At 44.5% G+C, this 144,179-nt stretch overlaps 2 protein-coding genes across 10 annotated transcripts in view; both read left to right on the top strand.

Moving 5' to 3' along the window:
• Positions 1–31,000: 31,000 nt before the first annotated feature.
• Positions 31,001–106,362, top strand: GLCE (glucuronic acid epimerase). Of its 8 annotated transcripts, XM_056571599.1 has the most exons (5): positions 31,001–31,120; positions 64,258–64,369; positions 96,905–97,476; positions 98,898–99,140; positions 102,976–106,362. In XM_056571599.1, the coding sequence occupies exons 3-5, from the start codon at positions 96,918–96,920 to the stop codon at positions 103,998–104,000; spliced, it is 1,827 nt and encodes a 608-aa protein (XP_056427574.1). In that variant the 5' UTR covers positions 31,001–31,120; positions 64,258–64,369; positions 96,905–96,917; the 3' UTR covers positions 104,001–106,362. The 8 variants fall into 8 exon arrangements, with proteins under 8 accessions (XP_056427574.1, XP_056427580.1, XP_056427577.1 ...); XM_056571605.1 differs by lacking the exon at positions 96,905–97,476; XM_056571602.1 differs by lacking the exon at positions 64,258–64,369 and having other exon boundaries at positions 31,019–31,120.
• A 20,003-nt stretch (positions 106,363–126,365) lies between these two features.
• Positions 126,366–144,179, top strand: part of PAQR5 (progestin and adipoQ receptor family member 5) — a 91,958-nt gene continuing 74,144 nt past the window's right edge. Inside the window, exon 1 of one of the 2 annotated variants that reach the window (XM_056571611.1) lies at positions 126,366–126,478. The gene's annotated coding sequence lies outside the window, so the exon portion shown is untranslated. Of the gene's footprint in view, positions 126,479–140,357; positions 140,402–144,179 lie in introns of those variants that run through there. The other variant, XM_056571610.1, reaches the window with a different exon arrangement.

The following is a 144,179-nucleotide window of genomic DNA, read 5'->3' as shown; positions in this document are numbered from 1 at the left end:
TAGAGCTGTCTCACCTTTGTGCGGAATAAGAGTGCGTCTTTCCTGACGTGGAGGACGGATAGGACAATCCTTCAGGAAGTGTTCGCTACTGGCACAGTACAGGCATAGGTTCTCATTGCGGCGGCGTGTCCTCTCTTGTGGTGTCAGGCGAGACCGGTCTACTTGCATAGCCTCCACGGCAGAAGGCACAGGAACAGATTGCAGAGAGAAGAGAGGAGCCGGGGAGAGAAACCGCCTAGTGCGAACAAAGTCCATATCCTGACGGAGCTCCTGGCGTCTTTCGGAAAAGCGCAATGCGGGTGGCCAAATGAATAAGTTCATGCAGGTTGGCAGGGATTTCTCGTGCGGCCAGCACATCTTTGATGTTACTGGATAGGCCTTTTTTGAAGGTGGCGCAGAGGGCCTCGTTATTCCAAGATAATTCAGAGAGTACGAAATTGGATGGCGTACTCGCCTACAGAAGAATTACCCTGGACCAGGTTCAGCGGGGCAGTCTCGGCAGAAGAAGCTCGGGCTGGTTCCTCGAAGACACTACGAACCTCAGCGAAGAAGGACTGTACAGTGGCAGTGACAGGATCATTGCGGTCCCAGAGCGGTGTGGCCCAGGACAGGGCCTTCCCAGACAGGAGACTAACCACGAAAGCCATCTTCGACCGTTCAGTTGGAAATTGGTCCGACATCATCTCCAAATACAGGGAACATTGCGAGAGAAAACCACGGCAAAGTTTAGAGTCCCCATCGAATTTGTCCGGCAAAGATAAACGGAGGCTGGGAGCGGCCACTCGCTGCGGAGGAGGTGCAGGAGCTGGCGGAGGAGATGGTTGCTGTAGTTGTGGTAGAAGCTGTTGTAGCATAACAGTCAGTTGAGACTGAGACAGCTGATGGCCTTGTTGCGCTATCTGTTGCGACTGCTGGGCGACCACCGTGGTAAGGTCAGCGACAACTGGCAGCGGGACCTCAGCGGGATCCATGGCCGGATCTACTGTCAGGATTCGGCAGGCTGGAGGTGGATCCTCTGTGTCAGAGAGGGATTGGCGTGGACCGTACCGGTGGACCGGTTCTAAGTTGCTACTGGTATTCACCAGAGCCCGCCGCAAAGCAGGATGGTCTTGCAGCGGCGGTAGCAACCAGGTCGTATCCACCGGTAACGGCTCAACCTCTCTGACTGCTGAGATAGGTGCGGTACAAGGCATTAGGCAAGAGCAAGGTCGGACGTAGCAGAAGGTCAGGGCAGGCAGCAAGGATCGTAGTCAGGGGCAACGGCAAGAGGTTTCACTGGCACGATGGCAACAAGATCCGGCAAGGAAGGGAAGGGGAAGTGAGGTTATATAGGGAAGTGCACAGGTGAATACACTAATTAGAAGCAGGCGCCAATCAGCGGCGCACTGGCCCTTTAAATTGCAGAGAGCCGGAGCGCGCGCGCCCTAGGGAGCTGGGCCGCGCGCGCCGGGACAGCACAGACGGGGAATGAGTCTGGTAAGCGGGCCGGGATGCGGGCCAGGATGCGAACCGCGAGCGGGCGCGTCCCGCATCGCGAATCACATCCCGGCTAGGGACATTATCGCAGCGTTCCCGGTCAGCGGGTCCGACCGGGGGTGCTGCGAACAGGAAAACGCCGCGGGCGCTCCGGGGAGGAGCGGGGACCCAGAGCGCTCGGCGTAACAGTAACATTGCAGACAGAGCATTCACTGCACCATTTCTCGACATCACTCTGCATCCCAATCCAGTAGTATATTCTCCGAACTGCGGCTTCCATCTTATGGACTCCGAAGTGTCCCGACTGGTCATGGAAGGCATTGAGAAACATCGCTGCATCTCTTCTGGGAACCAGAATCTGATGTAGTCATTCACCGGAGACCGGATCCAAAGAATTGCGATATAACAGTCCTTTGTTCACAAACAGCCGTTTCCTCTGATGCCACAGTTGTTTCAATTCATAGTCACAATGGGCACGCCGAAGTTGGGTCGGTAACTTCTTCGCCAGGAGATAATCCATCAAGTCTCCCATTACTTGGCTTTCATCTTGCAAAGTCTTCCAGGTATAGAGATTCTCTTTCTCCACCTTCTCTGGCCTTGATTCACCCTTGACAAGTGTAGTGACAACATTTTGATGGATGAACCGCTGATAAAACGGAGGCATCTCCACGTTCTCCCACTCGTCTTCTTGGGGTGGCTTTTCGCCTGGGGTCATCCGAGATAGCACATCGGCATTGACATTTGACTTACCGCTTCTATACTTGATAGTGAAGCTGTAGTTGGCTAACCTCGAAGCCCATCGTTGTTCAAGAGCACCCAGTTCAGCAGTGTTTAAATGTGCCAAGGGATTGTTATCGGTATAGACTGTAAATGGCGTGACTGCCAAGTAATCTTTGGATTTCTCTGTCACAGCCCATACCAGGGCGAGAAGTTTTAGGGCGACTCGCTCTTGAACATGTTGGACTTGGGACAGGACAGCTCCTAGGCCTTCAAAGCTGGCATCAGTATATAGCTGGAACGGCTGACTGTAGTCCGGATACGCCAAGATAGGTGGCTCTGTCAGCAGACGCTTAAGAGCTTGGAACTCTGTCTCTTGCTCTTCGGCCCAATCAATGGGTAATATTTCATTATAATTCTCCTTCGCCGTCCCCAGCAGGAGAGATGTAAGGGGTTCTGCAATTTGGGCGATGTGTGGGATAAAATGGCGGTAGTAGCCAGCGAATCCCAGGAAGCTCCTGACATCATTCACCGTGCAAGTTGTAGGCCAGTTCTTGACAGCATTCACCTTTTCAGAATTTGGCTGAATTCCCTCTCAGCTTACAACGTGGCCCAAATAATGGACATGGGGTTTAAGCAAGGACACTTTGACAGCATGATATTCAGCCTGTGTTTGATCAAGACTTGAAAGACATCTGACAGATGACTGAGGTGTTCCTGGTAAACTTAGAATACATGATGACATCATCCAAATACAATAAAACACTTTGGAAGTTCAGATGTCCCAGGTACCTTTCCATCAGACGCTGAAATGTAGCAGGGGCATTGCACAGCCCAAACGGCATACTTTTGAACTCGAACAAACCCATGGGTGTCACGAAGGCGGTCTTCTCCCGATCCTCTGGGGTCATAGGCACTTGCCAGTACCCGGTAGTTAAGTCCAGGGTGGAGAAGGAAGCAGCAGACGACTCCTTAATTCGTGGTATGTCCTTATGTGTGACATTGTTCCCTGTTTCCTGTAGTGGACACAGAAAGGGATCGTTCCATCCTTCTTGACTGGGACAAGTGGCACCGCCAAGGGACTCTGGCCTTCTTGAATCACATCCGCTTCCTTCATGTCAGCCAGCATTTTCTTGACAGTTTGATACATGTGTTGGATCATTGACATTTTCCCGTTGGGTGCTTACTGAAGGCTTCATGGTGTTACGCCGAGCGCTCCGGGTCCCCGCTCCTCCCCGGAGCGCTCGCTACACTTCCCTCACTGCAGCGCCCCGGTCGGTTCCACGGACCCGGGGCGCTGCGTTACTACCTCCGGCCGGGATGCGATTCGCGATGCGGGTAGCGCCCGCTCGCGATGCGCACCCCGGCTCCCGTACCTTACTCGCTCCCCGTCAGTTCTGTCCCGGCGCGCGCGGCCCCGCTCCCTAGGGCGCGCGCGCGCCGGGTCTTTGCGATTTAAAGGGCCACTGCACCGCTGATTGGTGCAGTGGTTCCAATTAGTGTTTACACCTGTGCACTTCCCTATATCACCTCACTTCCCCTTCACTCCCTCGCCGGATCTTGTTGCCCTAGTGCCAGTGAAAGCGTTCCTTGTGTGTTCCTTGCCTGTGATTCCAGACCTTCTGCCGTTGCCCCTGACTACGATCCTTGCTGCCTGCCCCGACCTTCTGCTACGTCCGACCTTGCTTCTGTCTACTCCCTTGTACCGCGCCTATCTTCAGCAGCCAGAGAGGTTGAGCCGTTGCTAGGGGATACGACCTGGTCACTACCGCCGCAGCAAGACCATCCCGCTTTGCGGCGGGCTCTGGTGAAAACCAGTAGTGACTTAGAACCGATCCTCTAGCACGGTCCACGCCAATCCCTCTCTGGCACAGAGGATCCACTACCTGCCAGCCGGCATCGTGACAGTAGATCCGGCCATGGATCCCGCTGAAGTTCCTCTGCCAGTTGTCGCTGACCTCACCACGGTGGTCGCCCAGCAGTCACAACAGATTGCGCAACAAGGCCAACAGCTGTCTCAACTGACTGTTATGCTACAACAGTTACTACCACAGCTCCAGCAATCATCTCCTCCGCCAGCTCCTGTACCTCCTCCGCAGCGAGTGGCCGCTTCTGGAATACGACTATCCTTGCCGGATAAATTTGATGGGGACTCTAAGTTTTGCCGTGGCTTTCTTTCCCAATGTTCATTACACTTGGAGATGATGTCGGACCAGTTCCCCACTGAAAGGTCTAAGGTGGCTTTCGTAGTCAGCCTGCTGTCTGGAAAAGCCCTGGCTTGGGCCACACCGCTCTGGGACCGCAATGACCCCGTCACTGCCTCTGTACACTCCTTCTTCTCGGAAATTCGAAGTGTCTTTGAGGAACCTGCCCGAGCCTCTTCTGCTGAGACTGCCCTGTTGAACCTGGTCCAGGGTAATTCTTCCGTTGGCGAGTATGCCGTACAGTTCCGTACCCTTGCTTCAGAATTATCCTGGAATAATGAGGCACTCTGCGCGACCTTTAAAAAAGGCCTATCCAGCAACATTAAAGATGTTCTGGCCGCACGAGAAATCCCTGCTAACCTACATGAACTCATCCATCTTGCCACTCGCATTGACATGCGTTTTTCCGAACGGCGTCAGGAGCTCCGCCAGGATATGGACTCTGTTCGCACGAGGCGTTTCTTCTCCCCGGCTCCTCTCTCCTCTGGTCCCCTGCAATCTGTTCCTGTGCCTCCCGCCGTGGAGGCTATGCAGGTCGACCGGTCTCGCCTGACACCCCAAGAGAGGACACGACGCCGCATGGAGAATCTCTGCCTGTACTGTGCTAGTACCGAACACTTCCTGAAGGATTGTCCTATCCGTCCTCCCCGCCTGGAAAGACGTCCGCTGACTCCGCACAAAGGTGAGACAGTCCTTGATGTCTACTCTGCTTCTCCACGTCTTACTGTGCCTGTGCGGATGTCTGCCTCTGCCTTCTCCTTCTCTGCTGTGGCCTTCCTGGACTCTGGATCTGCAGGAAATTTCATCTTAGCCTCTCTCGTCAACAGGTTCAACATCCCGGTGACCAGTCTCGCCAGACCCCTCTACATCAATTGTGTAAACAATGAAAGATTGGACTGTACTATACGTTTCCGCACGGAGCCCCTTCTAATGTGCATCGGATCTCATCACGAGAGGATTGAACTGTTGGTCCTCCCCAATTGCACTTCTGAAATCCTTCTTGGACTTCCCTGGCTTCAACTCCATTCCCCAATCCTGGATTGGTCCACTGGGGAGATCAAGAGTTGGGGGCCCTCTTGTTCCAAGGACTGCTTAAAACCGGTTCCCAGTAAACCTTGCCGTGTCCCTGTGCTTCCTCATGTAACCGGTCTCCCTAAGGCCTATATGGACTTTGCGGACGTTTTTTGCAAAAAACAAGCTGAGACTCTACCTCCTCACAGGCCTTATGATTGTCCCATTGACCTCCTCCCGGGCACTACTCCACCCCGGGGCAGAATCTATCCTCTGTCCGTCCCAGAGACTCTTGCCATGTCTGAATACGTCCAAGAAAATTTAAAAAAGGGCTTTATCCGTAAATCCTCCTCTCCTGCCGGAGCCGGATTTTTCTTTGTGTCCAAAAAAGATGGCTCTCTACGTCCTTGCATTGACTACCGCGGTCTTAATAAAATCACGGTTAAGAACCGCTACCCCCTACCCCTCATCTCTGAACTCTTTGATCGTCTCCAAGGTGCCCATATTTTTACCAAACTGGACTTAAGAGGTGCTTATAATCTCATCCGCATCAGAGAGGGGGATGAATGGAAAACGGCATTTAACACCAGAGATGGACACTTTGAGTATCTGGTCATGCCCTTTGGTCTATGCAACGCCCCTGCCGTCTTCCAAGACTTTGTTAATGAAATTTTTCGTGATCTACTATACTCCTGTGTTGTTGTATATCTGGACGATATCCTGATTTTTTCTGCCAATCTTGAAGAACACCGCCAGCATGTCCGTATGGTTCTTCAGAGACTTCGTGATAATCAACTCTATGCCAAAATAGAGAAATGTCTGTTTGAATGCCAATCTCTTCCTTTTCTAGGATACTTGGTCTCTGGCCAGGGACTACAAATGGACCCAGATAAACTCTCTGCCGTCTTAGATTGGCCACGCCCCTCCGGACTCCGTGCCATCCAACGTTTTTTGGGGTTCGCCAATTATTACAGGCAATTTATTCCACATTTTTCTACCATTGTGGCTCCTATTGTGGCTTTAACAAAAAAAAATGCCGATCCCAAGTCTTGGCCTCCTCAAGCGGAAGACGCCTTTAAACGACTCAAGTCTGCCTTTTCTTCGGCTCCCGTGCTCTCCAGACCTGACCCATCTAAACCCTTCCTATTGGAGGTTGATGCCTCCTCAGTGGGAGCTGGAGCTGTCCTTCTACAAAAAAACTCTTCCGGGCATGCTGTTACTTGTGGTTTTTTTTCCAGGACCTTCTCTCCGGCGGAGAGGAACTACTCCATCGGGGATCGAGAGCTTCTAGCCATTAAATTAGCACTTGAGGAATGGAGGCATCTGCTGGAGGGATCAAGATTTCCAGTTATTATTTACACCGATCACAAGAACCTCTCCTACCTCCAGTCTGCCCAACGGCTGAATCCTCGTCAGGCCAGGTGGTCTCTGTTCTTTGCCCGATTTAATTTTGAAATTCACTTTCGGCCTGCTGATAAAAACATTAGGGCCGATGCTCTCTCTCGTTCCTCAGATGCCTCTGAAATTGAACTCTCTCCTCAACACATCATTCCTCCTGACTGCCTGATTTCCACTTCTCCAGCCTCCATCAGGCAAACTCCTCCAGGAAAGACCTTTGTTTCTCCACGCCAACGCCTTGGGATCCTCAAATGGGGTCACTCCTCCCATCTCGCAGGTCATGCGGGCATCAAGAAATCTGTGCAACTCATCTCTCGCTTCTATTGGTGGCCGACTCTAGAGACTGATGTGGTGGACTTTGTGCGAGCCTGCACTATCTGTGCCCGGGATAAGACTCCTCGCCAGAAGCCCGCTGGTTTTCTTCATCCTCTACCTGTCCCCGAACAACCTTGGTCTCTGATTGGTATGGATTTTATTACTGACTTACCCCCATCCCATGGCAACACTGTTATTTGGGTGGTCGTTGATCGATTCTCCAAAATGGCACATTTCATCCCTCTTCCTGGTCTTCCTTCAGCGCCTCAGTTGGCTAAACAATTTTTTGTACACATTTTTCGTCTTCACGGGTTGCCTACACAGATCGTCTCGGATAGAGGCGTCCAATTTGTGTCTAAATTCTGGAGGGCTCTCTGTAAACAACTCAAGATTAAATTAAATTTTTCTTCTGCATACCATCCTCAATCCAATGGACAAGTAGAGAGAATTAACCAGATCTTGGGTGACTATTTACGACATTTTGTTTCCTCCCGCCAGGATGACTGGGCAGATCTTCTACCTTGGGCCGAATTCTCGTATAATTTCAGAATCTCTGAATCTTCCTCCAAATCTCCGTTTTTCGTGGTGTACGGCCGTCACCCTCTTCCCCCCCTCCCTACCCCCTTGCCCTCTGGTCTGCCCGCTGTGGATGAAATTTCTCGTGATCTTTCCACCATATGGAAAGAGACCCAAAATTCTCTCTTACAGGCTTCTTCTCGCATGAAGAGATTCGCAGATAAGAAAAGAAGAGCTCCTCCCATTTTTTCCCCTGGAGACAAGGTATGGCTCTCCGCTAAATATGTCCGTTTCCGTGTCCCGAGCTATAAGTTGGGACCACGCTATCTTGGTCCTTTTAAAGTTTTGTGTCAAATTAATCCTGTCTCTTACAAACTTCTTCTTCCTCCTTCTCTTCGTATCCCTAATGCCTTTCACGTCTCTCTTCTTAAACCTCTCATCCTCAACCGTTTTTCTCCTAAATCTGTTCCTCCCACTCCTGTTTCCGGCTCCTCGGACATCTTCTCTGTCAAAGAGATTTTGGCCTCTAAAAAGGTCAGGGGAAGAACTTTTTTTTTAGTGGATTGGGAGGGTTGTGGTCCAGAAGAGAGGTCCTGGGAACCTGAGGACAATATCCTGGACAAAAGTCTGATCCTCAGGTTCTCAGGCCCCAAGAAGAGGGGGAGACCCAAGGGGGGGGGTACTGTTACGCCGAGCGCTCCGGGTCCCCGCTCCTCCCCGGAGCGCTCGCTACACTTCCCTCACTGCAGCGCCCCGGTCGGTTCCACGGACCCGGGGCGCTGCGTTACTACCTCCGGCCGGGATGCGATTCGCGATGCGGGTAGCGCCCGCTCGCGATGCGCACCCCGGCTCCCGTACCTTACTCGCTCCCCGTCAGTTCTGTCCCGGCGCGCGCGGCCCCGCTCCCTAGGGCGCGCGCGCGCCGGGTCTTTGCGATTTAAAGGGCCACTGCACCGCTGATTGGTGCAGTGGTTCCAATTAGTGTTTACACCTGTGCACTTCCCTATATCACCTCACTTCCCCTTCACTCCCTCGCCGGATCTTGTTGCCCTAGTGCCAGTGAAAGCGTTCCTTGTGTGTTCCTTGCCTGTGATTCCAGACCTTCTGCCGTTGCCCCTGACTACGATCCTTGCTGCCTGCCCCGACCTTCTGCTACGTCCGACCTTGCTTCTGTCTACTCCCTTGTACCGCGCCTATCTTCAGCAGCCAGAGAGGTTGAGCCGTTGCTAGGGGATACGACCTGGTCACTACCGCCGCAGCAAGACCATCCCGCTTTGCGGCGGGCTCTGGTGAAAACCAGTAGTGACTTAGAACCGATCCTCTAGCACGGTCCACGCCAATCCCTCTCTGGCACAGAGGATCCACTACCTGCCAGCCGGCATCGTGACACATGGTACCTCTTTGCTACATTCACAACTCCATTAACTTGGTTCCTAGGGGTAGTAGCGTCCCCTACCTGGCGCTGCACCAACCAGGGCTCTGGGGGACCAGTAATGGATCCACCGGCGACTTGAGCCGCTCGCTGTTGGGCCGCCAGACGTTCATTCATGATATCTCTTGACTCAAGGAGGTACAACTGGGCCACTGAAGAATACTTGGGCAAGACAGTAGCGGAATCAGACAAGTTCACTAATCGTACTGGTACTCATCCATTTGAAACAGTGACAAGACTTCTCGCAGCCCGGACTAAGGGATGGTCTTCCAGCTGCATGGGTTCCAGCAGGGGCTGATAATCACGATTCTTGACTCCGGGACGTACATGGCACCATATGATGGTCTCAGTGTTGAGTTGCAAGGTCACCGACCTGATGTCTTGGACTCATGCTCGGCATATCTCGCCTTGTTTGTTGGCAAACTTATGCTCCGCCTGTAGGACTTTCAGGTGGTGCTGCACAGCCTGCAGGTCTGAGGGGGGAATATTGGGAAGAGAGGCATACAAGGCATCTAAAATCATATATGTTCATCCCCAGTATGAAATCAGCAGATGCCTTATCTGTCACATTGGTTACAAGCTCTCCCTGCCCTGTAAGTACATGGTTATCCAATTGAATGGTTGGCTCCCAGTATTCATGTCTGGGGACTGGTTGCCCATTACCCGCAATGACTCTGAAATCAACATCATCAGGCTCACACAATAGACTAGCATCCCAATGTTGATAGAAAACACATATGGTAGACACTTGTGACCCTGTATCTATCAGCACCTCTAAAAGTACAACTTCTAAAACAACCGTTACAAGGGGGCAAGAGGTGACATAAAGTGAGAGTCCTGACTTAGATCGTTCGGGGGATGGATCTGATGACTGTTCTCCTGAGGGCTGGTCCTCGACCTCAGGGTGAATCCATTTAACTCCCACCACTGCATTTTCCAATGTCCGGGCTTATTACAGTAAGTGCAAAAGGGTCTCTGAGTCCCAGAATACCTACTGGATGGAGGATTACGGTAACTGGAATTGCGGGGGCCAGGAGCAGGGGGAGGTTTCCTAGGTAAGGACTGTTCACAGGAGAGTGGAGCAGGCTGGGTGGCGAACTCCTTGACAGCTTTAGTCAGTTGTTCAATGTCCTGCCTAACACTCTGTAAATCCAGAATTGTGGTGACTGGCAGGGTAGGTTGCACTGGGGCAGGGACAGGTGACTGGTATGATATGGGCCTGGCCGTCGCCCCTAATGGTTCCTGAACAGGTGTAAGGGGAGTAAAAGCATCTTCTAATTCAGTCCCAGACTCTATTACTTGTATTGCCAGTCTTTTAAAGGCAGGAAAAGACATGTTAGTGTTCTGTACTGCTAACATTCTCAATTGGGCCTTGTTCCACTTGTTATGAGCCCATCAATAAACCTGTCCATTAACACTTTGTTGCCCTGCTCGGGAGTTATACCATCTAGTCTCTGGACAGTCTCTAGGGCATTCTGTAGGGCTACAGCATAAGCTCTCAGAGTCTCACCTGGCTTTTGTCGCCTTTGATACAGCCGACTTGAAGTAGAAGCATGATTGCTGGACTAGGCCTCCTTCAGGAGCACTCCACAGACTCCTCAGACTTGTATTCACTGTACTTCAGTTTCAAGAGCAGTAAAGAGAGCTAGAGCCCAAGAGAGCAAGTTGAACCCTGACCTCTCTATATAAGGGAGACAGTTTAGAGAGATCCCATTGGGTAGATAACCTAGAGAAATCACATTGGGTAATTCACCATGCATACTCCCCTAACAACAAAACACTCACACAGTGTCCAGCTCACCACTCCCCGTCTCAGTGCACGGAAACGTGTGGACTCCACGTACAAATGCAAACTTGGCAAGAAAAGAAAGTCCAGCACTGCAGGTCCAAAGCAAGGAAGCCGTTTTATTGTATAAGAACACACGGACACCAAACGTGGATCACGTGGATCACAAAATTCACCATGCATACTCCCCTAACAACAAAGGTTCCTTGACAACAATACATTTCTTAAGGCAACAGTGCATATAAAACCCAATATATTAACTCTTAACATAGAATCATAGAAACATAGATTGTGTCGGCAGATAAGAACCATTTTGCCCATCTAGTCTTCCCAATAATCTGAATCCTATGAATAGTCCCTGGCCCTATCTTATATGAAGGATAGCCTTATACCTATCCCATGCATACTTAAACTCTTCACTGTATTTGCTGCTACTACTTCAGCAGGAAGGCTATTCCATGCATCCACTACTCTCTCAGTAAAGTAATACTTCCTGATATTACTTTTAAATCTTTTCCCCTCTAATTTAAAATGATGTCCTCTTGTGGTAGTTCTTCTTCTTTTAAATATGCTCTCCTCCTTTACCGTGTTGATTCCCTTTATGTATTTAAAAGTTTCTATGATATCCCCTTTGTCTCTTCTTTCTTCCAAGCTATACATGTTAAGGTCCTTTAACCTTTCCTGATAAGTTTTATCCTTAAATCCATGTACTGATTTAGTAGCTCTTCTCTGAACTCTCTCCAATGTATCTATATGCTTCTGGAGATACGGCCTCCAGTACTGCGCACAATACTCCAAGTGAGGTCTCACCAGTGATCTGTACAGCAGCATGAGCACTTCTCTCTTTCTACTGCTTATATCTCTCCCTGTCTTCCTACCTTTAAGTCTTCCGAAATAATTACTCCTAAATTCCTTTCCTCAGACACTGAGGTCAGGACTGTCAAATATTCCATATTCTTCCTGAGGGTTTTTACGCCCCAGGAGCATTATTTTGCTCTTATCCACATTAAATTTCAGTGTCGAGAGATCTGTCCATTCTTCAACTCTTACATAATAATACATCCTTTAGTGCAATATAAAGAGTTCTAGGGAGAGGGGACCCATGACGGACATTGAACAGCATCTGCCTCACAGGATGGGCAGGAGTACAGAGGAACATGTGACTCTGTACTCTGTAGACTCTGTCTATTCTTTCTGCAGAGTCCGTACAGAAATGCATTGCCGTCTATGAGACAGCGCATTTTCGAGCAGTCCTAGCACCAGCATGTTCTGACAGTGCTCCACTGTCAGGGGAATGTCCGCATGAAGATTTTACGTGCGGACATTCCCCTGTGTGAACATAGCCTAAGCCATTATGAATGTACAACAAAAGTGGGGGCATATTCAAAAACCTGTATAATGTATTTAACCCATTAACAACAATGGACGCAAATGTACGTCATGGTGCCGTGACGTACATTTACGCGCCGCCATGATCGCGAGCACCGGAGCGGTGCTCGCGTCATGCGTGGCAGGTCCCGGCTGCTATCAGCAGCCAGGGACCCACCAGTAATGGCGGATATCTGCGATCACGCGGATGTCCACCATTAACCCCCTTTGATGCCGTGATCAATACAGATCACGGCATCTGCGGCAGTGCGGTACTTTGAATGGATGATCGGATCGCCCGCAGCGCTGCCGCGGAGATCCGAACATCCAGCATGGCAGCCGGAGGTCCCCTCACCCGCATCCAGCTGTCTCCCGGGTCTTCTGCTCTGGTCTGAGATCGAGCAGACCAGAGGAGAAGATCACCGATAATACTGATCAGTGCTATGTCCTATACATAGCACTGAACAGTGTTAGCAATCAAATGATTGCTATAAATAGTCCCCTACAGGGACTATTAAAGTGTTAAAAAAAAAAGTAAAAAAATTTAAAATAAAAAAGTAAAAAAATGTGAAAAATCCCCTCCCCCAATAAAAAAGTAAAACGTCCGTTTTTTCAAATTTCCCCCCCCAAAAAGCGTAAAAAAATATAATTAATACACATATTTGGTATCACCGCATGTGTAAAAGTCTGAACTATTAAAATATATTGTTAGCTATCCCGTACGGTGAATGGCGTAAACGTACATTTTTTTTTTAAAGTCCCAAAACTGCTGCTTTTTTGTCACATTTTATTCCCAAAAAAATTTAAAAAAAATGTATCAAAAGTAAAACCTAAGCAAAAGTGGTACTGATAAAAACTACAGATCATGGCGCAAAAAATTAGCTCTCATATCGCCCCATATACGGAAAAATTTGAAAGTTATAGGTGGGCAAAATAGGGCAATTTTAAACATACTAATTTTGATAAAATGGTTTAAGATTTTTTTTAAGCGGTACAATTATAGAAAAGCATATAACATGGTATCATTCTAATCGACCCACAGAATAAAGAAAACATGTCATTTTTACCAGAAAGTGTACAGCGTGAAAACAAAACCTTCCAAAATTTGCAAAATTACGTTTTTCTTTAAAATTTTCCCTCATAAATAATATTTGTGTGGTTGCGCCGTACATTTTATGGTAAAATAAGAGATGTAATTACAAAGTACAATTGGTGATGCAAAAAACAAGCCCACATATGGGTCTGTCAGGCCCATCGCTACAGGACAGGCAAACCAAGCAATTTCTTGGGGCCCCGAGCTGGCTGGGGGGCCCCGAGCAGAGCCGGTGCTTGCCCGTCCTGTAGCGACGGGGCAATTTCCCCCATCACTATTAATTACATCCCTGTGTCCCGAAAATCTTTTAACTTAGAAAACGCAGAGGCCGACGGGAAGTAGCGCCCATGGCAACAGAGCGGAGCGGTGAGGAGGACGCGCGCGCATGGTAGGTAAGTGAACAGCGGGCAGCGGCACGTCATCTTCAGTATTCCGGCCACCGCTCCGGGGTCACGATCATAGGCTATGGGCCATAGCAGTAGATCGTGACCCCGGAGTGGTGGTCGGAATACTGAATAGGGGCAGTAAACGGGCATACAGCCTCCAACCATACACTGTATATGGCTGAAGGCTGTATGTCTGTGGGGGGAACATACTGCACCTAATGTGGGGGAACTGTACTGCACCTAATGTGGGGGACTATATACTGCACCTAATGTGGGGGAACTATACTGCACCTAATGTGGGGGACTATATATTGCACCTAATGTGGGGGACTATATACTGCACCTAATGTGGGGGACTATGTACTGCACCTAATGTGGGGGACTATATACTGCACCGAATTTGGTGGAACTGTACTGCACCTAATGTGGGGGACTATATACTGCACTTAATATGGGGGAACTATATACTGCACCTAATGTGGGGGACTATGTATTGCACCTAATGTGGGGGACTATGTACTGCACCTAATGTGGGGGACTATGTACTGCACCTAATGTGGGGGAACAATACTGCACCTAATGTGGGGGAACTATACTGCACCTAATGTGGAGAACTATACTGCACCTAATGTGGGGGAGCTATACTGCACGTAATGTGGGGGAGCTATGCTGCACCTAATGTGGGGGAGCTATACTGCACCTAGTGTGGGGGAGCTATACTGCATCTATTGTGGGGGAGCTATACTGCACCTAATGTTGGGGAGCTATTCTGCACCTAATGTGGGGAGCTATTCTGCACCTAATGTGGGGAGCTATTCTGCACCTAATGTGGGGAACTATATACTGCACCTAATGTGGGGAACTATATACTGCACCTAATGTGGGGAACTATATACTGCACCTAATGTGGGGGAACTATATACTGCACCTAATGTGGGGGAACTATATACTGCACCAAATGTGGGGGAACTATATACTGCACCTAATCTGGGGGAACTATACCGCACCTAAGGTGGGGGAGCTATACTGCACCTAATGTGGGAGGAACTCTGCTGCACCTAATGTGGGGGGAACTCTGCCGCACCTAATGTGGGGGGAACTCTGCCGCACCTAATGTGGGGGGAACTCTGCCGCACCTAATGTGGGGGGAACTCTGCCGCACCTAATGTGGGGGGAACGCTGCCGCACCTAATGTGGGGGTTCTCATATTAACGTTCGCTCAAGTCACGCTCCCAGAATTCACGGGCCGGCGTTACTACGTCCTGACACCGGCCCTAGAGCGTGACGTGCATGAACATCAAGGGGGGGGCCCTCCATGTCCATTTTGCTTGGGGCCCCCAAATTCCTTCAAACGGCCCTGGGGTCTGTGGATGGAAATATAAAAGAGTTAAAAAAGGAGGAAAAAACTAAAAGGCAAAAATAAAATTGGTCTGGTCCTTAAGGCCAAAATGGGCCTGGTCCTAAAGGGGTTAATTTAAATCACGCTTTATTTTTTTCTCACCACATTTTCATAGCTCACTTGTTTTGCTTTGAAAATATGTGAGGTTTTGTTTTTGCGCCACTTTTAAAGAAATAAAAAAGCAAAGATTTTTAAATACTGAAAAAGATATACTTGTTGTGGAGGTAACGGAAATATTTGTAGGCTGTGTCCAACATTGCTGTGTTTTTAAAAATTTTTCCAAAACATGCCATTTTTGCAGAGATTTCAGTCATTTGCCTAAAAATTTGGCAAAGACGTATGTCGTATTGTGACAGTACTGCAAAACAGCCAAACATGCCTCCAGTTCACAATACGCCACAACAGATGGTATGCTCAGACCCCATTTAATACATTTATTTTGAAAATATTTATAGTTGTATTATCAAGTTGCAATGTCAAGTTAAAAAATGTGCTACATAATATTGGAAAAGTTTTTAAAAAAAATACAAAAATGTTTTTCTTGCTATTTTCACACCTTTACAAAGGTAGCATAAATTTTATGTCAGAATTTTCATGTAAACACGAAAATGAGTTTTTGAACATTTCCTGTGATCTAGACTAAGGGTGAGATTTATCAAAACCTGTGTAAAAGAAGAGTGGTGCAGTTGCCCATGGCAACCAATCAGATTGATTCTTTCATGTTTCACAAGTCTCTTTAAAAATGTTCTCAGGGGCACTGTACAGTTTTTGATAAAAAAAAATCCCCCTAAATCTGCACCTTGCCCGCTTTTGCAAAACTGGAGTGCATGGTGTAAACCCGGGGTCCTCAAACTTTTTAAACGGGGGGCCAGTTCACGGTCCCTCAGACCGTTGGAGGGCCGGACTATAGATATCAAAACACTTATATATCTTATTAGTGGACTACCACTTTAAGTATGCAGCACAGTACCCCCCACATTAGGTTGGCAGTATAGATCCCCCCACATTAGGTTGTAGTTCCCACACATTAGGGTTGGCAGTACAGTTCCCCCACATTAGGGTTGGCAGTAAAGTTCCCCCCCCCATTAGGTGCAGTACAATTCCCCCACATTAGGTGCAGTACAATTCCCCACATTAGGTGCAGTACAATTCCCTCACATTAGGTGCAGTACAATTCCCCCACATTAGGTGCAGTACAATTCCCCACATTAGGTGCAGTACAATTCCCCCACATTAGGTGCAGTACAATTCCCCAACTTTCAGTGCAGTACAATTCCCCCACATTAGGTGCAGTACAGTCCCCTCACATTAGGTGCAGTATAGTCCCCCCACATTAGGTGCAGTACAATTTCCCCACATTAGGTGCAGTATAAGGTTCCCCCACATTAGGTGCAGTATAATGTTCCCCCACATTAGGTGCAGTATAGCTCCCAACATTAGGTGCAGCATGTTCCCCCACATTAGGGGCAGTATAAATCCCCCAAATTAGGTGCAGTATAGCTCCCCCAAATTAGGTGCAGTATAATGTTCCCCCACATTAGGTGCAGTATAGCTCCCCACATTAGGTGCAGTATAGATCCCCAAATGAGGTGCAGTATAGTTCCCCACATTAGGTGTAGCATGTTCCCCCACATTAGGTGCAGTATAGATCCCCCAAATTAGATGCAGTATAGCTCCCCACATTAGGTGCAGTATAATGTTCCCCCACATTAGGTGCAGTATAGCTCCCCACATTAGGTGCAGTATAGTTCCCCCACATTAGGTGCAGTATAATGTTCCCCCACATTAGATGCAGTATAATATTCCCCCACATTAGGTGCAGTATAATATTCCCTCACATTAGGTGCAGTATAATGTTCCCCCACATTAGGTGCAGTATAGCTCCCCACATTAGGTGCAGTATAATGTTCCCCCACATTAGGGGCAGTATAGCTCCCATTAGGTGCAGCATGTACCCCCACATTAGGTGCAGTATAGATCCCCCAAATTAGGTGCAGTATAGATCCCCACATTAGGTGCAGCATGTTCCCCCACATTAGGTGCAGTATAGTTTCCCCACATTAGGTGCAGTACAGTTCCCCCACATTAGGTGCAGTACAGTTCCCCCACATTAGGTGCAGTATAGCTCCCCACATTAGGTGCAGCATGTTCCCCCACATTAGGTGCAGCATGTTCCCCCACATTAGGTGCAGTATAGATCCCCCAAATTAGGTGCAGTATAGCTCCCCACATTAGGTGAAGTATGTTCCCCCACATTAGGTGCAGTATGTTCCCCCACAGACATACAGCCTCCAGCCATACAGTGTATGGCTAGATGCTGTATGCCTGTGTTCTTCCCCCACTTCAGTGCTCCGATCACCGCTCCTCCTGTCCGGACATAGCAGTAAGTCCCGGGACTGAAGGAGCGGGGTGGTCGGAGCCCCCAAGCTGCCAGGAAAATAAAATCTGCCAGGAAAAAAAAAAGTGGAAACTTTGTCCCCCAGTATCTCTTATATTTTCTTCAGCAGTTTTCCTCTTGTTTATTCAACATCTAATTGTCAGTTCTTCCCAAATTCCAAAAGGAACAGAGACTAGGTGCTATGGTGTTCTTCCATACCGAGGCACAATAATCTTATATAAGGTGCTCAGCCAAGTTACAAAGATAGAGAATGAGGGTTCTGCCTAGTGTAGAAAGACATACTATACAAAACTTTAGAAAAAGCAACATACTATATAGCACACACCTACAGCAATTCAGTTTGAATACATTTTATTACAAAATTACATACACAAATTAGTTAACAAAAAATCATTTAAAAAGCCTATTTAAAGTTTTTACCACAACCTGAGGGGGCCATGGACAACACACAAACTGTACAATAAGCACCACTTGTGAGGGGGTCCATAGCCCCCTCAGGTTGTGGTATAAACTCCCATAATGAGGAGCCCTCCCCCCAACCAACAATTCTGAGAGCATGATAAATACACCATACTGTCATGGCTTCCTTTAAAAATGGAAGCCATATGAATGATATAGATAGAACTTAAAGGACAACTGTAGTGCAAGACTTTTATATATTGCTGTGCCCAGGCTGCAAAAATAAACAAAATAAACTTTAACTCACCTTCCTACGTTCCCCCATCGATCCGGTACCGGCCTCACGGTCCAGCGGTGCTAACCTCATTCAACTTCCTGGGGACGGAGACGTCACAGAGCCGTTGGCGTATCACCGGCCGCAGCGATGTCCCACCCCGGCCTGTGATACGCTGAGAGCACTGTCATGTAAGAAGCCGGCCAGAGCTCCTTACTTGACAGTGCGCTAAGCCTATCACCGGCTGGGGTGGGACATCGCTGCGGCCGGTGATACGCCAACGGCTCTGTGACGTCTCCGTCCCCAGGAAGTTGAATGAGGTTAGCACCGCTGGACCATGAGGCTGGTACTGGATCGATGGGGGAACATAGGAAGGTGAGTTAAAGTTTATTTTGTTTATTTTTGCAGCCTGGGCACAGCAATATATAAAAGTCTTGCACTACAGTTGTCCTTTAAATTCATTAAATAACAAAAATAAATAAATAAAACAACAAATGCAAATGGTCTATTTGTGTATGCAACTTGTATCTAAACCTCAATGTAATCTGATCCTGCAGCAACACTTTCATTTGCCTCCTCGATATGACTGCAGGATCAGGGTTTGCTGGTAGTCTGAAACAGTGAAGAGGTGATGTGTTCACAGAATAGTAGATATTTTTTATTGATACATATTGGGGGCAAAAGTACAGTATATTGAAGAGACAGCCTCTAATAACATTGTATGTGAATTTGTGTTTGGATCTAAGGTAGTGGATTAACTAAAGTAATGCCATCCACCCACCCACTGCAGCATAGCTACACCCCCTGGAGACCATGACATACTGTCTCGGGCGCATGGAATGCTGGTTAAATGGAACCAATCATCAGATTTTAGCATATATAACGCTCGACAACACGTTATATATGCTAAAATCGTTATCCTCACCATCCTGGGGGATGTTTGTGCCCCCAGGGATGGTGAAGATATGAAGTTATAAAATCCCCCCCCCCCCCCGGCCGCCCAGCAAGTAGTCCTCCAGGCGGGGACTTACACTTACTAGTTCCTGTTTCTCTGGCCGTGGCCCTGCCCTGATGGCTTTAATGGCGGCTTGCGTCATCGCTCTGCTCCCTTAGCAGACGGAGCAGAGCAGTGACGCGCGCCGTCAATCAAGGCGAGGGGGTGGGACCATGGCGACGGGAGCTAGTAAGTGTAAGTTCCCGCCCAGGGGACTACTTGCAGGGTGGCTGGGGGGGACTTTATAACTTCATATCTTCACCATCCCTGGGATGGGGAGGAGAACGATTTTAGCATATATAACGTATTGTCGAGCATTACATATGACGAAATCTGCTGATTGGTTCCCTTTAAGGTCAGAGACAACAGTAAAATAAAAAAACTTGCTTCTGGGTGTATGTCCTGTGCATTAAAAAATGAGACAAAGCGGCACGAGGTGGTAATAGAAGCATATTACACAGTATTACACCTTGGCATCATAGGCTAAAAGGCTGAAGAAACAAAATCCTGGAATACCCCTTTAATATGTGTAATTCTTCAGAAGAGTGGCTACATGAGAGGACACCTTTTTTGTCTTCTTCCAATATAGATAGCATGAGTCTAACCTGCCCCAAGCTGCGTTGCAGTGATACACTATATGACAGCTGTGCAGGCGGATGATCCTGATGACTCTCAGACAGATCCCAGCAGCTCGGGATGATGCCACTTGCAGCATAAACAGACATAGTAATTATAACCCATGTGCTGGTGCAGAAGGCCTGCTTATTAATCTGTCAGGTCTGGGAGTGCAGGAGAGAAGACGTGCACATGTTTCCATGGAGACATGACCTAAACATCTCGCATGGATTCTGTTGTCAAATCAAGTGTATAGAGAGATAACGCTTAGCGTTCATTTATAGTCAAGCAATGAAACCCACTGCACCAAAAACAAATAATAAATGCCCACATAATATGTAACCACTTACAGTATGATGTTTCCAGGCTTTATCTTTCCATCTCAAAAATTTCTTCCCAGATATCTGATCTTTCTAAATCTCCACGTCTGAAGCAGTCCAGACACAGTCTACGCACCACCTGTTATGTGACGCCCCTCCGATCTCAGGAACCCCGCTGGATCTACACGTTTTCTATGCCAACGGAGCAAAAACACATCCTTAAAGGAATTTCCCAACATGTGCCTATTCTGAAGTGTCTATTCTGAACAATTGTAACTTGAAATCACACTCAACATACAATGCTACAGACAGTCCAAATGTGTGAGACATGTCAATGGCTGGAAGAACTGACCAATCAGAATGGGCGTTCACTGGTAAAGCGCCTGTAATACTGAAGTGCATGCACTGACTGGCTGTCTGGTAGCGCCCCTACAGTACAAGGTGTTCTGTATGTTCTGTACTACTTTTTACTTGTGCCAGGGTTAGCTGATTCTTTGGACACCAGGTGAGGGCCGCTCCATTTAACTTTTTTGGGACACTGTGTGTACTGTTCAGGACCCTAAAGAAGCTCCTGTCCTTTACGTAGACACTAATTTACAGCTTTCGGCAGCAATTTTGTACTTTTATATGTAAGGACTTGCTTTATCTGTATTAGTTATTTCCTTTTTTTTTTTTCTATTCACATTTTGAGGGCTTTAGAACCAGTTATGGTCTCAACATACAATGGTCGTCCTGGAACCAATTAATATAGTAACATGAGGTAACATGAGTAACATGACCACTGTAGTCTCTGAGGCTAAGTTTTGACTTGGTTTTTTTCTTGCCCAAATAAAATTTTACCTGTGTTTGACGTTTTTGCCTTTAAGTGGAAATTGCATTTTTTTTGCCCGTTTTGGCATTTTTCAAAAATTTGTTGGGTACCAATTACCAAAAAAAGTTAAAATAAAAAAAGGATGCATTAGGGATGGAAAAAGGTGTATTTAACAAAAATTTATATTTTTTTATAACGAAATGTTTATACATTTTTAAATAGGGATCAATTTATGTGGGCGGGCAGGGAACTAAAAATGGAACAGACAATAATAAAAATGTAGAAAGGGGCCATTTAAATGTTAAAAAAAATTATATATATTTTTTAAATTAATTTAGTTTAACTTTCTATTAGTAATGTATTTTAATAACGTGTTGAATAAAGTGTGTGTTTTTCACTTTTTTTCTTTACTTTAATTTTTTTAGGTAGTACTACTACTCCCAGCATGGAACACACTGTTCCATGCTGGGAGTAGTAGTATCTGTACTAATAGACAGATCGCCCCGGGTGTCACTTCTGACATCCGATGCGATCTTCATTTATATTGTAGAGATGCGGAGCGGCTTTCTCCTGTGCTCAAATCTTTGCTCTGTACTCCGGCCGGCCAGTGATGTGAATAGAATTCACATCACTGATTCATATTTTCCGCCCAGAGTGATGATTGGCCGGATGGTGGCAGCCAATCACCAGTCTCAGCGGGAAATATGAATCAGTGATGTGAATTTCTATTCATATCACTGGCCTGCCCCGAGTATAGTACAGAGATGCGGAGGGCAGTAGAAAGCCACTCTGCATCTCAGGGATGAAGGATGAAGGACAATTGCAGCGGGTGTCTGGAATGACACCTGCTGTTATCTGTCCTTAACTGCAGGTACTACTGCTCCCAACATGGAGCACACTCTGCTCCCTGTTGGGAGCTGTAGTACCTGCTTTAATAGACAGATCGCAGCCAGTGTCATATTTACGGAAGGGACAGATGCCCAGAACTTGAGAGAGATAAGAGGGAAGCCTTTATATTTTTACATGTAGTTGTATTTAGCTTACAGAGGAAGGTGCTATGTAAGCTAGATAGAGACAAGCAGCCACTGCATTATGGCAAAGAATGGGTTACATCACAAAAGCAGCACTGGTCTAAGTCATGAACTGCTGATAATGACTAAACAGTGGCAGAGAGGTTCATAGCAAGGAAGAGATTGCAAAACAAAAGCAGCCATGGTCTAAGCAGTGATCAGAGCTGCTGCTAATAAATAAAGGAAGGAGGGAGAGAGGATTACATTCAGGAGGGAGCACTGTGTACATAGTAAGAACACAAGTATTTATGGAAGGTACCGATGCCAGCACTTTATGAGTGGTGAGAGATAAGAGGGAATCCTTTTTATATTTTTACATACAGTTGCATGTATACAGTCCAGGCTCTCTCCTGTGCATAGCGCTAACTAAGCCCTGCTGCCATGTCCTCTGTTCCTTTTAGGTCTCTCTGCTGCTAGACATGAAATTTACCGTATAAATATGTAAAAGATCACATAGACTATCACTTGGAGGTTAGGTGCTTGAAACAAAAGTGACAGCAACCGCTCTCCAGATAAGAAGAGAGATGCAAGAAAAGAGCTTTCCTTGATCCAGCCTTTCTAGTGGGAGGAAGAGATCAGTGAGAAGTTGTGAGAAGAGTGTAGTCTAGGACAGTTTGAAAATAAAAAAAGCTCCTTCCAAGAAGTCAATCCCCGACACAAAGCCTAGTCTTAGTCTCAGAGGAGAGAAGGGAAGAAAAGTTCATCTTGTGGTTAGAAGTTGAGTAAGTGCCCCATAGTTGCATACTAGTACCTAAGTAGGCTTCTGGCAAGCCCTACTACAGTTTGACTTCCAGGTTACTAATCTTCAGATCTATCCCCCCAGAGTTGGATATTGCAGTACCGATGAGACAAGTGTTTTTCTGCCTTAGAACTTTGCTTTGACTAAGGGTGCATTCACACCACTTTTTGTACATACGGTGACTCCGGTCAGGTCATTAAAGTAAATGGAGTCACGGGCTGATCCGGCCGGGGTACGGGAGCGCCCGGTTTGCCCCTCCCCCGCCGGATCCGGCAGCCGTATGTACAAAATGTGGTGTGAATGCACCCTAAGAAACATGAGAAAAACTGAAAGACACTGAAACTGAGAGAAAATCAGTTACAGTCTCCCTCCAAAGGAAAGTCATAGGACTAGAAAGAACAAGCGCTAAAGTAAAAAAAAATAAAATAAAAGACCAGCACGCAAACCCTAGGACAAAACACACACCTTGGGTAAACCCTGCTTTAGCCGAGACTACACTTGCTTGAATCCATGTACAAAAATTGTGCCTCTACTCTGGATGATTTCTACTAACTCCCAGGAAAGATAACTGTGAGTTTTCAAGTTAAACCTGTGTCTGGCTTCCTTTTTAGCACAAGACCATGAAGAGCAACCCAAAACACCACTAGCCAGCCATGCACATGTATTATCCCCAGGTGGGATAAAAACCAGCCCTGGAAATTATTGCATACCAGCCGCACAGCACTGCGTCATCGTGCCAGCCAATGGGCATCGAGCGCAGGCTGATCACTTTACGTGGATATATATATATATATATATATATATATACACACACACATACCTATATTAATGTGTGTGTATGTATATATATACAGTGACCCCCCGACTTATGATGGCCCCGACATATGATCATTTCAACATATGATGGCCTCTCAGAGCCCATTGTATGTTGAAGGCAGCATTGACATATGATGCTGCTGTGTGTCGGGGACATCATACAAACAGCTATCTGACAGCGGTGACAACTTCAGCAACTGACAGATAGTTGTTTAATGTGCCCAGTATGCCCCGTTCTGCCTCCTGTTACTCACATGCTGTCCTGCTAACTCACGCAGGCTTCCACTGTGAGCTCCGTGTAAGCCCCGCCCCCCCAGTGCAGCCATAGCCAATAGCTGCAGCATCTTGCTGCAGGCATCCAATGAGCTGCTGGCTGCCCTCCCCTTCCTTTCCTATAGAGCTGTAGTCGGCAGGATCGTAATGGAGGACATTCTGTCCCCCCTGAAGGTATTTAAAGAACTGTACAGTACTGTATGCGATGTCACACATCACATACAATACATATACACACTATACACCCCATACATCAATGTTTCCCTATCAGTGTGCCTCCAGCTGTTGCAAAACTATAACTCCCAGCATGCCCAGACAGTCAATGGCTGGACATGCATGCTGGGAGTTGTAGTTGTGCAACAGCTGGAGGCACCCTGGTTTGTTAAACACTCCCCATACACTCCACATACAATGGTCATCCCAGAACCAATTAGCAGTTTCCCATAGAGATATGTATTCAACATACAATGGTTCCGAGGCCCCAGAACCAATTACCATTTTTACATAGACATATGTACTCGACATATGATGGTTTCAACATATGATGGTTCTCCTGGAACTAATTAATATCATATGTTGAAGGACCACTGTATATATATATATATATATATATATATATATATATATATATTATCTTACCAATATACCAAACTACCAATTAGTTTGGTAGTTTGTCCCCATATTAGCTAGGCAGGAGCATAGTAGATAGTCACCACATTAGGTGTAGGCAGTATAGTTCCTCCACATTAAGTGTAGGCAGCAGAGTTCCCCCACATTAGCTAGGCAGCAGTAGTCCCTCACATTAGGTGCAGGCAGCAGAGTTTCCCCACAGTAAGGGTGGGCAGCAGAGTTTCCCCACAGTAGGTGTAGGCAGCAGAGTTCCCTCCTCAGTAGGTGTAGGCAGAGGAGTTCCCCCCACAGTAGGTGTAGGCAGAGGAGTTCCCTCCCACAGTAGGTGTAGCCAGCAGAGTAGCCCCCCCAGAGTAGGTGTGGGCAGCAGAGTCCCCCCCCCCCCACAGTAGGTGTGGGCAGCGGAGATCCCCCCACCCCCACAGTAGGTGTGGGCAGCAGAGTCCCCCCCACCCAGTAGGTGTGGGCAGCAGAGTTCCCCCCACAGTAGGTGTGGGCAGCAGAGTTCCCCACACAGTAGGTTTGGGCAGCAGAGCTCCCCCCCACACAGTAGGTGTGAGCAGCAGAGTTCCCCCCCTCACAGCAGGTGTGGGCAGCAGAGTTCACCCCCCAAAATTGGTGTGGGCAGCAGAGTTCCTCCCCCCACAGTAGCTGTGGGCAGCAGAGTCCCCCCCCCCCACAGTAGGTGTTGGTAGCACAGTAGGTGTGGGCAGCAGAGTCCCCACCACAGTAGGTGTTGGCAGCAGAGTTCCACCCACAGTAGGTGTGGGCAGCAGAGTTCTCCCCCACAGTAGGTGTGGGCAGCAGAGTTCCCCCCACAGTAGGTGTGGGCAGCAGAGCTCCCCCCACACAGTAGGTGTGAGCAGCAGAGTTCCCCCCCCACACAGCAGGTGTGGGCAGCAGAGTTCACCCCCCAAAATTGGTGTGGGCAGCAGAGTTCCTCCCCCCACAGTAGGTGTGGGCAGCAGAGTTCCCCCCCCACAGTAGGTGTGGGCAGCAGAGTTCCCCCCACAGTAGGTGTGGGCAGCAGAGCTCCCCCCACACAGCAGGTGTGGGCAGCAGAGTTCACCCCCCAAAATTGGTGTGAGCAGCAGAGTTTCTCCCCCCACAGTAGGTGTGGGCAGCAGAGTCCCCCCCCACAGTAGGTGTTGGTAGCATAGTAGGTGTGGGCAGCAGAGATCCTCCCCCCACAGTAGGTGTAGCCAGCAGAGTAGCCCCCCCAGAGTAGGTGTGGGCAGCAGAGTTCCCCCCCCACAGTAGGTGTGGGCAGCGGAGATCCCCCCACCCCCACAGTAGGTGTGGGCAGCAGAGTCCCCCCCACCCAGTAGGTGTGGGCAGCAGAGTCCCCCCCCACAGTAGGTGTGGGCAGCGGAGATCCCCCCACCCCCACAGTAGGTGTGGGCAGCAGAGTCCCCTCCACAGTACGTGTTGGTAGCACAGTGGGTGTGGGCAGCAGAGTCCCCCCACAGTAGGTGTTGGCAGCAGAGTTTCACCCACAGTAGGTGTGGGCAGCAGAGTTCCCCCCACAGTAGGTGTGGGCAGCAGAGCTCCCCCCCCTAAACAGTAGGTGTGAGCAGCAGAGTTCCCCCCCCCACACACAGCAGGTGTGGGCAGCAGAGTTCACCCCCCAAAATTGGTGTGAGCAGCAGAGTTCCTCCCCCCACAGTAGGTGTGGGCAGCAGAGTCCCCCCCCCACAGTAGGTGTTGGTAGCACAGTAGGTGTGGGCAGCAGAGTCCCCCCCACAGTAGGTGTTGGCAGCAGAGTTCCACCCACAGTAGGTGTGGGCAGCAGAGTTCCCCCCCCACAGTAGGTGTGGGCAGCAGAGTTCCCCCCACAGTAGGTGTTGGCAGCAGAGTTTCACCCACAGTAGGTGTGGGCAGCAGAGTTCCCCTCCACAGTAGGTGTGGGCAGCAGAGTTCCCCCCACAGTAGGTGTGGGCAGCAGAGCTCCCCCCCCTAAACAGTAGGTGTGAGCAGCAGAGTTCCCCCCCCACACACAGCAGGTGTGGGCAGCAGAGTTCACCCCCCAAAATTGGTGTGGGCAGCAGAGTTCCTCCCCCCACAGTAGGTGTGGGCAGCAGAGTCCCCCCCCCACAGTAGGTGTTGGTAGCACAGTAGGTGTGGGCAGCAGAGTCATCCCCCCACAGTAGGTGTGGGTAGCAGAGTCCCCCCCCCCATACAGTAGGTGTGGGCAGCAGAGTTCCACCCCACAGTAGGTGTGGGCAGCAGAGTTCCCCCCCCCACATTAGGTGTGAGCAGCAGAATCCCCCCCCACCCACAGTAGGTGTGGGCAGCAGGGTCCCCCCCACAGTAGGTGTGGGAGCAGAGTCCCCCCCCCCCCACAGTAGGTGTGGACAGCAAAGTTCCCCCCCACAGTAGGTGTGGCAGCAGAGTCCCCCCCACAGTAGGTGTGGGCAGCAGAGTCCCCCCCTCTCCACAGTAGGTGTGGGCAGCAGAGTCCCCCCCCCCACAGTAGGTGTGGGCAGCAGAGTTCTCCCCTCAAACAGTAGGCGTGGGCCGCAGAGTTCCCCCCACACAGTAGGTGTTGGCAGCACAGTAGGTGTGGGCAGCAGAGTTTCCCCCCCCCCACAGTAGGTGTGGGAGCAGAGTTCCCCCCCACAGTAGGTGTGGGCAGCAGAGTTCCCCCCATAGTACGTGTGGGCAGTAGAGTTCCCCCCCCCACAGTAGATGTGGGCAGCAGAGTTCCCCCCCCCCCTCATAGTAGGTGTGGGAGCAGAGTTCCCCCCCACAGTAGGTGTTGGCAGGACAGTAGGTGTGGGAAGCAGAGTTCCCCTCCCCACAGTAGATTTGGGCAGCAGAGTTCCCCCCCACAGTAGGTGTGGGAGCAGAGTTTCCCCCCACACTAGGTGTGGGCAGAGCAGAGTCCCCCCCCCACAATAGGCGTGTGCAGCAGAGTTCCCCCCACAGTAGGTGTGGGCAGCAGAGTTCCCTCCCACAGTAGGTGTGGGCAGCAGAGTTCCCCCCACGGTAGGTGTAGGCAGCAGAGTTCCCCCCACAGTAGGTGTGGGCAGCAGAGTCCCCCCCTCAGTAGGTGTGGGAGCAGAGTCCCCCCCCCCCCAACAGTAGGTGTTGGCAGCACAGTAGGTGTGGGCAGTAGGTGTGGGAAGCAGAGTCCCTCCCACAGTATGTGTGGGCAGCAGAGTCCCCCCCCCCCACACACACACAGTAGGTGTGGGCAGCAGAGTTCCCCCCACAGTAGGTATGGGCAGCAGAGTCCCCCCACAGTAGGTGTTGGCAGCACAGTAGGTGTGGGCAGCAGAGTCCCCCCCCCCAGAGTAGGTGTGGGAGCAGAGTTCCCCCCCCCTCCCACAGTAGGTGTGGGCAGCAGAGTTCCCCCACAGTAGGTGTGGGCAGCAGTGTTACCCCCAGAGTAGGTGTGGGAGCAGAGTTCCCCCCCACAGTAGGTGTGGGCAACAGAGTTCCCCCCAAAGTAGGTGTGGGCAGCAGAGTCCCCCCCACAGTAGGTGTGGGAAGCAGAGTCCCCCCCCACAGTAGGTGTGGGAGCAGAGTCCCCCCCCCCACAGTAGGTGTTGGCAGCACAGTAGGTGTGGGCAGCAGAGTTCCCCCCACAGTAGGTGTAGGCAGCAGAGTTCCCCCCACAGTAGGTGTAGGCAGCAGAGTTCCCCCCACAGTAGGTGTAGGCAGCAGAGTTCCCCCCACAGTAGGTGTAGGCAGCAGAGTCGTTATCCCCCCCCCATTCCCTCCCCTCCCCAGGATGTAAAAAAAATGGTGCTCACATGATGATGTCCAACGCAAAGATCTCAGGCAGCAGTGGACAGCATCTTCTATCCTTTACAGTGCACGCGCCATAGAGTGATGTCATCGGTGCCTGCACTGCAGGGGTAGAGGTCACTTCTCCTCTCTGTGTAGGCCGCAGATGCGGCTCACACAGAGAGGAAGCAGTGTCTGCCTGGCGATCCAGGACCAGTGTCAGCGATTTAATTGGGTGGTGTAAGAGGGATTTTTTATCATTATTTTCGGTCTAGTGTAGACAAATAGTGATTTTATAGATAATCCTACCACCCGCACGTCTCGGTTCGTGACACCCTCCTTGATAAAGCCACATGCAGTGGTGAAACATGTAGGAAAAAGGCAATGGTAGGTTTTAACAGCAATCATTTCAGTGGTTAGTTTAGTGCAAAAAGTTGATACATACAAAAAAAATGGTGTAACTAGTGTTTACATATCAAAAGGATAGGGGATAAGTGTCTGATCGTGGGGACCCCCCTGATCTTCTGCACAGCACCACTGCATTCCCCATGTATCTCTATGAAAGAGCTTCAGATACAGCACTTGGCAGATGTAGGTGGCTGCTTTGTGCAGGGGTCAACGTGCCTTGTTCCTGGAGACTACCGGGGTGCTGTGCAGGAGATCATGGGGAGTCCGAGTGATGGTTGGACCCCCCCCCCCCCCCACCACCACCATTATAAGACACCTATCCCCAATCCTTTGGATAGGGGATAAGTGTTCGTGCACTGGAGCACTGCTTTAATAACATTATGATTTACTGTAAGATACCTATATGAAATAGATCCTGGTTGTACCCAGTGAAGATCGGCTCCCTTCCTGATTAGTTTTATCAGAAGCGGTGCACCTGCTAAGAAAGACCACTCAGACACCTGTCAGCTGAGTTGATACTTTCTTTATTAAACCAGGAAGAGACTGTACAAGGTATATATAGATTATAGTGACGTCTTCAAAAGGGGTTGTATAAATTGGGTGTTAAAAGCACTTTATTGGTTAAATCTCCTTCTGCGTATTCCTTATCTCTATCACATTCCAATCCAGGACGCCATCTTCCACGCTCCATGGAGGGAGGGAGCATTTCAGGTGGAGAAGGAGGGAGCAGTTTAGTTCAGTGAAGACTTTGGTATGCAGTATAGGAAAAATAGGCATTTTAAAGGGTAGCTCCCACCATCCTTTTTTTTTTTTTCTGTCCCTGCCTATTGCACATCTATCCCTAACCCCCTCCCTGCTTTTAATTTTTCTTTTTACTATATTAAAAATGCCTTTTTGTCTGCCTGGTAGTGTGCTCACTACCAGCCAGACTTCCCCAGAAGGCACATGTCACTGATGCCTGCTGGGTGGGGCTTCCGCCCTTAGTTCATCTACACAGGGTGCCTCCAGCTGTTTCACCACTACAACTCCCAGCTTGCCCTGACATCTATTGGCTGTCAGGGAATGCTGGGAGTTGTAGTAGTGAAACAGCTGGAGGAACCCTGTATAGATAAACTATATGTTAGTGCTATGCGGCGCTACGGCGCTACCCCATTCCCTCCGTCACCCCCCCCCCCCCCCCAGCATACCCCGTTCCCTCCGTCACCCCCCCCCCCCCCCAGCATACCCTGTTCCCTCCGTCACAAACCCCCCCCGCCCCGCATACCCCGTTCCCTCTGTTCTGATACTGCAGAGTCCGGCAGCGGGCGTGCAGTGGCAGCGGCGGCAATGACATGTGCTGGAGGAGTGTCCTCCCAGCCAGTGGCCAGGGGAGCCAATGCGGTCGCTCCCACCTGTCTGATTGACAGGCAGGGAGCGAGCGCAGTGTAAATGAATTGGGACCGATTTCCCGGCCGCAATCAGTCCAAATTCAGGCGTGACGTCAAGCCGTGCTGCAGCCGGCCACTAGGAGGGAGACCCCTAGTGGCCGGTTTTCAAAAGTAAAATTCACCTATAAAATTTAAAAATAAATAATGAAAATATATTACAGATGTGTTGTAGTACATAAGTACTACAACATATCAAAAAATAAAGTTGGTGACAGTGCCCATTCAATATTAGTATTTATATTAATACATGCTAATCCACTACATATATATACCCCGATTATGATTTAAGTGCATAAGTTGCTAATATTAATTACACATTTAATTGTAGATTGTCAACAGTTGGAGGACCCCTGGTTGGGAAACACCTTTATAATGACTATATATGCCTTTTGCTTGCTCTTGACTAGGCTAGGTTGTCTTCTATACCAGTTTTCCAACCAGGGTGCCTCCAGCTGTTGCAAAACTACAACTTCCAGCATGCCCGAACAGCCAAGGGCATGCCGAGAATTGTAGTTTTGCAACAGCTGGAGGCACCCTGGTTGGGAAACCTTGTTCTATACACAGAACATGTGTAAACTCTCCAGATGTGGCAAAACTACAACTCCCATCATGCATCCACATGATACTTGTAAAGCCACAGGTTAGGGTACACTGTGCTTTAGGGAATGAACCTTCTCATTTCCGCGCCTTTCATTCACAAATGATTTTATAAAAAAATAAAAATAATCTCAGCTGACGGCGGTGACGTAAAACTCCAAACATCCCTTCCCACGTTTGCGATTCAAGCCTCGTTCCAGGCTCGTCTCGAATCTCTGGGCGGGGCCAAGTAGTTTCTTACCTTCCAAAGAAGGTGTCAGTTTCGCCTTCTGATTGGCTGCGCAAGGAGGTGAGAAACCCACGTGAACGACGATTCTTCTCGCTGATTGGCTGTTTGTGACGCACGGCTCTGCATCTGATTGGACGGCCTTTTCACTGTGGCCGGGAGGGGATCTTGTGATTGGTTTATTAAACCCCCCCCCCCTCCTGAAGATTAGTACGGACTCGGTCTAGGAGGTGAGGCCCGGGAGACAGAAGCGGATCCGGCATAGGGAGCTGACCGGTCCCGGAGCAGAGGTTTGTGGAGCGTTACGTTACGTTGCGTTTATTTTTTTTTTTCATAACCGTATTCATATCGGCTTCAAAACGCAGTGGTCGTGTGTGTATAGGGTTCTATATGAGCTGGGGGTCAGTCTCTGTGTATATTGTGCAGTAGATCGCCGATCTCTTCATGCACCGAGTATATAGGAGCAGATCTGTTTGCATTGACAAGTCCGATGCCCACAATTACTTTGGGCAAATCAGATTGGAGGATCGGGCAAATCAGAGTAAAGAATCGGGCGACCTCATTTCCTATTGTAATCTATGGCTAGTAGATTACAAATCCACATACAGTATATAAAATTAAGATGCAGCAACCTTACATACCAATGGTCTCCAAACCGTGGTCCTCCAGATGTTGCAAAACTACAACTCTCAGCATGCCCGGACAGCCAATGGCTGTCCGGGCATGCTGAGAGTTGTAGTTTAGCAACATCTGGAGGACCACGGTTTGCAGACCACTGTTCTATACAGTCATAGTGATGGCCTTGTGTGCATTGTGTTCTCCAGCTATTACAGAACTACAACTCCCAGCATGCCTGGAGAGCCAACAACTGCCCGGGCATGCTGGGAGTTTTGCAACAGTTGGATGCCATATTGTTGTACCGGACACAACCAATCAGATTGCTTCTTATATGGTGTTTTTAAAAATGAAAGTAGCAATCTGGTTGCTATGGGCAACTACTCAACTTTTCCTCTGCACATGTTTTTTTTTATAAATCTCCACCGGAGTCCTGGAAATGGTCCCAATACACCAGACCGCGATGATGGTGAAAACGTCCCTGTCAGGGGGGATTATGGATGTGCTGTTTATGGTTCACGTAAGGTTGTACAGCGTGACCATAGACATCGGAGCCATTATGCATTAATGACTCCTGCTTTGGTATTTTTCTCCTTTCAATCTTAAATATTTTAAATATACATTTTTTTTTATTTTTATTTAAAATGTAAATCTTTCATTTAACATTTTTTAATTTTAAATCTTTAAATTCTTAAATGTTAAAAATGTTAAAAGGAAGAATTTAACAAAGGTATATGCACACTTGGTGGATTACTTTCTTGAAAAATCCCAACCAAATCTGTTTAGGTGCATGTACCCCCAAGGCTATGTTCACATGGCGGAATTTCCAAGCAGAATTCTGCAAAATACAGTGCGCATAGGGGGAGATTTATCAAAAACTTGTCCAGAGGAAAAATTGCGCAAAGCAACCAATCAGATTGCTGCTTTCATTTTTAACAAGGCCTCTGCAAAATGAAAGAAGCGATCTGATTGGTTGCTATGGGCAACTGGGCAACTTTTACTCTGCACAGGTTTTGATATATCTCCCCCCAAAAATGTGCAACGGATTCCACTGTCCCATTCACACAACCAAATTTTGTAGAACTCCGCTTGGAGTCCGGTTACAGTTAATGGGAATTTGAAATTCCGCTAGAATTCTGTGCAAATTCAGCAAATCTGCATAAATTCCACTTTCTGCTTTTCTGCACAGAATTTATGTGGAAAAGTAGAATTTCCGCTTCTGCTGTGTGACCATAGCCTAAGGCCGAGTTCACGCAAGAGAATCTCCAGCCGGAAAACTTTTGACTAGCGCGCAGCCAGCGCCGACTGATTTTCGGATCGCACAGACATTGCCGTCCCCATAGACAGCAGGTCTGCGGAGTGGAAAGCCGCCAGAACGTTGAACAAGTTCAATGTTCTGGCGGAATTTTTTGGAGTGGGTTTTCCGGGTGGAAATTCCACCTCGAAAACTCTGCAGCGGAATCCCTTTGCCAGCAATTGGACTCTACTGCATCGGAATTTCAAAACGAAATTCCACTTGGAAACTCCGTAGTGTGAACCTGGCCTAAGGGTAAGTTCACACGCGCGAGTTTTCCGCTGCGTATTTGAAAGTGGGCGGGCTCTTCTCGGCTGTCCGCAGTAGATTTTCCGCGGTGGAATTTACGCTGTGGAAAATCCACCACAGTCCCTACTGACTTCAATGGGGCTTGCGGCGGATTTTCTGCAGTGTACATTCCGCCGTGGAAAATCTACTGCGGACAGCCGAGAAGAGCCCGCCCACTTTCAAATACGCAGCGGAAAACCGGCTAAAAAATCAGCGCGTGTGAACGTACGCTTAGAGTGTATTCGCACAGGACTGAAATTATGCAGATTTTCAGTTCCCTCTTGAAGTTGATTGAGAAGATCTGCAACAAATCTGCTTCATATCCGCCATATGTGAAAGAGGCAGGAATGGGGCTATTAAAGGGGTATCCAGCCCATAGAAACCTTATATCCATAGGATCTCCAGAAAAGACTCTGATTCTCCCTGTAGTTTGAAGAGCGGGGTCCCAGAGGTCTGACAAGCCATGAAGTGATGGTATATGGCTATGACGGTGTTCTCCAACCTGTGGCTGTACAATTGCCATCATTGCCTGACACCAGAAGGCTGTTGAGGAATGATAGGAGTTGTATGGTGGGGGGGCTTGGGTTTCTTGCAGCAGATTTTCCATAGCAGAAAAAATTGGGTCTTCTGTTGATTGGAAATTTTCTGCTGCGGGTAACCTTCCCATGTGAATGTACCGTTACAACAGTGTGTGTGTTTTTTTATTTTATTTTATTTTTTTTTTTCACAAGACAAAATTTGGCAGCAACATTCTGGAGCGCAAACTGTTAAGACAGTCCGGTTCACTTTAGTTAAATCAGGGCCGTTGCCTTTGATGCGATTTTGCAAAATTGCATCGAAAGCCGTAATGTGACTTTGTTGTGTGAACAGACCTGTAGCTTTTGTGGGTTTTATAGACGTGAATTTGTTTGTGGATGAGAATTGCTGTGCTGCGCGGTTTAGTCAGAAATGAGCAAATGCTGCTCCAGGCCGCGGTACCCTCTATCTTACGTGCTCTTCTCACTTGTTGGGACACGCTGTTAGAATGGAATTAAATGGTAAAATTAATCACGGCTCGGACGTGTAGTCACAAGAAGTGACCAGAACTAACCTTGGGGACTGAGGAGAAGCACTGCCTGTGAATGAACATAAGCAGAAACATATAGGACTGATAGAAGACGTGGTAATGTTTAGGGGGGGGGGGGGGTCCTGTGGATCTATGATTTTGACAGTGTTGTTGTGCTGGTTTTGGATGCCCCATACCATTTCCAGGACAGCAGTGCCAAGCAATCCATGGAGAAGACTTTGGTGACAAGGGGCTATTCTTGCTATCAGAATCCCAACGCACCATCAGGTTCTGCTTTTACGCTGCATTCACACCACGTTTTTGCAATACAGTTCCTGTATACGGTTTCAATTTGAAAACCGTATGCATTGACTCTCCATTGAAAACCGTATGCCAAACGATGCACCCGGTTGCATCCATTTTGCTTCTTGTACGTTTTTTCCCTTACCCAAAAACCATAGCCTACCACTGTTTTTCGTCTGGGTGAAAAAAAACGTATACAGTGTTTTTTAACATGGAAATCAATGGGAACTGTACAGAACCGTATGTGCGTATGGTTCCATCCGGTTTGCATCATACGGTTTTTGACTTTGCAGTTTTCTTTTTTTTTTTTTTCTTGGAATTTCAGTCAAACAAGGGAAACTTTATTCATAATAGAGTGAAAGGTTAAAAACGTATACAGATTTTTCTTTAAAAAAAAAAATTGTATGCAATCGAACATCATTTTTCAAACCGTATACGGGTTAAAATTTGTACACACGTTTTGATACAGTTTAGTACGGTTTTGAGTAGGGATGTCCCGATACAGATACTAGTATCAGGACCGATACCCAGCATTTGCATCATATCGGGGACTCCTTTAATCTCCCCAATACCATGTCCGATACCTGCTGCAGTGCGGCCCGGCTCCAGATTTATTTATTTTTAATGCAAAGTCTGCCCAATACTTGCACAGATAGAAGCCTTAGGATGTAGAGTTGCATAACTGGGTAGATTTGGCATTCAAGAGCCTAGCTCAATGTTTCCCAACCAGGGTGCCTCCAGCTATTGCAAAATTACAGCTTCTTCTTAAGAAATTTTCCATTCTAAAGTTAGTGATGATCAGTATTTTTGTGCCTTTAAAAAAAAAATTTATTTTTATTTTAGCTAAGCAGGAAATTTGGTCACCACTTTCCTGTGTTTTTTGGAGAAGAGCCTTATATTTTCGGTTCTGAGAATTAGTATGAAACATTTCAGCACAGTAAGGAGCGGTGTTGTTTGCTTCCAGTCAACCAGCCGCCACGGTGCGGTGTGAATGACCTCACATGGCAAATAACACAGCAGTCCGAGGGCGAGCGGCTGACTATGCTCCACTCATCTACTAGTATTTTGACCTGAGTCCGTGTTTATTTTTTTGTTCATTTTACAGTGTTCAAAGGGTTACTGACCGAAAGTGAAGAAACACTACCAGTCCCAGAATAAAGAGAATTTATTGGAAGTACAACTGTATATTACTCGTAATATGGGTGCCATCAAAGCTTCCTTGGCATCCAGCTTTGTTGGGATCAAGAATGGCAAATCTTCTTAGGCAACGATCTGGGAGAAAACCCCTATAAGGGCTTTTGCATTGGTCGTATTACAGTTTTATTCAGCACTAGCGCCCCCTAGAGATGTGTAAGACCTCTTAGGCTGGGTTCACACTGCGGAATCTCTGGCCAGATGAAAACTGGATGGAGATTTTGAGTGCGGCCAATCAGTTGGCGCTAGAACTGCAAAGATATTGCCGTCCCCATAGACTCTGTCTGCTGGGCGGAGATCCGCTAGAACATTGAACGAGTTCAATGTTCTGGCAGAATTTTTCCAGGGAATTTATTTCCGGGTGGAATGTCTGCCTGGAAAAATCCGCAGTGTGCACTGTGCAGTGGAATCCCATTGCCAGCAATGGGACTTTGCTGCTGCAGAATTTCAAAACGGAATTCCGTAGTGTGATTCCGGCCTTAGGGTGCCTTCACACGGAGTAAATGAAGAGTAATTCAGGCTGAAAAATTTACGGGCGGAAAATATATATTTTTTCCACGGGAAATTTGTGCGCAATTTGCGCGGAATCGCGCGCGGACATGGGGGAGAAAGAAGTGAAGGGTTTTTCAGCCATTTCCGCGCGAAAACTGTCGGGCGGAATTTTTTTTTTACCATTGACTTCAATTGGTTTCTGCTAGCGGATTTCGCTTGAAGAATGAACATGCTCTTTCTTCAAGCAGAGCGGAATTCAGCGTCGGAATTCTGCTAGCAGAATTTCCGCAGTGTGAATAGGACAGCGGAAAAAACATTAAAGTCAATGGGCAGAGGAGATGTGCATTAATTTGGAGCGGAGAATTCAAGAGGAATTACTTGAGTAAATTCCTCTTGAATTACTCCGTGTGAACGGGCCCTAACTGTACCTCTCTATTCTGACAAACATTACTGTGCACGCTCCATCAGATGCCATATGTCTTGAGGTATTCTCTAGAGATGAGCGAACTTACAGTAAATTCGATTCGTCACGACCTTCTCGGCTCTGCAGTTGATGACTTATCCTGCGTAAATTAGTTCAGCTTTCCGGTGCTCCGGTGGGCTGGAAAAGGTGGATACATTCCTAGGAAAGAGTCTCCTAGGACTGTATCCACCTTTTCCAGCCCACGGGAGCACCTGAACTAATTTATGCAGGAAAAGTAATCAACTGCCGAGCCGAGAAGTTCGTGACGAATTGAATTTACTGTAAATTCGCTCATCTCTATCTCTAACCTTTCAACTAAATTTGGATAAGTCAATGGTGCAATGGAATATGGAAAACTTTGTAATTTTATTAAGAGGGAAAATGCCCCTTTCTTATGCCCCCCCCCCCCCCCCCCAGAGTTAGAAAGAGACACAGAGAGAACATGCTGTAGGCTCTAGTAAGTGTTAAAGGGGTTATCCAGGCAAAAACTTTTTTTTTATATATCAACTGGCTCCTGAAAGTTAAACAGATTTGTAAGTTACTTCTATTAAAAAATCTTAATCCTTCCAATAGTTATTAGCTTCTGAAGTTTTCCGTCTAATTGCTCAATGATGATGTCACGTCCCGGGAGCTGTGCATGATGGGAGAATATCCCCATAGGAGCTGGACAGCTCCCGGGACGTGAGTCATCAGAGAGCAGTTAGACAGAAAACAGCAACTCAACTTCAGAAGCTAATAACTATTGGAAGGATTAAGATTTTTTAATAGAAGTAATTTACAAATCTGTTTAACTTTCCGGAGCCAGTTAATATATAAAGAAAGTTTTTTTTGCCTGGAATACCCCTTTAACTCATCCCAATGCTGCTCTATAATTCCCTCCATGCTGCTGCTGGTTCTGAAGGTGAGATCTAGAGGAGCAGGATCTCCCTCTTCTGTGTGTACGGTGTATGAGAGACATCATAGAAGCTAGTCTACTATCTACTATGGACCCTCATCTATCACCTATGAGAAGTGGTTTTCCTCATGATTGCTAGGAATAGGAAGAACAGTGGCCATGCACCTCAGTTTTTGGGAATGTTATGCAATGTCTGATTAATTTCTGGAGATTAATTTCCTATTCTCTACATGTATGTTTTTAGTTGTCCCATATTTACCATCACAAGAATTTATTGCATGTGACTTTTGTTTGCTGTAATAGATGAAGAGGAGTAAAACAATAATTCGGTGTTTATGGCATAAGAATACTCTGCTCTCTATACAGTGAATTGATCAGCATGCTAGTGAGCCATCTATTATGGAAATCTCCCGTCTGGGTAATTGATGGCGGTCTGGACGCTGACTGCTCGAATCGCATGATTGACAGCGCCTCAGTTCCACAAATAACAGGAAATCTGACCTTGTCTCTAATCTCATATTATCACTCACATCTAATAAGGAATATTAAACATGTTTATTTTATATGCCATTACCATCTAGACCAGTGATCTCCCAACTCGCGGCCCTACAGCTGTTGAAAAACTACTAATATATTATATATAAATATAATTTTTTTTTTTTAAATCTGGAGTGAGATCCCCCGGCAGTATATTCTATATGTTACTACTGCAGAATTTATTTATATTTTTTGCAGTGCTCTTATAATCCGTCGTGACTTTTTCCTCATTTAAGCGGCAGCCCAAGCTTTTGCATAATGCTGTCAGTCACCATTGAGCTCTAGGTTTTCCGCCATCTTATTAACACTGAACTAAGCTTCATGCCACATAGACTAAAAGTTATATGCACCTTCATTATCCCTAGGTAACCTCCATTCACCATTCAGCAATGCTGAGAAGGTCAAACGTTATTCTTTGCTTTTCCTTGCTTTTAAATTGGTACTCCAGCCCCTAAAAAACATAACCCTTATCCTCTGGGACCTCCGATCTCCAGAATGGGGCCCTGACTTTCTGCACTGCATGGAGTGGTGGGTCAGCATGCCCTCTATGCCTTGTCTGTGGGAGCACTTGAGGTACCAAAATGCATTGTTTTGATGCCTCCGACGCTCCTGTAGACAATGCTTGGATCACATGCCTACCCGAGAGATCATGGGGAGTCTGAGAGATCAGTTCTGCCCTATCCTCTGGGTAGGGTATACATTTTAGGGGCTGAAATATCCCTTTTAAGTTATGGAAGCACCGCACACTTCTTGCCCTCTGATACTGGGGCACCATTGGGTAACTCTTGTTCCACCCTCTGGTTCAACTTTCATTGTTCCAATACCCTGGTCTAAAAAGAACCATTATTGTGATCATCTGATTTTACTCTAGATGATCAGGGGAAGCCATGTCCAGCTATACGTTTAGCATTAAATGCCAGCCATTGAAGTAGTCGACCATGCAATCCATGGATAGGTTGGGTCTACCAGAGTTGGAGGCCCCACTCCATAATGTCCATGTTCTAATGGGAGACAACCTTACTCTACTAGAACAATTTTCAAACTGTTTTGACTAACGCAAATAATACCAAATTATAAAGTAAATAGAAAAAAAATGTTTTATACCCTCCATAGTCTTATATTTTCAAAAAGTAGACATCTGCCATATTTTAAAAAGACGCATTGGCACACCAACATTATGTTTTGCATTTAAAAAAAAAAAAAAAACAAAAAAAAAAAAACGTTTTGGATAAAAGTCTAAGAAGAAATTTTTGTGCACAATTCTGCAAATGAATTAGGCATGGATGTTCTGCTGCAGCAGAGTCCCATTGATTTCAATAGGATTCTGTCGCACTGTTTACACAGCAGAATTTATGTGCCAGATATTTTGCCGCGGAAACTCAGATTCCAGCATCCGTACAAAGAATAGACAGGGAAATGCATTGCCATCTGAGACTGCACCTATCCAAGCGGTCCTAGCGCTGCCATGCTCCGCTTTTGGTGACATGTCCACACTGAGATTTTTCATGCAGGCATTCAACCATAGCCTTAGGGTATGTTCAGTCATTTGCTTGCAAACCCGCAGTGTGTTTCCTGCTGCGCATTTGAATGGAGGCGGGCTGTCTGCGGGGGCGGGCTCTTTTGGCAGCAGAATGTCACTTGCATAAAATCTCTGCCGCAGTCCCAATTGAAGTTAATGGCGTCTGTGGCAGATTTTCCACTGCTGAAATTCCGCTGTCAAAAATCTGCTGTGGACAGCGGAAAAACCACTGTACCGCCCCCTTGTTTGCAAGAAAAGCCACCTGTATAGACATGCTGTAAGGGTAGAAACACACGTTACAGATGCTGCAAATTTTCGGCAGCAGAAAATGTGCCAGAGGCAAAAGTGGATCCAGGGGTATTCCAGGAAAAAACTTTTTTTTTATTTTATTTATTTATTTTTTTATATATATCAACTGGCTCCAGAAAGTTAAAGGGGTACTCCGCCCCTGGCATCTTATCCCCTATCCAAAGGATAGGGGATAAGATGTCAGATCGCCGGGGTCCCGCTGCTGGGGACCCCGGGGATTGCTGCTGCGGCACCCCACCATCATTACTGCACAGAGCGAGTTAGCTCTGTGCGTAATGACGGGCAATACAGGGGCCGGAGCAGCGTGACGTCATGGCTCCGCCCCTCATGACATCACGGCCCGTCCCCTTAATGCAAGTCTATGGCAGGGGGCGGGCCGTGACGTCACGAGGGGCAGAGCTGTGACGTAATGATGCTCCGGCCCTTGTATTGCCCGTCATTAGGTGCAGAGCGATCTCGCTCTGTGCAGTAATGATGGCGGGGTGCCGCAGCAGCAATCCCCGGGGTCCCCAGCAGCGGGACCCCCGGCAATCTGACATCTTAGACAGGGGATAAGATGTCTAGGGGCGGAGTACCCCTTTAAACAGATTTGTAAATTACTTCTATTAAAATCTTAACTTCAGAAGCTCATAATTACTGAAAGGATTAAGGTTGTTCTTTTCTGTCTAAGTGCTCTCTGATGACACGTGTCTCGGGAAACTCCCAGTTTAGAACCAAATCCCCATTGCAAACCTCTTCTAAACTGGGCGGTTCCCGAGACACGTGTCATCAGAGAGCACTTAGACAGAATAGAACAACCTTAACTTCAGAAGCTCATAAATACTGAAAGGATTAAGATTTTTTTTTAATAGAAGTAATTTACAAATCTGTTTTAACTTTCTGGAGCCAGTTAATATATAAAAAAGTTTGTTGTTTTTTTTTTTTCCTGGATAACCCCTTTAAAGGGGATGTGTAACACCTTCCTTCATAATTCTCCTTCCAGTTGGATCCACTTCTGCCTTTGTGTTTTTTTTTTTTTATTTATTTTTTTTGCAGCATATTTGTGCCATGTGTAGAATTGTAGATTCATAAAACCTACAAAAAATAAGTTAGGGACCTGAGGGAGCTTAATAGACCAAGAGTCTCTGTGATCCACATGCCAAAAAAAATGTCCTGATTAGGAGCAGAGGGTAGCAAGATGAACGATGGTTTATCTCCTATCTGTTTAGTGGGGGGGGGGAAAGAACCCTCTTTGGGATATGTCACACAGAGTGGAACTTTTCATCACACTATCACCCCTCCTGACAATCCTACCCCAATTTATGGATGAGACTAGAGATGAGCGAACTTACAGTAAATTTGATTCGTCACCAACTTCTCGCCTCGGTAGTTGATGACTTATCCTGCATAAATTAGTTCAGCTTTCAGGTGCTCCGGTGGGCTGGAAAAGGTGGATACACTAAGAGACTCTTTCCTAGGACTGTATCCACCTTTTCCAGCCCACCGGAGCACCGGAAAGCTGAACTAATTTATGCAGGATACGTCATCAACTGCCGAGCCGAGAAGTTCGTGACGAATCGAATTTACTGTAAGTTCGCTCATCTCTAGATGAGACTTGTAAATACAGCAGTTTTACCTGCCCAAATCTCTGTGCAGGTAAAGCTGCTGTATTTTTAAATCTCATCTACAAAATGGTGTAGGATTGGTAAGAAGGGTGATAGTGTGATGAAAAGTTCTACTGGGGTCACTGAGGGCTGTGCAGGGGAAGAGATGACAGTAACAGGCTGTGCTTGGTAAGAGGGGTGATAACCTAAAGCAGTGGTCCTCAACCTGCGGACCTCCAGATGTTGCAAAACTACAACTCCCAGCATGCCCGGACAGCCATCGGCTGTACGGGCATGCTGGGAGTGGTAGTTTTGAAACATCTGGAGGTCTGCAGGTTGAAGACCACTGACCTATAGAAAAGTTCCTGCGTTCCCCCTGGAGTCAATGGAGCTGACATAACCTATAGATATGTTTGGTGCTGTTTGGGGGAGACATAGCAGCCATATTTTTCTAGCTCTGTGATATGGCAATTACAACCTCTTTTTCCCAGAAGATATCTGTCTTGCCGTTCTCCATGGCTCTTCTTCTTGGTAATGTTGCCAATTCAATTAATAGGCCTATAAATTCTATACTTGCCTGGCGTACAACTCCAATGTGGTCAGCTTTTAAAGCGCAGTTGTTGCAGCTGCTTTATTGCTATCATTCAAGGCATTGGCTCGGGTATCTCCTGTAATACACGGCAGCCGAGTACAATGGTGACAATCTTGTTGGGAACCATTTATTTAGGAATTTTTCAGCTATCAATGGACATCTGTCATCTCCAAAGCATGGACCCTCAGCTGTTGCAAAACTGCAACTCCCAGCATGCCCGGACAGCCGTTGGCTGTCCGGGCATGCTGGGAGTTGTAGTTTTTAAACAGCTGGAGGGCCACACTTTAGAGACCACTGCCACACATGCAAGAGTTACCACCAAGGCCAGTTATTGGCTATAGTGTTATGTGACGGCATCATTGCAGAACTGATGGGGACTTGGGGAACAGTGGTGCTGTGTTGTCGGGGTTATCCAGGAAAAAACTTTTTTTTACATATATCGACAGGCTCCAGAAAGTTAAACAGATTTGTAAATTACTTTTATTAAAACATCTTAATCCTTTCAGTACTTATGAGCTGATGAAGTTGAGTTGTTCTCTTCTATCTAAGTGCTCTCTGATGACACGTGTCTCGGGAACCGCCCAGTTTAGAAGAGGTTTGCTATGGGGACTTTCTTCTAAACTGGGCGGTTCCCGAGACATGTGTCATCAGAGAGCACTTAGACAGAAAAGAACAACTCAACTTCAGCAGCTCATAAGTGCTGAAAGGATTAAGATTTTTTAATAGAAGTAATTTACAAATCTGTTTACCTTTCTGGAGCCAGATATAGATATAGAGAGATAGAGATAGATAGATAGATTTTTATATATATTAAAAAAAAAACTTTTTCCTGGGTAACCCCTTTAAACTGGTGGTAGCTGAGCATCCTAGTCCCCCCCCCCCCCCAACCATAGGTTTCTTGATGCAAACTCATATGGAGCTATGATATGCTTGTGTGTAAACAGATGCGCTGGTATGTACAGACATTTTCAAAGGGTGACAGTTTTTTTTTATTCCCTGGTAGTCCCATAAGACTTGATGTATTTGCACCCTCCGAATAGGGGACACTTCCAATAGGAGACAAAACACTCTCAATACGGGACAACAAGGCTTATGTGCTGGCCCTACCTTGTACATAGGGCTGCCATCAGGGGGTACAGCCAGTACCCCTGTAAAGGGTAAGGCTCCCAGGGGGCCTGCTTCTGTAAGCCTCCTGGCCATATCAGACTTGCCACTTTGTTCCCCCTTCACCACATCCTTTCCCCTTTATTCCACCCCCCCTCGTGCCACTTCATTCCCCTTTTTTATTATCCTCTGTGCAAATTTACCCCCCCCCCCCCAGCCTTTCGGTGAGTGCAGCGCAGAGGATGTCAGGAGAATGTCAAACCTGGTGAGAGCCCCTGCACCTGAGCCTGCTTGCCAGGTAAGAAAAACTGGGAGGAGGAAAGGGGAAAAATGATGTGGTGCAAGGGATGAGGAGGGGATCATTTGTTACATGGTACAAGGGGGGGGGGGTAAAGGGGGAATTAAATGGCACAGGGGGTGGTAAAGAGGGGGGTGATGACTTTGCACAGAGAATAATAAAGGGGGAATAAAATGGCACAGGGAGAGGCTAAAATTGTACAGAGGTTAAGGTGTAATTAAATGGCACTGGGAGACTCTACTGTAATATTGTGTGTGTGTGCGTGCGTGCGTGCGTGCGTGCGTGCGTGCGTGCGTGCGTGTGTGTGTGTGTGTGTGTGTTTTTTTTTTTTTTTTTTTTTTTTTTTTTTTTATATATAAATATAGGTACACTCATTTGAAACATTTTTGAGCCTCTTTTTCCCAATGGGGACATCTCTCAATAGTGGACACTACCCCCCCCCCAACCCCCCCCCCTGAGTGTGCACTATTGGGAGCTTCTACTGTGTGTGTGTGTGTGTGTGTAAAATTATATATTAAATTTGAGTAGCCGTATTAGTCCAGTGATGCAGATGTAAATCAAAAATGTTGCAGTATCTTGTAATACCTTTTTTTATTGGACTAACAGAATTTTGTAGAGACAAGCTTTCGGGATTCCTCCCTTTATCAAGTCCAAAGCAGATTTGCTTTGGACTTGATAAAAGGAGGAATCCCCAAAGCTTGTCTCTACAAAATTCTGTTAGTCCAATAAAAAAGTATTACAAGATACTGTAAAAATTTTTCATATTTTGTGTGTATAGATTTGACTATAGAGTAAAGGCTAAACCTCACAGATGGGAATGTACATTTGCTGCTTTATCAGCTGTCATTCTGCTGGACATATCTGTAAAGTCATAATCAGTACGCTTGTGAAAAGCGTGTACAGTATCTTGCGCATATTTGATGCACAGAATTTGAATCGTAGTTCAGTCATTTAGTTTACATTGAAATCTGCGGCATCAAATATGTGCTGGATACCGTACGTGTGAATAGACTCTAAGGGTAGCGTAACACGTGCCGTATTTTGCTGCGCAATTGCTGCTTCATATTTTTCTACCCATCAAAGTTGATGGGTAGCAAACACAGTTGCGTATTTTGCTATTCATTGACTTTAATGGATGGCAAAATACGCTGCAGTAAAATAAGGATTGTGTGACCCTACCCTAAAAAGCCGAAGAGCTGTACTCTTGTATCTCTGGCTCTCCTATACAGATGCTTGGAGGGGCACTTCAACCTCCGCTTCATGTTGAGGTCGACACAGTTCTATGCATGGGGTGTGTCGGGAGGCTGGGCAGGAGATTGCGTGGGTCCCAACGGTCGGATCCCCCCACTATCTGACAAAGGATAGAGGATAAATGTAACTAAACTGGCCAACTCCTTTAAAGGGGTATTCTGTGGAAAAATATATTATCCCCTATCCAAGGGATAGGGGATAAGATGTCTGATCACGGGGGCCCCGCTGCTGGGAACCCCCGCGATCTCCCTGCAGCACCCGCATTCTATGCGGGGCTGCGTCTCCAGTTTCGGCAACCTCCAGGACTGGGGACATGATGTCACACCACGCCCCCTCCATTCATGTCTATGGGAGGGGGCATGACGCCCATCACTCCCCCTCCCATAGACATGAATGGAGGGGGTGTGGTGTGACATCATGTCCCCAGTCCTGGAAACCCGGAGGTTTCCGAAACTGGAGACACAGCCCCACATAGAATGCGGGTGCTGCAGGGAGATTGCGGGGGTCCCAGCAGCAGGGCCCTCGCGATCAGACATCTTACCCCCTTATCCTTTTGGATAGGGGATAAGATGTTTTTTGCCTGGAATACCCCTTTAAGTCCTGCACCTGTGTGTCCATCTAATGACCAGGACTAAAGGAAAAAGAATAAAGGGCCCTGACCGACGGCAAGAAACTTTGGAATTTACGCAGAAACTATATAGGATAACCTATCATTATAGAGCGGATAACATTCATTTGCTAATGCCACAGGCTCCATTAAGCTCCATTAGCTACTTGACTATTTTGGCTTTGTCCAGTCTCAGCTTTGCACTAAAATGTGTGTTGAAGTTTTCCTAAGGTGAAGAAATAATACAAACTCTGCACCATAAGCCCCGGCTGAATGAAAACCGTCGGCTGGTGGAAAGAGAAATCCTGAGTCCTAATGGAAAGTAATGACAGCGCTCGGCCATTGCTATGTGTCCGGAATGATATGTTCCTGCTAATTGCCGATCTCAGACAAGCCTCCTGTGTATGTTCTCAGGCCTGTAATTCATATTGATTTCTCCGGATTGATGGCCCATTCTGGAACATGTTGATTCCAAGCAATATTTTATGCTTTTTGCTCAAACGCTAATGTATTCGGTCAATTTATGTGCGTGGGCTTTTTTTTTTCTTCTTTTCCCTCCCTTGTTCTTATGTCTAATGACTGAGGATTTTATTTGTAACTGTTATACTTGCTAAGTCATTTCTTGTCAAACGTCTGTAGTCTATGTAGCATAACATCACATAGATGGGAACCATGGTTAAAGAAAACTGGATTATTATTTTTTTTAATATTTTTTGAGCACAGTGTTATATGCATACACAACACTTAGGGTTCTTAACATGTTTTGTATGTCCAATTCTTCACAAACTAGTGCATTTCATACTTGAAAGTTATAAAAGTGCAAAATACATTTGGACTATTTTAGATGGGATTATTTTAAAATTTTAAATGCTCCTGTTCCTTTTTATTTTTTAAAGTATTGCAAAAGTATTTATTGGTCGTGATCTGAGTGTGCAGAAAACATGCGGGGAGAGAAGTGGACAGGCCAAAGTGGGGTGAGAACGTGCAAAGATCGGATTTCTCCTAGCTAGGTCTGGTGACTGTTTGGGTCCTAAGTGTTCTTTATGACACGTATGTAGTTGTGTTTTTTTTTTTTTTTTCGTTTTCCTAAGGACAGGTACACTTTAAAGGGGTACGCCGGTGGAAAACTTTTTTTTAATCAACTGGTGCAAGAAAGTTAAACAGATTTGTAAATTACTTCTACTAAAAAGTCTTAAACCTTCCAGTACTTTTTAGCTGCTGAATACTACAGAGGAAATTATTTTCTTTTTGGAATACAGAGCTCTCTGCTGACATCATGACCACAGTGCTCTCTGCTGACATCTCTGTCCATTTTAGGAACTGTCCAGAGTAGGAGAAAATCCCCATAGCAAACATATGCTGCTCTGGACAGGTCCTAAAATGGACAGAGATGTCAGCAGAGAGCACTGTGGTCATGATGTCAGCAGAGAGCTCTGTGTTCCAAAAAGAAAAGAATTTCCTCTGTAGTATTCAGCAGCTAAAAAGTACTGGAAGGATTAAGTCTTTTTAAAAGAAGTAATTTACAAATCTGTTTAACTTTCTGGCACCAGCTGATTTAAAAAAAAAAAAGTTTTCCACCAGAGTAGCCTTTTAATTTCTTGACAGAACCAAAAATCCAGACAGACCCCATTGACTTGAATGGGTATTGTCGAGTCTCCAGTATTTTACAAGAGTTGAGCAGAGACTAAAAATAGGACATGCAATGAACAGGTTAAAGGGTATTGTTCACATGGCAGAATGTCAACCCAGGAAATTTCCAGGCAGACATTCCTCAGGTGCCAGCAGAACATGCCAGCGTTAGGTCCGCTCGTAAATGTGCTGTCTCCCACGGCGGCCCGCTCTACATCTGGATACTCTTCTACTGGCATGTCAATAGATTCCCCACTTTGCCGGCCACTTTATGTGAACATAGCCCTAAAGGGAATCTGTCAGTTGTATTTGTTATACAGATCTGCAAACAGTTGAGTAGCTCTTAGGGTATTATCAAAGTAATCTGTACCTTGGAGCTGCTAGTGGTGGGCCAAACATATATAAAGTAGCCTATTATTTCTCAGCCAAGTGGAGTTAGAAACATAGACATAGTGTGTCGGCAGATAAGAACCATTTGGCCCATCTAGTCTGCCCTATAATCTGAATACTATGAATTGTCCCTTGTGCAAGTGCCATAGTCTGGTAGGCCTCCTTACTTATCCTCCTCCCAAACCCTCTGTAACTGCCATACAGAGCTCTGTACATCCATCATGGCAGAGCTGGGAGGTAAGGGTGAGTGGAGAGCGGTACCATGCCTTGGAGCTTTGCTCCACCTCCTTGACACTTGACTGATGAATAAAGAGGGGATTTATTTAAGTCTGACAACCACCATCAGCTCCAGGAAAGGTACAGTTTGCTTTTATACCCTAATGGCTACCCAACTGTCTGCAGATCTGCATAACAAATACAGCGGACTGGTTCCTATTAGGGCTGTGTTCACATAAAGTAGAAAACATTGCAGGTATCTATCGGCATGCCAGCAGAACAGTACCCGGATGTATACCATGGTGTTACCAAGCCAGGTCCAGGGTTTCTGCTTTATTTTTTATCTATTTAGTTTGTCTTTTGCTCAACTCCAAAGTACAAGTTGCAAAAATGGAAAGAAATGAATGTAACTTAGTCACTTTTAGACTGGCCATTTAAATCGGTGAATCTGTTGCGGGTGTTCTGTGATATCAATCTTGGTGTTTCCCAACGTATACCACAGAGTAAAAGATTACATGTGAACCTTGCCTTACATTTAGGGAGGAATTCATCATTAGTGGCAGAGCAGTTTTATTTTAATTTTTTTTAAGGACTATTGTGAGGTCAAAGCTTTGCACAATGGCTTGTGTCAAAACGTTGCACCTCTTCACCTGGTGTAGCGGTAAATGCCTTTGTAAAAAGTGAAGTAGAACAAATTTCCAGCTGTGATTTGCATTAATAACCTATTTAAAGGGTTTGTCAGTAGAACACAACCTGTCTATGGTGTCAAAAAGCATAATAAAGCAGCTTACTAATATAAGGTTATCCAGCCATAGTGCACACATTTCTCCTTATCAGCTGAGCTGTCTGGCGTGTAGCTGGGACGTCCCACCGCACTCTCTGAATGCGCAGCTCCTGTCCCATCCCCCTCCCCTACTGTCTACTCGGGACAAGACCATTGATGTAAAGAGTAGTTTCAATCAGAACAGGATCACTGCTGTCTTAGGGTAGGTTCACATTACGTTTCGACCATACGGTCAACAGATCCGGCTGGGAGGAGTGAAAACCGGGTGGTTTTAGGTCCGATCACAAAACCGGATACGGGGCAAAAATGAGCAGACCGGAGCCACTATCTGACTGGTCGGCTCATTTAAATGAATGAGATTCTAGCTGGGATACGGGAGCACCAGGTTTTTACTTATGGTTAAAACATAATGTGAACTCACCCTTATCTGAGACAGGCTTCCTGCTGCCTTAAAATCCAATGAGTCCCTGTGGAGAGGGAGTTCATATTACTTCTTACATCAGTGGTCTGGTCCTCAGCAGACAGTAGGGTAGGGTGGAGCAGGCGGAAATTTCCAAGCGGATTTTCCGTTCACAAATTCCGCTTCACAAATTCTGAAGTGTGAATTTGTGAACGGAAACCCATTCACTACACTATACATTTTTAGCAAGCGGAATTTCTGCCTGTAGTTTCAAAGCAGAATTGCAGGCGGAAATTCCGTAGTCTGAACCTAGCCTAAGAGAGTGTTACAGGACAGGTCACAGCTACAATCCGGACAGCTCAGCTGATAGAGATCTGTGCGGTATGCCTAATATTATGTGATCAGTTTACTTTTATTATACTCTTCGACATCATACACCGGTTGTTTCTCTTAACCCCTTTTTTAAGAACATTTTTGCGCAATGCATGACATTTTGACACAGGTCTACACCCTCATCTTGCTGGCTTAGAAAAAGTGCTTTAAAAAAAAATGTTTTTGCATGAGGTAACGTGTGTGGACTTGCGCCTCATTTATTATGCAACGTTCACCTTTTTACGTGTACTTGCCCCAAATTTATCAAAAACTGTGTAGAACATTCCTTCACTCGCACCAGCATTGATAAATCCCCCTTAGTGTTTTCATTTGTGTATTTTGTTTCATATTCCTTTTCCGCGCAGTCTTTTTTGGCTTTGTAAGAAGCGCGGTAAATGGGATGTCAGCTGTGACAGGCCTCGGTGGATGAGGACTGTATAATCTGCATCCAGTCATACTGAGAAGATGGACGTCTGTCGAACTCCTCCTCTGACCAGCCACAAAACAGCAGAAGCAGAATATATTAGCAATGCGAGCGTGAAAAATAGCTTTAATATTTTAAACCTTTTTGGAGTGGAGCGTCTGGAGACCTTGTTTTAATCCTTAAATATTTAATGTTCCAGAGACGTCTGGCAGACAGGGGTGTTTGTGCCCTTATTTTGTGTGTTGGTTACATAATGGGGCGATTCTCTGGAGTCTGAGAGCCACTTGTTTACTTGACAGCCGTGCTGCAATTCTAAAAGCTGTCTAAATATTTGGAGAAGATCAGAGCGGATTTCACTAACCCCTGTGGCAGTAATGGCAGCCTAAATGTGAGATGCTACGGGATACGGCTCATCATCTCACTGACCTATTCTTGTCTCAGGCGGAAGGGTGTGTTTTTTTTTTTTTTTTTGTTTTTTGTTTTTTTTTTTACACAGGGCTGTGTAATTTAGTGAATTGTCTGTGGATCAAGTAGGGCTAAATGGGATATTTTGAACAAAGCTCCTGTAATCTGTAAATTTGCACAGTAAGAGCGTTTACACCACTGCTGTAGCTAAGAAAAGCGGGGGAAGGGAGAGGATGGGAAGATAGTTTTATTTTTTTTTTTTTTTTTTTTTTTTTTTTTGACGAACACAAAAACCGCGACTTGTCTTTGCAAGCCGTAGACGCATCGGATGAACTTCAAATGGCATAATGTAATAAAGCTGTGTAAGGACTCATTCCCTCCTCCACCCGTCTTGCGCTTGCGGTGAGAATGTGGCTTTTTTTTGGGAGCATAGGGTGCTTCTGAATTGGATTGCCTCAGTAACTGTGGATGTATTCTAATCCCCTGCCTTTTGCTAAAATTGGCGCATATATAAAAAATAAAAAGAAATAAATGATATGCGGGCAGCTTACAGACATGGCTGCGGAACAGCTGTGCCTCAGTAGCTGTAATCCGTCCCAAAGACGTACATTCCAGTAAAATGCTGCAGATAGGCAAGCCTTCAAAGTCTCCAGTCAGATGATTGAGCCTTCACAAATTCTCTCCGTATGGAAAAGAAAGTTCTAATTCCAGATACAGACAAGGAATCCAATCCACCGCCACCCCCGCCTCTGCCAGGCTTTTATATTTTTTCTTCTTTGAAGTAACATGCGTGGCACCTTGCAGCGAGCGACAGATGTGCACAGCCTGCAGCTGCTGTTCCTCTTGCTGTGAAAAGACTAATATTCTGTGAGCAGCTATGTAAAGGCCTGGATAATACGTCGCCATTAGTCACTGGCACCAAGCGGATGAAACGCATCTATCCTGCTGCACAGACGGTTGTCACTTGTTGATGACTGAGGCAGCCGGAGGGCTCGTACATAGCCCGGACTTTATTCTTTACTGTAGATGCAAAAGGAAGACAAACAAAGCTAGTGGAGGTGCAGAAGCTGCCCATAGCAACCAATCCTTTCTGCTTTCTTGCTGATAGGATGCAAGTGGTCGCTATGGACAGAATTTTCTGCCGCAGAAATTCAAATTCCATACTCCGCCAAAAGAATGAACACATTCATTCTTTCAACAGAATCCTCTCGGAAATGTGTTGCCATCAATAGAAACGACACATGTCCGAGCGGAACCTAGTGCTCCTTGATATCTGCGGTATATACAACAAAAAAGATCCCTGAAGGCTCCAGGGACAATAAATCATGAACAACCTTTAAGGGGTGACCCCCTTGCGGGGAAAACCCTTACTAGAAACCCCCCCATAAAAATGAACTTGTTTATTAGTATTGTAGTATAAAACAAAAACCCTATAAACACACTGTCACGATCACACCCTATCGGTCCAGCCATGACATTAGAGAGAGTGTGATGGTGCAAGGGTTAAAGCCGCCAGACCTCTGGGTATCCACTACTAGTCCCAGCAGGTCACCAAATTAACCCTTAGATAAACGTGTTTCACCCGAGCTACCTTCAGAAAGGTGAGCTCATATATTTAGAGATCAAAGACCAGAGCTGATTATTTAAACATTTAATCTAATAAAATGTATCACAGTGCTATATATATATATATATATATATATATATATATATATATATATATATATATTATATAAATATGTGTGTGTGTATATATAATATAAAAATACAGGAACAAATGACATACAGGTACAAAAATATGAGTTTTGCAAGGCAAGTTCAGAAAACAAAAGATGAAGTTCTTACAGCATGATGATATAGCAGTCCATGAGAGTGAGTTCCAGCTGTTCTTAGGATGGTCTTGTCAGCTTGTTGCACAGCATTGAACACCCTGAGTCTAGCATTGTTAAAATATTATATCTGCCTTGTTTGGAGGGAGACTCCATTCCCCCCTCCCCTCTGATCCCACCAGGGGGGGCATCTCTGTTCCTGGCCCTCTTATCTGGTTGATTATATGATGGGACCAGAGTGCCCTTTACATCCTGCTGCTTCAAAAGAGCCTCTCACTTCAAAGGGGATACAAACAAACAGCCAGACCCCCCACTAAAATGCAATACACAAAAGGATACACCGTCTGAATGACCTCTAACCCATGTCTTGGATAATCCATCACACACAGTTATAATTTTATAATACACATATAGGATTTTAATAATCAGGCCTTGGGCCTGACACACACTCTTTAAAAATATCAGCGGTATCAGTGAGTAAAGGAGAGGGTAGCCTCTCCCATTGGCTTAAAGGGGTACTCCGGTGAAAACCTTTTTTTTTATTTTATTTTAAATCAACTGGCTCCGGAAAGTTAAACTGATTTTACATTACTTCTATTAAAAAATCTTAATCCTTCCTGTACTTATTAGCTGCTGAATACTACAGAGGAAATTCTTTTCTTTTTGGAATGCTCTCTGATGAAATCACGAGCACAGTGTTCTCTGGTGACCTAATAATAAAAATAAAAATAAATAAATTTATTGTTGTCCTTAGTGGGATTTGAACCCAAGGCCCCAGCACTGCAAGGCAGCAGTGCTAACCACTGAGCCACCATGCTGCCCTTAGCATACATCTGCTATGCACGGTTGCTAAAATGGACAGAGATGTCAGCAGAGGGCACTGTGCTCGTGATGTCATCAGTGTTCCAAAAAGAAAGGAATTTCCTCTGTAGCATTCAGCAGCTAATAAGTACTGGAAGGATTAAGATTTTTTTCTGGCACTAGTTGATTTTAAATTTATTTTTTTTCCAGTGGAGTACCGTACCCCTTTTAAGTGGCTGACATTCAGGAATATTGGGGCCAATATAAGGCATTCAAACTCTACAGCAGTCTTTCCCAACCAGGGTGCCTCCAGCTGTTGCAAAACTAAAATTACCAGAATACCCTGACAGCCATAGGCTGTCCGGGCATGCTAGGAGTTGTAGTTTTGCAACAGCTGGAGGCACCCTGGTTGGGAAACACTGCTGTACAGATTGCTACAGCATGTGCAGCGTTGGCTATTGGTGAGCATGCTTTTTATCTTTTTCCATATTCAGATGTTGTCTGGTATATTTAGGAATTACATATGTTTATAAAGCATCTGGATTCCATATTTCATGTTGCACTGTTTTGAATTTGTTTCTTGGCGTGCGCAACGTATTTTTTTCCAGGGCATGCTGGGAGTTTTAGTGGGCCAAACCTCTGATGAATCTGCATCTTCTCACAAATTTGTATAGACCTTAGAAAAATGTATTTTATAATTATACATTTTTTTTTTTTTTTGTCCAGTCACAAAAAACATCTTTGGATGTTTTTTTAGATTGGACAATTAGAAGAAAATACTGCTGGAATATAATGGTGAAACGTGAAATGGAGATAAAATGAACTAAAATTACTCTAAAGGCCTTATGCACAAAGCAGTTGTGGGGGCTCCATGTGCCTCCCGAATGATGTATTCTCAATGAGGGAGATTTATCAAAATCTGTCCAGAGGAAAAGTTGCTGAGTTTCCCATAGCAACCAATCAGATTGCTGCCTTCTTTTTTTCATAGGGCTTTTCAAAAATGAAAGAAGCAATCTGGTTGCTATGGGCAACTGCACCACTCCTTCTCTGGACAGGTTTTAATACATCTCCCCAATATTTCCATAATATGGCATCCAATGCTATCATTTTGTTTTAGTTTTCTTGCCTGATATGTACGTTATGGATTTTGCATGTGTCTTTCTGTAAAAGTGAAGACAAAGGGATGTACAGTAAATGCACCTCCTATAGGGGCCTATTGTGATGGGAGGTACAGTAAATGCTTCTCTATAGGGACCTATTGTGATGGGAGGTACAGTAAATGCTTCTCTATAGGGACCTATTGTGATGGGAGGTACAGTAAATGCACCTCCTATAGGGGCCTATTGTGATGGGAGGTACAGTAAATGCTTCTCTATAGGGACCTATTGTGATGGGAGGTACAGTAAATGCACCTCCTATAGGGACCTATTGTGATGGGAGGTACAGTAAATGCACCTCCTATAGGGACCTATTGTGATGGGAGGTACAGTAAATGCACCTCCTATAGGGACCTATTGTGATGGGAGGTACAGTAAATGCACCTCCTATAGGGGCCTATTGTGATGGGAGGTACAGTAAATGCACCTCCTATAGGGGCCTATTGTGGTGGGAGGTACAGTAAATGCTTCTCTATAGGGACCTATTGTGATGGGAGGTACAGTAAATGCTTCTCTATAGGGACCTATTGTGATGGGAGGTACAGTAAATGCACCTCCTATAGGGGCCTATTGTGGTGGGAGGTACAGTAAATGCATCTCCTATAGGGGCCTATTGTGATGGGATGTACAGCAAATGCTTCTCTATAGGGACCTATTGTGATGGGAGGTACAGTAAATGCTTCTCTATAGGGGCCTATTGTGATGGGAGGTACAGTAAATGCTCCTCCTATAGGGGCCTATTGTGGTGGGGGGTATATATTGAATGCCCTTCCTATTGAAACCTATTGTGGTGGGAGGTATATAGTGTTTGCCCTTCCTATTGTGGTGGGAGGTATATAGTGTTTGCCCTTCCTATTGTGGTGGGAGGTATATAGTGAATGCCCTTCCTATTGTGGTGGGAGGTATATAGTGATTGCCCTTCCTATTGTGGTAGAAATATAAAAGAAATTGCTCCTTAGCGTAAAATCGACTGGGCAGGTATTGGTGGAAGAATTATTTTTAAAACCTCTTACCCCAGGTGGTTGTGTGAGCTCACACACAACAATGGACAGCGTGTAAGGATTGTTAGAGCCCGGTCTGCAGCCTCCCAACCAAGTAGATAGAGACAAATGGACTTCAAAGATGCGGTGGGTCTTTTGTGGCGCTGACTCGGAACAGGTACATCAGGTGAGTATAAAAGGTTTATTGAAATGCAACGCATTTCACCGCACATGTGCGGCTTCATCAGGCTTTAGATGCATGATGAAGCCGCGCATGTGCGGTGAAACTCATTGCATTTCAATAAACCTTTTATACTCGCCTGATGTGCCTGTTCCGAGTCAGCGCCGCAAAAGACCCACCGCACCTTTTTGAAGTCCATTTGTCTCTTCCTATTGTGGTGGGAGGTATATGGTGAATGCACTTCCTATTGTGGTGGGAGGTATATAGTGAATGCACTTCCTATTGTGGTGGGAGGTATATGGTGAATGCACTTCCTATTGTGGTGGGAGGTATATGGTGAATGCACTTCCTATTGTGGTGGGAGGTATATGGTGAATGCACTTCCTATTGTGGTGGGAGGTATATGGTGAATGCACTTCCTATTGTGGTGGGAGGTATATGGTGAATGCACTTCCTATTGTGGTGGGAGGTATATGGTGAATGCACTTCCTATTGTGGTGGGAGGTATATGGTGAATGCACTTCCTATTGTGGTGGGAGGTATATGGTGAATGCACTTCCTATTGTGGTGGGAGGTATATGGTGAATGCACTTCCTATTGTGGTGGGAGGTATATGGTGAATGCACTTCCTATTGTGGTGGGAGGTATATGGTGAATGCACTTCCTATTGTGGTGGGAGGTATATAGTGAATGCACTTCCTATTGTGGTGGGAGGTATATGGTGAATGCACTTCCTATTGTGGTGGGAGGTATATGGTGAATGCACTTCCTATTGTGGTGGGAGGTATATGGTGAATGCACTTCCTATTGTGGTGGGAGGTATATGGTGAATGCACTTCCTATTGTGGTGGGAGGTATATGGTGAATGCACTTCCTATTGTGGTGGGAGGTATATGGTGAATGCACTTCCTATTGTGGTGGGAGGTATATGGTGAATGCACTTCCTATTGTGGTGGGAGGTATATGGTGAATGCACTTCCTATTGTGGTGGGAGGAATATGGTGAATGCACTTCCTATTGTGGTGGGAGGAATATGGTGAATGCACTTCCTATTGTGGTGGGAGGTATATGGTGAATGCACTTCCTATTGTGGTGGGAGGTATATGGTGAATGCACTTCCTATTGTGGTGGGAGGTATATGGTGAATGCACTTCCTATTGTGGTGGGAGGTATATGGTGAATGCACTTCCTATTGTGGTGGGAGGTATATGGTGAATGCACTTCCTATTGTGGTGGGAGGTATATAGTGAATGCACTTCCTATTGTGGTGGGAGGTATATGGTGAATGCACTTCCTATTGTGGTGGGACGTATAAAGTGAATGCACCTCGATAGGAGCCTATTGTGGTGGGAAGTATAGTAAAATGCAGAAAACGGCAGTAATACAGCCGTGTGTGTGTGTGTGTGTGTGTGTGTGTGTGTTTTTTATTTTAACAATCCTAAATAGCTGTGAAAACAAGGCTTGCAGGTCGGTGAGCTATATAGCTGGTGAGGTTGCCCCCACCAGTATGACTGGCATAGCTGGTAAGTGATCATTCTCTGCTCTACATGCTCTTTACTTCATCTGGTCCTAGGATTTGACATCTTGGATTTTGATGTTTAGACTCCGTGGCCCTCTCCTTCCCCTTCTAGCACCAGTCATACATTACCTACCTGCTTATGTTCAGATAGGAGCAGAACACACATTGGGCTGGGCTTTCATGACTCCTGAGAATTTCATGTAAATGCAATGTTTATGCTCTTCAGTGAACAAGAACAATAGGCTATATTATGGTAATATGGGGCTTGATTGCTTTCATACAAGTATGTAAAATGAAGGCCCTTTCACATTACCAATGTCTCGCCCTGAGGAAGTGTTTTCTCAACCAGGGTGCCTCCAGCTGTTGCAAAACTACAACTCCCAGGATACCCGGACAGCCAAAGGCTGTCCGGGTATGCTGAGAGTTGTAGTTTTGCAATAGCTGGAGGCACCTTGGTTGAGAAACACTGCTTTTAGGCAATATGTGGGGGGGGGGATTTTACAAACTATACAGATTACCTTTTGCCTCTTAAAGGGGTACTCCACTGGAAACGTTTTTTTTGCTTTTAATCAACTTGTGCCAGAAAGTTAAACAGATTTGTAAATTACTTCTATTAAAAAAAAATCTTAATCCTTCCAGTACGCTTCAGCTGCTATATGCTCCACAGAAAGTTATTTTCTTTTTGAATTTCCTTTCAGTCTGACCACAGTGATCTCTGCTGATGCCTCTGTCCAGGGCAGGAGAGGTTTGCTACAGGGATTTGCTCCTACTCTGTAAATTTTAGGAACTGTCCAGACAGAGGTGTCAGCAGAGAGCACTGTGGTCAAACAGAAAGGAAGTTCAAACAGAAAAGAACTTCCTGTGGAGCATAACAGCAGCTGATAAGTACTGGAAGGATTAAGATTTTTTTATAGAAGTAATTTACAAATCTGTTTAGCTTTCTGGCACCAGTTGAGTACCCCTTTAACCTCTTAAGGACGCAGGGCATACCTGTTCGCCCGGTCCCGGTATAAGCCGTGACCCTGGGCTAATAGTGTGCGGCACCTATCGTTGTGCCGTACACTATTAACCCTTTAGGCGTGGCGTTCAAAGTTGATCGCCGCGTCTAAAATGAAAGTAAAAGCTTCCCAGCAGCTTAGTCAGGCTGATCGGGACATCACTGTGATGGTCCCGATCAGCTAGAACGCAAGCGGAGGTCCCCTCACCTGCCTCTGTCGCGTCCGATCGGCGATTGATTGCTCCAAGCCTGAAATCCAGGCCGATTACACTGATCTTTGCCGTGTCAATGCACGGTAATGATCTGTGTATGAGATCGGTATGTGCAGTGAAATAGCCACCAGTGGGGGCTATAACACTGCAAAAAAAAGTGTAAAATAAAAGTTAATAAAGATTATTTAACACCTCCCCTAAAAAAAAAGTAAGAATCGCCCCCCCTTTTCCCATAAAAAAAAATAAAAATAAAAAACACTGTGTCACTGTGTAAATAAAAATAAACATAAATAAAAATGTCCGAACTATAAAAATAAATTGTTAATTACAGGGATTTGGAATTCCTATCGCCCGGGACAAGCAGTTTTGGGCGCCGGGCAGGTGAATTTGTCCGGCCCTTAGCCCGGCTTCGGGCAAGCAGGGCCGGACCTGACAAGCGCAGCGGCGATCTGCAGTCTGTATGGAGCGGGCTGCCCACTCCTGCCCGCTCCATACTCTGCCGCCTGTATCCTCGGAAGCAGAGCAGGGGAGATGAGAAGCTGTGTATTTGTCTTCTCTCCCCTGCTCTGCAGACGTGCGGGGGGGGGGGGGGGGGGGGGGGAGATGAGGGGGCGTGGCTTCTTGCTCCCCGTGCAGACCTGCGTCCTCTGCCTTCACTCCCCCCAGCTGTAGCTTCGGAGAGCTGAGGGGAGGAGGCACTTCTGCACGGGGAGATGCCTGCGGCGCTCTGCAGTATGTATGGAGCGGGCTCCGGATTCCTGCCCACTCCATACTCTGCAGCCCCCGGCTGTTCTCAGTAGCTGTTGGCCGCCGCTAATAGTAAGCATGCGACTGGCTACTAACCCTTTAGATCGCAGCTGTCAAAGCTGACAGCGGCGTCTAAAGGGAGATGGGAATGCTACCTGGTGGGCTAGTGGGATGGATCGCCCCCCCGAATCCCCCCCCGCAGCGCCGTTGGCTGTCCGGGCATGCTGGGAGTTGTAGTTTTGCAACATCTGGTGGGCCACAGTTTGAAGACCGCTGCATTAAAGGAGAACTACGGGATTGAAAAATGTATCCCCTATCCTTAAGATTCAGATCGTGGGGGGTCTGGCCGATGGGGGGGCCCCCCACGATCTCCCGTACGGGGCCCCGGCAGCGGCCGACAAGCCCCCTCCATACACTGCTATGGGAGAGCCGGAAATTGCCGAAGGCAGCGCTTCGGCTCTCCCATAGCAGTAAATGGATGGCGCGTGTCAGCTGCTGCTTCTTGCGGTGGTCGACAAGCGCTCTCTATGCAGAGAGCCGCGGTCCGGTACGGGAGATCGTGGGGGGCCCCAGCGGTCGGACCCCCGCGATCTGAAACTTATCCCCTATCCTTAGGATAGGGGATAAAATGTTCAATCCCGTAGTTCTCCTTTAACCCCTTCCATGTTAAAAGTTCAAATCACCCCCTTTTCCTATATAAAAACACGTAACCATAATAAAAATACACATATTTGGTATCACTTTGTGCGTAATTGTGCAACCTATTAAAATATAACATTATGTATCCCGTACGGTAAATGTAAAAAAAAAAAATACCAAACCACAGATTTGCAATTTTTATAATATCCCAGAAATAAAAGTTAAAAAGCGATTAAAAAGTCAGATCAATAGCAAAATGGTACCGATACAAAAAAATGATTATGGTGCAATAAATGAGCCCTCATACAGCCTGGTATGCAAGAAAAAAAATTAAGCTACAGGGGTTAAAAAATGGCAATTAAATTTTTTTGAAAAAGTCCAGAATTAGTAAAACATGACATAAACGATACAAATCTGGTATTTCTGTAATCAGGCGCCTAAAGTATAAAACTAACATGATGCCTCAACCACAAGGTAAATGGCGCAGAAAAGAAAACCAGCAAATCTGCAAAATTATCTTTTACTATTTCAATTTCACTTCCCTAAATATATTTATATATTTTTGGTTCAGAGAATATGTTATTGAAAAATGTAAAGGTATCCTTATAGTAGGTAGTTATGGCTATTATAGGGCGAGGAGGAAAAAATCAGAGCGTAAAAGCGAAAATTGGCCCGGACAAGTGGATCGTTATGAGGGACAAGTAGATTTTGCTTCATTTTAGTCCTGTGGACAAGTAGTTTTTTTTTAAAATTTCCACACCCCTGTAATTAAACGGCACGGTTAATGGCGTAGGCGCAAAAAAAATTGCAAAGTCCAAAATAGCGTATTTTTGGTCACTTTTTATATATTGAAAAAATGAATAAAAAGCGATCAAAAAGTTCGATCAATATAAAAATGGTACCGATTAAAAACTTCATATGGCCCATATGCGGAAAAATAAAAAAAAAGTTATAGGGGTCAGAAGATGACAATTTTAAACGTATAAATTTTCCTGCATGTAGTTATGATTGTGTTTTGTTTTTTTTTTTGTTTGTTTTTTTTAAGACAAAATCAAACCTATATAAGTAGGGTACCATTTTAATCCTATTGATCTACAGAATAAAGATAAGGTGTTATTTTTACCGAAAAATGCACTGCGTAGAAACGGAAGCCCCCAAAAGTAGCAAAATGGCATTTTTTCTTAAATTTAGTTGCACAATGAATTTTTTTTCCGCTTCGCAGTGGATATTTTGGTAAAATGACTAATGTCACTGCAAAGTAGAATTGATGGTGCAAAAAATAAGACATAATATGGAATTTTAGGTGCAAAATTGAAAGCGTTATACTTTTTAGAACGTGATGAGGAAAAAATGAAAATGCAAAAACTGAAAAACCCTGCGTCCTTAAGGGGTGATGTATGGGCGCCTATTGTGAAAAAAAGAAAGGGATCTATATATACGCACACATACACACAGTATATAGGGAATACAGCTACACTACTTCCTGCAGTGAATTCTTAAATATCAACATAACCCTCCACAACAGAAGCCATTAGGAGAATCTTCTAGCATTTCCTTGAACAACCTGTAATGTATCTGTTCCCCTGTGGTGGGGCTGCAGGGATATTAAAGGGGTACTCCACTGAAAAAACATTATTTTAAAAAAAAAATCAACTAGTGCCAGAAAATTAAACTGACTTTTAAATGACTTCTATTAAAAAAAATCTTAATCCTTCCAGTATTTATCAGCTGCTGTATGCTCCACAGGAAGTTCTTTTCTTTTTGAATTTCCTTTCTGGCTGACACCTCTGTCCATGTCAAGAACTGTCCAGAGCTGGAGAGGTTTGCTATGGGGATTTGCTTCTTCTCTGGACAGTTCCTAAAATGGACAGAGGTGTCAGCAGAGAGAACTGTGGTCTGACAGAAAGGAAATTCAAAAAGAAAATTAATTTCCTGTGAAACATACAGCAGCTGATAAATACTGGAAGGATTAAGATTTTTAAATAGAAGTAATTTACAAATCTGTTTTAACTTTCTGGCACTAGTTGATTTAGAAAAAAAAAATTATAATAATAATTCTGGTGGCGTACCCCCTCACACCTGGTGCCAGGTTTTCCAGTAATAGCAGCTGATCACATATAGCTGAGGGTCTCCAAGTAGTGAGATACTCTAACATGAAGATATTATCGAAAGCTGACAACCCCTATAAATGTCACATTTATTAGGCTTGATGTTTAAAACTTTCAATGATCTTTCCTGAGCAAATGACGAGAAACGTTAAATTGACACTTATTGGAAAGGGCTGACAAAAACCTAGGCGCCAGGACGAAGTTCATGCCATGGCGACCTGGTGCCTGGGATTATAAAAGTGTGACCTGTGATCCAGAGAAGATAAGATCACATCTGTTCTGTCTCCTAAGCAGATCTTCCTCACACAAATATGCAACAACCCCACTGTTTTCTGGTAGATCACATTTCATTTTAAAGAGTACCCGTCATCAAACCATATTTACTTAACTAACTCAGATCATATTCCCAAACTACTCCTAACACCCCTCCTGCCCTTTAAAAAAAAAAAAAAAAAAAAAAAAGCTCTGTTGTCTCAGATTTTTCCCGGGTTGCAATGCGGCCGAGACCTGACTCACTAGTCAGCTGATGACAGGGAGCCTGTCGGCTTCAATGGGTGGAGAGAGCAATCTGCAACTAATGCAACAGCTGTAGGCACCCTGATTGAAAACCACAGGTCTTTGAATGGATGTAGCTCATTTATGTTTCAATGGGTGGGGTGGCTGATGTGTGGGAGGGAGGATAATGGAATTATGGGATTTGTAGTCAAAAAAGGAAAACTCAAAAATGAAACACCAGTTCACAAAAAGCTAGCCACGGTGTTATGGTAATCTCACAACATAGCCATTTAGCCCCAAGACAAGCGCAGATCCTTCCTAAGCATGTCCATTACAGTCTGCCAGGTACCTACTAAAATCACCTTATGGTGGAGAACCCCTTTAAGTGTCAGAGTGTGTGGCTTCTGATTCAGGTAGAGAACACCTGGAATGGAGTATGTGAGTGACTGACCCACCTAAAGCTTATCAGTACCAAATCCTAGATACAGTGGATAGATGTATTAGACAGATATATATTAGGTAGATATACTATTTGTGTGTGGATAGATAGATATCTCTTTAATTTCTGCTGTCACTAGGACAGATTGATTGTAGAACAGGTTCAGTCAAGGCAAGTTCTCACCTGGCTAGCTTTCAGGAAGAAGCTGTCAAGCTTCAATGGAAGAGAATTCTCTATTCCGTAGAGTAATCTGCGCTGGTATTTTCCGGAATAAAGTGTTATTTTGCCTATAGTCCTATAGTGTCTTCATTTGTATTTAAAATATAGAATTATGTTTCCAGCTGTTTTTCTGCATGACTCATATGGTGTCTTCTTGTCTTAACAATCTTAGCACATTCGCCTAGACCGCTAGGCTTGTCCACCCACTGCGCTATTTCTGATGGTCAGGGCTAATTAAAAGCCAGATCAATATTGGTGCATAATTATAATAGAGAATTTATGGTTTGGGTTGTGTTGCAGTGTAGGAGAGCTCAGGAAGTCGCTTCTGATGTTTTTTATACTCCGGGAATACTGCATCTCTGGTTCTGTGTGGTCTAGCGTTGAGAAAGCATTTGTGAGTGGAAAGGATTTATCCATTTGTACTTCCAGTGATCTATGTAAAAATTCTTGTAAATTCAAATATCTGATGGAGAGTTCAAGAGAATATATAATAGGTGGGCTTCTGACCGCTGGGACCCACACCAATCATGACTACATTCACTTGCTAGGGGCTTCCAAAGATAGCTGGGCACTGTACTCCATTTTACTTAGTTCCATGCCATGTGGTTGAAGTGGCAGCCATTCTTATGTTTGATTTGGTCCCGAAAGTCTGACAAACACTGATCAGATTATTGTCCCCTGTCCTGTTGATGGCTGATACCGTTTAAAGGGGGTTTCCAGAGTACAGGATTATGTTATTTGACTCCCTGTGTACTAAAAAAATGTAAAAAGCTGGCATACTAACTTTCCCTGCTGCCCCTATTGTCGGATTTTCCAGTCCCCCGCTGCTCTTGTTTTCTTCCCGTTTTCGAATACCTCTCACTCCTGCAGGAACTGCCTGCTTAGCCCAGTGATTGGCTGAGTGGGGAGTGACGTGTCATTGGAAGGTAAAAGAACAAGAGCACAACGGGGACTGGAAGTTCTGACCGCAACAGCAAAGGGGATTGGGGTGGGGTGAGGTGAGTGTGCAAGATTTTGTTATATTCAGTACACATTGAGTCACATTACATAATAAGGAAACCCCTTAGATCCATTATGTTGGCGGTGTAGAGGGGAGAGAGATACGTTGCAGCATGTCCGGTGGTCCGCCTGAGATCTCTTCCTTTTGGGACACAGTTATAAATCATTATAAGGGTATTTCCTCCACAGTTTGGATTATATTTTTTTTTTTTTTTTTTTTTTTTAAATGACATGTACACTCGAACTATTACTTGACTGTAAAATATATATATATACATTTTTTTTTTTTTTTATGCCACATACATACATTTTCTGTTCTTTTTTTTTTTTTAACATGTTTAATAGAAAACTTTTGATTTTCCCTAAAACTGTGACCAGGTTGCAGGCACACTGTATTTATAATGTGATAGACCTTCATTGGGTGCTAAACATGACTACCCAGTTATAACTGGAGGTAAAGCCCATCCCCTTTTCAGAGGGAGGGTCCTCCTTTCCAAATCGCAAATAAATAAAAAAAATAGCAAAACCTCAGAAGACAAATATTTCAAGGAGAAATCAAAAATATGATGTGGATCCTAAAAATTTTGAGTTAGCAGCCTGGAATATTATTGAGAACACCTTTTTAGGAGTATGAACTGTAAAATGAGGACTACAAGGAATCCATATGTACAAGCGCTTGGTAATCCTGGTCTAGAGGAAGTCTGACGAGTCTGCAAACAGATATATAATGAGACACCAGTGTAAGAGATCTGGGTTCTTATGACCTAGTTCTATATCTTATATTTTCTGCCGCTCTCTATAGAACTACATAAAGTGAGATCCGTAGGAATCCTCCGCCGCCCTGATTTGAATTGACGTGGGGTTGTGATGTGCGCTCACACAGTCTAAACACTCACAGTTTGGTCCTTTTTAAAGATCTGAATCACTGGAAGGGAAGTACGGATTGTTTTCAGAAGCCAGCCAGGTCCTCTCTAAACACATGCAAAGCCGTGAGAAGGAAAGGGAATTTACCGCCTGCTCCACAGAATGCTTCTGACAGGCGCGTCGGCTGCTGTGGATGAGAGCCTGAATTATTAAAGCTGCCTTTGTTTATTAGATTCATCCCGAGGCGTCGCGGGCATGTGTGATTATACGGAGAAGAATGTACCGTCTTCATTAGCTCCACCGGTCTGAAGTCCGCCGGCCAACGGAGGCACAGGAAATCCAAGGTATGGAATACGGTGACATCGCCTGCCCTAAAGGTCTCGTAGTTTGCAAGTTAACAAGTTACCCTGTATTGGAAAACTGAAGAACCTAACTTACAATGTGGAATACCAAGTGATAAGAAATCTCATTCTATGCATGTCAGATGAATGAAAATTTCAATTCTTTGTGATACAACTTTTAGCAAATTGCACATATAGCTGCTTTGCTTACATGCAGCATTGACGGGTGGGTGTTGTATATTGTGTGTGAAATCTAAGGATTACCGATTCTTTTCCAGTAATCTGATGTATTTGGTGTCAGACAGGAGAGGTTACAGTAGATGTATGGTGCATTTAATGGGAGAGATTAGGGAGCAAGTGCAGGATTTGCTGATATAGAGGAGTGTACTGGGACATGAGTCTATAGAAAAGATGATGGAATGGGTTTACACTGTATAAGATAAAGTGGGAGAGCAAACGGAGGGTGCATGGTGTGTGAGATGAGGTGTAGAAGACGCTGATGTCACAGGCAATGTGTAGGAGATGAGGCAGTAGAGTTTATTATTGATGGGACAGTGTTGCTTAGAGTATCGGAAGAGTCTATGGTGGGCATATAAAAGTGGGTGCATGGGTTACTAGATGAAGTGTTTAATCTCCATTAATTCTCATGTCTCATTCAAAAAAAGTTGTTGACCAAAGTATGACATAAAACGTAAGAATCACTGGCCGGAAAATATTTAAAGGGGTACTCCATTGGCCAGCATTCAGAAGTAAATGTTCTGAATGCTGTTTTTGTGCTGCGGGGGTCGACCATGCCCTTGTGACATCACGCCCACGCCCCCTCAATGCAAGTCTATGGGAGGGGCGTGGCCGACCCCTGCAGCGTTAAAAAAAATAAAATAAATAATAAAACGCGTTCGGAACATTTACTTCTGAACACCGGTCAGTGGAGTACCCACTTTAAAGCCAGAAAAAGGTGTTCTATGTCAAACTACAGGGTCTCAAGAACAGGTTATAACCACACGTGGCAGATTATTCTGCAGCTGGAAGAGTAACAGCCAAGTTGGATGACGTTTTAAAGCGTTCCTGTCAAATCCCACACACAATAAAGAAAATGTCACTCAGTACCTAATCCTGATCATGTACATCTATGTTTATGCCTCTATCACCTATATTTATTTTAAAAATTTAATTTTTTTATTAGCTCACAGTGTTAGAAATCCTCTCAGCGGAAGGGGAAAAGTCCCTCCCTTGTGGTGGTGGGAGGTGATTGGTGGGTCTGTTCATGTGCTCATGCAGCCTTGTCCATGAGTCGTCTCTTGTCTATGACTCGTGGACAATCCTGATGCTGCTGCAGGACTGGTTAGTGTCCCAGTAGGTATGGTATGGTAACCCCTAGTGGCAGGATTTTCAGGGACCGTTTTCTTTATTAAATAAAAGAAAAAAATAAATTTAACCACTATAATGTAACCACTATAATACAAAAGGTCTTTCATGTAACAACATCTAAAAAGTTTTTGGATTTGACGGTGCCCATTTTAAAGAGAAACAAAAAATGTCAGCCACATCTTGAAGAAACAAATACAGATATTAAATGTGAAACATGTCAATTTATATTGTGGATCTTCCCCATTATATGCAAAAGTTTAGATGCTTGGGGGGGGGGGGGGGGGGGAGTGTACAAAAATAAATGGCCACGTTGAAGTGCACAATTGATTTTTGCTGTAAAGAGTTTAGGACTTGATAGAGATGGCAAAGTGTGTGTGTGTGTGTGTATTCACACCACGAATGGCCATACTCACATTGAGAAAGAAGTACTAAACCTCAAAAAGCATCTGTGTATTTTGGTGAATAAAGTTATTTTCCATTACATATCGTAACGTTGATGCGTTTGTTACTGGTAGATCGCTCCCAACAGAACCTGGTTTTCATCGCTTCCAAATATTTAGCTTCATATGTTAGTCTGGATCATCCACGAGCCACCGATCCCGGGGAGGCAGCACCACCATCTTGGGAACTGTCCCTCATGCGAGTTACGTTGTTGTGTCTTTCAACACAACAATATCAGATGAGCAGTTCTGATCATACACTTTCACCTGGACTCTACTGTATAACCATATGAAAAGCTCTGCACTGTTTTTCTCCTGTCTAAAACCATATTTATTTAAATTATGGGAATTGAGCAGAGAGATTTAGATTATTTTTCTTTTTCTTTCCCCCCCCCCCCTCTGTAGAACAATGGACCTCAAATGGAAACCCGACTGACCCCATTCAAAATCAATGGGACCGGAAGGTGTCCGTTGTGCTCTGACCCGTTCCTGGTCTGCTAGGTGCAAAAAAAGTGGAATGGAACCTGGTCAGAGCACAACAGCAGTGTGTACGTGGCCTAAGTTGGGCACAATAGGTGAATTGCACCACACCACTCTCTTTGCAAAGTCAGGGAATTTATGAAAAAATTAGGCAACAGGAAAAAAAAAATATATTTTTTTTGTTCTGAAATAGGAAATAGTTTGACTAAAATCCCATGCCTGCCACATGAGCTGAAATAGGTAAACACAATGCATACGCATGAACCTCTACATTAAGCTTTAATAGCCTATGCTGTACTATATAAGGAAAAATTCCCGTACTGCTTCTTTAACTCTGTTATAGGAGTAGTTGCCTTCTATAGTTAGAAGAATCAATGACTGGAGATCTTTATACCCTACATTGTTACTTAGCTCTGTGCATTTGTTCCCTAAGGAGGTATTGAGCACTTTTCCAGATTTCCTGCCTTTGCCCAGCAGTGCCGAGCACTGAAAGGGTTACAGACTGGCTCCTGGATTTCCCTGCAGAAGGTGGTAGCTACTGATAAGCCAGAGGATTGTGTTCTGCCAGAGAAAACTAGGGACCGCACCTTTTGGCCAAAAACATAACTAATTTGTATAGGGATTGGCAGGAGCGACGCCCGGCTGCTGTGCAGGGTTGTCAGTGCTGACCTTATGTGTATATGTATATATATATATATATATATATATATATATATATATATATATATATATATATATATAGTGCTGACCTTATGTGTGTGTGTGTATATATAATATTAGCACACATAAGGTCAGCACTGTGTGTGTGTGTGTGTATATATGTATGTGTGTCAGTGCTGCCCTTGTGTGTGTGTGTGTGTGTGTGTGTGTGTGTAATATATATATATATATATATATAGTGCTGACCTTATGTGTGTGTGTGTATATATAATATTAGCACACATAAGGTCAGCACTGTGTGTGTGTGTGTGTGTGTGTGTATATATGTATGTGTGTCAGTGCTGCCCGTGTGTGTTTGTGTGTGTGTATGTATATATATTGTGTGTGTGTATATATAATATTAGCACACATAAGGTCAGCACTATATGTATGTATATATGTGTATATATGGAAAGGCCTGCGCAGCTGGCCTGTAATTGTGGGAGGAGCGGGATGACTATAAAACTCACGGCTCTCCTCCCTTCAATGACGCCGTGGGTTCTTCGCTTGAGGGCTGTCACGTGATGTCGGCAGGAAGTGGAGTCACGTTCCCACCGCTCAGCTGACTGCACGAGTCAGCTGACAGGAACCTTGCTTCAGCCGGCATGGGGGGGGTAAGTGGCTGTGGCTGACCGGGGGTAACGCTGGCTGTTCCTGGACTCCGGAGGTGAGCCGGAGTTCAGGGAAACCCTTGGTCAGCCCGGCCCCAGGTTATTGTATTACATATCGGCATTCGCCGGTAGCATTTTACGGTTTTCAGCTGTATATGATTACTTACGGCTTGCTGCGCATGTATATGGCTAATTTGTTATGCGAACAGCCTCCTGCACGAGCATATCATTACCGCATTAGGTGTACGGCTTGCTGCGCATGTATGTGTTCTCTTATGGCTTGCTTTATTATGTGTTCAGCCTCCTGCACGTGCATTTCATTACCGCACTATGTGAACAGCCTCCTGCACGTGCATATCATTACCGCACTATGTGAACAGCCTCCTGCACGTGCATATCATTACCGCACTATGTGAACGGCTTGCTGCACATGTATACGATTACTTTGTTATGTGAACTGCCTCCTGCACGTGCATATCATTACCGCACTATGTGAACGGCTTGCTGCACATGTATACGATTACTTTGTTATGTGAACTGCCTCCTGCACGTGCATATCATTACCGCACTATGTGAACGGCTTGCTGCACATGTATACGATTACTTTGTTATGTGAACTGCCTCCTGCACGTGCATATCATTACCGCACTATGTGAACGGCTTGCTGCACATGTATACGATTACTTTGTTATGTGAACTGCCTCCTGCACGTGCATATCATTACCGCACTATGTGAACTGCCTCCTGCACGTGCATATCATTGCCGCGCCATGTGAACGGCTTGCTGCGCATGTATATGATTACTGCATTGTGTGATCAGTCTCCTGCACATGTATATCATTACCGCACTATGTGATAGGCTTCTTGCATATGTATTTGATTGCTGCATTGTGTGAACAGTCTCCTGCACATGTATATCATTACTGCACTATGATTACTGCATTGTGTGAAGTCTCCTGCACATGCATATCATTATCGCACTATGTGTTAGGCCTCTCGCACATGTATTTGATTGCTGCATTGTGTGAACAGTCTCCTGCACATGTATATCATTACTGCACTATGTGTTAGGCTTCTTGCTCATGCATATCATTACCGCACTATGTGTTGGGCTTCTTGCTCATGCATATCATTACCGCACTATGTGTTAGGCTTCTTGCACATGTATATGATTACCGCACTATGTGTTAGGCTTCTTGCACATGTTTATCATCACCACACTATGTGATCAGTCTCCTGCACATGTATATCATTACCGCACTATGTGAACAGTCTCCTGCACATATATAACATTACCGCACTATGTGATCAGTCTCCTGCACATATATATCATTACCGCACCACGTGAACAGTCTCCTGCACATATATATCATTATCATATTTTGTAGTTCTGTGCTGCGGGGAGGATCTGTATGTGTCTCCCGTATACTGAGACTCGCACACCTTTACACTCGATCGGACTCACCGCTCCGCCCCACCCTGTGGGCTTATGCTTCACCCCCACAGTCTAAGGCACGCTACACCAACAGCTGCGCTCACTTCTAACCTTTGTCTCTTAACTAACTTCCTCACAGTTTACTTTTCATTTATTTATATTTCTGTGTTTCCGGGCGGTGTGCCTCCAGCTGTTGTGAAGCTACGATTCTCACTTATAGGAATCATGCCGTAGGGTTCATGATGTAAACATCCTGGTACCCATACACGTTGGTAGGATTCATGCCGGTAACATTTATACGCCACACACGCTTTTAGGGTTCATTCGTTCTCTACGCACTTGTAGTTTTATACCGTACACACGCTTTTAGGGTCATACTGTACACCCCCTTTGTAAGGTTTATACTGCACACACGCTTGTATGATTCATACAGTACACACTTGTAGTGTTTATACCGTTTACTTGCCTACAGGTTTCATACTGTACACTCGCTTGTAGGATTATATTGTACATTCACCCTTAGGGTTCATGCTGTACGCTTGCTTGTAGCATTCATACTGCACTCACACTTGCGCATAGTTCGGGGGTGCATGCTTGTAGCATTTACTCTATACACACGCTTGTACATACTTGTAGCACTATGCTGCGTACACACTTATAAGATTCATGCTGTACACAGTACACACTGTACACACGCTTGTTGGATTCTTACTTTACACGCGTTAGGATTATGCAGTACGTTCGCGGTAGCTTTTATACGGTACACTCGCTCGCATAATTCATAAAGTTCATGCGGTGCATACCAATGTAGCATCCATTCTGTACACTTGCTCGTAGGTTACGTGGTATACACGCTTGTACTCGCCTGCAGGGTTCTTACTACACACGCTCTTGTAGGAGTCATGTTGTACACACTCATAGGATTCATACTTTGTACACGCTCATACGAGTCACACTGTACGCACGTTTATAGTATTACATGGCCCACGCTCATAGGATTACTACTGAGTATGCACTCATAAGGTTCGTGCTGCACACCCGCTCGCAGGACCTGTATCACGCATGTTTGGAGGGTTATATTACTCGGGTGCACGCGGGAATCAGGCTGCGTGTGCACTCGTGGCATGTGTTCTGTACATGCACTTGCGCTATTTGTGAAGTTCGTACGCCCGCAGTTTTGTGCAGCGCACATGCTCATACAGCACATGGGGTGTGGCCCTGTACGCAGGTATGTGGTTATAATAGTTACTACTTGCCGGCATATTCTCTGCCATCAGGTCGTGGTTAGCTTCAGGCATTCACTGGTGGTCTATACGCGTTTATGGTTGGCCCGAGTATAGGTTCATCAAGTTGGTGGTATAGCCATGCTTAGCGGTTCACGACAGTTTCACACGTAGTCGTTCTGCACGCATTTTTATATAGGCAGGGTGATACATAGCAGTTGTCGCTGCTCACACATATTCAGAACGACTATTACACAACGCACAGGCGGGGCTGACCCAGTAAACCGTTGCAGACGGGGTATGTCTCATTATCGTTGGTACTGACATGCCTTCTGAACGACACTGACACTACGCATAGGTGGTATTTACCTGTTAAGCCTGTCATGTTACAGAAAAGGTACGTCGCATAATTGTTATGACTGACACGCCACACATAGGTGATGTATACCCATCATGCCTCCCACGCCTGCAGGGAGTACGTTGCACGGTTGTTACTGACACGCCTTCAGAACAGCAATAACGCCACACGTAGGTGATAAGATTTGTTTTATTATCCAATTAATCACCTCATGAACCTGACACGTCTTCAGGTTGTGTTTACTTGTGTCGTCGGTGCACCTCTTTTACGATATAGTCACGTTCTCAAAATCGGAATTCACAATGTTTTGGGTTGTAATGGTACTCGTATGAACTTTCGCACTTACCACTGGGCACACACTTATCTAGACTCAGTTACGCATATAATTCTCGTCCATCACGTCTTCGCATACTTTCCCTCTCTCCTGGTTTAAAGAGTTTCTTATTGTTATCCAAGTAATCACCTCATGAACCTGACACGCTTTCAGGTTGTGATTGCTTGCGTTGTCGATGCGCTCCTTTCTATGTGTAGTCATGTCCCAAAAATGTACTTCATGGTGTTCTAGGTTGATATGGTACTCGTTTAACGTTTCGCATTTGTCACCGGGCGCATACTCGTCTAGGCCCGGTTACGCATACGATTCTCGTCCAACACGTCTTCGGATACTTTCCCTCTGTTCTGGTTTAAAGTGTCGTACATTGTTCTCCAAGTAATCACCTCATGAACCTGACACGTTTTCAGGTTGTGATTGCTTGCGTTGTCGATGCGCTCCTTTCTCCGTGTAGTCTCGTTCCTAAAGATGCTCTTCAGGGTGTTCTAGGTTGTTAAGGTACTTGTATAACGTTTCGCTCTTGTCACCGGGCACATACTTGTCTAGGTCCGTCACGTATACAATTCTCACCCGTCACGTCTTCGGATACTCTCTCTCTGTCCTGGTGTTAGACGGTCAGCCATGTTATAGATAAATGAGCTTGGCTAGACGGTTAGTTTGGCTGTCCCTACTACATACATTTACTTTCACATGTGCTCACGTTGAAGGAGTCCAGTATATTGCAGCAGATGCCTTGTCCGCAAATACGCAAAAATTTATGGTACGGCGTGGAACTCTTTTTCCAAATCCAGATCCAAGCACGCCGAGATTTCAGTTCCCTTCCTATTAGCATATGTCGGGTTTTGCCATTCCACACTGCATTTATCCCACAATACTTTTAAGAGTTATCTAGCCGGTATCCAACACCATTTATCCTTGACCAATACCCGTAGTTACTCTATACTCTCTTCTCGCTTGGTGAAGTCCGCTCTGAAGGGCATCCTTGAGAAGGAAGTCCCTCGCAGCCCAGTCAGACAACCAATCACAGGCAACGTGTTCAGGCAGTTGTCCGACTTGTTAGACTCCACACCATTGGGTATCCGTGATAGCCTCACATTAAAAGCGGCCATGTACCTTGCCTGTTATGGGTTTCTCAGACCGGGTGAGTGTACAACTCGGACCATTAACGCGCCCTATCCTAAGGTCAGTCAGCTGTCACATGTCTCTGATCATTTCGAGCTGTCCCTCAGTCAGACCAAGACCTCGTCACCGGGTCAAACTGTGGTTGTTCGGTTTTCCCCACCGTGCACAAAGGGTGTCCTGCCACAGTCCTCCGTGAATTGTTGAATGCCTGTGTAACCTATCAGCTGACGACCTTTTACTCCATTTCAGGTCCAACCCGCTAACTACTTCTCAGTTCATCAAACATTTACGCATTTCGGTCAGGTCGCTGGGAGGAGTCCCGACTTCATTATCCGGTCACTCCTTCCGTATTGGCGCAGCTACAGCCAATTCTAAGCACGGGGTCCCAGCCCACGTAATCATGAAATTAGGATGTTGGAAATGCGGATGCTACATGCAGTATATCCCTAACCCTCGCAAAGAAATGGCTAGCGCATTCCAGTCCCTTGTGTTGTAATCCGCAATAAACAAATGTTTGTTTAAATCCGGGTTTTGCCCTCTTTTCCAGGCATATTCTTTACGCCGCAGTTATGGCACACTCCAAACTGCTTAGTTGAGGTTGATAGATTATTGGTTACAGTTGGTTGTTAGGTTAGTATTAGGGTTTTACGCATTTCAGTCATGTAGCAACGACCACAAATGGAAAGGCCTGCGCAGCTGGCCTGTAATTGTGGGAGGAGCGGGATGACTATAAAACTCACGGCTCTCCTCCCTTCAATGACGCCGTGGGTTCTTCGCTCCCACCCGCCCCCCCTTCTTTTCATTCCTTCACACTTACCACAGGGTATGCCCTCTTTTCCAGGCATATTCTTTACGCCGCAGTTATGGCACACTCCAAACTGCTTAGTTGAGGTTGATAGATTATTGGTTACAGTTGGTTGTTAGGTTAGTATTAGGGTTTTACGCATTTCAGTCATGTAGCAACGACCACAAATATATATATATATATATATATATATATATATATATATATATATATATATATATATATATATATATATATATATATTATAATTAGTGCTGACCATATGTGTGTGTGTGTGTGTGTATATATATATATATATATATATATATATATATATATATTTAGCACACATAAGGTCAGCACTGTATATGTGTGTGTGTGTGTGTGTATGTGTATATATATATATATATATATATATATATATATATATATATATATATAATATCAGTGCTGACCTTATGTGCAGCAGCCAGTCCAAGAGCCGAGCACAGGTTTTTATGTTATCTTTAATACAGCATATAAAAAGGTGGAGCTTTCCGTGGATTGTCTACATGATTTAGGTGTTACCCATACTGTGCCCTTTTGCTTACCATGACAGCCCCTTTGTCACATGGCGCCAGGGCAATGATCCGCTCCCATAGCATATACATAGGAGATGCATTGAAGAGACTGTTGGAGCTCTGACCTGTCTAATATAATAACTTTATTCCATATGAAATAACAATTCTGGAGCATCATGGGAAGCTGTATTTTTCTATTTCCAGAAAACATTAAAGAGGTACTCCACCCCTAGACATCTTGTCCCCTATCCAAAGGATAGGGGATAAGATGTCTGATTGCGGGGGTCCCGCCACTGGGGACCCCCACAATATAGCATGCAGCACCCAACGTATCTGCTACCGGAACCACTGGAGGTTCTGGCTCCCGACCACAGGGATGGAAGATCGTGATGTCACAACTCGGCCCCTGTGGGACGTCAGGCCCCGCCCCTCAATGCAAGTCAACGGGAGGGGGCGTGACAGCGGGGCGTGATGTCACACGGGGGGGGGGCGTGGTACGTCACTATCTTCCGTGGTCGGGAGCCAGAACCTCCAGCGGTGCCGGAAGCAGATACGGTGGGTGCTGCATGCTATATTGCGGGGTTACCCAGCGGTGGGACCCCCGCGATCAAGCATCTTATCCCCTATCCTTTGGATAGGGGACAAGATGTCTAGGGGTGGAGTACCCCTTTAACAGTGACAACTGTAATTTTTTCTAACGGGTGTGTACCTACATTGCCTGATGCTGTCCAATCAGTTTTGACCACTTAAGACTGTGTAGGGACACACCCTATTGGCAAAATGACCACACCCAGTTGTCTGTTTATATATTACCAGGTGGAATAACGGGAACAGCACAACAGTTCTATAAAGATGTTAGAAAACACTTGTACTCCACCTGGAGTAACAGTTTTTGGAAGTCCGACTTTTACACTAATGGACTATCCTCAGGATTGGCCAGTGTTTTCCAAACAGTGTACCTCCTGCTGGTGCAAAACTACAACTCCCAGCATGCCTGGACAGCCAAAGATTTCAATAGGATTCTGCTGCACTGTGCACTTGACAGAATTATCTTGGGAGATGTTTCTGCTTCGAAAATCCCAATTTCGACGCTGCAGAAAAAAATAGACATGGGTTCTATGAGTGAGACAACTCATTTCTGAGCGGTCCTAGCGCCCGCCGGAACATTCAAATGTGCGGAATGTCTGCCCAGATTTCTGGTGTGATCAGGCGAAAACTGTATAGTGGCCATGCTGGCTACTGCAGCTCTGTTCTCATTCACATCATTGGAAGTGAACTGCAGTGACCTATTACGGCCACTACACAGTGAACGGCGCTATCTACTCTAGGCTCCATCTACTTTGTATATGCCACACTTATCAAACAGCTGATTGGCTAGGCCTAGGATTAAGATGTCTGATCGTGGGGGTCATGCCGCTAGAAACCCCCGTGATCTCCCTGCTTCACCCGGCGTCTGTTTTGAGTGTTGGGTGCAGCGCCCCCTCAATGCAAGTCTATGGGAGGGGGTGTGACTGTCATCACAGCCCCTCCCATAGACTTGCATTTAGGGGGCGTGGCTGTGAAGTCACGAGCCTCCGCCCTGCATGGCCAGTCATCCGGAACGGAGCGAAGTTCGCTCCGTGCACTGGATATCTGGGGTGCCGCAGCAGAGATCGCTGGGGACCTTTTTGGCTAGGGGATAAGCTGTCTAGGGGCGGAGTACCCCTTTTTGTCCTTTTACAGGGTAAAATGTCTGCAACACTTGTTGGCGTAGCGGCATCAGATCCAGCATTTGAAGGACTTCAGAGGGACGTTATGTGTAGATAAAAGCAAATGTAAACGGCTCAACTTTATGGGCATTTGTGTCGCAAGTAATGCCAAGTTAGTGTAATTGCCTATGTTGCCCTATTTGAAGGCGGCATTTGGTGAAGGCACTGAGCTGGGAAATTTATAGTATTGGATGCAGGATTATTTTTCTCCTGCCCAACCACGATATGAATTTTAACCCATACCGCAATACCGGTTTGGCCCCTCCCCCTCGGGAATGAATGAATTATCAGCCCAGCGCTGCGCTGTCCCCATCGGGATAAATACTCACACATGTCACCCGCAAGCACTGCCCACCTCGTCCTCCTGTTTGTTGCAGCCGCCGGCGCTGACACTCTAGACCAGTGGTCTTCAACCTCCAGATGTTGCAAAACTACAACTCCCAGCATGCCCGGACAGCCGTTGGCTGTCCGGGCATGCTGGGAGTTGTAGTTTTGCAACATCTGGAGGTCCGCAGGTTGAAGACCACTGCTCTATACTGTATCCCTATGCCCGGGCTGCAAAAGGTAAACAAAATAAACTTTAACTCGCCTTCCCCATCAGTCCGGACCTGCTTCCTAGGGAATGGAACGTCGGAGAGCCGTCAGCCTATCACTGGCCGCAGCGATGTTCCGCCTCGGCCGGTGGTAGGTTAAGCCCACTGTCATGTAAGAAGCCTGCTTCCTACATGACAGTGGGCTCAGCCTATCACCGGCCGAGGCGGAACATCGCTGCGGCCAGTGATAGGCTGACGGCTCTCCGACGTTCCATTCCCTAGGAAGAGCGTAAGGCCGATGTAGGAACGTGCGTTAAAGTTTATTTTTGTTTACCTTTTGCAGCCCGGGCATAGTGATACAGTATAGAGTGTCAGCGCCGGCGGCCACAACAAACAGGAGGACGAGGAGGGCAGCGCTTGCGGGTGACGTGAGTAGTACCCCAAAGGGGAGAGCGCAGCACTGGGCTAATAATTTTTTTTTCGCTGGGGGGATACCTTTTTTTTTTTTTTATATACCGTGGAACCGCCATAAGTTACAAAAATACCATGATACACATATTTGGCCATAACGCCCATCCCTACCTGTCGCAAAACTACAACGCCCAGCATGCTGGAAGTTGTAGTTTCATAAATGCTGGAATCCCACAGTTTGGAGACCTTATAGTATATAAACGCACTTACTGCTATGTGTATGGAGAGTAGAGAAGCTCTGCTTAGAGGACTGTAGTGTACGCGGAGGATCTCTGCGGTATTACCCTGCTCGTACTCTTCACGCTCTGCTGGTAGGGTGATTACACAGTCCGCACAGGTTCACTGTCATCCAGATATGTTCTCTTTCCCTAATAGTCATGAATAATTCAGGGATCTTGAGCAGCCTGCGCTTTGTTCTACAGAAGTAAAGTTACTTGCGTAGGTTGCACATATCTGGCTAATGATGATGGTGCGGTGGCACTGCGGGGTAACAACCTCGATAGGCTTAGTTATTATGGGGCTTAGGCGCAAGATACGAAGTAGATGTGTGCTTGAATTTTGAGCAAGAAGTGTCCCAGATACAAAGTGTGTGCTGGAGGTAGGTCAGGGGTTGCATATTCCTTCATTTTGGTGGAGCTGTTTACTTGGCACTAGTCTCCCCTTGAATCTACAAGATGCTGTCCTATAGAGGTTATAGTAGGCTTTCTTATATTTGTATTAATCCATAGCGCTTCAAAAATAAGTATAGAAAAAAAAATCTGATTAAGGGTAGATTTACACGGGCCTTTTTTTTATTTTATTTTTTTTACTTTTAATGGGCAGCAAAATCTACAGCACAAAATCTGCAGCAAATACACACGTGTATATGTACCCTAACTGCTCGTTAACATTTGAATGTGAACTCGCAGCGTCTTTCCCATTGCCAGTGTTAATGGGGGGTCGGCTCTCTGCTGTCCATGGCAAATTTCCGGCAGCAGAGATTGCACTGCCGAAAATCCACCGTAGACCCCATTGACTGCCCAAAAAATCTGCCACGGCCATTCAAACTCACAGCTGGAAATGCACTGAGAGTTCATCGAATGGTCCCATGTGAACGAGCCCTAAGGGGTGGAACACACATTGCAGATATGCTGCATATGTTCTGCAGCAGAAAATAGGTCAAAGATGGAAAGGGAAAACATAATGCCTTCCTTCATAGTCTCTCTTCCAATTGGATCCACTTCTGCCTTTTGGCATGTTTTTTTGCTGCAGAAAATCTACAGCGTATCTGCAACATGTGTTCCTACCCTAAGGGCTCATTCACACTGAGGACATTCTGCTTTCCAATTTAATAATAATTTTTTTTTCAATGCAATCGCTGCAGCATAACGGACTTACGCCAAAAGAATAAACGCGTTCATACAGTTCCACCAGACTGCATAGCGGTTTGTGAGATGGCACACGCCTGCATGGTCCTACCGCTGATAGTCCTGACGGCGCCCACTGCAAGCTGACATTCTGCTGCGGAATTTCGCATGCAGCAGAGTCCAATTTTTATTTAATGGGATTCGTATGCTCTGTGCATACTGCGAAATGGACTTCCGTCGAAAGACTAAACAACAATTTCATTTTTTGGGGGGCGGAATTCCACCGGACTGCATTGTCGTCTAGAAGACAACGCACGTATGCGTGTCACCGAAATTCTGCATCTGCGGCGGCACCACAAATGTTGTTGGCAGCTGAGGGCCTGCTCCATCTGCTGCCACTAAATTTATAAAAGTAAATATCGTAAAAATGTTTACTTATATATGTGGCTGTACAGATCTTGTAGGGCAGTATTTTCCAAACCATGCCCTCCAGATGTTGTAAAACTGACTCCCAGCATAACCCCGACAGCCAACGGCATGCTGGGAGTCATAGTTTTACAACATCTGGAGCACTACAGTTTGGAAACCACTACCCCACGGTGACCAGATTGTTGTTGGTTTGCATGGACCATCCCACAATGGCCAACTGAGTGACAGGGCGTACCATTCGTCTTCACCTAGTTTCGGCGATTCGTTCAGTCCTTCTGGATGTTAACGTTCTCCATTAGAATAAAACAATTAAAGTGCAGTGAATGGGCAATGAATCACGTGCAAATGGCGAATTTCATTGACCATGTATTGGGCTTTCTTTTTGGTGCATTTGCCCCTTTATCCTGCAGCTTTGACTCTTTGAGCCCCCCAGAGCTGTATCCTATTTCTCCCAAGCATGTCGCCCAGACACCCTTCCAGAGACAATGTAATTGAAATCATTCTTAAAGGAATTTCACAGGCTGCTTGAAACTGCTTTGTCGATAGGCTTACTTTACCCAAGATCAATACGCCCCATTTTGGTGAATGATTTAGAGAGTCTTTTTCCTCCTGTGCTGTACGAATGTTGTTCGGGTGTGATTAATGGCTGAATGCACAAGGCCTGTCACTTCTCGCTGGGCACCTCTGATGGATGCTCATTACATTAACAACGGGGTGTAAATTTGTCGGCACGGTGATTATTTAGCATTTAGCTTAGGAATATTATTTATGATGTGTAGGGAGGCCGGGAATGGGAATATATGGGCTTTTATATCTGTCTAAATGACTCGTGCCTTTCCAGACCATCATAAGGGATTAATGGGTCTAGATTACATTGTGATTTTTATTTTCTCTTTTTTTAAGGCCCTACTCACTTCTGCGTTGGACGTTCCGTTAGAAGCTTCCAACACATATTCCTTTTAAAGAATATAGTACAGAATAATAGTTTTTGTCTGGCAAGATACCAAGCACCACAACGGAAGCCTGACTGATCCATCAGGTGCAGTTGGTAATAATGTGATAGATCCGGCACCAATGTTTTGTTTTTTAAACGGGCACTGTCAGATTTGAAAACTTTTTATAATATATAGGCAACCTTTTTTTTATGTTTTTATTTATTTTTATTTTTTATATTTTTTTTAATGGCTTATTTAAATAGGCACTGTCAGATTTTAAAACATTTATATTTGTACATCTTGGCAAAACAATAGTATTTCTAATATACTTCTTTAAAAAAAAAATCACATTTTATTAAAGAAAACTGCCTTTGAAAATCCCACCACTAGGGATCCCCATACCTCCGGGGACACTGAGTGCAACAGCAGCATGAGCGTGTCCAAGGGTCATGGACACAAGATGGCTTGATTGACAAGGCTGCAGGAGGAACACCGCCTGCACAACACTGCTGTAACACAGAGTTTTACCAAACGTGCCTCCAGCTGTTGAAAAATTAAGTCTCTGCTCTAGCTATTAGAAGGTGGGTGGCAAATGTTGGAGTCTTCTTATAAACATGTTTGTCTAAAACACCTTTATTTAAGAAGACACTCCAGTCCTAAGGGGCAATGCGGAGGTGGCTCATTGCTTAGCACTGTTGCCTTGCAGTATCGGGGTCTTTGTGTCAAATCTCACCAAGGACAACATCTGCAACAAGTTTATTTGTTCTCCCTGTGTTTCTGTGTTTTTCTCTGGGTACTCCGGTTTCCTCCCACACTCCAAAACCTAGTGATGGGGGAATTTAGATACAGGAACAAATTTGATTGAACAGTGTAAAGCGCTGCGGAATCTGTTTGCGCTATAAACATTATTATTGTTATGAATAGGTATAGTTGATAGAACAACTAAGGACCAGTCCTCAAGGTGTATCAGAAATAAAAGATGTGAGAAATATAATTAGCGTATGATCCAGATATTATAAATGGTAATTTAATAATAATAGAAGTCACAGATGTATATAAGTCACTAATACCTGTCCTTGCAAGGGACATGGAAATCAGTGCATAGAACTCGGTGTAAACATATACAATAAATAAATAAAACAAATATTCATAAAAAGAATAAAATATGTTGAGAAGTTACATCCATATAAAAAAAGGTCAATGGTTCAGTAGCTAGATATATTGTACTAGCAGCAGTTCAATGTTCTCGTAATAGAGTTCCAGTAACTAAATACAGAGTACAATTAATAGCGATCCTTGTATGGAATAAATGGTAACAATCGTTGGTGGTACAGTGTTGCAACCTGTATCACATTTATAGAATCCTGCTAAGAATGAAAGTTCTAACGATACGAGGTCTGGTGCACGGCACCACTCACCACTCCTGAAGCCGTCTATGGGGCTGGTTGAACGGGCTGACACGGAGATATCAGGTCTCCTGAGGGGCCCGGTGTCTTTGGTAGCAGCGCAAGTCTCCTTCTCCTGTGGTCCTCGGCTGGCACGGGTGGCACCGGCCTCTCTGGTATGCTGTGGATCGTTGGTTAGTCCAGGGAGACGGCGGCAATGGCAAGGATTTAGCAGCAAATGGTAGTGTGATAGCAGCGGTGGAAGTAGGTGCGGCGTGCCTCGTGTGAACTAGGCGCTGTGCCCGCGTAGTAGAGCAGTGGTCCCGATAGTGGGGACTTCCAGCAGTTGCAAATGGACAATTGGAATATTGCTACATTGAAGATGGATTCACATGTATTAAAGTAGATGCAAGTCTATGATTAATTTCTAGACGCGTTTCAAGGCCTCGGGCCTTTTCCTCAGTAGAAATATAAGTATACAGTACGTGTCAGGAACGTTTTATATAGTGTGGCTAGTGATTAGAGGAAGACTTGGAAAAACCTTAGTTGTTCTATCAACTATACCTATTCATATCTTCCATAGGCCCTTGGGTGAGGGCAACACCAGTTAACCTCAGGTTTAAGTATCCTCTTCATTTCTGAGTGAGCTACACTATCTTTTCTATTATTATTTATTATTATTATTATTATTATTATTTATTATTATTATTATTTTTTATTATTATTATTATTATTATTATTATTAAACAGCCGCCCTGTTCCACCTCTTCGTTTCCCCAATAATACGTGGTTTCCAGTCCCACTGCTCATCAAAGTGTCTGGTCGGTTCACTCCGGGATAAGTGGGTGGGAAGTGACTTTCTATATGTAACTCTAAGACACTCATTGATATATTAGATTTTATATTCGGAAATATCATTTCTTCCCATTTAGTCATATGCACGTCACCAGTCCGCCGCCTCTTCTTCTTCTCAGCCTCATACCTCAAGGCTGTAGTTCAAAATCAAGAGGTCATTTGTTTTAGTGTAAACCAATTCTGGAACATGTTCGGCTTTGTTCTTTAGGGCTTGTTTAGTCTGACTGGAGAGATTAGAGGTTCGGCAATAATTACATGGTGTTATCCAGTGTCTTCTCTCTTTCATCTCCTCACGATCAAAGCACCCGCCATGTCCATTGCCTTGTCCGCATCCTAGAACTGTCTCTTCCTTTTGTGTGCCGCTCTACTTCACATACTAGAAAGGTTGTACTAGACTTTCTGGATTTGTATTGTTTTTGTATATTATTGTCTTACCCCATTTAGTTGTTACTGCTACATGGGGTTACATATCTACCCAAAAAGTCTTTTTGTGCCAACCTCAGGACTCACACTGTAGTTGACAGATTACATTTCTTGATCCCGATTCTCATCGTATGTGCGTAAATGGAGCAGACCTGTCAGATTTCGCCCCGCTGGTACTGTAGCTGATGTTGCACAGTATAGTGATGGTTATGCCGCACTCCTAAACACATTAGTATGGTTTCCATTTGGTTTGTAAAGGAGCAGTGGTGTATAGTAATGAGGACTGCTCCGTATTACGAGAAGAGACCTTGAGTCTCAAGTAGGATTTATTTTAAGCAATGGTCTCCAAACTGTGGACCTCCAGATGTTGCAAAACTTTGACTACCAGCATGCCTGGACAAAAGAAAATATATATATTTTTTGCATGTAATGTACTTTTGTGTATTATCTGTGAATCTGCAGCTAATACGCAAGTGCATGTACTCACCTGATCCCCTGCCGTTGTTGTTCTGACTTTGTACATTTCTTACTGCTCTGCACTTTCTTGTGACGTCCCAACAGAAGTAAGCGCCTTGGCTGAGCGGGTACTTGCTTGTGTCAAAATATCACCTGGAAATGGTGATTAGAGGGGACCGGGCACTGTCAGCATGGCGGCAGCAGGGGATTGGGCAGGTGCCTACAGAAGTTGGGCACTGTTTGTTAGAAATAAAATATGACTGAACAACTTTTTTAGGGTCTATTCACACATACAGTATCCTGCACATATTTGATGCGCAGCATTTGAAGCTGCAGATTTGATGTTTAGTCATTAGTTTACATTGAGATCTCAATATGCAGGATTTTAAGATAAAGTATGCACTGGACACTCTACATGTGAATACACCACGAAGGTAGGGTGACACACAGTATGTATTTGACGCTGCGGATGCGCTGCCGGCGGATGCGCTGCCAGCAGTCACAGAACGACTGTAGAGAGTGCTCCCTGTAGCTCCGTGTGCGCGCTCATAGCGGCTGATTTAACCCCCCCCCCTTCAGTCACGAGCAGGGACATAGAGCTACCTGACCACAGCAGGGAGCTCCCTCTGCAGTCGCTCTGTGACTGCTGGCAGCACATCCGCAGTGTCAAATAAGCTTCGGATGCCTGGTGTGTGACCCTACCCTATGCTGAGTTCAATTATTTAGTTTACATTAAAATCTGCAGCTTCAAATCCTGCGCATTAAATATGCCCAGGATACTGTACGTGTAAATAGATCCTTAAGGGGAATCGATCATCCATATCCCCATGCTAACCTGTTGATACAGACTTGTGGTGCAGGTGACACTGATGAAAATGGTACTTACCGTTGTTTTCTCTGTGCCTTTTTTTTTTTCTGCCCGCTTTTCGGTATTTACAAATTTTCAGGCTTGGTGCATGGGGGGGAAGCGATGTATCAAACCTTCTTTGTACCATGCCATGCCTGCTTTCTAAATATTCATAACCCCCTTTCTGCCTTTTGTCGTCAACTACTGCGCATGCGCTGCTTCCTTTATGTACCCTTGAGGCGGCACATGTGCAGTAGTCGAACAGATGAGGCAGAATTATAGAGCTATGAATATTGATAAGATGGAGGAAGAAGCGGGCTTGATGTCAGCGTACACTAGGGGTTTCAGAACCCCTGGGTGTACCGGGCCTGCTGATGCATATACCGAAGAACGGGCATAGCACACAACCAGAGTAAAGAACATTCCTGGCTTCAAAAACTGCATCTAAAAACCTGAATGTGAGAACACTGCCTTAAAAAGGTGTATTTAAGAAAAAAAAAAACATGTTTTTCACTGATCAACTGGCTCCAGAAAGTTACAGCAGATTTGTAAATAACTTCTATTAAAAAAATCTTAATACGTCCAGTACTTATCAGCTGCTGATGTTGAGTGGTTCTTTTCTGCCCGACAACAGTGCTCTCTGCTGACACCTCTGTCTGTCTCAGGAACTGTCCAGAGTAGCAGCAAATCCCCATAGCAAACCTATCCTGCTCTGGACAGTTCCTGCGACGCACAGAGGTGTCAGCAGAGAGCACTGTCAGGCAGAAAAGAACAGCTCAACTTCAGCAGCTGATAAGTACTGGAAGTATTAAGATATTTTAATAGAAGTAATTTACAAATCTGTTTAACTTTCTGGAGCCAGCTGATAGGGAAAAAAATTTGTTTTCCACTGGAATACCCCTTTAATGAATGGCAGCCCAGTACGTTCTCGTCCCTGTCTCCGTGTGCTCTGGGCAGGGAGTCCAGCTCAGGTGAGGCAGATGTGAACAGGTCTTCTCATCTCCCGTCTCTATAGTGTCATCCCTCTGTTATGTATCTCTGCACAGTGAGGAGGCGTCAGGAGGTTCCCTGCGGGTATATCAGGATGTCTGCCACACATCAGCCCTGTGCCTGCCTCCTCCACCACCTGAGATGCCAGTCACCTTAGCAACATTTCTTCCTAAGGGACTCTCAAGTGCTGCTTACCGGCAGAATATGAGGAGAGTTCACATGGGGGTGAAAGAGAGAAATTTCAGGATTAGCGCATTCACAATCTTGGGAATAAAATCTTCCTGTGCTGCGTGTATTGAGGGGAAGTGTATAAATCCGAGAAACCAGATGTCCATTCCTCAATAAGACCTGTAAGGCAGCAGGGATAGAACATATGAAGCCTATGTCCCAGTCCACTAACTCAGTGTTTACAAACCATTGTGCCTTCAGCTCTCGTGGAACTACAACTCCCAAAATGCCCAGACAGCTAAAGGTTTACGGGCATGCTGGGAGTTGTAGTTTTGCCACAGATGGAGGCACCCTGGTTAGGAAACACTCCACTGACCTGATATTTTTATAAAAAAAAATAACAATATAATGTATTACTATTAATAAATATTATAAATAATAATCATAATAAATAATGAGCATAATGTATTTGGCACTGTTAATTATTTAATAAAAATAATAATTAGTATTCAATTTATTATTATTATTTATTATTATTATTTATTAGAATTAGAATTATAATTTTATTAATAATCATATTCCATAACAACCATAAAAATATTAAAAATCATTAATGTTTTTGCATTATTACTACATATTACGGTATATATTTATAATTTTTTTTTCTTCTGCAGGGAAGTCCAAATCTGCACCAAATAATATGGATTTGTGACTGCATTTTTTTCTGCTGAATCCTGAAAAAAATTAAAATAAAATTTTTATTGTGGATTAAAAATTCCCCCCAAAAATCTGCATTGTGTTAGCAACATGTCACGATGCTCTGGCGGCAGGATAGGTTTAAAGTTCGTGGGCAATCTGACTCGATCATAAGAAGAATTTCTGGAAGTTCTGGAAACTCTTCCAGGGAAATTCATCCCCTGGCCACAAGATTACCAGGGAGCTTCAAACATATCCTGCCGCCAGAGCAACGTTGCATGTACAATTTATAAGTCAATTCCATGCAGATTATTTACATTTTCCCCCTAGTTCGTGTGTATGGGATGTATTAATTTTCTCTACAGTACTTTGTGGGCAAAGTTTCTGTAGTGTATTACAGTACCAGCAAAATTTAGATAGAAAATCTGCAGCGTACCCACCTTGTGCGAACATACCCCTTAATAATGTAAGGACGTGTGTGTGTGTGTGCCCTAATATTATGGGCCCTGTTCTGGTGATGGATTCCCATCTAAATTCGCAGACCAATCGACTTCCACTTTTGCGATCGTTCCAGTATCCTTACGAGCCACCAATTTTAACCAAATTAAAGCTACGACTGGGGCTGTACCAGTATCCTCCAGTAACGTGTATGTTCCCCAGAGGACGTTCTCTAGGGGGGACATCATATTATGGGGTCATCACCTGCTCAGTATTTCTGTATCTTGCATCATCTGTTTTTCTGTAGCTGGCATAAGTGACTGACTGGTACTAAATCCATATTCTACAAGCTGGCATGTCACTGGGCACGAATCAACCTCCAGTTGGCCTTCTACTACCCTTCAGAAAACCACTTCAGCTAATGTATTTTCACAAGATGGGTTATAATGAGGAAAACATTAGTGGATGGCATCGAGACTAAACAGATTGCATTTGGAATTGTGCAGTGGGATCATTCTGGTCCCTTATTGTTTCTGTTTTTTATTGTTTGAAGAGCCAACCCGTAACCTGTTTACTAAAGGAGATATACTACTGCAGCATAGAGTGACCTCACTAGCCAGCCGCTAAGAGAATGTGATGCCAGCGGGCCAACCTTCATGTGTCCTCAGTGCTCACTATCCTGGCATTGGATTCCAGTTGGCAGGTAAACTAACCACAGACCTCTACCCGCTGGCTACATGACAGAAGATAATGTAGCCAGGCTATGAAGCTATTGTGGTAGTATTATCTAATATACCAACAAGCTGTGAATTGAGTCCTTGTTTGCCTATAAGAACATCCAAGTACCTGGGCATGGGCTGCAAAAGTCTTATTAGTGCCATATGTAACCTGAAGGATTCTGCCTGGTAAGTGTTTTATTCACTGTGCAAAGGGCAAAGGGCATAGGGCATGATCACCGGCCTAACCCCGGAATATGGAATGAACTGGATATGACTTCTTTATTTTATCATTAGTTGTGCCCATCTTTGTGGGCTTTTATCTATCAGATGGCTTTATAAATAATGCAGGCAGCCTGTATACTATCTGGACGTCACCCGTGGGGGATTTGGTTTTGTCTCGTCTTTTTCAGTTGGGTTGCTGCAGTCATAAAGGGGACATTTCTGGTAGAAGCCTGTTAGGAAATTGATATGTTTGGAAGTGAATCTCTGCAAATATAGTATCACAAAATGAGATTTTCCAGCAACTATCCCTTATTCTTCTGTTTCTAACAATTGCCTTCTTTGGAGTACCTAGGTCTTATAGGGATCCCATCCCAGCGGTTGTACCCCAAGTCACCTGACACTTAAAGCCTATCCTATAGCTATGTTAGGTATTGGTGCCTGAGCATTAAAAATCAAGAGATGTCAATTAAAGGGACACTAAGCATCGAATTGAAAAGAAAAGCAAACAAAATGTATCTGTCCTTCTTATTCGTGTACAGTTTTTAAACAGAAAAAAAAACTCCAAAAACAGAAAAGTGCATTCTTCTCTTAGGAGGAAGCCATGTTTTCTCACTTCTTTAATGCCAGTGCACATAAGCCAGGGAATTTAGGAGAGGCTGGGGCTATATACCTGTCTACATAGTGAGCCTATCTATTTTGTTGGAAGAAAGCTCTCTTATTAGTAATACAAAATAGATTCTGTAGCAGAAGTACTTGCACAGTGAGACCAACCCTAATACCAATAGTACCAGTAGTAGTGTTTACACAGTGGGCACCAGCCCTAGTACCAGTAGTAGTGTTTACACAGTGGGACCAGCCCTAGTACCAGTAGTAGTGTTTACACAGTGGGGACCAGCCCTAGTACCAGTAGTAGTGTTTACACAGTGGGCACCAGCCCTAGTACCAGTAGTAGTGTTTACACAGTGGGCACCAGCCCTAGTACCAGTAGTAGTGTTCACACAGTGGGGACAAGCCCTAGTACCAGTAGTAGTGTTTACACAGTGGCACAAGCCCTAGTACCAGTAGTAGTGTTTACACAGTGGCACAAGCCCTAGTACCAGTAGTAGTGTTTACACAGTGGCACAAGCCCTAGTACCAGTAGTAGTGTTTACACAGTGGGACAAGCCCTAGTACCAGTAGTAGTGTTTACACAGTGGGACCAGCCCCAGTACCAGTAGTAGGGTTTACACAGTGGGTACCAGTAGTAGTGTTTACACAGTGGGGACCAGCCCCAGTACCAGTAGTAGGGTTTACACAGTGGGTACCAGTAGTAGTGTTTACACAGTGGGACCAGCCCCAGTACCAGTAGTAGTGTTTACACAGTGGGGACAAGCCCTAGTACCAGTAGTAGTGTTTACACAGTGGGGACAAGCCCTAGTACCAGTAGTAGTGTTTACACAGTGGGGACCAGCCCCAGTACCAGTAGTAGTGTTTACTACTGGTACTGGGGCTGGTCCCCACTGTGTAAACACTACTACTGGTACTAGGGCTTGTCCCCACTGTGTAAACACTACTACTGGTACTAGGGCTTGCCCCACTGTGTAAACACTACTACTGGTACTAGGGCTTGTCCCCACTGTGTAAACACTACTACTGGTACTGGGGCTGGTCCCCACTGTGTAGTGTTTTACACAGTGGGACCAGCCCCAGTACCAGTAGTAGTGTTTACACAGTGGGGACAAGCCCTAGTACCAGTAGTAGTGTTTACACAGTGGGGACCAGCCCTAGTACCAGTAGTAGTGTTTACACAGTGGGGACAAGCCCTAGTACCAGTAGTAGTGTTTACACAGTGGGGCAAGCCCTAGTACCAGTAGTAGTGTTTACACAGTGGGACAAGCCCTAGTACCAGTAGTAGTGTTTACACAGTGGGACCAGCCCCAGTACCAGTAGTAGGGTTTACACAGTGGGTACCAGTAGTAGTGTTTACACAGTGGGGACCAGCCCCAGTACCAGTAGTAGTGTTTACACAGTGGGACAAGACCTAGTACCAGTAGTAGTGTTTACACAGTGGGGACCAGCCCTAGTACCAGTAGTAGTGTTTACACAGTGGGGACCAGTACCAGTAGTAGTGTTTACACAGTGGGGACCAGCCCTAGTACCAGTAGTAGTGTTTACACAGTGGGACCAGCCCTAGTACCAATAGTAGTAGTAGTAGAGGGAGCCGGAAGAAGCCCCAAATGGTAAAATTGAAGTTTCTCTGTATCTCTGAACGTGTGCCTGTCCTGTATAACACACAATCATACTGGACAGGCAGCAACTAAAGCTTGAAAAAAAAAACAGAAGTGGTAAGTGCTGCCTTATTTGTCTCATTGGTGACTTACTTGTACAACAGTAATTCTTGCACAGTAAAGACCAACTCTTATACTAATAGTGCCAGCATTAGTACTTACACAGTAGAGACCAAACCTAGTACCTATGGTACAAGCAGTAGTACTTTACATGGTGGTACCTACTGCTAAGCCAATGGTACCAGCGCTAGTACATACATGGTGGTTACAGCAGCAGTGCAAACCTGGTACCAGTACTATACACTTGATAGTACATACAATGGCACAAATCATAGTACCTGTGCACAGTGGTATGAGACTAGTTATGTAGTGAGAATTGCACCCATTGATAGCCATGATATTTGCCTTCAAGCCACTTTGGAAAGCTGGATAACAGCCATAGTGGAGCTATGCTGGAGACCAAAATATGTTTGTTATATATACTCCCTGTTGTCCTGATACAATATAGTATGGAAAGAATCTATACAGTAAGTATGGCCTCCATTACGTCTCTGTAGACTTGGTTACCCAGTGTTCGAAGAATTTCAAATTTACATGGCTATGTATTGATAAATCCTTGGAGCTTCACTGATGACCTCAGAACATGTTCGATATATGTGTTTGGATAAGATAAACTATATATATATATATATATATATATATATATATATATATATATATATATATATATATATATATATATATATATATATATATAAATATTTTTTTTTTTTTATAACATTAGTCCAGTGTGCCTCCAGCTGTTGCAAAACCACAATTCCCAGCATGCCCGGACAGCCTTTGGCTGTCCGGGCATGCTGGTAATTGTAGTTTTGCAACAGCTAAAGGCACTTTGGTTGGGAAATACTGCATTAGTTCTAGCAGTATAATATAAACTGGGGGCTAGGATGGTCACTGTAGTGTACAGATATGGTATAAACACAAAGATTATCTGAGATTAGCTGAGTATTTTCATCTCCTATATATTTTGTGCTATTTGTTCACACTTGTCCCTGACTTACCTGTTCTGCTTCGTTCTCCGAGGGAGCACTTAGAGAAGTGGTGGCATAGGAGGAGGCTGGCATTCAGCGTGTTGTCGGGGAGGGCTGTTCTCGCATTCAGTAGGCTGCACACTGATCTGAATTCAATTAGGGTTGAACCAATTAGCGAACATCTGTATTCACATTAAACAGTGCAACGCTGCTTTATTTATTTCTTTTTCTCCTCTCCGATTAGAAATGCATGGAGGAAAGTGGCAGCCAACACGGTGTGTGGCCTCTGGGAGTTATAGCGAACGCTTCTCGTCTTCACGTCTTGGCTATGTACTTCTAGCAGGGTGGAGGTGTTGAGTAGGTGGCTGATATGTGCCCACTGGGCATCAGTCTGGGCCCAGAATGTGTTGGTGCATACGACATGGGGGCTTGTATGTGGTTTGGCTGACTATCGCTGATGGTTCTTTATCATGCTTGAAATCTACTTGGAGCCCTTCAGAAAAGGCTTCTGGGATTTAGTTGCCTGGACTACAGAACGGCCAGGACATCCCTTTTGGCATCTTTCACCGTCACAATTAGTGGCGGTACACTTTAGAATTGTCTTTTCTAAGTACCCATCCATTACGGGTGTATTTACACAAGATGGTAGTTTGTATTAAAAAAAATAAATAAAAATTTGTGGAGTTTAACACATTAACAACCAAATAGAATGATTTGCATATTATTCATGTATCAAAGGGAAACTAAATTTACAAATAAAGATAAAAAGGAGCTAAACCTTCCTCGCTGTTTATCAGTCTGCAGGATTTTCTACATGTTCTCCTGGTACAAACTGTTTTTTAGAAATCCCTTGGCCAGTGTTCCGGCTGCGTTCAGAAAATTTCGTTCCGAACACTGTGCGCTGCAGGGGTCAACCACACCCCCCCAATGCAAGTCTGGGAGGGGGTGTGGCTGCCTGACGGCACGAGGGGGTTGTGGCCGACCCCCGCAACGTGCACAGAATTTGGATCTAAGTGTTCCGAACGCAGCCAGAACACTGGCCAGTGGAGTACCTCTTTTAACTGGGGTTGAAGTGTACCTGTCATTTTCAGAAATGTTTTATAATCTGTAGATACTAACTATATATGTACATTAAAAAATTTCGTAGATTTTTAGGTAAAAGAAAAATGCTGTCCCTGCTGCTATTGCCTGTGTGTCTCTGAGGAGACCAAATAAAGGAAATTAGTGCAGTACAAGCAGGGCTCTGTGCAGGCTCCTGGCTTGTCAATCAGCCTGCTGTGTGAGCCGGGGCGTGTCACACAGCCGGGGTGCACAGAGCCCTGGGGTGCGCAGGGCCCTGCTTGTCCCGGGGTTTTTTAAACTCAAACTGTATGGCTCAAAAACAGACAAAACCCTACAAAACCTTGTGCCTAAAAAAAAAAAATCAACCAAATGCGTTTTTTAACCGTATACTGTTTGAAAATATGTGCATACGGTTTTTTAAATAAAATCAGTTTTTAAGATTAACAATTTTATTAAAGTTTGTATTCTATTGAAAGTGAGATCCCAATGCGCATGTGCAAAGTAAAAACAGTATACTGTTAACTGGATTGACCCGTATAAAACTACGGTTCTCATTAACTTTCATGTATAAAAAAAAAAAAAACCTATGTGGTTACAATATGGTTTTTGACCTGGACAAAAAACCATGGCCAACCCCTGTCTTGAGTACGGAGAAAAAAAAACGTACTGGAAGCAAACCGGATGCATCATTGTGCATATGGTTTTCCATAATTTGTCTATGGATACGGTTTCCGATATGTTTGCTAATGGTTCCAATAATGAAACCGTATACGGGAACCGTAGGGGGAAAACGTGATGTGAACCCAGCCTGACTGAGTTGGGGTTTACATTTGTCGGTGGGTGGACCGATCTTTAGTTCCTACTGTAGGTAGAGCATAGTGGGGAGGCTCCTGCTGTAGATAGTTGTTTTTACATGTAGTCTTTCAGCCAGACATATGAATGTAGGAGGGGAAAGGGACAAATAGAAAAATATTTATCTATTTGTACATTGTTGTTAAAACATGAGACACAATTTGATCAAATAAAAACATTAGAGTATGGTCACACTGAGTAATTTTTGGTGAAATCCATACCTATTTTTATTTCCATGACCATGTTCACTCTTATGCACTTAAAGGGGTACTCCGATGGAATTATTATAATATTTTTTTTTATCAACTGGTGCCAAAGATAAAAAGATTTGTAAATTGCTTCTATTAAAAAAAATCTTAATCCTTCCAGTACTTATTAGCTGCTGAATACTACTAGAGGAAATACTTTTCGTTTTGGAACACAGAGCTTTCTGCTGAATCACGAGCACAGTGCTCTCTGCTGACATCTCTGTCCATTTTAAGAACTGTCCAGAGTAGGAGAAAATCCCCATAGCAAACATGCTGCTCTGCTGACATCTGTCCATTTTAGGAACTGTCCAGAGCAGCATATGTTTGCTATGGGGATTTTCTCCTACTCTGGACAGTTCTTAAAATGGACAGAGATGTCAGCAGAGAGCACTGTGCTCGTGATTCAGCAAAGAGCACTGTGTTCCAAAAAAATAAATAAAAACCCTCTGTAGTATCAAGCAGCTAACAAGTACTGGAAGGATTAAGATTTTTTTAATAGAAGTAATTTACAAATCTGTTTAACTTTCTGGCACCAGTTGGTTAAAAAAAGTAGTTTTTTTACCGGAGTACCCCTTTTTTAAATTATTGGCTCTGATTTGAATTCTGCCGGAAGAATTAAGGAAACGGCTTATTGAAGTCTATTGGGCTTTTTTATTTCTGCTACAAATCTGACACATTATGTGCCGGTTAAAGGGGTATTCCAGGAAAAAAACTTTTTTTTATATATATCAACTGGCTATATCAACTGGCTCCAGAAAGTTTAACCGATTTGTAAATTACTTCTATTAAAAAATCTTAATCCTTTCAGTACTTTTGAGCTTCTGAAGTTAAGGTTGTTTTCTGTCTACATTCTCTCTGATGACACCTGTCTCGGGAAACCCCCAGTTTAGAAGCAAATCCCCATAGCAAACCTCTTCTAAACTGGGTGTTTCCCGAGACAGGTGTCATCAGAGAGGATTTAGACAGAAAAGAACAACCTTAACTTCAGAAGCTCATAAGTACTGAAAGGATTAAGATTTTTTAATAGAAGTAATTTACAAATCTGTTTAAAAAAGTTTTTTTATTTTATTTTTTCCCCTGGAATACCCCTTTAAGCACCAATTCTGCATCATTTCTTATTTCAGCGTAGAGCAGAAAAAGGATTTACAAACTAAACGTTGTAGAGGAAATATTCCTTGTCCTTTTTCCTCTGTGTCCACAAGGCCAGAATTACTGGGATTGTTTTTTGTATTTTTCTGTATGTGTTAGGTGTTGTATCCTTTACATAAACTAGCTGAAGGAGGGAAAATATCAGGGTGTTAATGAGTTAACAACATTCTGTTAATGGTTTTCGGCTGACAATATACTGTATAGAATTGAGGCTCATGCCCACATCTATCCCATGTGAACAGACCCATATAATGTGCAGGAACTGCACTTATACGGTTTACAGTATGGAACCTTGTGGTTCTACCGCAGGGCTTCTAGAAGAATAACTCTGTAATACAGTATGAATTAGGACACATGCCTTGGTACAGTCTGGGCCTATATTAATCTATGAACAGCCCTTTCTGGATCCGTGCGATGCTAAGTTGTTAAAGGGGTACTACACTTCCCCAGCATTCAGAACACTTTGTTCCAAACTTCAGATGGGGGGTGTAATGTCACGCCACGCCCCCTCCTATAGACTTGCATTGAGGGCCGTGGCGTGACATTACAAACCCCCCATCTGAAGTTCGGAACAAAGTGTTCCGAATGCTGGGGAAGTGTAGTACCATAGACTCCATAGACTTGCATTGAGGGCCGTGGCGTGATATCACAACCCCCACCCCCTCCCATAGACTTGCATTGAGGGCCGTGGCGTGACATTACAACCCCCCCCCCCCCATAGACTTGCACTTAGGGGCGTGGCGTGACATTACAACCCCCCCCCCCCTCCCCAATAGGCTTGCATTGAGGGCCGGGGCGTGACATTACAACCCCCCCCCCCCCCCCCCCCAATAGACTTGCATTGAGGGGCGTGGCGTGACATTACAAACCCCCCCCCCCCCCCCCCCCCCCCCCTCTATAGACTTGCATTCAATGTTCCAAACGCTGGGGCAGTGGAGTACCCCTTTAACACTGCGCATGGCTCCTAGGAGTATAAAGTAGTGGAAACATGAAGGGAAATGAGTTAATCCCTTGATGAAGATATTTCACAATTGATGTTAATCCAGCATAAAGCTTCCCTTTCAGTGCACCATATATGAGGATTACAGGTCTATGGGGGAGATTTATCAAAACCAGTACAAAGGAAAAATTTCCCAGTTGCCCATAGCAACCAATCAGATCGCTTCTTTCATTTTTAACAAGGCCTCTGCAAAATGAAAGAAGCGATCTGATTGGTTGCTATGGGCAACTTTTCCTCTGACCGGTTTTGATAAATCTCCCTCTATGTTCTTTGTATCCAGGCACAGGGAAGCAGTAAAGTTATGCAGTGTATAGAAAGAATGTTGCTCCTCCATAAATTTGCACAGTAAATGAGTTGTTCTGATGTACGGGGCGGTATGAAGTTGCAGCATAATCCGGGCATGTGATGTGTGCATAGATGTGCAGCATATGCGACATGTAGCCATGCCCTGAGCTGTAAACATCAGGAGCAGGGTTTATAGGGAGCATGCAGATTGTATATTGTTTATCTTGTCTTTATATGGAGGCAGCGCTATAGAAATGTGTATGTGTGTGTTCCGATCCAGATGGATGATGATGTGGATTGTGCTGACAACCCTGTGAGAGGCGGATTTAATAGACACAGCTCTCACAGTCTTATCACTTCAGTCCAGAAATCCTGCTGCTGACGTGGAGCATTTAGTCAGCTGTTGCCGCTTCTATTGGCTTAACTTTCCCATCACGGATTTAGCAACGCAACCTTTAACTTGCAGCGCTCAGCGGGGAAGGTATAATATTTTAGTCTTTTATATACATACATTATGTTTTGTTTGTTTTTTTAACGGAGTGCGTCTGAATGTATTTCCAATTCTATAAATAAGGTTTCTCAACTGCAGATGGTTAGTTCAGGGTTTTAGTTGTAATTGCCGACATATGCTACTCTTTAGGTGCCTGTACACACAGCGTCGTTCCTGCCGTTGTCTGCCAAATGGCATGTCATGCAGTTTTTAGGCTCGTTTTTAATTTCTTTTACCTTGTAATAAACCCTTCAAGCTGAAACATGTTCAGCTATATAATCCACAGCCAAAGTTCATGTTCTCGCTTCATAGAAACATCTCGCTGCTTACCATCAGATCAGTGTGGAGCAGATGTTGTCCAGTTGGTTGTTCTAGTTTATAGCATTGTCATATACTTCCTATTGTTTGGTTATGGTAGCTGGCAAGATCTAGGGTTACATTCATTGTTACCGATGCGTTTTACCAGATGGTATGACAGTGCACATGGTAGACTCTCTCTCATATACTCATTTTGGTGAACTTGCCAACCACAGTTGTTCCAGAAGCAGATCTAGAAGATTATTAAAGAGTACCTCTTATCTTGTTAAATTGTGTAATCCTCCCATTTCACTGCCTCCATCATGATGAACTACCCCCTGCCTTTTATTTTTTATTATTATTTTTTGTTTTCTACCTTGATATTGCTCTGTATCTTCTGCTCAGTCTGTCAGATTCACAGACTGGGAAGGGGCGTTCCCCAGCAGGCGTGACATCATCTGAAGCCATACAGGGGAGAACTTCCTCCTTCACTATGCTACACACAGCCCAGAGCAGTTCAGTGTGTGACATGAGCTCTGATTGGATAAGGATAACCCCCTATATTCCAGATATACACTGAAAGGTTTTAGATGGTTAAAAAATCCGAAATCTCTAATCTAATCTAAGGAGCTGGTGTCCATGATTGGTCCGGGAAATAGCTCAAGGCATCTCTGCCTTTAACCTAACACATGGGCCTGGCTTTTGTCCTGATCTGTAACCTTGGGTAGGCTGATGATGGGGAACACTTCTGTCATTTGGCACCTATAACTTTCCATAGTGAGCTGCAACCAAGAATGGGTTGATAGGCCCTTGATGTGAGATCAGCGTGTTTCGGGACCTATTCAGGCCAGCTTTTTGAAAAGGCTGCGGCACTTGTGTGATGCATTCTCTTCAATGTTTACAACTTGTACTCGTAGTTGTCGTTCTGTTTGTGGCAGCGGTTCAAGGTGCTTCAGTGTTGTCTATTCAAGTTAACAGGGCACTGCTGTAGCACCTAGCACTACTGCTACTAATAGTAGAGCAAATCAGCAAAGAAACAAACGGTACTCCGCACTCACTGTTAAACTCCAGGCTTCCAGTTCCTACATGGAATCTGTAGCGGACGCGGTCGGAACTTGTTTGCAGAGTGTTCAGAGCGCCGGCAATTTTGCGCTGTGTGGGCTTCTTCAGCCCAGAAGAAGCACACGCAGCACGAAACAGTCGGCAGTTGCCTCACTTCTGAGCGCTCTGCAAACAAGTTCCGACCGGGTCCGCTAGTGATTCCATGTAGGAACTGGAAGCCTGGAGTTGAATGGTGAGTGCGGATTATTGTTTGTGTCTTTGCTGGTTTGCTGTTGATTTAGTCTTTTGTGGTTCTCTAGCACCGCCAGACTCCGCATTAGGACTAAGTTTGCCCATAGTAGCCAATCTCCTGAGACTCGCCTGTACGTGCCCCGATTAAGCGATAGTGCCATCTGGACTACCTTCTTGTGACACAAATAGTAGAGCTATCGCAAAGATGAGCGCAGTGAAGAGGGTGAAGCGCCCTCACACCAAGGGGGAGTCAAGGGAGCAAAGAAAAGAAAAGCGAATTATGCTAGGAAATCTGATATGCTAAAAATACATAAAAATGGCTAACAGTTTTCTTTTTTTTTTTTTTTTTTTTTTTGTATGAAATAGATTCATGGGATAACCCCCTTTTGTATTAATAGTAAGTTACTATAGTTTGTCATTTTTATTTCTAATTTGTTTATATTTTGACAGTTGATGGAAAAATAATTCTTCCTTTGCTCTTTTCCCTTATAGGTATGGTGTGAACATGCGTTGCTTGGCAGCCCGAGTCAATTATAAGACTCTTATATTTATCTGCTCGCTCTTCACCCTGGTGACCGTCTTGCTGTGGAACAAATGCTCTTCCAATGACCATTCCTCTTCCCTTCCGTCGGGACCACAGTTGGGCTTGAGGGTTGAAAGCCTTGAGAAGAGGGCAGCAGCTTCAGAGAGTAATGCTGCCAATGGACAGCTCCGATCTGAGGAGGCCTCTCCACAGGAGCAGCAGAAGGCACCACCTCTGGTGGACAGTAAGGGGACTGGACTGAAGTATGAGGAGATAGACTGTGTGATCAATGAAGATCAGAATGTGCGATGCAGGCGGGAGGGCAATGAAGTTTACATGCCCTTTTCCTGGATGGAGAAGTACTTTGAGGTTTATGGGAAAATTGCCCAGTATGATGGCTTTGAACGATTTGAGTTTTCCCACAGCTACTCCAAAGTATATGCACAGCGTGGCCCGTACTATTCTGACGGAGTATTTATGTCCTTTGAAGGTTATAATGTAGAAGTTAGAGATCGAGTCAAGTGCATCAGTGGTGTAGAAGGTAAGCTGTCCTGGCCTTCTTATGCTGCGTCCATTTAACCTGTATTTCATAATAGTGTAAGTGAAGCATTTTTCTACACCTTTTTTTGTGTGCTGGTAATATGTAGGAACACCAGATTTATGAAATGGTCTCCGAGCATTTGATAAATTTTGTACAGGTCACATTTTCAGAAATTTCTCTCTTCACATACACCAAAAAGCTAAGTCTGGGCTGCTGTGGTTAGAGACTTTCCAGTGGCTTCGCGCCAAATAGTGGTACTTATTTTTTGCCTCACCTACTTTATACTAAGACAACTTGACATGTGTGGCGCAAATCTCTTTTTACTTTCTAGTAAACTCTTCCTAGTAACCTCCGGTCCAGTCTTCTTCCATGTGCACAGATCGTTACACTGCGCACAGCCTATGACTGGCTGCAGTGATGTCCCTCCTCGGCTGGTGATGGGCTGAGCGCAGTGTGACGATCCATGCACACGGAAGAAGACTGGACCGGAGGACCGAATTCCTGTAGCAGTGCTATGGAGGAACAGAGGTAGGTGAGGTTGAAGTTTGTGTTTTTTTTTTTTTTTTTTTTTTTTTTTTTTTTTTCTTTCATCTCCTATGTATTGTACAGGGTTGCCAACCCCCTATTCTTTACTTTTATTTTTTTTTTTTTTATTTTTTTTTTTCTGGGCAATGCAGCCTACAAACGTGGGCTGCAAGTTTTTTTTTTTTTTTTTTTTTTACTTTTGTTTTAAAGACAATTCGAAAACCAAAAGTGAATGGCAAAGATTATATACATTTGTGAATTTCTTAAATCAAGTCCAGGGGTGGAGGCAGGTCAGGATAACCTTAAAAATGGAACATCAGTAGGGGCAAAGACCTCTGGGCTTCATAAAATGGAATTTATTAAAAAAAGATTAAAAAGGCATCTTGTAAATAAAGTCAATTTTATGAAGCCCAGATGTCTGCGCCCCTATTGATGTTCCATTTTTAAGATTATCCCGACCTGCCTCCACCCCTGTGATTGCACCGGACTTGCCAGTAGAAAATCCAGAGGAACCGGGAGGCTGCGACCCACTACTACAAGCTGTATCAGATGCTCTAAGCAGAACACCCTCAGCTAAGGGTCCAACTTGTTGGCCATGTTTCTCTCTACTTATTCCACTGTACTCCCGGTTTACCTGCACAAGGTGCGCACCAGCCTTTTTTCTCTCTTTTGTATCTACTTAAATCAAGTCCAAGTACATGAGGCCCCCCCCAATCTATGCACAATCATAGGGCATGTTTACCTAGATCATTGTGGGCACCCTGTCCTCTGTTTCTTCTGGCCAGGTTTCCCTGGTATCAGGACCAGCCAATTCATGTATAAATAATGTTTGTGTGAATTTCTGTTTTACCCCCTTAACAAATGGTTTGTACTACCTCTGTGTTGTCTTTCCATAGGTGTCCCATTATCCACCCAGTGGGGACCACAGGGGTATTTTTACCCAATCCAGATTGCCCAGTATGGGTTAAGTCACTACAGCAAGAATTTGACAGAGAAGCCTCCACACATGGAGGTGTATGAGAAGGCGGATGACAAAACAGAAGGAATGCTGGGTACATGGACTGTTCCTAAAGGAGCATCAGTCACTACAGTCTATGATAAGACAAGGAATAGTTATGTCAGACATTTTGTTGTACCAGGTGAGTCTGGGCGACAATCATTTGATAACATTTTCTGAGACTATTGTAAACCAACATGCACATTAACCTGTTAATCCTTAAGTAACGTAGGGTGTACCTGTATGCCCTGACAACTTAAGTGACTTTGAAGCAAGCGCATGAGCTGTGCTTGCTTCAGAGCAGTGAGTGTTGTTACTGTCAGTTGGACCCGTTGCTGCCGTCATTTAACCCTTTTAGACTGTTAGTTCAATGCCGATCACGGCATCTGAAGTGAAAGTAGATGGTGCTGGTTAGCTCTGTGGATTCGGTGAGCTAAAATGGCGGAAAAGGGTCCCCTTACCTGCCTCCTGCTGCCAATCCAATTATAAAAAAAAAAAAAAATGTTATCACATCAGAAAAAAATTAATAAAAAGCAAACAAAGTCCCAACAAAACACCAAAAATGGTACTGATTAAAAACTACAGATCAGGGCACAAAAATGAGCCTTCATACATCCCCATGTAAAAAGTTAGCATTTTTTTTTTAAATAGTACAATAATAGAAAAACTATATAAATTGGGTATAATGTATCTGTTTTACCATAAAGTGCACTGCGTTTTCTTATAAATTTCTGTCTTCAAATAATAATTTTTTGGTTTCTCTGTACATCTTATGGTAAAACTCTCATTACAAAGAACAATTGGTCATGCAAAAGCCCTTATGTGGGACTGTAGGTGGGAAAATTAAAAGGCTTAAAAGGCGGAGGAAAAAACAAAAACACAAAAAATGGAAATGTGTCCTTTAAAGGGGTACTCCGCTGTAAAACATTTCTTTAAATAAACTGGTGCCAGACAGTTACAGATTTGTAAATTACTTCTATTTCGAAATCTGAACCCTTCCAGTACTTATCAGCTGCTGTATACTACAGAGAAAATTGTTCAGTTCTTTCCAGTCTTACCACAGTGCTCTCTGCTGACATCTCTGTCCGTGTCAGGAACTGTCCAGAGCAGGAGAGGTTTTCTATGGGGATATGCTTCTAATCTGGACAGTTCCTGACATGGACAGAGATGTCAGCAGAGAGCACTGTTGTCAGACTGGAAAGAACTTCATACATTTCTCTGTGGTATATCTCTAATATACAGCAGCTAATAAGTACTGGAAGGGTTAAGTTTTTTAAATGAGTCGTTTACAAATCTGTTTAACTTTCTGGCACCAGTTGATTTGAAAACCTTTTTTTTTCCCACAAGAATTCCCCTTTAATCCTTCCAGTACTTATCAGCTGCTATTTGCTCCATAGATTTCCTTTCTGTCTGACCACAGTGCTCTCTGCTAACACCTCCGTCCATGTCAGAAACTGTTCAGAGCAGGATAGGTTTGCTGTGGGGATTTGCTCCTACTCTGGACAGTTCCTGACATGGACAGAGGTGTCAGCAGAGAGCACTGTGGTCAGACAGAAAGGAAATCCAAAAAGAAAAGAACTTCCTGCGGAGCTAATAACAGCTGATAAGTACTGGAAAGATTAAGATTTTTAAGTAGAAGTCATTTACAAATCTGTTTTAACCTTCTGGCACCAGTTGATTTAAAAAAAAATGTTTTCCAGTGGAGTACCCCTTTAAGGCCAAAATGGGCTGTGTCCTTAAGGGGTTGAACTTTTTAGGCAGTTTCAGAGTCAGTCAACTGGAAAACAAACTGCCTAAAAAGTTCAACCCCTTAAGGACACAGCCCATTTTGGCCTTAAAGGGGTACTCCACTGGAAAACATTTTTTTTTTTTTTTAAATCAACTGGTGCCAGAAGGTTAAAACAGATTTGTAAATTACTTCTATTTAAACATCTTAATTTAATCTTCAGTACATTTAATCTTCAGTAAATCTAAATTGTGAAAAGCACCCATGTCCTCTGCAACAAGTGGTATCTCTAAATTTAGCCTTTCCTGTCCTCTGGACCAGTGTTTGCCAACCAGTGTGCCTCCAGCTATTGCAAAACTAAAACTCCCTGCGTGCCCGGACATCTTCCTTCATGTTGTTGTAGTTTTACAACTGCTGGAGGCACACTGGTTGGGAAATACTGATATGTCTAATGAAATATATTTATTGACTTCACTAAAACGGCAAACTGTGAATAATATATAAATCGCCTCACCCCTGCTGTAAGCAGAGTTGGATGCAGACCTCTCATTTTGAGCTGACAGAGCAATTTGTCAGCCGTGTCAGGAGTTTTAGCATTTATTTCCAGGGGTGGGGGGAAAGACTGTTCCCTCCATCCCTTAAGGACTGATCTAGAAGGTGATGACAAAAGTGACTTCATTGTATCCTGAAGTGATTGACTTGTTAATCCTAATGGGTATTGATCAGAGAAGCCTCAGTACGTTAAAAGCTTGTTAAAGAGGCCATAACGGTAAGGAGGAGATGGCGAAAACAGTAATGGGCCTCAATGGAGAGGAACGGCCATATATTTATTCTCCCTTTAGGATCGTTCCTTACTTACAAAGTCCATCATGGGAGATGGCTCATTAGCCTTGTATAAAGAGTCTGCTCCTCGCTGCTCTCATGGTACTTGGGTATGTTTAAGTCAGGCTTTTCTCTTCCTATTGTATTGCTGTAACCATTAAACCTGGCCCCAAATTTGTCATTTTTGTCTTATTTTATTATTACATAACCTGTTATCTGGTGTTTGTGGCGATGTCATTGTTCTTAGAGGTGTTCAGATGCAGAGAACTAACCAAGTACCGATGTGTGAGGAAAACCTGAAGGAGCCACAGCCTTAATTATGAGGGTTTCTTGGGGTCCCCTCCAGCAGTCAGAAAATGTTGGCATACCCTAGCATGATGCTTCAACTTCTGATGGGGTAAAACCCCTTATAAGCAGTGAGACACCTCTGTGTTAATGCCCTGTGACCTTTTTAATGGATGGGTGGCGTAAGACCATCTCATGGGAAGGTAGAGAGGTTACGCATTTTGGATTTTAGCATGCCCATTAATTTATCTCTATGGGAAATAAAACTGATGGGGGGGGGGGGGGGGACTGTTCTTAGCTGCCACAAATTCCCCACAGGTGTTGTTCCTGACACTACTACTACTTATTCCTGACACACAGGAAATGCCAATCACTGCCCACAATGGTGACCCGCCTCAGCTAGTGATTGGTTTCCTGTATGTCTGGATGGAGATCCGGAAGTTGTTATAGTGGGGACTGGCATCGGTGGGGCATTGACAACAGGTGAGTACAGGTTTCAGTATCTGCCCCCCCCCCCCCTCTCCTATCCACTATCCACCTTTGAGCAGTGTTAAATTATTTCTGCGGAATGCCCCTCTAATACAAAGTGAAGGTTTTTTTTTTTTTTATTAAAAAAAAAAAAAAAATTCTATGATGATGAGAATAATTCTGTTAGTATAAATCTAATCCTTTGTGTATGTGGTTTGCATATTCCAATCGCAACATCTGTAAAACAACCCAACTAACTTCTCTATGAACGTTAGACCCCCCCTCATCTCCTGTCCAGGGCCCTGACTCTCTGTGAACGGGGCGTGTTGATTCCCGCACAAAGCGACGGCTGACACGCTCCTTCCATATATCTCTATGGGTGATCCGTTTGGCAATCTTCGGCTGTCCCTTAGAGATATATGGAGGGGACGTGGTGGCCCCTGCTTCTAGCCAGGGGGGGCTTCAGATCGAGGATAGGGGATACGTTTTTGTACAGGATACTTTTTCTTTTAAGAAGGAGTTAATTGAAGTAACTAAAGTCTGTATACATGCAACCGCTTATAAGACAAATTGAGGGGGAGAAGATGACATGTATTTGTAGAATGTTTTATTTTTAGATTATCCTCTTTCTGTCACCTGCTTACACCTGTTTTCTGTTTTGCCTTTTTGTTTTTAGAAGCTTCAGATGGAGCATCACTACTGCTGGGCAACACAAAGGATTTCATTCTGTCCCTGGACTTGAAGTTCTTGACTAATGGCAGTATCTCTGTGGTACTGGAGACCACCGAGAAGAACCAGCTGTTTACTATACACTACTTGACCAATACACAGCTCATTGCTTTTCATAACCGTGATGTCTATTATGGAATTGGACCCAGAACCACTTGGGGTACACTAACCCGGGATCTTTTGACCGATTTAAAAAAGGGAGTAGGACTGTCCAACACAAAAGCCGTACGCCAGACTAAGATCATGCCGAAGAAGGTTGTCCGCATTGTTGTCCGGGGAAGTGGGTTTTTGGATAACATCACCATCTCAACTACGGCCCACACAGCTGCCTTCTTTGCTGCCTGCGATTGGCTTGTAAGGAATCAGGATGCTAAGGGTGGCTGGCCCATTATGGTGACAAGAAAATTGGGGGAGGGGTTCAAGGCGCTGGAACCAGGGTGGTACTCTGCAATGGCCCAAGGGCAGGCCATATCTACACTGGTCCGGGCCTACTTGTTGACCAAGGAGCAGGTATATCTAGACTCTGCACTTAAGGCAACTGCACCTTTCAAATTGCCCTCAGAAAAACATGGGGTGAAAGCAGTTTTTATGAACAAATATGACTGGTATGAAGAGTACCCTACTACACCGAGCTCCTTTGTGCTAAATGGGTTCATTTATGCTCTGCTTGGTCTGTATGATCTAAAAGAAACTGCTGGGGAGAAACAGGGCAAAGAAGCAAGGCTGCTATATGAGAGAGGAATTGAGTCCCTTCATGCCATGTTGCCTCTTTATGACACAGGTTCTGGAAGTATTTATGATTTAAGGCACTTCATGCTAGGTACTGCCCCTAACCTTGCCCGTTGGGACTACCACACTACCCACATTAATCAACTTCAGCTTCTTGCCAGTATAGACGGGTCTCCAATATTTAGAGACTTTGTTCGTCGTTGGAAGTCCTATCTTAAAGGAGGCAGGGCCAAACATAACTAGAAGGTAGCCAGGAAACCAGCCAGAAACCAAAAGCTGTCAGGCGCGACCAATGCCCAAGTCTTTTCTATATGCTTTGCTGACAGTGGTCAATATCTGCTACTGAGTTACAAATCCTGAAGGGCAGATAAAGCTGGGAGCCGCTCACTGTACAGCCTTGCCATAATGTGTGTTAAACATACAAATGCTTTCTTTATTGGTTTGTCTTTGGGAACCTAGGACCAGACAGACTAAGTAAGGTTGGTTTTAAACTACGATTTTCTTCCTGGTTTAATTCTGTGCCTTCTGTTCTCATGATGTCATAGAAATGGAGGGAACAATGTTTAAATCCCCATTATCTGTTAAAGGGACTTGAGGTTTTGGTTGCTGGTGACTTGAACTCCCAGTGTAGATATATTTTGTGTTGACAATCATAACAAGTAACTAGTTATCTTTCAATGACATCAAGGACTGAAATGCGCAGCGATCGTATAACTTCCCTTCAAAGTTCATATTGCAATTTTATATTAAAGGGATTTTCCGGGTCCTATTTTTTCCTGCAGAAGTCAGTGCCAAATCAGAGCTTCTCTCACTTTGTGATATAGTTCTTCGAATTTGGTCTTGATCCACTTGTTCAGATCAGTCACATGACCTCTCCTGTTCCAGTTCTGTCCTCTTCTACTTTTGCATAGCTGATGTTGTTTACATATTCCAGGTTTAGAAATTTTTCTAACAACGCATGAATGTTTGACATTAGAAAAAGTGCTTCGTTTGCAACATCTAACGCATTAATGTGCAAAACAGAAAACAGACTGCATGTGTACAGTCAGCAGACTATATCTTGAGGGGGCTCTACTATGAGTACCCTTAGTAATAAGGTCTACTGGGCAAGGCAAACCCCATATTTCTTAGCATGCCCACTCCCAGCTTGGTTACGTGGTTCAGAGCTGAATTCAAGACTTTATTACTAGTGTTGAGCAAACCTACTGAAATATGCAAACCAGATCTAATGACTCTGCTGTCGATTCATTTAGTCTTGTAAAAGTTTTGTGTTTTATCACCCCAAAAAGGTCAGGAATAAGATTGTCCTAGGACATTTCAGACCCCTCCCAGGGCATGGAAAGCAGAACAACCTTTACAAGACTAAACAAATGGAATGCCAATTTATTAGGTTTGATTTGCATGAATCTTACCGATTTGCTCAAACCTACTTATAGCACATACCATCTAGAGTCATCTAGAAAAAACGTGGGGGGCAGAAAATGGTCAGAATAAATGAAAACTTTATGAATCCTCTGTATTTCATAAGCAAAACAACTTTATGCTGATCAACGTTATAGGGACTTCTGAACCCCCGGAAAACTCTTTTAACAATATACTAGAACTGTCTAATGCACTTTAACTCGCCATGCGTTCTTGTATTCTGCCCAATATAAAGTTTATCCACCACTTGCTTCAACTTTACGCAAGGTTCCAAAGATTCTGCCCCAACTTTCCGACTCATCCGAGGCAGAGCCGAGTGTTTCTGCAAAATAGAAGACAGAATATTTACATTGCATCTAGATATAAAATACATAGTTTTTATACCTGCCAAAAACAGAATAATTTTATAAGACTCATAATAAAGAGCATTACTTATTGTTAGAGAGAGATTTATAAAGGAGTGGAATCCCCTGCAGAACACTGTGACAATGCCTTTATCAGGTAACTACCAAGCTGTGTCGTCGTGTTTTTGCTTCTTTGTCTGTTTATTTGGTCTTCATTCTCAAACTGCGTCATTCCTGGATGAGTTTACTGAACTGTACAATAGTGAAAAACTTCACTTGAAAAGAATTTACTCTGTACAGATAGTGTGCTATAGATTTCACAAGTTTTAGGATCTCGTGATCTTCAGCTCCAGCGTGGGGAGACGCAGGCCATGATAGACAGTACAGTACGCCAAGGCTTGGCGAAGTTTTGTGCATGAGACCTTTTTCCTATGAACAGGACTCGTGCACAGAACGTCGCCGAGGGTCGTGCGGCTGCCTTGGCACCTGTACCACACAGCATGGCCTGCATCTTCCTACGCTGGGGCTGAAAATCACATGGACCAAAAACTTGGGACTTGAGCTTTAAGGGCGTATTTGCACATACAGTATCCTGTGCATATTTGCACAGGATTTGAAGTAGCAGATTTTATGCTGAAGCTTTTAATGTAAGCTAAATGACTGAACAGCTTCAAATCCTGCGCATCAAATGCGCAGGATACTGTACGTGTAAATACAGCTTAATTGTAGAGTCACGCTTTGAATGCGCCGACGGCAGTCACAAGAGCGAGCTCCCTGCTGTGACCAGTTAGCTCTGTGTGTCTGCTCGTAGGGGCAGATTTCCCACTGTGCCTTTGCTATGATTAGGCACTGTATCTACAGCAGGAAATCCGCCACTATGAGCAAATGCACAAAACTACCTGGTCACAGCAAGGAGCTCACTCTTGTGACTGCCACCGGCGTATCCACAGCAGGAAATATGGTGGGGATGTGCTTTATGTAAGCCTACCTTTTTAAAGGGGTATTCCATCCCTTAAAACTGATCGTGGAGTGTCTAACCTCTGGGACACCCCCACGTTTTCCCCTGGGCTCTGACTCTCGCCACTGTATGGAACACAGGGGTTGGCTCGTACTCCACACAGTACAGCCGGAGCTGCTCTTACAGAGTATTTATTTTTGTTTTCAAATTTTTTTTTTTTTTTTTTTTTTTTAGTCCTGGCTCATTGGGGGGCCTCCTCCTAGAACATATATCTGCCCTAATAGGACATATAGACCGGCTTGTCTTTTTTTATGAGACAATCCCTTTAAAGTCAAATTTTTCTAGCTCTCCCCTGCTGGCCCCATTGTAGCGGATTTACTATACAATACCTTGGTGTTTTGCAGGGCAGAAATAACAGAAGAAGGAACCCAGAATATCTTTATCACATGTAGCCAGTATGTAGAGGAACTAACTCTAGCCAAAAAACTGAATGAGTTGTACTTTTACCTGTCTGGAAGAGTCAATAAGGACTCCTGGTTTCTAGAACTAGTGAAGAAGTTATTGAAGCACATTTTGGACCCACTGGTTATTTCTTTAGTGTCCTCTTTCCATAATTTCGACCCTTGGTCTGTTTCTTCTCAGTGCAATAAGCTGCACTGTTCAGGTGGAACGTCTAGGTAAGGTTTGGCTATGTTCACACTCTCTCTGCTTGCAATCCTGGCAGATTTGACAGGAAGAATAACCCTGCCCATAACACTGCTCCCCCTGTCAACACAAGGGAGTAAATAGGTTCTGTCGGGCAGTGCTGGTATCCATGGCATTGCGGCTTTTGTTATATAGTAAAATCTCCCTTAGCGGACACCTCCCAGTAGCGGACAATTTTTTAATTCCCCGGCAGAGTCCCATAAGACTTAATGTATTTGCACAGTCCGAATAGGTGACACTCCCAATAGAGGACAACCAGGCTTACGTGCCGGCCCTACCTTGTACACAGGGCCGCCGTCAGGGGGTAAAGCCAATACCCCAGTAAGGGGCCCAGACCCCAACTGCAGCAGCCCCAGCACAGAAGCAGAAGATCTCAGTGATCTGCCGCTTCTGTACATCCACTGGCCACACTATTCACCCCCTCCTTCCCTGATCTTCCCCCGTGCCACTTTATTCCCCCTGTGTCAAATCATCCCCCCCTTTACCCCCTTTGCCACATAATTTCCACTTGATTCCCCCCCCCCCCCCCCCAATGCTATTTCCGTCCCCCTTTGCCACTTCATAAAGAGGGGTGATTAATTTACACAGAGGGTAATAATGGGGGGAATGAAATGGCACAGGGAGTATCAAGGGGAAATTATGTGGCAGAGGGGGTTAGGGGGGATAATTTGGCATAAGGTGGCACAGGGAATGAAATGATGGTGAGGGATAAACGTCACTGGGAGATTCCACTGTAATGCTTTTTTTTATCATGTTTTATAGGGAATTGCACTCTGGAGTGAGTACAGTACAGTATTCAGACATCCAGAACGGTTTTTGAGCCTTTTTTTTTTCTCTCCTAATAAGGGACTAGAGATGAGCGAACTTACAGTAAATTCGATTCGTCACGAACTTCTCGGCTCGGCAGTTGATGACTTTTCCTGCACAAATCAGTTCAGCTTTCAGGTGCTCCGGTGGGTTGGAAAAGGTGGATACAGTCCTAGGAGACTCTTTCCTAGGGCTGTATCCACCTTTTCCAGCCCACCGGAGCACCTGAAGGGTGAACTAATTTATGCAGGAAAAGTCATCAACTGCCGAGAAGTTCGTGACGAATCGAATTTACTGTAAGTTCGCTCATCTCTATAAAGGGACATCTCTCAAATTACTTTTTTTTTATTTTTTTTATTCTGAGTGTCCACTATTGGAAGTTTCTACTGCATATGGTGTGAACATAGCCTTACCTACATATTTTTCTGTCTATAGTGGTGCTTGCACAGTATAAACCCATGATGGTGCTTTTAGTCTAATGGTACTACTGTGCTTTCCAGAGTGCCCCAGAATTGCCAGATAGCAAAGGAATATTGTAAACCATGAGAGTAATGGATATAGAGTAGAAGTGAATTATCCATGGACAATCCTCTTTTGCAAAATTAATAGCATACATTTATTTTTTTAATAGAAAAAATAAATACAGAACATTTTATACTGGACAGATGAAGAGCATGTTAATCGCCTATATAGACATATATTTAACGGCAAAAAATGCAACCTTTTAGTTTATTTTGTGTGTTTAACTTAACTCTAAATGTTTCAACGGCATTCCTGTTGCATGGTTCTCTAATTTAGTGTTTCCCAACCAAGGTGCCCCCAGCTGTTGCAAAACTACAACTCCCAGCATGCACGGACAGCCTTCGGCTGTCCGTGCATGCTGGAAGTTGTAGTTATGCAACAGCTGGAGGCACCTCGGTTGGGAAACACTGCTCTGATGCATTAAGTCATTGATAATAGCTTTACAAGTAGCCCCATCCATAAAGCAGTCTTGTCAGCTTTCCCATGTAAAACCAGTTTTCTTCAATTTGTTTTGCCATGTATAGATTTATAGACAACTACCATTTCATTATCCTTGTTAATAATTAGAGATGAGCGAACTTGCAGTAAATTCGATTCGTCACGAACTTCTCAGCTCGGCGGTTGCTGACTTTCCCTTCATAAATTAGTTCAGCTTTCCGGTGCTCTGGTGGGCTGGAAAAAGTGGATACAGTCCTAGGAAAGAGTCTCCTAGGACTGTATCCACCTTTTCCAGCCCACGGGAGCACCTGAAAGCTGAACTAATTTATGCAGGAAAAGTCATCAACTGCCGAGCCGAGAAGTTCGTGACGAATCGAATTTACTGTAAGTTCGCTCATCTCTATTAATAATGTGTGTGTCTCTGACAATACTGATACTGATTGTGTCAAACTATGGTGGTACATGCACTATTGACAGCGTCATTCTAGACATAGTGTTGCTGCTTTTATGTGTATTCATAGGATTTAGGGCAGCATTGACCTATATGTGGATACAGCCAGTTATGCCTTATTACTCCCCCTATTTTATGGCAAAGTTGAGTTTGAACTCATTTATGGTGCACAGAGACTGTACGTCGGATGCATGAAACCCCCCCCCCCCCCCCCCCCCGATGGCTTTATACTACAGAACAATAGGCAGTATGGTGCCAACGTTTGGTGCCTCTGTACAGCACTGTAGTATGGAAATATTTGTCCCTGGAAAGAACACTTCACCATATTATGGCATCTGATGCTCCGTGCTGTCATTTTAGTTGGATTCTGTATGTGGCTAGGTTCACACAGCGAAATTTCAAAGCAGAATTCCGCAGGAATATTCCACGGCAGCAGAGTCCCATTGATTTCAATGGGATTCTGCTGCACTGTGCACACAGTTTCCAGGATCGGAAATCCCGATTCTGGCATTCTCAGAAAGAATAGACCTGTCTTTTCTTTTTGCGGATTGCGCTGGGTAATGTATTGCCGTCTGTGAGACGGCGTATTTCCAAGCAGTCCTAGCGCATGCCGGAATATATGTGGAATGTCAACAGGGCCTGAGAAAAGAAAAAACTCCCTGTGAGCTTTTACTGTAATATGATGGTGTGGATGGGTTCTGATATTAGACAGTCTCAGCTGCCAGAACATTACTGACGTGACTAGTCAAATGTCATCCGGGCATATTAGAAATCATTCGTTAAGCCCCTAAAGGGAGCCTGTCACATTGAAAATGCAGTCCAATCTGGGAAGCATATTGTAGCACAGGAGGAGCAGAGTATATTTATAGGGAAAATTTCAGCAGATCTTAAAGGGGTTATGCAGGAAAACTTTGTTTTTTTTGTTTTTATATATCAACTGGCTCCAGAAAGTTAAACAGATTTGTAAATTACTTATATTAAAAAATCTTAGACAGAAAAGAACAACTCCACTTCAGGAGCTCATAAGTACTGAAAGGAATAAGATTTTTTAATATAAGTAATTTCAAATCTGTTTAACTTTCTGGAGCCAGTTGATATATAAAAAATTAATTCCTGGATAACCCCTTTAATTCTCTCATTTAAAGGGTACTTTTCATCAAAAAAAACGTTTGATATATTATAGCTTAATGTAAGCAGAATATCTTTCCAATTGCATGTTATTAAATTTTCCACTAGAGGTCTCCCTACCAGTCCTGGCCGCCAGCCCTTTTTTTTTATTTATTTATTTATTTATAGATTTCAGACTCATGCTGGATTCCTGCATCTCAAACTGCAGCCGAGACACAGACCAGCTCAGCTGGCAGCTCTGAATCTTCGCTCTGTTTACAACAGCGTGTGCAGAGAGAAGAAAGTTTGGAGCTCAGATAATAAAATTAATGAGGGCATGCAGTAAAGCAGAGTCAGGAGTATGCCCTGCTATGCTATGAACACAGTGCTGGCTCCTGAGCAGTGCTGAGCTTGTCTGTGTCCCAGCTGCAGTCTGAGATTTCGGACTCCAGCATGAATCCTAGGGAGACCTCTAGTGGTCATTTTTTCAAAGTGGAAAATGAAATAGAAAGAAGCATTTTTTTTTAATAACATGCAATTGTAAAGTTATTCTGCATACATTAAGCTATAATATATCAAAAGTTGTTTTGATGAAAGGTGCTGCCTGAACCACATGTCATTGCGACGGCCCCAGTGGTGTCTATCTGCCCCACCAGCCTTGATTGGGTGTATGGAGAGTTCTATCAATCAAGTCTGGTGGAAAGAGGGGAAGCCCCTGTGGACCACTCCAATGATAGGTTTCCTCTTAAATCAATGCTCATCCTGGACTTGGGAGTCAAATAGGTGGCCTTATCACTGCTTGCCGGCATAAGAATGCTTACAAATAGAACGCACACACTGATTTGGCCCGGCCACTGGACTAAGCACAGATTAAGCAGATTCTAGTTCTACAGAATCGCCCTCAAAATATATTACATTAATATAAAATATCAGTAAAGGAAAAACAACCTTTATATGGTGTCAAAAAGTCTAATAAAACATCTTACAAATATAATGTATTACTGCTCATTAGAATTCATTTATTTATTTATATGTCAGAACAGGCTCACTGCTGTCTTATCTTTAGAGCAGTGATGTCCAAACTGTGGCCCTCCTGCTCTTTTCCAAGCACATTTTATGCCTTGTGAACATGGCCTGAAAAGCTAATGAGCAGTAATATGAGCTTCCCCTCTTCACATCAATGGTCTGGTCCTCAGCAGACAGGAGAGAAAGATGAAGCAGGGATGGAAGCTGTGCTTTCAGACAGTGTGATGGGAAGTCACAGTACAAGCCAGATATCTCAGCTACATGGAAGATCTATGGCGAATAACATTATATTAGCAAGTTGTTTTGTTAAACTTTTTGTCGTTATACACACGTTTTCCTTGGCTGGACAACCCCTTAATCTGCCTAACTCGGTTTTGCTTGTTAACCTGGTGAGTGCAGTTTTGACTGCATTTTCAAAGCGACAGGCTCCCTGTAAGTCACTAGAATTTTCTTGCCCGGCTCTGTATTATGATACATTTTTGGCCACACAGCCACACCACTGCATGTGAGCATCTGCTGTTACCAAGTAGACATTTGCCAGTTGTCTATATGAAAAACTATTATTTTTAGTAAATTGGAACCTATGACATCTCTCTCCACTTTTTTTATTTTTGGAATTACAGTACTGTAATATACTTATTTTCCGGAAAACCTAATTGTGAATTTGGTGCAATATGAATGCTGGTTACTCTGGCTTTGTTCTAAATCTATGCCCTAGGACAATGTTTCTTAACCAGGGAGTCTTCATCTGTTGCAAAACTACAACTCCCAGCATGAACTGACATGCTGGGAGTTGGTTTTGCAGCAGCTGGAGACACCCTGCCCTAGGTGATTATTTTGTGCTATGGCGGAACATGCTACCAGTCACTATGCATCTCAATTACCAAGCAGGGTAGGGAGGGACACAGTGGGCAAAACTGGATTCTTCTTCCTTATATTTTGGGCGGTTTCAAACTTTCTTGTGTTTCTTGTTACTTTCTGACCTTTGACATGTGGGTATATGCCATGTGTTTTGTGAGTGTGTGTGAGTGCGCATATATAAAAGCACGTTGTACACACATATATATATATATGCAATACTTTGTTTACTGGATCCCTTGTGGTGAGGTGGTCCTTCCGAATGCTGTATAGACTTTGCATTTTAAGCACAATGTGCCCATGATAATTTTATACACTTTTTTTTTTTTTTTTTTTTCTTTTTTTCCTGCAGAAAATAAGAGTTATCTGTTGCTATGTTTATATAAAGAAAGACTGATCAGCATCATGCTTCAGTAAGCTGCTTTATAAGATTGTAAAATAAAAGTTTTTATCTTCTGAATGGCTTGTATACTGTGTTTTTTCAATTATTAATATAAGTTATTTTTATTCTATTATTATTATTGTGAGAGAATATATATATATAATATATATATATAAATTTTATTATCATAATAGCCACTGAATGTTTCATATGTGTAAAGAATGTGATGTTACTGCCTGACGACAAGGGCAAATGTGTAGGACTGGCACCATGCCCTAGAGACATCTCATGTTTCTCAGAAATGGCTGCTCTGAAATCAAAGTATTGATTTCTTCCCTGCTTTTCCAACAAGCGATTGGTCAAACCTGTCAAGTGGGCACCAAGCAGAAAGTAAAGCTTCTGCCAAGATCTATGATCGGAGATTGGTTTGTTGTAGAAATTCCAATATACTGGGTCTTCCTTTAAAAAAAAAAAAAAAAAAAAGTTATGGTAACAAAACATTGTTGCCCATAGCAACCGCAGATACCCGCTCTTGAAACAGAATTGCTGGATCTAAGAATGAAAATTGGTGACCTGGTTACTATGGGCAACAGACATTGTTAGGTCAATTTTTCTCATATGCCAAAAGGGGTGTTCACACGCTGTAGATTTTCTGCAACTGATTTTAAATACATTGATTTGTTTTGGTGCATAATTTACGCACTGCATGTTTTCTGCTACTGGTCTGCTGCAGTTCCACAGTGTGTGAGCGTACCTAAGAGTGCATTCACACGTTATTAGTTTTTGCGGGTTTTCCACTGCGTATTTGAAAGGGGGCGGGCTCTTCTCGGCTGTCCGCAGCAGATTTTCCACAGAGGAATTTACACTGCGCAAAATCCGCCGCAAGCACCATTGAAGTCGGTAGGGACTGCGGCGGATTTTCTGCAGCGTAAATTCCGCCGAGGAAAATCTGCTACGGACAGCTGAGAAGAGCTTGCCCACTTTTAAATATGCAGCGGAAAATCCGCAAAAACAAATAGCGTGTGAACGCAGCCTAAAGCTGTCTTTAGTTGTCAGATTTGTGCATGTGATATAATGATAATGGGGACATATTTGAAAACTTGCTTAGTTCTACTAAGAATAGACAGTCTAAGATTAAGTGACTCTGGTTGTTTGAAAATCTAGCAGTTAAAGCTGTGCTCAGCTATGCCACCTTAGAGGTGGCGTAGACTAAGGGTTTATTTATTTTTTTTGGTAGCAGACTTAAAAAAAAAAAAAAAAAAAAAAAAAAGTATGCAATTTAAGCCATAGCCCTTCTTTTTTTTTTCCAGGATAATTACTCTTTTGAAGAAAAAAAAAATGTATGCTGCACAATTTTATCAACAAATCTGGTGCAGCCTACACAAAAAAGCATGGATTATTTAATTATAAATGTAAAGGGAACCTGATAGCTGGTTCACCCACACTAAATAACTAGGGATGCACCAAGGGAAATTTTGGTCCGAAACCAAAAATTTAGGCTGTGCTTGGCTGTAAATGCATTGCCCTGCCCCCTTTTTTTTTTTTTTTTTTTTTTTTTTTTTTTAAATATAGTTTGACATATTTTATTACTTTTTTGGACTGTGGTGACCAAAATCAGCAATTTTTTTGTTTTTTCAAATTTTCACTTGGCAAGCTCATAAACAAAATAATTTAATAGTTTGGACAATTACACACATGGCGATACCAAGTGTTTTTTTATTATTATTTTCATATTTTTTTATATGGAAAATGGGAAAAGGAGTGTGATTTTAAACTTTTATGGAAGCGATTGGTGGGTTTTTTCTTTTTCTTTACACTTTATTAGTCCCCTTAGGGTACTTTTAGGAGGAATCATTGGATTCCTCATACAGATCAATAGAACTCCATTGATCTGTGTGCTCTGCTATCATTTGGTTGAGCCTTAGATCTCCCGCTCGAGTCAGGAGCCCGCGCCATACACTGTGGCAACCAGTTACCGTATTTTTCGCCATATAGGAAGCACCGGTGTATAAGACGCACCCAATTTATAGGTGCAAAATCCAAAAAAATTTAGATTCTGAACCCAACAGTGGTCTTCAACCTGCGGACCTCCAGATGTTGCAAAACTACAACTCCCAGCATGCCTGGACAGCCGTTGGCTGTCCGGGCATGCTGGAAGTTGTAGTTTTGCAACATCTGGAGGTCCGCAGGTTGAAGACCACTGGTATAGGAGGTAGTACTCGCGTGTCCCCGCCGCTCTGGACGCGTCACCGGTGCCCTGCATGTCGCTCCATCGCTGTCGCCGTGTCCCCGACGCTCTGGACTTCTTCTTCCCCGGGATCCACGCTCTCAGTCGCCGTCAGCACGCCGCTACGCACGCCGCTCCTATTTAATGACTGTGTGCGCGATGACGTCAAAGGAGAGCGCAGGGGATTACGTCACGGAGAATACACCGAGGAGGCAGGTAAGGTCCCTCCCGGTGTCCTGTAAGCTGTTCAGGAGGCCGCGACTTCACCGCGGGGGTCCCGAACAGCCCGACTGAGCAGCCGGGTTAGTGTTATTTTTGCTTCAGACGCGGCGGTCAGCTTTGATCGCCACGTCTGAAGGGTTAATACAGGGCATCACCGCGATCGGTGATGTCCTGTATTAGCGGCGGGTCCCGGCCATTGATGGCCACAGGTATTCGCCGTATAAGATGCACCAACCTTCCCCCCCCCCCCCACTTTTGGGGAAGAAAAAGTGCGTCTTATACGGCGAAAAATACGGTAAATGACTGACATCGGAGCAATCTCCCATGTCCGTCATTACAGGCAGATGTCAGTTGCTGATAGCAGCAGGCATCTCACTGTTATGATGCGGACCCGACCCGCGGTCTGCGTCATGTCCTCACCCAATCCAAGACGTACATGTATGTCAAGGGTCGGGGGAGAGGGTAAGCCATGCCCACCAAAATTATCGGCAGAAAATTCACTCAGCCACAAATGGTGAAAGGGTAATTTTGCGAGGCTGAAATTTCGGTGCATTCCTACTAAACATAATACACTGTGTTATAGTGCAGGTGAATTGGGCTACCTGGATTGTTGTCACTGTTATGGAGATATACCAGGTATTGGCCTCCATTGCTGATATTAATTGCCCACTTTGCGCAATGAAGGCAGGACCCAACATAACCAGCATCCCTGCCTCCTTCCCCTCTGCTACTGTGTACCTGCCCACCTTGCACTCAAATTTGGGAGAAGAGGGTAAGGAGGCAAAGATGCTGGGTCTGGTCTCCTTTGCAGAAAGCAGACAATTTAGCATATTAGCAACGGAAGGTAATACAAGCTACAGTAGGGCAAAAAAGAATTTAGCCACCAGTTGTGCAAGTTCTCCCACTTAAAAAGATGAGGCCTATAATTTTCATCATAGGTATACCTCAACTATGAGAGACATAATGAGAGAAAAAAATCCATAAAATCACATTGTCTGATTTTTAAAGGGTAGCTCCCACCATACTCTTTTTTTTTTTTTTTCTGTCCCTGCCTATTGCCCATCTATCCCTAACCCCCTCCCTGCCTTTATTTTTTTTTTTTATTATCTTAAAAATGGCATTTTGTCTGCCTGGTAGTGTGCTCACTACCAGGCAGACTTCCCCAGCAGGCACCACGTCACTGATGCCTGCAGGGGGCCGAGTTCCGCCCATAGTTCTCAGGACAGGGTGCCTCCAGCTGTTTCACCACCACAACTCCCAGCATGCCCTGACATCTATTTGCTGTCAGGGCATGCTGGGAGTTGTAGTGGGGAAACAACTGGAGGCACCCTGTGTTGGAAGACACCCAGCCCCCGACCAATATCGCCCCCCTCCCCCTCACCTGTGCCGGACCATGAGCGGGGGTCCGTAGCAAGCAACAAGTGTATGCCCGGCTTCCTGTCATGCCCGTACACTCTGGAAACTGTCTCTATGTTTCTGGAGGATTGAAAGTCCTCCAGAACCATAGAGAGAGTTACCAGAGTGTAGGAGCATGACAGGAAGCCGGGCATACACTTGTTGCTCCATATAACTCCCCCCGGCAATGACAGGAGCAGTGAGGAGGCGGCGTATCCCCACTGGAGCCGGGACTGTAAGCAGAGGTAAGAGCCATGTTCCTCCCTGCTGCAGGGAGAATATGCAGCAGGGAGGCGGCCAGTGTGAGAGTCCAGGGAGCCAATGCGCAGCCCTGGATTTCACTGTGCTCGCTCTCGCCTGTTTGATTGACAGGCGGGAGCGAGCACCGCAGTGACTAGAATTTCGACTCATTTGCCAGGCTCAAATGAGACGAAATTCTGTAGTGACGTCACTGCCGAATGCATTCGGCCACTAGGAGGGCGACCCCTAGTGGCCGAATTTAAAAGTGATTTTAAACTGGTTTAAAATCACTTTTTTAAATTAAACTATATTAGAGATATGTTGTAGTACTTAAGTACTACAACATATCAATTTTTTTATTTCATGACAGTGCCCATTTAAAGAATTTATTTGCAAATTATGGGGGAAAATAAGTATTTATTCACCTACAAACAAGCAAGATTTCTGGCTCACATGCCTGTAACTTCTTTAAGAGTCTCCTCTGTCCTCCTCGTGTTACCTGTATTAATAGCTCCTGTTTGAGCTTATCAGTATGAAAGACACCTGTCCACAACCTCAGTCACACTCCAAACTCCACTATGGCCAAGACCAAAGAGCTGTCTAAGGACACCAGAAACAAAATTATAGACCTGCACCAGGGTGGGAAGACTGAATCTGCAATAGGCAAGCAGCTTGGTGTGAAGAAATCAATTGTGGGAGCAATTATTAGAAAATGGAAGACATACAAGACCACTGATAATATCCCTTGATCTAGGGCTCCACGCAAAATCTGACCCTGTGATGTCAAAATGATCACAAGAACGGTGAGCAAAAATCCCAGAACCACACGGGGGGGGGCCTAGTGAATGACCTGCAGAGAGCCGGGACCAAAGTAACAAAGGCTACTATCAGTAACAAACTACGCTGCCAGGGACTCTAATCATGCAGTGCCAGACGTGTCCACCCTGCTTAAGCCAGTACATGTCCAGGCCCATCTGAGGTTTGCTAGAGAGCATTTGGATGATCCAGAAGAGGATTGGGAGAATGTCAGATGAAACCAAAGAACTTTTTGGTAAAAACTCAACTCGTCTTGTTTGGAGGAGAAAGATTGCGGAGTTTCATCCAAAGAACACCATACCTACTGTGAAGCATGGGGGTGGAAACATCATGTTTTGGTGCTGTTTTTCAGCAAAGGGGCCACGACTACTGATCCTTGTAAAGAAAAGTATGAATGGGGCCATGTATCATGAGATTTTAAGTAAAAACCTCCATCCATCAGCAAGGGCATTGAAGATGAAACGTGGCTGGGTCTTTCAGCATGACAATGATCCCAAACACACCGCCTGGGCAACAAAGGAGTGGCTTCATAAGAAGCATTTTAAGGTCCTGGAGTGGCCAGTCTCCAGATCTCAACCCCATAGAAAACCTTTTGGAGGGAGTTGAAAGTCTGTGTTGCCCAGCGACAGCCCCAAAACATCACTGCTTTAGAAGAGATCTGCATGGAGGAATGGGCCAAAATACCAGCAACAGTGTGTGAAAACCTTGGGGGACATTTATCAATGTTTGCTTATGTATTCCTTTTTTTAGTAACTTTTTTGCTTATGTGCGACGTATTTATCAACTGGTTTCAGCCTGCAACATCAGCCTAGTTCTAAACAGCAATGCAGAAGTTAAATGACAATCTGTCAGAGCGAAAAACTCCCCGCCTAGTACTTGAAATGTGTTGCTTCTGTGATTGAGTCTGTGAAGTCCGGAGCTCACATTGGGAGACTTGCAGAATGTAAGTCTCTCCTCGGGACTCGCTGATCGTCCCCTTGACAACTATCTCCTCCTCCTCTCCCACGTCACCAGCTGGGTTCAGTGGAGAGCAGGCGCGGTCTGGATCCAGGGGAGTATCTGTTGATGATGCCGCTGCAGAGGGACGGCGCAGGTTACTGTCGTCTCTGCCTCTCGTGACGTCAGCCCTGGGTAATTCCCCCTGCCTCTGATGTGCAGGTGCCGGCTCTCTATACTGATGTAGTGATGACGGGGGTAGAAACTGGACGTGGGGCGGAGCATGATGATAGAAAAGACCGCCGGGTTTTCAGGTTAGTCGCCACTGCCACTTTCGTTAACCAAGACTGATGTATCTTAAGGAGTCTCCCTGACGAGCCACAGGGCGAAACGCAACGTAGGAGACAGGTTATTAGTCCACAGTGTGGACTGCACCTTATCTTTGCACTTTGATCTGTTGTTACCTATTGTGTGTTTACATAGGGATTGTGTAGTGTAGTATGCAGGTTCCTGAGGTACGTGGGTTGCCCTTGTTAGGGCGAGTGCACAGCTAGGGACTGATTGTTATAGGGTATTCCTGCACTACATTATAGGGAGAAATAGGGAGCGTAGGGTAAGCCAATATATCACACGGCAACCTGCTCTTACCATCTCCGGGAGCCACTGCTCTTCTGATATTTCCTATGTGCTCTTTGTTGTACTAATATTAGTTTGCATTTATTTCTATTGTATCTTTCTTGTGACTAATTATTTAGAGCTTGTATATATCAGTGCATTCTTTTGTGCCTGGTGCAAGGATATACTTTTGTGTATCTATTTAGGACCTTGACAGTCTATGTCAGTGCAATATTTTTTATCTTTGGGTGTTTAAGCTTTTAGAGATAATGTAATAAAAGTTATATTTTAATAATTCTATACCCCAGTTTCTGTTAAACTGTTCCAATTAGGTGGGGAATAATTAGCTTGTTCTAATCTTGTATCTGTCCATAAGCAGATGGGTATTGACTGTTGATAAATTTTTCACATAAGCAATTTTTTATTTTTTTGCTTTTGTAGTGGCTTTTTCTGCAACCAATCAGATCGCTTCTTTCATTTTTTTTTCTGATCTGATTGGTTGCTATGGGCAACTCAGCAACTTTTCCTCTAAACAGGTTTTGATAAATCTCCCCCTATGTCTCTCATAGTTGAGGTATACCTATGATGAAAATGACAGGCCTCTCATCTTTTTAAGTGGGAGAACTTGTACAATTGGTGGCTCACTAAATGCTTTTAAGCCCCACTGTATATCTCCAGAGCAGCAGCACCTATCCAGAGAAGTAAAACATAATTTTAATCCGATGCATGTTCCCCTTTAAAAAAAAAAAAAAATGGAAAATCCATGGCAAATTCAAAATAAGATTATATGCAAAATAAAATGATATGCTCTCTCTCTCCTCTCCTCTCTCTATGATTTCTATTATCTCTATCATCTCTATATCTCTATCATCTCTATATCTCTATCTCTCTCTCATCTCTATCATCTAGATCTCTATCTGGAATAGCAGCACCTTTTGTGTGCTGCTATTCTCTGGATTACTATTTTAAGTGGGGCCCTAACACAGGCTTCCATATAGCGTGCACATATCACAAGTCTACTATCAAGGCTGTGCTGCTTTTCTTGGAATATATATATATATATATATATATATATATATATATAATATACATACACACATACACACACACACTTTCATGTTCAAATGTCTACAGACATTAGATCAGTGTTTTCCAACCAGGGTGCCGCCAGCTGTTGCAAACCTGTAAATTTCAACAGCTGGAAGTACCCTTGTTAGGAAACACTGTTTTAGTTAAAGTGTGTCTTAATGGGGTACTCCGGTGAAAACCTTTTTCTTTTAAATCAACTGGTGGCAGAAAGTTAAACATATTTGTAAATTACTTCTATTAAAAAATCTTAATCCTTCCAGTACTTATTAGCTGCTGAATGCTACAGAGCAAATTCCTTTCTTTTTACAACACTGATGATATCACGAGCACAGTGCTCTCTGCTGACATCTCTGTCCATTTTAGCAACCATGCATAGCAGATGCATGCTAAGGGCAGCATGGTGGCTCAGTGGTTAGCACTGTTGCCTTACAGTGCTGGGGACTTGGGTTCAAATCCCACTAAGGACAGCAATAAATAAAGTGTAATTATTATTATAATAACGTCAGCAGAGAGAACTGTGCTTGTGATGTCATTTGAGAGCATTCCAAAAAGAAAAGAATTTCCTCTGTAGTATTCAGCGGCTAATAAGTACAGGAAGGATTAAGATTTTTTAATAGAAGTAATTTACAAATATGTTTAACTTTTTGCCACCAGTTGATTTAAAAGAAAAAAGGTTTTCACCGGAGTACCCCTTTAATTTCTCCACCATTCTATTATCTTCCTCACAACCAAACTCTCAAGTCAGACAAAGCTGTCATTGAGGTCACTGATCCGAGTCTCAGCCGCTACTAGCACCCTGACAGCAGCTATAAAATCAGCAGTGGTCTAAATTATGTATGTAGTGTTTTGACCAGGAGTGCCCTGTTGTCAGAGCATAGTAGTCCCTGTAGACAGTTGCATTGAAATGTCTATAAAACACAATTAGACAATAAAATATTGCAGGTTACCATCAGTTTTTTTTAACATCCACATCAATGTATGTGCTTTAGGACACTAAACATAATATTTACCTTTAGTCTGCTTAACATTTTACTTCAGTACATTTTCTTAAAGAAGCCGTTTTTATTTTTATTTTTTATGCTTTTTCACTACCACTATTCCTACCGCACCATCTGTTTCATTCCAGCTCTGCATCATACACGTCATTACTGGACAACACTGCAGAAAACTAGTTGTCTCAGTGGTTTGTCTTGTGTCAAATGACTTTCCCAGACCCCTAGTATCACAGCTATATCTGTATAATGCTGCTATCTCTATGAGATCAGGATATATATAGCAGTTATATACTTCTTCTGAGGTTGTGATATTGCCAGAACTTTCCCTAAATCACTTTTTGTTTTTTAATGCAATTGAAATAAGAAGCACTTTAAGTAAAACACATAAAAGCTGCATACTGTATAGTGTGAACTGATATTTTTGGACATCAACATTGCCATGTGTCTTGTGCAAGCTTCACTGTGTTAATACATTCATGATCCTACTGTGACCACCAGGTCCATGTGCACTGGGTAGAGGACTTTCTGTTAAGTACAGGATTACGCCATTAACTATCAAATCCCACAATGGCAGCTGTCAGACCTTTTACCCTCCGCACCAAACTCCCAATCTGCTTCTTTCACTTAATTTTTTTTCATTGGACACAGTACTTCCGAAAAGGTAATTTTTTAGAGACCAAGGGGGAGATTTATCAAAACCTGTCCAGAGAAAAGTTGCCCATAGCAACCAATCAGATTGCTTCTTTCTTTTTTAAAGATACCTCTGAAAAATGAAAGAAGCTAACTGGTTGCTATGGGCAGCTCTGCAATGTTTCCCCTGGACAGGTTTTGATAAATCTCCCCCCAGGAGAGCAGTGATATAGCAGAGGAGTTCCTTAAAATAATAAGCTGCCATTATAAAACGCTGACTCTCACTATCTGCCTATCTTTGATATCTGCTGTGTCCAGAATCTCCAGTTTTTATTATGAAATTCAGGTTTGTTGGTAGCAATTTTTCCTTATAGTGCTAAGGTTCTCTGTTCAATTCCACCAAGGGCAACATCTGCATGGAGGTTGTATGTTTTCCTTGTGTTTTCTCCAGGTACTCTGGTTTCTTCTCACACTACAAAACATATTCATAAGTGAATTTAGATTGTAAGCTCCACTAGGGAGCAATGACAAGCTATGTACAGTGCTGTGGAATCTGCTTGAGCTATATTAATAAAGGAATTATTTTTGAAAAAGGATTAACTACCATAAACACGTAATCCCCGTTCACAGAATAGCGAATAAGTAATTACGGAACTCCTAGGGGGAGATGTATCAAAACCAGTGTAGAGGAAGAGTGGTGCAGTTTCCCATAGCAACCAATCAGCTCGCTTCTTTCATTTTTCACAGGCCTCTTTGGTTGCTATGGGCAACTCAGCAACTTTTCCTCTATACAGGTTTTGATAAGTCTCACCTATAGAGCTTATATCTGAATGGAGTGGCATTGCACGTATTTAACTATCACTTAATTAATTGACTGTGAATGCTAATAAAAACCAATCCCATACTCTGCTGTCTTCGGCGCTACCATAGACAATGAATGGAGTGAGATCAAGTAAGTATGTGTTCTGCTGCTTCATTCAGACAGGAGGTTTGGGAGTCCCACTTTTGAGATTGTGGGGGACATTCACATGATCATACACTTAAAGGGGAACTCTAGTACTTAACTACCGGCGCCCCAGCTCTTCCCATGCACAGAGCAACCAGTGCTTCATGCATGGAGCTGTGTCAAAAACTGCACAGGGCGATGGCCAACACGGCCCCTCTATGCGTCTCTATAGGCGAGTCAGAGATATAGCGCTCATGTGTCTCTAACACTCCCATAGAGATGCCTGGAGTGAGCGTGTCGATCATCACTCTGCTTAGTGCATGGTTAGAGCCGGGGCACCAGGCAGGAGATCACAAGGCATCCCAGCAGTCGGACCCTCCATGATCAGACACTTATCCCCTATCCTGCGTTACTGTATACGCTGGAATTTGGCATTTTTAGCCTAACGCTGTTCTCAACCTTAGACCACCAGGAATGTTGTATCCACCCCTTCACACTACCCTAGACCACCAGGAAAATTAGCATTAAAACGGGGGATTCCAAAGAATGTTTTTTTTTTGCTTTTTTTTTCCCCCATCAACTGGTGCCAGAAAGTTAGGGTATGTTCACAATGAGCAATTGGCGTGCAATTCTACAGTGTGAACCCCTAAAATTACTGTGAATGTGTCTTCCACAGACCCGTTCACACCGTGGAATTTCAGCAGTGGACAATTGATTCACAGAAAGAAATTGATTCGCGCAAAGAAAGAACATGTTTATTCTTTGCACGGAAGTCCGTGAGCCCTGCATTGCCATCAGTGGTGACGGCGCAGGGCAGCATGCTGCCAGATGGAATCTCCGCTCGTGGAATTCTGCGAGTGGAGCTTCCGTTCACATTCCTCAGTGCGAGCATACCCTTATACAGATTTGTTAATTAGCTCCATTTAAAAACTTCAGCCTTTCCAGCTGCTGTAGGCCCTGGGGAAAGTGATGTAGTTCTTTCCAATCCGACACAGTGCTCTCTGTTGCCACCTCTGTCAATGTCTGGAGCAGCAAAAAGCACTGGATCGAAAGAAAATACAACCCTTCTTTCAAGGTAAAGAACTTTCTGGCACCAGTTAATTTGCATTTTCCCTCTGGAATACTCCTTTGACTTCTAGCAGACCTCCTATAGTAATAAAACTCTATCAGGCTATCTGTCTAATGTTCTTATCAGCTGCTCTCTATAGGACTAATACATGCATACAGTCTTGTCTTCAAAATTGGCCCATAATTTCTAAGTCCACTATATTCTGATTACTACTATACAAGCACCAATATTACCCCATACAGTGACCATATAGAGATTACAATACATTTACATCCAGTGCCTCACAGGGGCTATGTTCTCTAATCTATGTCGTCTTCCTTTCCTTTGCTTCTCCATCCAGCCCAAGCCACCATGAAGACTTCCTTCCAAGACCTGTCTCCGAAGAATTTTTCGGACAAACATCTTTAGGCTCCTTACTTTTCCACCTCTTCTTACCATTTTCCCCACCTTTTCCTACACTTTACCCGAAACAATAATATGCTCCCCTAGCTTCCCAAACAGTAGTGCAACAGTAATAGCTTCCCTACACTAACAGTGCCCCCATATTATTGCCTTCTTTTGTGCCCAGAAAAAAAATTAAGGTAGATCTTTCCATTTGGTAGATAACCGGACCCCCCAATTAATAGGAAGATAGACCATCAATTAGGTAGGTAGGTAGGCAAGGAAGTAAACTCACATTAGGTAGGCAGATAGCTCCCCCCTCCATATTAGCTATAATAGTTCAAACTGTCATAGCCCCCCTACACTAAGGCTAAGTTACCACTTGGGGTTTTTTTCTGGCAGTTTTTTGGAAAACTGCCACTGCAGGCCAAGTCAGAAGTGGATCCATAAGGGAGGAGAAGTGTAAGTCCTTCCTTTATATGTCCTATTCCTTTTTAATATACTTCTGGCTTTGGCTCAAAAACTGCAGTGACAGTATTCCAAAAACCAAGTGGAAACGTAGCCTAACAGTGTTCCCTTTAATGCCCCCACATAGTAACCTCCCCCTTTTACCCTCATATAGTCTTCTGTGCCCTAAACAAAAGTATTGGCCCATAGCTTTCTAGATGCACCATATTCTGCAGCCATATGTATGAAAAGACATTTGTTGAAGCAAATAATGCACAACATATACAAAAATGTCTGACTGATAGAAGCTCTGAAGCAGCTCTGACCTGTCTGCACTCCTGTCCATTACGTTTCTGACTGAAGACATTGAGAAATATGTCACGCTGTGACTAACAAGCCATGCCCCACTTCTCCCTGGTTACAAAGTCTGGTGTGCCTTGGGCTCCATCCATGCTCTGAGTACAATCTAAAACAGTGGTCTCAAACTGCGGCCCTCCAGATGTTGCAAAACTTCAACTCCCAGCATGCCCGGACAGCCAACGGCTGTCCGGGTATGCTGGGAGTTGAAGTTTTGCAACATCTGGAGGGCTGTAGTTGATACCACTGCTCTAAAAGAAACCTTAGACATATCACAGCTTTCTGTACTAATCCTTCCAGAAAAAACAAAAAAAGGGAGCAGCAGTTCACTAAAGCGCAGTGTGAAAACAGCCTTATGTGTCTTGACTATTCCAAAAGCACAAATGACCTATAAGAGATTTTAATGTCATGTTAGGCTCACACACAATGTTTAAAGGGGCTGTCCGGTGAAAATTGTCTTATATCCTATCCACAGAATAAATATCGGACCGATGGGATTCCCCCACCACCGCAATGATATCCAGAACGGGGCCCCACTTGAGAGACTGACACAGAGAGAGAGAGAGACACAGACAGACAGACAGACAGACACAGAGACCGACAGACACACACACACACACAGAGAAAGACAGACAGAGACAGACACACACACACACAGAGACACACAGAGACAGACACACACAGAGACAGACACACACACAGAGACACACAGAGACAGACACACACACACAGACACACACAGAGACAGACACACACACACACACACACAGAGACACACAGACAGACACACACACACACAGAGACACACAGAGACAGACACACACAGAGACAGACACACACAGAGACACACACACACACAGAGACAGACACAAACAGAGACAGACAGATACACAGAGAGAGAGACACAGAGACAAACACATAGAGACAGACAGAATGGAAGCATCAAAAATGCCCTAATACAGCACTTGGGCATCTCTAGTGCTCCCGTACAAATAAATGGAGCCCATGCCACCTACAGCACACTCTCTGGGTCCCGCTTTAGAAATTGCTGGGGGTCTCAGTGGTCATATACCCCCATGGTCAAATACCCTCTATCCTGTGGATAAGGGATAAGTTAATTTTCACTGGACAACCCATTAAATGTTTTTAGTTGGTTTTTTTTTTGGGCAAAAGCCAGAAGTGGATTCACAAAGAAAAGGAGATACAAAGGGTGTATAGTTCTGCTGGATCTACCACTGTCTGGCATCGACCTTACACAAGCCACAAATTCATTCCATGTCGAGGCAACCTTTTCATCGTGGCCGGAGACCGCAAAAGCCAAGGTCAAATTCAAAAGGTGCCGTATTTATTAAGTCTGTGAAACTTTATAGTAAATTTGGCCCAAATTGGCCAAAAAGAAAAATATATATTTTTGTCAGGGAAACCGGATCCTACAGCTAACATTTGTAAATGTCCCTCTATAAGTACATTGGGGGTATTTATCATTGTAGGTGTAAGTGAAGCATTTTTCTACACCTTTTTTTTTTGTGTGCTGGTAATGTGTAGGAGCACCACATTTATTAAATGGTCATGGGGCTTTGATAAATTTGGTTCGGGTCACATTTTCTGAAATTTCTCTCTTCACATACACCAAAAAGCTAAGCTACGGTAAGTCTGGGCTGGTGAAGTTTGGAGACTTTTCAGTGGTTTTGCACCTTTTTTGTGACTTTTCACAAAAAGTTTCAGTTGATAAATGTATTACCACTGCATAAGACTAACCTGTAACAGCTGGTCTGTACACCAAAAAGGCGCAAAAAATAGCCTGAGATGCAGCGCTGTGCCACATGTGAGACAAATCTACACGCAAAAACTGCTTTAAAGACGATGATAAATGCCCCCCATTGTGATGACTTGATTTTTGCTGCCACCTAATGTTAACCAAGTGAACTGCATTTCATTTCTGGTTGCAAAAACAAATCTAGAACATGTCTTACAAAAAGGAGTCAAGCAACTTATCAAACTAGTAAGGGTACGATCACACTATGTTCCTGCTCCCATTAATCATATCCGTCGGGATCCCACTGTAAACGGGATACTGACGTATAATGTTAACGGGAGCAGCGGACCCCATTCCCTGCTGTGGCCGAACAGAGTCACCTCTAGTGACTCCATCTGGGATGTATCCGCCATTTTAGGTGGACTCATGATGGAGGCTATTGCGCTTTTTAAATATCACTTACGTCCTGGATGGAGTCACTAGGTGACTCTGTTCAGCCATAGAAGTAAATGAGGTTCGCTGCTCCTGTTAACAGGAGTGCCATATATACAGAGCTTTCCTAGAAGCAATGCAAAGGTCCATCATCTACTCAAGGTCCATTGCCTTCCCAAGTCCACATCTAAAAGGTTACAAGGTGGCATATGTATCCATAAACCTCCATTCTCTAAAGGAGACCATATTTGCGTCAAATATTCTGCTGACTTACTCTCTCACATCTGAGGATTTGCAACAGTTTTTGGCTCAGTATTTTGTGTAATTCCGTGTTTTGGACCCATTGGTTATTTTGGTTTACAAGTGTGGTGAGGGTGTGATGAGGGCAGAAATTATTACCCTAGGGGCAGATGGCATTAACCCCTTGTATTCGTGATGCCAGGTCATGGTTTAACCTCTTCACCACCCAAAGGTATACCGCTGGATCCTGGGCTAGGCACAGGGGCAATAATGACTCTGACGCCAAGTTACGGATCAAGGGCAGCTTTACTGAGGTAGACAGATGGAATAGTCTTTTACAGCTCAGTTAGGTCCAAGGAGGTGACCAGTGACTTCAGAGACTCTATGGCTCCCTGGGACTTATAGTGGATTTGGACAATTTGCTGCCCACGCTGACTGTATACAGACTGCTCTTGACAGGCTTGGCCCTGTATGTAACTTACCAGGTTTTGACGTTCACCTGTGGGGTAGCGGACTTGTGGATGCATGGCTGCATGGTAGGCTTTGGGCCTCCTCAGGACACCAGACACTCTTTCTCTCAGGACTAGACTTCACTGTAGCTCAGCTTAGCTTAGACTGGAACTCAAGAGACTGAACTAGCTCCTCCCATTGTTTTTATGTGGGGGACTCTGGAGGGGTCCCATAGGTCACTCTATAGGTCACATGGTCACTGGTACCTTCCTTGGTTACAATACATGACAACAGTATTTAAAGGAACATAACAATATATACACATTACATTAGAAAACATAGGTGCTTATTAACTATTTAGGGAACATAGATTAACCCCTTAAGGGTGCAGGGTTTTTCTGTTTTTGCACTTTTGTTTTTTCCTCATCACCTTCTAAAAATGATAACGCTTAAAATTTTGCAAATACAGACCAATTGTACTTTATAATTGCATCAGTCATTTCCCCAGAAAATTTACGGCGAAGCCAGAAAAAAAATATTTGTGGGGCAAAATTGTAAAGAAAACGCCATTTTGTAACTTGTGGGGGCTTCCGATTCTATGCAGTACACTTTTCAGTAAAATGACACCATATCTTTATTCTGTAGGTCCATACAGTTACAAGAATGCCAAATTTATATAGGTTTTATTCTATTTTACTACTTTAAAAAAATTATAACTACATGCACCAAAATTATTATGTGTAAAATTGTCATCTTCTGACCCCTATAACTTTTTTATTTTTCCATATATGGGGCGGTATGAGAGTTCATTTTTTGCGGCGTGATCTGAAGTTTTTATCGGTACCATTGTTTTGATGGAACTTTTTGATCAGTTTTTATACATTTTTTAATATATTTTTTATACCAAAAATACGGAATTTTGAATTTTGGCATTTTTTTTACGTGTATGCCATTGACCATGCAGTTTAATTAACATTATATTTTCATAGTTTGGACATTTATGTTGCGGAGGGGGCGATCCGCCTCACTACACCATCAGGGATGGTTTAAATGTCCGCAACTTTGCCAGTGGCGATCTAAAGGGTTAATAGCCGCTCGCTACAAGCAGACATACTGCGATGTGCGAGTCACCCCACGCATGCGCAGTATACTCACACATCGCGGCAGCTCTCGGCTTAGCTCATAGAGCAGAGGGAGCAGCCACAATGTGTGTGAGTACACCGTGCATGCGTGGCGACTCGCACATCGCTTCAGTGTGTTTGCATGTAGCGGCGTATTGCCGCTCCAAGTAGGCACATGTAAAGGGAGCATACAGAGGTCCTTCAGCGGCAGATCCGCAGCGTAAAATCTGCTGTAAATCCACCCGTCTAAACTTACCCTTAGGTAACGGGCATATGCTGCATAAAATTTAGCAATAGCAATTCCACACCGAATTGTTGCGGATATGCGAATAAAAAGAACAGAAAAACTTTCGGCGGGGGATTTATCAAAACCTGTCCAGAGGAAAAGTTGCCCATAGCAACCAATCAGATCGCTTCTTTCATTTTTCAGAGGCCTTTTCAAAGTCACCAATCAAAAAGAATAGCAGGCAGACACTTAGAAAGTCCACCGTGTGGGCCCTGCCCTACTGATGAAGTCTGCAGAGCAGTAAAAATGATGACAATTACCATATTCAAGTTATAAAATGGCCAGGAATAGAACACACACAGCACAGCTTATCCTGAGGGGTAGGGTCACTCGTGCAGTATTTTGCTGTATATTTGCTGTTGAGTATTTTCCAACCATTTTAAGTCAGGGCCACTGACATGAATGGCGTCCACTGCTCTCCGTTACAGTATACGCCGGCATCCTGTTTTTGGTGGAGTCACTAATGCAGTGTGAACCTAGCCCAAGAAAAAACAGGAACCAGTGGGGGATAGTGGCAGGTGGGTATTATTATTATTATTTTATTTTATTTTTTTAATTTTATCCCACAATATATGCGTCAGTTTATACCATAATGTAAAACAAAGCCACCAGGGCAACAAAAATGCCCCCCAAAAATGCAGAAGTAGAGGAGCTGCCCAGAGCAACCAATTAGATTCCAACAAATGTTTCAGAAATACTCTGACTGGTTCCTACGGGCATCAAAAAGGGGTATTGTCTAGGTCAAACAACCTGATCTGCTTTCACTTGTTTTCATACATTTCATGGGAGATTATTAAATCTTGAGCTGAGGAACAGTGAAGCAGTTGCTCATAGCAACCAATCAGATTCCAGCTTTCGTTTTTCTCAGGCTTTTTATTTATTTTTATTTTTTTAATGAAAGAAATGTGGTGGCGGGGTGTGAGGTGCAGGGCAGATGTTGTTACCCTAGAGGGCAGATGGCATTAACCCCTTGTATTCGTGACGCCAGGGCATGGTTTAGCCTAAAACCAACAGAAGGTATACCGCTAGATCTTGGGCTAGGCACGGGGGCAATAAAGACTCCAACGCCAAGTTACGGATAATGGTAGCTTTACTGAGGGTAAAGTCTATACAGTTCAGCCAGGGCCCAAGGAGTAGGGTTGCCACCTTTCCCTCAGAAAAATACCGGTCATGGGTGTGGCTATGTGGGGGGTGGAGCTACAAAAGGGGAGGGGCCAGATTGCTGAGGGATCAGGGGTTTAAGAAATGGCACGGGGGATGGGAGGGGGGTTTAAGAAATGGCATAGGGGATTGGAGGGATACAATATATATGTGGGGGGAATTTTCCTATATCGCACAAAAAATTTACATTTAGAGAATACCTACCAAAACCCTATTTATTCCAGCGGCGGCGGTAGTGGTGGTGCGCGACAGCAACGCTGGCTCTCTCTGATGACGAGTGACATCCCCCTGCGCAACGTCAGATAAACAGGCTAATCAGACAGTATCACACATGACAGGATTAGATACACAGGCTCAGCAGATAGTATCCCACATGACAGATGTGGATATACAGGCTCAGCAGACAGTATCACACATGACAGGATTAGATACACAGGCTCAGCTCACAGTATCACACATGACAGGATTAGATACACAGGCTCAGCAGACAGTATCGCACATGACAGGATTAGATACACAGGCTCATCAGGCAGTATCGCACATGACAGGATTAGATACACAGGCTCATATCCCACATGACAGATTTGGATATACAGGCTCAGCAGACAGTATCACACATGACAGGATTAGATACAGAGCGCAGCAGATAGTTTCACACATTAAAACATTAAATCAGTGTTTCCCAACCAGGGTGCCTCCAGCTATTGCAAAACTACAACTCCCAGCATGCCCGGACAGCCAAAGGCTGTCTGGGCATGCTGGGAGTAATAGTTTTGCAACAGCTGGAGGCACCCTGGGTGAGAAACACTGCATTAAATACACAATTTAGCAGAGAGGTCTCACCAGTCTCTTGTCTTCACTTTCTCCTTTCCCCGGGCGGCTCCAGGTTAAGGAATGTCCGGGGTTGAGGAGGAATGGGGTGGGCAATTATTTATCCCATGGGGCCACATGAGAAACTAAAAATATTGTGGAGGGCCGGGTAGTTGTCCCCCAGATTAGGCAGCATAGATGTCCCCCAGATCAGGCAGCATAGTTGTCCCCCAGATTAGGAGCACAGTTGTCCCCCAGATTAGGAGCATAGTTGTCCCCCAGATTAGGCAGCATAGATGTCCCCCAGATTAGGAGCATAGCTGTCCCCCAGATTAGGAGCATAGCTGTCCCCCAGAGTAGGCAGCATAGATGTCCCCCAGATTAGGAGCATAGCTGTCCCCCAGATTAGGCAGCATAGCTGTCCCCCAGATTAGGAGCATAGCTGTCCCCCAGATTAGGCAGCATAGCTGTCCCCCAGATTAGGCAGCATAGTTGTCCCCCAGATTAGGCAGCATAGTTGTCCCCCAGATTAGGCAGCATAGTTGTCCCCCAGATTAGGCAGCATAGTTGTCCCCCAGATTAGGCAGCATAGTTGTCCCCCAGATTAGGCAGCATAGTTGTCCCCCAGATTAGGCAGCATAGTTGTCCCCCAGATTAGGCAGCATAGATGTAACCCAGATTAGGAGCATAGTTGTCCCCCAGATTACGAGCATAGTTGTCCCCCAGATCAGTATAGTTGTCCCCCAGATCAGCATAGTTGTCCCCCAGATTAGGAGCATAGTTGTCCCCCAGATCAGTATAGTTGTCCTCCAGATCAGCATAGTTGTCCCCCAGATTAGGAGCATAGTTGTCCCCCAGATCAGTATAGTTGTCCCCCAGATCAGTATAGTTGTCCCCCAGATAAGGAGCATAGTTGTCCCCCAGATCAGTATAGTTGTCCCCCAGATCAGTATAGTTGTCCCCCAGATCAGTATAGTTGTCCCCCAGATCAGTATAGTTGTCCCCCAGATTAGGAGCATAGTTGTCCCCCAGATCAGTATAGTTGTCCCCCAGATTAGGAGCATAGTTGTCCCCCAGATCAGTATAGTTGTCCCCCAGATCAGTATAGTTGTCCCCCAGATCAGTATAGTTGTCCCCCAGATCAGTATAGTTGTCCCCCAGATTAGGAGCATAGTTGTCCCCCAGATTAGGAGCATAGTTGTCCCCCAGATGAGGAGCATAGTTGTCCCCCAGATTAGGAGCATAGTTGTCCCCCAGATTAGGAGCATAGTTGTCCCCCAGATTAGGAGCATAGTTGTCCCCCAGATTAGGAGCATAGTTGTCCCCCAGATCAGTATAGTTGTCCCCCAGATCAGTATAGTTGTCCCCCAGATCAGTATAGTTGTCCCCCAGATCAGTATAGTTGTCCCCCAGATTAGGAGCATAGTTGTCCCCCAGATTAGGAGCATAGTTGTCCCCCAGATTAGGAGCATAGTTGTCCCCCAGATTAGGAGCATAGTTGTCCCCCAGATTAGGAGCATAGTTGTCCCCCAGATCAGTATAGTTGTCCCCCAGATCAGTATAGTTGTCCCCCAGATCAGTATAGTTGTCCCCCAGATCACTATAGTTGTCCCCCAGATCACTATAGCTGTCCCCCAGATCACTATAGTTGTCCCCCAGATCACTATAGTTGTCCCCCAGATCACTATAGTTGTCCCCCAGATTACGAGCATAGTTGTCTCCCAGATTAGGCAGCTCCCCCCCCCCCCCCCCACACACACACCTATATACACACACACACACACCTATATATACACAGACACACATATACACAGACACACATGCACACACACATGTAAACACAGACACATATATACACAGACACTCACTCACAGAGGGAGACAGGATACAAGGCCTCTCCTCCTCTCCCCTCCCTGCTCTGCCTATGGAGGGTTGTAAGACTGCACGGGGCAGAGAGAAGGCGGGGGAGGGGGAGAGAGGAGACAGGAGGTGCACGCCCCCTCCCCAGCACTGTACAATCTCTTCCTGTCATCGCACGGAGCTCTCCCTGTCACAGGCTGCTGGTGTTAGACCTGGGCATTGTACGGCCGGTCATGAAAGAAGTGCTTTTCTGGGGATGCTGCTCCGTCCGCCCCTGTCAGTGAATGAAAAATACCGGCCATAGCATGGCCGGTATTTTTCATCCAAACTTACCGGCACAGCCCGGAATGTAGATGAAAATACCGGCTGTGCCGGTAAAATACCGGCAGGGTGGCAACCCTACCAAGGAGGTGACCAGTGACTCAGAGACCTTAAGGGCTTGCTGGGACTTGTAGTAGGACTGAATAATTTAGTGCAGGCCAGGTTGCTAGACACTTTGACAGAGACTGACTTGACTGATGATGGACAAAGCTGCAGGTTTAGCTTACTTGCACTTGACTGTGGCTGCAGGACTTGAGTTGAGGCCTCCAATACTCTGGACACACACACTATGCCCGACTGCACTGGACCTCAGCAACAAGAGCTCTAAGCTCCAAGAGAGAGAAGCTAGCTCCACCCAGGGCTTATATGGGGGAGACTAGCAGGAAGCCCATAGGTCACCCTTGGGATCACCTGGTCACTGGTACCTCCTGGGTAACAAGCACATAGTATATCACATGGAATAACTCTTAGGCTGCGTTCTCACGGCTGTCTCACGGGGGTCCTTAGATCCCTCCTTGTCGGCGATCGCTGTGATTTGCCGATCAATTCTAACAGTCAAATCACAGCTTTTTCCATCTGATCGGGTCACTGGTGACCTGATCGCCCAAAAAATAACAGTGATCGGCGCTTTCAGAGACAGTGCCGATCATCCTGAAGGATAGGAGCGAGGTGGCAGGGGTGCCACCTCCTCCTATCCCCTGCCATTGGTAGGTCAGGGCTGACTGATCAATGGTAGGAGGGTCGTGGGGTCAAAAGTCATAATCCCCGCTCTGCCTGCCCCTGGAAGTCCGGGCAGAGCGGGGTTGCCATTGTGATGGTTGGCTGGCTGCGGGGGTACCTGGCTACAGTGGCAGCAAGCGGGAGCGGCGACAGCAGTGCATATGACTGTCGGAAATGCCGGCAGCTGCGCATGTGACCAGCGGGGACAGCGCAGGCGGGCCACAGTCAGAAGATTGAGGTGAGTGACCTTCAACTGTGCCCCCCTAGAAGTTTCAAAACTACAACTCCCAGCATGCACAGACAGCCTTTGGCAACATGTGGAGGGCTACAAACTGTGATGCTTCAGATGTTGCAAAACTACAACTCCCAGCATGCCCAGACTGTCCAGGCATGCTGGGAGTTGTAGTTCTGCAATATCTGGCTCTCCAGATGTTGCAGAACTACAACTTCAAGCATGCCTGGACAGTCTGGGCATGCTGGGAGTTGTAGTTTTGCAACCTCTAAAGGGCCACAGTTTGGAGACCACTATACAGTGGTCTCCAAACTGTAGCCCTCCAGATGCTGCAAAACTACAATTTTCAGCATGCCCAGATTGTCCATGGCACTTCAGATGTTGCCAAACTACAATTCCCAACATGCCTGGACAGTCTGGGCATGCTGGGATTTGTAGTTTTGAAACATCTGTAGGACCACAGTTTGGAGACCACTACACAGTGGTCTCCAAACTGTGCTCCTCCAGCTGTTGCATAACTACAACTCCCAGCCTGCCCTTCAGCTGTCAGGGCATGCTGGGAGTTGTAGTTTTGCAACAGCTGGAGACACACTGATGGGGAAACACTGAGTTAGGGTCTGTTACCTAACTTTTGCCTCCAGCTGTTGCAAAACTACAACTCCCAGCATGCACTGACAGACCATGCATGCTGGGAGTTGTAGTTTTGCAACAGCTGGATATACACCTGTGCAGAAACACTGAGTTATGTAACAGACCCTAACTCAATGTTTCCCCATCAGTGTGTCTCCAACTCCCAGCATGGATGGTCTGTCAGTGCATACTGGGAGTTGTAGTTTTGCAAAAGCTGGAGGTTTAATCCACCCCACCCCCAATGTCAATGTACAGGGTACATTCACACGGGAGGGGTTTTACAGTGAGTTTCCTCTGCAGCTCAAACGCCCAGCAGGAAACTCGCTGTGAACCATCGCCCATGTGATTGTACCCTAAAAACACTACACTACACTGCACTAACATAAAATAAAAAGTCAAGCACTACATATACACATACCCCTACACAGTTACCCCAACCCCCCCCCCCCCCCAATAAAATTGAAAAACGTCTCATATAGCACTGTTTCCTAAATGGAGCCTCCAGCTGTTGCAAAATAACGACTCCCATCATTGCCAGACAGCAATTGACTGTCCAGGCATGTTGAGAGGTCTTCAAAAGCTGGAGGCACCCTGTTTGGAAAACACTGCCGTATGGTATTTTTTGCAGGCGGAGGTCCTTATGCAAAACTTTAATTTAGGTCTCAAATGTTCATGGTGCTCGCTCACTCCTGAGCCCTGTCGTATTTCAAGGCAACAGTTTAGAGCCACATATGGGGTATTTCCGTACTCGGTAGAAATTGAGTTACAAATTTTGGGGTCTTTTTCTCCTATTACCCCTTATGAAAAGGTAAAGTTGGGATCTACACCAGCATGTTGGTGTTAAAAAATTGTTACACTATCATGATGGTGTTGCCTCATACTTTTCATTTTCTTAAGAGGCAAAAGGAAAAAAATTGTACGGAAATCCTGAGTACGGAAATCCCCCATATGTGGACGTATAATGCTCCTCGGGTGCAAAACACGGCTCAGGAGTGAGAGTGAACTATGTACATTTGAGGCCTAAACTGGTGATTTGCATAGAGGTGGCTGCTGGTTACAGCGGTTCTGACATAAATACCAAAAATAAAATAAAAAAAACACCCACATTTTTGGAAACTACACCCCTTACATAATGTCCCTCCAAAATCCCACTGTTGCTCCTTTCCTTCTGAGCCCTCTAGTGGACCCACAGAGCACTTTACATCCACATATGAGATATTTCCTTACTCGAGAGAAATGGGGTTGCAAATTTTTGGGACATTTTACCTATTACCCCTTGTAAAAATGAAAAATTTGGGGTAACACCAGTATTTTAGTGAAAAAAAGTTTTTCATTTTCACGTCCAAATTTATTGAAAATTCGTCAAACACCTGTGGGGTGTTAAGGCTCAAGGTACCCATTGTTATGTGCCTTGTGGGGTGTAGTTTCCCAAATAGTATGCCATGTGGGGTGTTTTGCTGTTCTAGCACCATAGGGACTTCCTAAATGTGACATGCCCACCAAAAACCATTTCAGCAAAATTCGCTCTCCAAAATGCCATTGTCGCTCCTTCCCTTCTGAGCCCTCTACTGCGCCCGCCGAACACTTGACATACACATATAAGGTATTTCCTTACTCAAGACAAATGGGGGGGGGGGGGGGGGGGGGGCATTTTCTCCTTTTACCCCTTGTAAAAATTCAAAATATGTCTCTACAAGAACATGTTAGTGTAAAAAATGAATATTTACAATTTTCGCCTCCACTTTGCTGTTATTCCTGTGAAACACCTAAAGGGTTAACAAACTTTCTGAATGTCATTTTGAATACGTTGAGGGTGCAGTTTTCATAATGTGGTCCATTATGGGGTATTTCTAACATAAAGACCATCAAATTCACTTCAAAACTGAACTGTTCCCTGAAAAATTCAGATTTTGAAATTTAAATGAAAACTTTGAAAATTGCTGCTATAACTTTGAAGCCCTCTGATGTCTTCAAAAAGTAAAAACATGTCAACTTTATGATGCAAACATAAAGTAGACATATTGGGGGGATTTACCAAAGCTGTCTATTTCCCGCATCATTATAGACCAACTTAGACCTCTATTGTGCGCTTTATTTATCAAGGCGCACGGCTCTTGATAAATTCTGTGCACGGACTTTGGGATCTACGGTTGCATGGTTACATTTCCACCATAGTATATATGAATCAATATATCATTTATTTGGTATGTCCACTTTCCTCACAAGCAGAGAGCTTCAAAGTTTGAAAAATGCAAAAGTGTGAAAATTTTCATTACATTTTGGAATTTTTCACCAAGAAATGATGAAAGGATCAATGAAAATTTACCACTAACATAAAGTAGAATATGTCACAAAAAAACTATCTCGGAATACAATTCATAAGTAAAAGCATCCCAGAGTTATTAATGCTTAAAGGGGTAGTCCAGTGGTGAAAAACTTGAGATCGCGGGGGGTCCGACCGCTGGGGCCCCCTGCGATCTCTCTGTACAGGGGCCAGGCTCTTCGGCCAGATAGCGGGTGTCGACCCCCGCACGAAGCGGCGGCCGACACGCCCCCTCAATACATCTCAATGGCAGAGCCGGAGATTGCCGAAGGCAGCGCTTCGGCTCTGCCATAGAGTTGTATTGAGGGGGCGTGTCGGACGCCGCTCCGTGTGGAGGTCGACACGCCCCTTTCACGCGGGCTGTCGGGGCTCCGTACAGGAGATCGCGGGGGGCCCCAGCGTTCGGACCCCCCCGCGATCTGCAACTTATCCCCTATCCTTATAATAGGGGATAAGTTGTTAACCACTGAGTCACCACTGGACTACTACTTAAAGTGACAGTGGAGTAGTCAGATTAGGAAAAAATGCTCTGGTCCTTAAAGGGGTACTCCGCCCCTAGACATATTATCCCCTATCCAAAGGATAGGGGATAAGATGTCAGATCGCCGCGGTCCCGCTGCTGGGGAGCCCTGGGATCCCCGCTGCGGCGCTGCACTATCATCACTGCACAGAGCGAGTTCGCTCTATACGTAATGACGGGCAATACAGGGGCCGGAGATTTGTTACATCACAGCTCCGCCCCTCGTGATGTCACGGCCCGTCCCATTCAATACAAGTCTATGGGAAGGGGTGTGGCGGTCGTCATGCCCCCTCCCATAGACTTGCATTAAGGGGACGGGCCGTGATGTCACGAGGGGCGGAGCCATGACGTCACACTGCTCCGTCCCCTGTATCGCCTGTCATTACGCACAGAGCAAACTCGCTCTGTGCCGTAATGATGGCGCAGTGCCGCAGCGGGGATCCCAGGGGTCCCCAGCAGCGGGACCGTGGCGATCTGACATCTTATCCCCTATCCTTTGGATAGGGGATAAGATGTCTAGGAGCGGAGTACCCCTTTAAGGTCGTAATGGGCTTTGTCCCCAAGGGGTTAAAGGCTCATCTGTTTTTCATAGACTTCAATGTTAAATTTACTGTATTAGTTTTTTCTCACGTTTTTTTGACAGAAGAAAAAAAATGCATGTGCCGTTTTCTCTGCCGTCATAAAAAAAACGGAAATGAGTGCAGATGGGTACAAACGGATGTAAACGGATTGTAAAAAAAATCCCATTGACATGAATGGGATTTTTTAAAACTGTTTTTAACACCTTAATGACCACGGACGTAAATGTACGTCCTGGTTTGGCGGTACTTCGCACACCAAGACTTACATTTACGTCCTGTGTATGACCGTGAGCATTGGAGTGGTGCTCGCATCATACACGGCATACACAGCAGCCGGGGACCCGCCGGTAATGGCCGACATCCGCGATCGCGCGGATGTCCGCCATTAACCCCTCAGATGCCGTGATCTGTGCTGATCACGACATCTGCGGCAATGCGCATCGTAAAATAGATGCTGCTGCGGGGATCCGATCATCTGTAATGGCGGACGGAGGTCCCCTCACCTGCCTCCGTCCGTTTCCCGGCGTCTTTTGCTCTGGTCTGAGATCGAGCAGACCAGAGCAGGAGAGAGCCAATAATACTGATCAGTGCTATGTCCTATGCATAGCACTGAACAGTATTAGCAATCAAATGATTGCTATTGATAGTCCGTTATGGGGACATAAAAAGTGTAAAAAAAAAGTTGAAAAATTTAAAAATAAAAAGTAAAAAAAGAGTGAAAAATCCGCTCCCCCAATAAAAATGAAAATTGTCAGTTTTTTCCATTGTACCCCCAAAAAGCGTAATTTTTTTTATAAACATATTTGGTATCAGCGCGTGCGTAAATGTCCAAACTATCAAAATATAATGTTAATGATCCCATACGGTGAACGGCGTAAACGTAAACATTTTTATTTTTTATTTTTTATAAATAAAAATTAATTAAAAAAAATATAAAAGTTTAATATATGCAAATGTGGTATCGATAAAAGGTACAGATGACGGCGCAAAAAATGAGCCCTCATACCGCCCTATATATGGAAAAATGAAAAAGTTATAGGTGGTCAAAAATAGGGAGATTTTAGATTACTGATTTTGTACAAAAAGTTTTAGATTTTTTTTAAGCGGTACAAAAAATATAAAAGTATCTATTCATGGGTATAATTTTAATCATATTGACCCACAGAATAAAGAACACATGTCATTTTTACCGTAAATGGTACAGTGTGAAAACCAAACCCTCCAAAATGTGCAAAATTTTGGTTTTCATTTAAATTTCCTCCCTAAAAAATTTTTTGGGGGGGGTTCGCCGTACATTTTATGGTAAAATGAGAGGTTTCATTACAAAGTACAATTGGTCACGCAAAAAACAAGCCCTTATATGGGTCTGTAGATGGAAATATAAAAGAGTTATGGATTTTAGAAGGCGAGGAGGAAAAACAAAAATGGAAAAATAAAATTGGCCTCGTTCTTAAGGTGAAAATGGTCCTGGTCCTTAAGGGGTTAATCAGTTTACAGCCTGCAAGAACAAAACCGAAACAAAAAAACGGGGACAGACGGCCGTGTGAACACATTTTATACAGTACAACATATTTACAATGGGGAAACTAATGCAGGGGGCCCTGGGGACGCTGAAGGAGGTAACACCTCCCGTAATGGGCCCCACTACAGAAACAACCTGATACCTTCGTTTGCACAAGGTTTGATAGATCTTCTGTTTAATTTGCCACCTCCTAATGTCCTTCTGTCTAATTGGCCAATCAGACCAGGGGCGTGGTTTGGCTCAGGACAGTTCAGCAGCCCTCTAGTCGTTCATGAGATCTCCATCAGGGCTCATGTGAGTGTCCATTCAGTATATACTTCCATGTATGTTGTTGTGTCTTACAATGTGGAGTCACAGCTTTCTGGTTAGGGGTATGTTCTCACATGCATATTTTTGCTGCAGATTTGCTGCTGTAGATTTTGGTGCCCACTTACTTCATTGGGTGGCAAAATCTGCAGCAGAAGATACATGTGTGTGAATGCACTCTTAAACTGTTTACTAGTTGGTAATAAGGGCGTGTTCCCATGTTCAGGTTTTTTTACGCAGTTTTTGAATCCAAAGCTGGGAATAGATCCTAAATGAAGGACACTTGTAGAAATAAAAAAAGACTGAGAATTCTCTTTCTAAAATCCATTTTCAGCCTTGAAATGAAAAACTGTATCTAAAAACCTGAACAAGTGAACACACCTTTTCTGCAAGAAGATTATGTTGGCTCATTCACACTGCAGAATTTCTGCCCTGAGATATTCCAGGTGAAGAGTTTATGAAGATTTTATCTGTAGCAGGCACTAGCAGAACAAGCCAGTACTAAGGCTAAGATTCCACTTGGTTTTTTTTCCAGTGTTTTTTTCACTGAAAAAAAACGCCAGTGCAATCTCCTAAGTTTTTTTCTGGCGTTTTTGCATTTAAGTGTAAAATGCTTTATTTTTTTATTTTTATTTATTTTTTTTTTTTAATTTGTTGGGTACCAAAAAAAAAAAGAGGCAGTAGGGATGGGGAAAAAGAAATTTCACGAAATTTTTTATAAAGTGTGTGTGTTTCACTTTTTCTCTCTTTTTTTTAAATTTTTTAGTTAGTACTACTACTACTCCCAGCATGGAGCAGACTGTTCCATGATGGGAGTAGTACATGTACTAATAGACATATCGCCCGGGGGGGGGGTCACTCCTGACCCCCAATGCAATCGTCCATAATACAGCAGAGATGTGGAGCGGCTCTATACAGCGCTCACATCTCTGCTCTGTACTCCGGCCAGTGATGTGAATAGAACATCACTCATTCATATTTTGCGCCCAGAGTGGGGATTGGCCGGATGGTTGCAGCCAATCACCGCTCTCAGAGGGAAATATGAATGAGTGATGTTCTATTCACGTCACTGGCCGGAGTACAGAGCAGAGATGCGAGCGCAGGAGAAAGCCGCTCCGCATCTCTGCAATAGACAGGACGATCGCATCGGGTGTCAGGAGTGACACCTGCTGTGATCTGTCCTTAAATGCAGGTACTACTACTCCCAACATGGAGCACACTATGCTCCATGCTGGGAGCTGTAGTACCTGCATTAATAGACAGATCGCAGCGAGTGTAACTTCTGACACCTGTTGAGATCTGTCTATTAGTGCAGATACTACAGCTCCCAGCATGGAGCAGAGTGCGCTCCATGTTGGGAGCTGTAGTACCTGCAGTTAAGGAAAGATCACAGCGGATGTCACTCCTGACACCTGCTGTGATCCTCCTGTATAATGTATAGATGCGGCCGCTCTTCTATGGTCCCCTGCACTGACGTATCTATACACCTATTCATATTTCCCACAGAGACTTGTGATTGGCTCAAACCATCTGGCCAATCACAACACTCTGTGGGAAATATGAATATGTGTATATATACGTCAGTGCAGGGGACCATAGAAGAGCGGCCGCCCGCATCTATACATTATAAAGGAGGATCGCAACGGAACCGGGGCGATCTGTCAATCAGTACAGGTAACTACTACTCCCATCATGGAACAGTGTGTTTCATGCTGGGAGTAGTACTACCTAAAAAATTAAAAAAAATAAAGAAAAAAAGTGAAAACCACACACACTACATTTTTATTATTGTCGGCTACATTTTTAGTGCCCTGACCGCACACACAAATTGATCCCTGTTTAAAAATGTTGTTATTAAAAAAGATACATTTCATTAAATACAATTTTTTTTACATTACTACTGTATCTTTTTTATTATTATTTTTTTTTAATGGTCCCCTAAGAAATGGTATTAAAAAGGTAACACTATAACTTAATAATAAAAAACGCCAAAGTTAAAACCAACATGGCGTTTTTTTTTACTCCCATAGACTTCTATGTGAGAAAAATGCCACAATTTCAGGGAAAAAAACGCCATAGGCTCAAGATGCTTTGATTTTGCGAAACCACCAAGGAGCTGAAAAAGAGTGAAAAGACGCCAAAAGGATAACAAAAAAAAGCCAAACTGAAAAACCCAAAGTGAAAAAATAATTTTTCTATTTCTCATTGATTTACAGCTAACATCTGGCCACAGCGTTTTTTTGGCCAAAAAAAACTCCATGCGGCAAAATTGGTGAATTCCAGCCTAAGACCTCTCGATAATGTGCTTTCTCCATAGACGGCAATGCATTTCTGAGCAGATTCCACCGAAAGAATGAACATGGAATCCAGAATTTCTGCAGTGGAACATCCGCCACACAAATTCCGAATTTGGTGAATGGTGCAGCAGAATCACACTGAGAACAATGGGAGGCTGCTGCACCGGATTTTCCGCAGCAGAATTCCGTTTAGAAAGTAGTGTAAATAGACTCTAAGGCTAGGTTCAGACTACGGAATTTCCGACAGAAATTCAGACGTAAAATTTCCATCAGAAATTCCGCTTGCTAAAATGTCTAGTGTAGAGAATGGTTTTCCGTTCACAAATTCACACTTCGGAATTTGTGAAGCGGAAAATCCGCTTTGAAAATCCGCTAGAAAATTTCCGCCTGAAGAAAGGGGTTGCTCTTTCTTCAGGCGGAAATCCGAGCGTAACACATAGCAGTCTATAGGAGACTGCAGTGTCCACGCGGTCCTAGCGCCGACTAATTCAGTCGGCGCAGGTGAAACTCGGAGTCTCCAGGCGGAAATTTTCTGCCCGGAGATTCCGTAGTCTGAACCTAGCCTAAGGGCATGTTCACACTGAGGAATTGGAGAGGAATTCTGCTCGCTTTTTCCTCTCCAAATCATTCAGCAGTGAAAACCCCCCATAGAGCTGTGCAGAATTTCTGCCCCTCAGTTCACACTGAGGAATTTCCTCAAGGAGAATTCTGACTAGGAAGTATGTTCCGCTTGAAGAAAGAACATGTTCTCCCATAGAGATCAATGTTAATTTTTTTTTTTTCAGTCAGAATCATTTCCACGCGGAGGAGAAGAGTATAATATATATATATTATCCTCTTTTTTTTCATGCGGAAATGGTGCGGAATTGGCGCGGAATTTCCGCATGAAAAAAAAGAGGATAATATATATATATTATACTCTTCTCCTCCGCTTGAAATTTTCATTTCCGCGTGTGGAATTCCGCTCGAATTCTGCGCCAATTCCGCGCGAAATCTCTGTGAGTTCTTGTGGAAAAGTAACAATATTTTGAGGAAGAAAATTTCTGCTTGATTTCCGCCCCGATTCCTCAGTGTGAACATACCCTAAGGGGGAGATTTATCAAAACCTGTACAGAGGAACAGTTGCCTATTTGCCCATAGCAACCAATCAGATTGCTTCTCTCATTATGTAGAGGCCTTGTCACAAATATAAGAAGGAATCTGATTGGTTGTGATGGGCAACTAGGCAACTTTTCCTCTGCACAGGTTTTGATAAATCCCCCCCTAAGGCTAAGTTTACACTTGTTTTTTTGTTCCTGCGTTTTTTTGTTTTTTTCTTGCGTTTTCTCTGGTGTCTTTGCCTTTCTGTGGAAATTGCATTTTTGGGCCCTTTGGTGTTTTTTAAAGAATTTTGTTGGGTACTAAAAATAAAAGATTTAAATTTAAAAAAAGGGAGCAGTAGAGATGAAAAAAATGTATTAAACGAAATT

This window comes from Hyla sarda, chromosome 4 (assembly GCF_029499605.1).
Source record: "Hyla sarda isolate aHylSar1 chromosome 4, aHylSar1.hap1, whole genome shotgun sequence".
Lineage (NCBI taxonomy): Eukaryota > Metazoa > Chordata > Amphibia > Anura > Hylidae > Hyla > Hyla sarda.
The sequence above is the reverse complement of the archived record's forward strand: the minus strand, read 5'-3'. Positions and strand labels throughout refer to the sequence as shown.

Coding starts and splice junctions, on each gene's coding strand:
- GLCE (XM_056571598.1), top strand. CDS start 94,349: ATGCAGTGTATAGAAAGAATGTTGCTCCTCCATAAATTTGCACA. Junction 97,477..98,897: donor GTGCATCAGTGGTGTAGAAG/GTAAGCTGTCCT, acceptor GTCTTTCCATAG/GTGTCCCATTATCCACCCAG. Junction 99,141..102,975: donor CAGACATTTTGTTGTACCAG/GTGAGTCTGGGC, acceptor TTTTGTTTTTAG/AAGCTTCAGATGGAGCATCA.